Source organism: Lygodium microphyllum, chromosome 8, assembly GCF_053477565.2.
Source record: "Lygodium microphyllum isolate KBCC chromosome 8, Lygodium_microphyllum_v1.1.10, whole genome shotgun sequence".
NCBI lineage: Eukaryota > Viridiplantae > Streptophyta > Polypodiopsida > Schizaeales > Lygodiaceae > Lygodium > Lygodium microphyllum.
Window position 1 is genome coordinate 47,510,748 of NC_141142.1, and position 122,557 is coordinate 47,633,304.

General features: G+C 40.3%; 2 protein-coding genes across 8 annotated transcripts; one reads left to right on the plus strand and one right to left on the minus strand.

The window, feature by feature from the left end:
• Nucleotides 1-21,535: 21,535 nt before the first annotated feature.
• On the plus strand, nt 21,536-79,735 carry MTR4 (RNA helicase, ATP-dependent, SK12/DOB1 protein). The gene is made up of 14 exons (XM_087682890.1): nt 21,536-21,832; nt 42,825-43,025; nt 43,863-44,081; nt 44,186-44,524; nt 45,259-45,363; nt 50,911-51,021; nt 51,140-51,390; nt 53,789-53,912; nt 54,099-54,396; nt 54,509-54,663; nt 54,770-54,916; nt 55,003-55,235; nt 55,406-55,670; nt 78,603-79,735. Exons 1-14 carry the CDS (start codon nt 21,593-21,595, stop codon nt 78,879-78,881), a joined length of 2,967 nt encoding a protein of 988 aa, XP_087539016.1. The 5' UTR covers nt 21,536-21,592; the 3' UTR covers nt 78,882-79,735.
• A 6,296-nt stretch (nt 79,736-86,031) lies between these two features.
• Nucleotides 86,032-99,439, minus strand: LOC148032248 (uncharacterized). 7 transcript variants are annotated; one of them, XM_087682896.1, is made up of 4 exons: nt 99,291-99,425; nt 99,120-99,160; nt 98,470-98,881; nt 86,032-89,553 (listed from the first exon to the last, which is right to left on the minus strand). In XM_087682896.1, exon 4 carries the CDS (start codon nt 89,551-89,553, stop codon nt 87,319-87,321), a length of 2,235 nt encoding a protein of 744 aa, XP_087539022.1. In that variant the 5' UTR covers nt 98,470-98,881; nt 99,120-99,160; nt 99,291-99,425; the 3' UTR covers nt 86,032-87,318. The 7 variants fall into 7 exon arrangements, 5 of the variants coding, with proteins under 5 accessions (XP_087539022.1, XP_087539021.1, XP_087539019.1 ...); XM_087682895.1 differs by having other exon boundaries at nt 99,120-99,184; nt 99,303-99,400; XR_015691594.1 differs by lacking the exon at nt 98,470-98,881 and having other exon boundaries at nt 86,032-86,479; nt 86,577-89,553; nt 99,120-99,425.
• Nucleotides 99,440-122,557: the final 23,118 nt, after the last annotated feature.

Here is a 122,557-nt window from a genome sequence, read left to right on the forward strand (position 1 = left end):
TCAAGCTCAAGCAGATGGTATTAACCCTGGAAGCTTACTGCTCAAAGTTTGTAACCCTACTAAAATATGCGCCACCTATGGATATTGCACATCAAGTATCCAAGTTTTGCCATGGCCTAAACACTCCTCTAAACCACTGTCTTAAAGCAATGCATCCCCAACGGACTTGCAAGATGCATTACTTCGAGCGAATCCAATCGTCCAAGAACTTAAATAGGAAAATTGTAGCAAAGATGACTCCCAAGATCAGGGTAAGAGATGCCACACGTGCGGAGAGATAGGGCACATTCGTAGGCTATGTCCTTACCATCAATGCTTCCATTGTAATGAGCTAGGAAACATCCAAGCAGACTGCCCTTATCTAAGTCCAAAATAAGGTAAAAACTAACTAATGTTAATAGCTAATAATTTTTAGTTAATTAAAAATATATTTAAAAAATTGAGAGTCATAAATCCAATCTAGGATTGACAAGGACCGTAGCCACCCTTCATGAAAGTTACAACGTGAACGAGACTTATGAGCCATATTAATCACTAGTATTAATGTGTATAGTTTGCATGGTCCAAAAATATTAGATTTTTGGGCAAAAAAAACTAGTACATTTTAGATATTATCCTAAAAAGATAGAACTAAAAGTCATTTAAAAGAAAAAACAAGTGATGTTTTAGTTAGTTTTGGAGATTTTATAAAAAGAAAAATAAAGAAAAGTGATTGGCAAAATCGTGCGCGCCGTGATCGCAGTCTACAGGCAGTAGATAGCACTTCGAACAGAGAAAAGAAGGAGCGAACTGAGAGATTTCTAAGCAAGTGTCTTGAAGTTCTACCCCCATTTTGGAGCCAATGCAACCATCGAATTTATGATCTGAGCATCAGATCACTGAGTCTTCCAAGAGCCCCTCCACTCTTGTTCTCAGTCTTATCCCCTCCTCTCTAATTCATTATAAATATGAGGCATGGGGAGGCACAAGGGAGCATAAGGAGACCCAGAGAGGCTGTGAGAGAGAGGTAAAGAGAAGGATACCCCTCCAAGAGATTGTGAGAGAGAGCTTGAGAGAGAGAGAGAGAGAGAGAGAGAGAGAGAGAGAGAGAGAGAGAGAGTTACCTCGAGAGGCTGCAAAATTCTCTCCATCTCGATCCTCGACTTAACCATCTTCTCTTATGCTCTCCCATCTTGAATCTATTATGCCTTCTTAATCTCTTGAATCTACTTGCGGGCGATGGCCTCCAAGCAAAGAATATCGCGTGCGGATGGCAATCCTACAACCAACAATGAAGCTTTGGGCGAAGGCATCACTGTCAATCCAACGACGATTCCGATTGTAAGTAATGTATTTCTAAATTGATAGATGCTTGCTTTGATTCTCGCATGAGATACATTAGGCTCCATGCTATGATATACAAGAATAGGTCATGGAAAGGGATGAGCCCCTTCTCACATATTTGAAAGATGGAGTTTGCAAAGTGCATGTATTAAGGAAAGTTAATTGCACTTAGTTTTGTATGGCTTATTTGTTTTGATAGAGCAATCGATCAGGGGTTATGAATAGCATAATCGTAAAAAGAATAACATTAAGAATTGTGCATGCAAGTATTAAGTAAATTTTTCATAGAATCGCTCTTTGACCCCAAGGGGGAGAGCAAATATGCGATGGAATTATTATCACATCCATTCTTGTATTGTTTGGGAAAAATACAATTAGTTTGTTGGATTGATTGAACAAAACACCCTAAATGCTTTTTGCAATCAATTGATTGTTGTATTGTGATTTGGATAAATATTCCAAGTGCTTATGTCTAATGACAAAAGCATGGCAAGGGTCAGTAATGACAAGTAGCCATGGGGAATAAAGGGATGTTTTCCTAGAATATGATATTAGGTTGATAGCCCAGATTGTGCTTGATTCCTAAATGGATTAATTAAGGAAGGATATTTTGTGCGGATGGATCATCTCCAAGATCACACCGTAGATTACCCTGAGAGAGCACTGCTCGGTTCAAAGGCCGATGGTCGAGTGGTGAAAAGGCCAACCATGGAAAGTGTGTCTCGCTCCCAGGTTGCTTGGGGCCAGTGGAGCTCTGGATACCCCTTGCCGAGTCTGGAACGGAGTTGTAGACTGCTGTGACCCCAACGTTTGGAGGCGTTGGAAGATCCTATTCTAAATAAAGGATGAAAATTTTGGTGCTATGTGATTTGGACCAGGTACTTCTGTTGGAAAGAAGGGATACATAATTCTCGTGTATGGGTAGGAGACAAAGATTAGCTTGAAGATAAATTAAGGAACTTGTTTGTCAAAAGGTCTGCTTGCTCTATTTTCGTGTCTATGCTGTAAATTACGCGAATGAACACCCTGTTCCCTACAAGGCTTAATTAATGAAGCTGATTTTATATGTCACACATAAATGTGGTAGGACCCAATTAGAAAACTAAAGCTATCAAGGGAAGTGGGTGGGCGAAATCCTCGACGGGTCCGATTCGGTGGTCTGAGAGAACTAGGAGGCTTCTTGCAAGGCTTTACCAATAATGACTTTAGATATTGTTAAGTTAGAACCTGATTCATGCCGTTTTAGGGGACCGGAATGGGACTATGTCCTACGGGCGGAGAGGTTGAGCGGTGCATCCCTTTCCTTTCCCATTCTCTTTAAACCAAGTGCGGTATGGATCTTCTTCGGATTGGGTATCTCTACGTAAAGTAGGATGTCCAAAACCCGATGCTAAAATGCTATTAGGAGACCTTGACAACTAGGAACCCAGATTTTAGGTTGATCCTAGTGGGTTCGGCCGCGAACGTTCCGTTGCGAGGTGGACTCAGGAAACCCTAGGCCAACAAACCCCATAACATTCCATGGGAGTGCAGGGCGGTGACGCTTAGATTCGTTTCTTGATGGACCGCTAAAACATGCTTGGACAACCGATAGGCAGGCACGTTACATTCTCTTTGTTCTCTCATGTTGCTCACTTTATCAATTGCATTCCTATATTCATCCTTGTCATCCAAGAAGGACCAGTCAATGGTAAAAAGAATATGCATCCGATCTTGCTCACTTCAAGATAAGGAATGCATTTCATGCGTGGCCATAGTTCGGTGTGGTTTTTGTATCGCCCTTTAGTAAAGCAAATATGGCATCTAGGTCAATTGATGAGATCTTCCATGCATCCATCTCAATCCTAACTACCTCCATATAATTGCAAAAGAACATTAAGCCATTTCCTCAATCCTTGATTGCTCATGTGTGTCTCATATAGGTTGACCAAGTAGGATATTGTAGTCCATTTCCTCATGGCAATGAAGTTCATTGAGAATTGGATTCCTACAATTCTAATAGGGAAATCCTTCTATACATTTACAAAATCACATGGCCGAGAATGCAAAATCCTGCCCCTATGTGTTGACAATCCCTTTTTGGGTTGAGTTCCCTAATGCAATGATGGGAACGACTAGGTGCATCTCTGTCCACTCCTAGAAGGCATTTACTTATAGAGTTCTTGATGTAGGGTATGGGTTTAGGTTGGGTATATGTGTGTTGGAATTGTGGTCTTGTAGTATTTCCATTTATAGCTACATTGGTTACTCTATCCACTTCTTTATAGCTTCCCAAAGCACACGACTTTGCTTCAATAATTGACCCAATGGTAGAGAAACTAGAATTGAGGTTAAAGTGGCAAGCAAACTCATGGTTGGTCTTCCCTTCTTGTACCCTTCAACTCCCTACTTCTAGCGGTAATGACTTGGATCTTGATTTGATGGCTTTGGCACTCAGTTTCAATTGTATTGACTTGGTAGGGGTTTAGAAGCAATGTTGATTGGCTCTTGATGTAGCACCTTTGGAAATTGGTTTCAAATTGACCCGATATATATGAGAGAAGTGGGTAAGCTTACACTCAAGAAGTTGTGTAACTCATCTTCCATTATTGGTTTAGCATCTTGAAGATAAGCTTTTACCTCTCTCACCTAGCTTCTAACCTTATTTATGATGTCCAACTACTACTATTTTGGATTAGGGTATTCACCAATTTTTGTGCTTCCCTCCCCCTTTGTTTTTGGAGCCATGTGCTTTTTCCTTCATGTTGAGAACTTTCTTTCCTTTTGTTATCATTGTAGCGCTATGGATTTTGAGCGTAAGTTTTGTTACAGCTATTTTATTTCTCTTCTTTTGGTTCTTTTTGCTTGTGGATGAGGCATCCAAGCTACTAGATCTAAGCATTGAAATGCTAGCTTGTCATCGAGTGTTTAAACACTAAAGAGTTTGAGTGATATTGAGCATATAATTGCCAGGCTAGTTGAGGGTTTCTATCTAGGGTGGCAATCGATGTATAGATGCATGACACCACACTCTGGACACCTTAGATCATTTTTGTCTTTGTTTTCTTATTCCTTCTCTGGTCATCTTGATGAAATGTGTTTTGGGTGGCCGCAAGTCTAGTAGGTGAGAGATTTGCGTGGTTGGTTTGCTCCCATACCTCGATCTCACTCCCTACCTAAGGCCATAATTGGGACTGGTTTGAAATCCATCAGGATTAAATATCCCTCTTCATCATAAGTAATGTAAGGGTTTGTGTATATTTTGTCATCCAATGGCTCTTCTTTCACAAGGTTCATAGCAGCATCACTAGGTAGATGAGTGATGATGGTCCTCAATGGTCTAGGTATTCATGTAATTATAATATCTATCCTAACATGTACATGTCTTCCATTGTTAGATGCTGGTAGTATCTACAGAGCTCCTCTTCCTTAGTTGAATTGCCTATTCATGGGATACAATGTTTGAGGATAAGATTGAGAATATGACTACCTTCTCAGTTGTCAGATATATATGGCCTTGTGCCCAAATTTTCCACAATTCGTGTAGATGTGAGGTTGTAGATTAGGGTATTCTGACAAGAGATGATTGCCACCACAATGGATGCACTAAACATGTGGTCTCATGGGCCATCATAATGTGTCTAGAAGTTTAGCAAGTTCTAGCTTGTCCTTCCATTTCCTACATAAGATCCATATATTTTCCTTTATCATGAGTGTTTAAGATAGGTTGATCACTACAAATTGTGAATCTCTCCCTATGGATGGTAATGATGCCTCCATGTTCAATAGCCTTTGCATTCCTCTCCTTTAGCAATCGTAACATGAATCACCTCTTTGAAAACTTTGGCTAGTGTGTCTCTTCACAGATTTGAATTACTTACGAGTGCTTTACAAAGTTCCTGATTCTTGATCCCATCAATGACCAATGTGAAGACTACTTTCTTGGTGGGTCATTTAGTTGTTGGAATTCTCTTATAAAGACTTTGGATGTGGCTGATGTAATCATGGATTTCTTCCTTATCTTTTTGACTTGCAACCATCAATTTGATTATCAAATTGTTTGCATACCCACTTGTGAGAATCTCTTGATGAAGAGGTCCTTAATTGTATCAAAGTCATGTGTTTAGTACCACCAAAGTTAGTAAAGTAGGTTCTCACTTTTTCTCCCAAACAGAAGCCAACATCTTGTGCATATTGGCCACCATCTTAGAGGTTGTTGATCTTGCAAACCTATTCAAACTACTCAATAAAGCTATATGGATTGTCTCCTACTTTGTGCTTCTCAACTTGTTTTGTGATGATAAAGTTTTTCACTTAGCTCCAGTTGTATACAAGCTGAAATCTTGTGCACATTGGCCACTATCTTGGAGGTTGTTGATCTCATAAACATATTCAAATTGCTCAATAAAGCTATATGGATTGTCTCGCACTTTGTGCTTCTCAACTTGTTTTGTGAAAATAGGGATTTTCACTTGGCTCCTAGTGTTGGGTTTTATTTCTAATCTAGATAGGATTGAGGCATCTAATACTACACTACTCTGCTCATTGGCCAAATTATCCTACAACCACAACGAAGAGTTTAGCTAGCATGAGATCTACCTCGAGGGCTCTTCCCCTATTTGCATTAACTCCTGGTCTAGTTCTTCTAGCAAGCACCAAGATACATTGAACTTGGTTTAGTTTAGCCTCTCTCATTTGTCTATCAACTCTTTATGCCTACGTGAACGTGGCAACTTGCTGTAATAGATCTTTTCCTGCCTTCCTTTCTTCTTCCAATTTTGTTATAATCTCAGGTGCTGAACTAACCACATGCACTATCCTTGTTTTCTAATTGTATTGCACTAACTCTTTTTATTGGGAACCCACTAGGATTGAACACTAGGTTGTGTACAATTGAGCTCAAGGATAATATGGCTACCTTTTCCTCTTGCATGACTAAGGTTTCAATTATATGGATAAGATTGGATAGGGCGGTAGGTGCTCCTGACAAAGACACCTTTTCTTGCTAGAAGTTTGATGCTTGATTGGCATGTGTTTACTTTGTGTTGTGATGGTCATTGCCCAATTACCCCTTGTAGGTTGGCACGACATGTTAATAACTAGGTTCTTTGTTACTAGTTTCTCTATGGTGGTTAGCAATGGTCAAATTTGCCTTTCTATGCATTTTATATCTCTCGTCGCTACAAGGTATTTGTTGGGTCAATTTTCCAGCTCTCAATTTTTAGGCTCTCAATGTCTCCTTGTGATGTTCCAAGTGTAGTACATGGTTAAGAAAGTTGCCCCATTGCAAGTGCTTGGTCCTTATGTCTCAAAGGTTGTGTTGTGTGTCCTTTTAAGTGTGTGATTCATAGAAGGTTACAATGGGGTGGTCAAACATGTAGGTCCTTGTTGTTTGTGAAATATGTGATCGGATATCGCTCAATTTGAACTTTCCTTGAGTTAGACATGGGGTCTATCCCCAAAGCATCCTCAAGCCTACCCAAATAGCATTAGGCACTTACTCTAAGCTTTCTTATCCCCTCCTCATGGCCTTATGTGTGTTAGTCATACTAAAGTGATTCTAGAATTGCTCAACCAAGGTGTTGACACCTATTAAGCATTTCCATAAAGCAACAAGGTGCAAGTATGGAAGTTAACACTCAATTGTGCTTCCTTACCAACTAATGGCTAGTTTATTCCTCTTTGCTCATATGTTTGGAACCATGCCACATGCATACTTGAGGCAACGTTTTAAGTGAGTGCCTCACCTAGGAAGGTTATATCTTAAAAGCTTAATACCAATCATGTAGCCTAATTAGAGGGATTATGGTTCATCCAAAAGGTCATATGACCGATTTCCAATTCCAAGATCCTAAGCCCTTATTTGAAAGACTCTTGCAACCAATATAAAGGTCTTATGTCCAAATGCTCAAGTCCAAGTCCAAGAGGCCTTAAGTATAGCCTTTGTGGCCATTTTAGTGGGCCTAAGGTGGCCTAAAGGCTTAAGAGAAACCCTTATGGACCAATTCAAAAGGCCTCTTTGAGGACTTAGAATATCCAAGGCCAAAAACCTTAGTTGAAGCCTAAGATATTGTAATTTAGCCAAATGGACAAAGGCCTTTTGTTTTAGGCCAATGATCTCATGGTTGAGAGTGAGGCCTTTATGGCATTTATGTAAGCCAATGGCCATATGGCTAAATGATAGGCCTTATTAGCCTTTACGCAAGGCAACAACATTCAAATAATAGGTCATTTACCTTTTTTAAAGATCATAGCCTCATGCTCAAATGATAGGCCTTATTGGACTTTGTGCAAGGCAATGTGGGTCAAATAATAGGTCATTTGTGTAAGGCCACAGCCTCATTGCCAAAAGTTAGGCCTTATTGGCCTTTGTGTAAGGCAATGATGGTTGTATTTTGACCTTTATGCAAGGTAGGAGTCTGATATCTAAATAATGGGTCATTTTAACCTTTGTGTAAGGTTATCGCCTCATAGCTGAATAATAGGTCTTTTGGCCTTTATGCAAGGTCATAGCCTTGTAGACCTTTATATAGGGAAAATGGCTTACTAATAGACCTATTTAGCCTTCATCTAAGCAAAATGGCCTCAAAATTGACTAGTAGGCCTAATTATCCTTTGTCTTGCAAAAGGGCCTCACGGTCAAATACTAAGCCTAAATGGCCTTAGCCTAAGTCTAACGGGCCACAAGTAAGACCTTTATGGCCTACTTACAATGTGGTGGCCTTATGGCCAAATAGCAGGCTTTTGTGGCCCTTGTACAAGGCCACAACCTTATCATCTAATCACAAGGCCTATATGGCCGTATCACTAGGCAAACACCAAATTTTTCCGTTAGATATGCCCTCTTGGCCTTAGTTTTAACAACTGTATAATATGCTTTATTATGTCCCATACCATGGCCTCTCGAAGAGGATCTACTACATCCCCTTCCTGAACTCGAGTAAAATGCTTGGACCTGTTCACCATTTCTTTCAAACGAATCACCCTGCATATTGATCTCTTCAATAATCATGAGAGAGATCAGTTCATCAAAATCTGGAAATGGCTTCCGTATATATACTGAAGTAATAAATGATTTCCATGCCTTCTCATTGTTAAGGCCAGTCAAAGTGGATGAAACCAAATCATCATCATGCGGCATTGCATCAATCGCTGCTAAAGCATCTGCAATGCTCCTCACCTTCAACACATACTCATTGACAGACATTTTCCCTTTCTTCAAGGCATTCAACTCTTGCTTGAGTTGAATCTTTCATGCCTTTGTATTTACTGAAAATGTGCTCTAAAAAATTGTCTAAGCTGCATGTGAAGTTTCTGCATTCCTGATATGCCCCAACATCGTATTATCAATGACTGCAGATAACTAGTACATCACCTTTTTGTCTTTCGCATTCCATTCTTTCCATGCTTTTAATTCATCTGCAGTCGGAGGGATACCCAGCTCTGGCTCCTTTACCTGAAACAAACTCATAAAGACCCTTTCCAATGAGGAGGTTCGTCACACGAAACTTCCATGAAGGATAATTGTTCTTGTCGAGCTTCTCGATAATGGGATTTCCACTGTTCTTTGCCATTATCACAAACAAGGATATAACACAGCAAGCTAGTCTTCTGCAATCTTTCACAACACATGCACAGCAATACACCAAGCAACCTTTTTCATTGATTGCTCAATAGTACATGTAATCTGCAACTTGTTTGCAGATAAACCTTATGTTTGCTTTCTGCAAGCACCTCAAAAATTACAGATTCGCAATCTGTAACCTGTGCACCCACTTTTTTTCAATACAACCAAAATCACAGTGTACCCTGAAACTATTGTCCGCAACCTTGCGGCTCTAAAACGGGGCCTGAAACGGCCTCAGATGCCCAAACAAACCGCAGAAAAGCCCTAAAGGGCCTATCTACAAAATATACAGTGATCTGCTTGCACACCAAATCTCATAGCAATCTGAGATTTTTGCTCGACCCTACTTCTCATGCCTCCATAGACACTATCCAAGAGAGAGAGTGGAAGAATGGGAGAGCTTCTTACCCATTGCTTGATTGCTCAAACCTTGCTTCTTCTCCTTCACTTCATCCTTCGAGATCAGCCTCTCTCAGTGGCGCGGCTCTAATACCATGTCAAGAATCACGTGGTGGAGGGACTTGCTTGAGCTGCTGCACCAAACACACACTATATACACAAGAGGAAGCTCACTCAAGAACAGAAGAAGAGAGATGGAGGCCAAAACGTTTTCTTGCTGGTTTTTTCTTCTTCTTCCACACATTATACAATGTACACAAAGTATAGATAAGATACAACATAAAGGAAAGTGGCCTAATAAGTCAAACAGTGCATAACCGACTACACTAATCAACTGGCGTTATTTCTTTGCCAACTGTAGGTAGGTGTAACAAACTAAATATAATAAGTGATAAGTCAGTGGCCATGTGAGTATCATAATGACCACCAACATGCTAAGTGTAGACGTGCGGATCCATCTAGCCAGGTGGTCCATCATCAATGTCCGCACATGTTGAGCTTGCCATCTCAACAAAAAGACAATTGAGAAAAGCTCAAGAATCTTGTTTGAATGAATGGAAGGAGATGATTATGGAAGTAGTGAGAGTTGGTGGTGATGGAGATGTGATGTATCAATGGGGCAGCTATACCATTCTAAAAGATGAGCTACAATGTGCTTGGCGATCAGCTAAGAAAAAGGTAGGTGGCCCTCCCAAATCGTCAGATCATTGAGCGAAAATATCAGAGGCAATCAATGCGAAATGGGCTGATCCTGAATATTGGTGCACTGTCAAGAGGGGTATTACTACCTTTTGGGAAGAGCATGGTAAACGCCCAAAGGAAATGAAAAGAAGAAAGCGGTTGGTTAGAAAGACTCCACAATTACCCAAACTCAAGCCTAAAGTGAAATCTGAGACTCCTGGGTTGAAGGTTGTTGCTATTAAGGTTAAGCATGATGTCAAAGCTAAGGCTCCCATGCTAAAGATTACCGATAGAGAGACCAATATAGAGAATGTTTATGTTCTCAAGGATCAAGCAGAGCCTAAATCAACACCCAATGGTTTGGTGGCATACAGAAATCATCTAAATGATATGAGACTGGAAAAGTTGAAGCAAATACATGCAAACTGTCTATCTGCGAAGATCAAAAGAATGGAGGCAACAGCGAAAGCCAAGCTTCTCATGGGAGAAGCATAAAAAGCTGCTAGGGTTCATGAAGCTACTGCAGTCAAAGACAAGAAGGCATTAGCTCCATTGCTTGAAGCACAAAGGCTTCACGCTCATTTGAGATTGCACAGTTAGACAGTTGAGATCATAGGTGGTGGAGGATCACAAGCGAAGCCTAGATTACATGGGCATGCTCCATAGATCAGTGTCAAGAAGACTAAAAGAGCAGTACAACGCATCAATAAAAGGGACAAGAGCATGAAAACCAATAAGGAGTTAAAGAAGATCAAAGACACCAAGAAGATCGTGATCACCAAAGGTTGCCAAAGAACCAAGAAGAAGATAAATAAATGTCCACTACTAAACAAATAATTTTCCATAATGGTTCTCCCTTAGTGGATCATGTTTTTCCCATAGTGGATGTGTTAAAAAATAATTTTTAAAAATGCTTACCGAAATGTAAAGTTTCAAGCCTTAACTTGATTGCTAAAGAGCTAGTCTCGCGGGCCATATCATCATGTAAGGGGTGTTAGAAATGCGGGATCTAGAGCATGACATAACCGGAAGCTATGGAGGATGGAAGGAGAAGTGTAGACTCATGATGGAATGGACACTGTTTGTTACACAAGTGAATTAGGTTCCAAGATTAAGACTTGGACTCATAAACACAATCTTGTGTATGTGGACAATGACATTGACACTTTACTGAAATGAAAAGAGTACTATCATTGCATTAAGAAAGGAAGCAAGTACAATGCTTTATAGGAAAGTAGGAAACTGCAGTAGGCACCATTGTGCATATGGGATAAGTTAGCCTGCATGTCCTTGACCCTGAGACTCCATACAAAGAGGCTGTTTGAGTGTGATTGCTGATTCTCAACACCCCTCCTCAAGCACAACTAGGAAAGGCACAAAGTGTGTAGAGGCTGTAATGAGAACCACCTGCAAAGTGTGGGTATACCACAGACATGGCAAAACACCAGAGGCTATTGCAGAAAAAGCTAAGTGTGGGTACCATAAACATGGTGGACATCTAGAGGCTGTAACAGGGGCCTCACAAAGTGTACAGGGACTGTAATGCCAAGTTACATAAGGAGTTTACATAGCTTATGGAAGGAAGCATTAGGGCAAGGAAAAATACAAGGCTATTAAAACAGTCTATCAGAATTATGAGAGTACAAGGACTGATGAGTCTTGTCCTTCCGATCCTGGTGATCTTCATCTTCTTCTTCCTTTGCTTCATTTTCTTCTTCTTCTTTGACTGCGACTAGATAGGCCTTTTGGGATCTCTTTCTTGCGTGGCAGAACTTCTCGGTGTGTCCGGTCCTTTTGCAAAAGTCACAAAAGAGCTGATCTTTCTTGCCTTTGTACCTGTTGCCAACATATAATGCATGCTCATCTCTAGAGGTACTTGGTTCTTCTTTAGTTTTTAGCTTCTTTTCTTCTTCTAACAGTGATGCCTGGATATCAACAAGTTCAGGATTTGGCATGTTGATTAAAGTTGTTGATACGTTATTATATTCAGGAGGCAAGCTCTTAAGTAGAACACCGATGCAAACATCTTCATCCATTTTAATGTTGATTCCTGCAAGTTGGGTTAGGAGTCCTTCCATGTAATTAAGATGTGTGGCAAGTGATGTGCTGGACTTCATTTCAAGCCTGAAGAATTCAATTAGGAGACCATACTTTGATGATTTAGATTGTGCACCGAACAGTGTGTCAAGTCTTTTCCATGTATCCTGTGAGGTCTCACAGTTATCCACGTGATGGATATAACTGTCATCTAGCTCCAATTTGATAATGGCTTGGGCTCTGTCATCATTCTTTTGCCAAGTAGTTGCAAGGTCCGCGTCCCGCGGTTTCTTCTCTTTGCCATTTGTGATGGCCCAGAGACCCTTCTTCATCAGGATGAGCTTGATGCGGGTTTGCCAAGTGTGGAATCCGACTCCTTTGAATCGAGCATTTGGCGAGTCTTTGCCCATGTTAGATTTACGGGAACAGTAGCAAATCAACTTCAGACTTTATTAGATTTGAGCAACAGAAGAATTGATTGAGAGACACAAGTGCTAAAAAGCACTAACTGAGTGTCAATGAATACCAAATCTGCAAAAGTCTTTTACTCCAAGTGATCTTCCCCTTCTTGATTTGATGCTGATGTCTTCAGATCTGAGTGACAGTACTTTAACAAACTTCAGAGAGTATTGCTCAGTGATTAAAATCACTGTTGATAACTTCAGTGAGAGAAACAGTGAAAAATGTCAAGATTTTGAAGCTTTTGGCTATGGTGGAATTAGGGTTTCTGAGACAGGGGCCTGGTTTTTTGCTTATTGCAGGAGCTACAGTGCATCATTTTCAAAACTTTTTACATATCTAGGAAGCTTATGTCATGGGCTACCAAAGCCCCATGGAGATTGTGCAGATCGTGGTCAGTATGCAGCGCGCAGGTGCCGCGAACAGAATCGGCGCAGATCTGGACAGCGAGGTCGAATTTCTGCAATGCTGGAGCCAGGGAGCATCAATGTCATTGATTATTGTGCCAAGATGAAGCGCCTTGAGCAGAGGAACAACTCTCCAGAAGAAATCGTGGGCTGAAATGGCCTGGGTGAAGAGTTATGGAAGCTCCAAGTAAGGTAGGTCCTGTCTGGCTATGGCAGACACAGAACAGAGATTGGGGATTTTCACAATGCTGAGCTCCAGATGGTCCAATGTCCTGGATTGATGTGATACAGGGAAGCTTTATGAGTTGGGGAATACTTTTCCAGAAGGAAGCTCCAAGAGATTTGACCTGTGGAGTGAGATATAAGCAGTTCAATCTGACAGGGTGCTGCTGGCTATGGCTGCCATGGAAGCTTCAGTGAGAGTAGAGTTGAGAAAAGAAGTCATACACTGACACTGAGCTGGATGGAGGTTCAGAAGAATCAAGAGAGGCTGGAGAAGCAATGCCATGCCCAACTGGGCTCTGATACCATGTTAGAAATGCGGGATCTAGAGCATGACATAACGGGAAGCTATGGAGGATGGAAGGAGAAGTGTAGACTCATGATGGAATGGACACTGTTTGTTACACAAGTGAATTAGGTTCCAAGATTAAGACTTGGACTCATAAACACAATCTTGTGTATGTGGACAATGACATTGACACTTTACTGAAATGAAAAGAGTACTATCATTGCATTAAGAAAGGAAGCAAGTACAATGCTTTATAGGAAAGTAGGAAACTGCAGTAGGCACCATTGTGCATATGGGATAAGTTAGCCTGCATGTCCTTGACCCTGAGACTCCATACAAAGAGGCTGTTTGAGTGTGATTGCTGATTCTCAACAAGGGGGGGCAAAAGCCAACAAGGGTAGAGACTCATCATTTGAGGGGGGGTGTTGAGAATAGCAAATGATGCTTGCCCATAGAGGCTAGATGTATGCCCTAAAGAGGTTAGAAGATAGACAAATGATGTATGATCTAGGAAGAGATGTCCAAAACCCCATAAGCACAGCGAGGAACAGTGGTACTACCCAAAAGCTATATAAGCATGTACTTGACACTCATTTTAATATAATGGTACAATCAGGTTGAGTCACTCAAGATTGTGTTTATAAGTCCAAGCTAATCTATCTTGGAACTTAATTCATTTGAGTTACAATTTCTCATTCTAATCATGTATCATGTGTTTGATTTGCGTCCACCACAACTCATCTAGTTCTAGGTCCATGATTCTCAACACTATTCAATGGCTCTATTGGGAGCTTCAATTTTATAGTTCTTGTAGGTGGATTATTTTCTTTTGAACTAATGGTCCTCTTTTCTTAGCATATGTAATTGTGGCAACGTCCAATTCCACCAAATTGAATGTAGGCTCTTAAGTCTTTTAGCTCCGATTATTAGTGGTGTTAACCTTCACAAGGGTTGGACTAGGACAATCTTTAGCAATGTGGCCTTTGTCTTCACATCGAATACATAGGGGCTTGTAATCCATTGACCTTCTAGGATGTTTGGATAATTTGGGGAAGTATGACCCTTCTCTCTGCATCTGTAACATTCTGTTTCTAACCTTTGAAAACCACCTCTTAACTATCTTCCTCTATAGCTTTGAGAGAGAAACCTTTTTGGAGACCAAAATTAGGTCCAAATGCTCTAGGCTTTGGTTGAATGTCTTAGGTTATTATCTTAGACTCTAGTCGATTGAATTTTGCTTTCTCATATTTCTTCCTTTATTTGTGTATCTATTTTAAAGAGAAATATTCTCAGTCTGGTTCTTCTTTAGGCAATATGAACAAAGAGCTCTAGGAATTATGGGTTTTTGGGTACATTTAGTGGTTAAATGTCCCACTTAGTAGCATTTTCGCACTAGGTATTAGACCTTATGTTATCTTGGGCCACTCTGGTTGGATTAGAGATGTTTTCGCTTTCAAAGTCTGTAGTTTCTCTATTATCACATCCATTAATTCATTCTTGATATTTGCAACTAATTTAGACAAATAGTCCTTCAAAATTTCTCCTCTAGATATAGGTGCATCTAGGATTTTGAGGCATCTCCATGATCATAGCATAGATATGCTAGGTCGATACAAAAGGGCTTCTGTTCTAATTTGAGTTCAAAGCTCCTAGACAAATTGGTTGTTTGCCGGTTCCCGTTAGTAGGGTTTCCATTGTGTTGTGGGATTGTTTAAGGCCATTGTTGATGTGGTTGATCCATGATTGGAGGTATCACTTACATCAATTGCTAGGTTGATGCATCATATTGGGGCACTATAGGAACTTGAGAGTAAGAATAGGGTACAATCTTGAGAGATAGGTTAGGTTAGTACATTTCTCCTAGCATTGAGGTAGGTAAGACTCCTCATCCTTGATTCATTGCTAATCTTGCCTTGACTTCATTATGCAATCTAGCACCTTCCTTTGTAGCCTGTAGATTTATTAGTCTTCTCAATTTTATAAAATTTTGAACTTTTGGTTGCAATCCTCTAAGGAACACTCCCTTTTAAATTACATCATCTAGATTATGGTTGGACCATCTCTTTAGTATAGACTCCATCCTTGAGACATAAGCTTCGACTCCTTCCCCAGGGAATTGACTTAAATTCATGAATTCTTTCTCATCCTCTCTTTGAAGCATTCTTGCCCAAACTTGTGAGGAAAGCCTGCTTTAGATCATCCCTTGTGCCAAAAGTGTATACTGCTTGTTTTTCATACCATTGAAATGCCATCCCCTTGAAAGTGGCGAGGAATATTACTAGCCATTACTTTGGAGTCCTAACATTGTTGGTTACACATGCTACCATAAACTCTGCTACATTAAGATCGAGGTCTTCATTGTATTATCTCTTAAAAATCCGTAATGAGACTACATTCACTGGTATGTCATCAACATTTCCATGACATATCTGGTTAGGCAGGGAACCTTGATATAGTGATGCCATTAGGACTTTTGTAAAGAGTGCCTGCTGTGCGAAGTGAAATCACGTGGCAAATCTAGCAAATCAAATCTCAATCATAAACATCTTTATGACACACATAATAGAACTTAGTGGAAAAATCTAACAAATCAAACATCTCAACTATTAAATACAAACAACATTATAATGCATAAGAGGATTTAAATAACTCAATAGATTGAGAAAGACAAGTGAAAAACGCACAATTGGGCCCAACCTCCCCCATGGCAAAAGCCATGGTTTGCCATCTTTAATTATATATTATAGTTTTACATGGATATTTACATTCATATCTTACATATAATTACAAAGAAAGTACAAATATCAATTGATATACAGAGCTTTAAGAGCAAAGAGATATCATGTAACATGTTGCAGTTGCTGCAAAAAATTCTATACTCTAAATCTTGACGTTTTGTCATCACCACCGCATTCAGAGCATCCCAAAACCTTTGAAATAACTCTCGAAGCTCCGAATTCTAATTTCGAATAAGAGAGAAACAAAAAAACTCAGTTTTCACTCTCTTATCTTGTTTTGCACGCGATCTTGTCGCTTTTATAAAGAAAGCTAGAAAAGCTTTCTAAACTTAACCACATTAAGAAAATAGCAAGGTATTCCATAAAGAAAGCTTATTTCAATAAAAGCACATCTTAAATCTCATATTCTAAAATAATCTATATTAAAAATAAATTAATTAATAGTACTAAGGACAATTATCTAATTGCTACCAAAGAAGTTTAAACTTATAATTTACAAATAGAGTAATAATTTTAATAATACAATATCATATAAATACATAATATTATATTTTATACTTAAGATAACTAATCATAATTATAAAATTTATGCTTGGACTTATGGTAACACCCAGTGTTACCCAAAGCCACAGCTACCTACTACTCTACACATCAACTGAAGCATTCACAATTGTTTTTAAATAAAATAAGCAAACAATAGTGAATATCTAATAATATTCACCTACAAATAATTAAAATAGGTTGGAACACTGTCCTAGCCTTAATTTAATTTGAGTGTGCACTCTAAACTTATAAACGTCCATTAATTTGTATGTATTTTGCAAAATCACCCACATGCACATTAAATTAATATGACGTCCGAAAAGGACAGGCATCCCTGTCAACTTCTCGCATAAGGAATACCACCTTGTGTACGAGCCTCGGTCAACAAACAAATTTTATAGAATCCACCATAAAATCTCACGGAATCCACCATGACTATGCCTCCTGGCATCAGTGGTGCCAAAGGATTCTTCTCCTGCTTGTTCATTCTCCGCTCTGGCCTTTCCTTTCTACCTTCTCGCGTACCTTCAGGGATGCTCTGATGCTTGTCTCTTTATGACTCATTCATCAAAGAGTTGGCTCCACCCAGCTTTTCAATGCTCCATAGAAGGGAATGGAGGGTTTCCTACTTACTTTAGTCTCTAGAAGACTCTCTTGTCACTAGCATCTCTTCCACTTTGTCTTTCTTACAATCTCTAAATTTAGCCTTCATGCCACTACAGGGGAGGAGAAAACTAGTTCTAGATTTGTTAAAACTCATCCACCTTAGAATAGCTATTGTGCCATTGTTCTAATAGTATCACCTTCTGAAGACAACACTATCATCCTTTTTGCCATTATTAGCCATCGCTTTTGCAAATACACAATGAAAAGAGAGGGAGCCAAAAGACAAGTAGCTTGCACAACTTAGAGGAATAATGCATGATTAGAGGAGAGAGAGAGGGAGAGAAGGGGACGCACAACCTCTTGTCCTTAATTCACCCTTTCCCCAAAAAGCACAACTCTTCAATATTCCTATTTCTTTTAATATATTTTAATACATTTGATTTTTTTCCTAAGGCTTTGAGCTTTTGAGTTTTCCTCTCTTTTAAAATGTACATTGGATTTATATTTTAGTGAAAAATAGTGGGTATGGACCCTCAATATGTACTATTGCACATGTTTTAGTGTCATCAAAGGAGTGCTTTTCGGATTTAGATAACGCTTCTTATTTGGAAGATTGGTGGATGCAAGTGCTGATGGTGTGGGGGGTGTACCCAAGCATAATGTGTATCATGAAGAACGCAAAGAGAACAAGGAAGCACCCATAACCTTTTTCTCTACTTTAGATGATTACTCTTTTTATGGGGTAGAAATCTCTTATGCATGAGGATACCACTAGTAATATGGTTTAAGAGTTAGATTCAGACATATCTTATGAAGTAAGGACTTGGACATCCATTATAAAGACACTCACGTCACGGAGCATGTGTTCAAGCCAATTATGGAGGATGTTGACACTATGATAATGACATAAGAGGCACAGATGGACATTGCTAATGAGGAATATTGAGGCATGCAAAGTGAATAGTTTTTCTTTGATGTTCATTAAAGTCTTTTTATTGGACAATTGTATGCAACAATGTATGCTATCCAATATACTAAGATAAAGAGCAAGGAAGGTTGATGTTAAATGAGAAGGAGATGTTGCAAAAAGGTTGTGATCATCCCTATTCCTTTGTAGAGATAGGGTCAAAGGAACCATTGGCACATATTAGTCCACATGTGCTTATTGATATGCAAAGACACATCACAAACTCTTTAGCATTGGTATTTGGATGCATGCAAATTCTTGCAAGTTATGAAGGGGATGTAAAGAAGCTTGGGGACATGCTTATGTCTCAACGAGATTACGAGACAATTCATGCTAATATGGTTTAAGCAAAGCATTACAATTGGGGTGGACAACTGCTAAAGGCATATGCCTATGGCTTAGCTCTTGATATCAAATTTACTTCTAGCATTCTTATGTATATTACATGGGATGAAGAAGACATCATCTATGTGTTCGATCCACATGCTCAAGAAATTCCCATTATAGATCACCATGAGGAGAGCAAACCAATTTTAGTCTTTGATCTAGGCTGGCTATTGCACATGAATGCTTGCAGACTAGGGGAGGGCTGAGTATGTCACACGTTTTCAATAAGATCTATCTACCCAAAATAAGCTAGAAAAACTCCCCCTCAACGAGCAAAAAATATTATGTATAGGTGTGTACATAAATAAATATAATGGCATTTTCTTTTCATTTGTATGTTTAAGCACAAAATAACCATGGAAAATTGGTTTGGGGGACTACTCATTGGCTAAAGCTCCATCACTCAAAAAGGCACCAAGCGAAGCACTTGCAAATATTATTGTAGGCATTGCAAGACTTCATGGACACTTTGCTTTTATTGGGAAGGTTGGTGATGACAAGTTTGGATATATGCTACAGGGCATTTTAACTCATCATGGTGTAGACTCTACTAGGGTTATATTTGATAGCAAAGCTCGAACTGCTTTTGCATTTGTGCATCTCAAGGGACTATCATTGATTTGTCATTTTGGAAAGTGAGTGTCAAGTCCTAGAGTTCACATAATAACTTTGAAGTAGGTGTTGAGAGCAATGGGGATATGCCAAGAACATACACAATGCCCATGGATTTTTGGGAGAAGAAATTTCTTATTATTTATATATATATTTTTATTTTTAAAAGAAAAATGTACTTTGTTTAAAACTAAAAAAAGAGAGAACCATTTGATGTAGCGTGAATGAAAAGAAAAATAGGCTCAAGTCAAGCCAAGAAAGTTGGAGGCCTTTGTGGCCCTCTTTTCATACAAGAATCAGGACAACTATCGTTTCAAACTAGTCATCTATTTATGGTGATAATGATCATGCAAAAACAAAGGCCATGTATGCATCATCATGTATATTTGTCACCTCTTGGATTAATGATAGTAGAGGGGCATCGGAACTGAAGTGTGGTACTTTTTTCTTTGTGAGAAAGAAGCCATTGAACTTGATAGAGTTGTAGTCTTCTTTTCAAACCATGGCCTATAAGAGGTGGCACTATTGCTTCAAGAAGGTGGGGACAAAACATTTGGAAGCTTGGATGGAAGTCTCTCTTTGGGAAACATCATCAACCCACATCATTGAGGTAAGAAAGAAGATTGCAATCTTCAAAACAAAGCCATATTGATGTAGCCACTACGAACATTGATAGTGATTATCATAAAGATGGTATTGGCCAAAGGTTGTAGGGGGTCATCATGAGCAAGGGTTGCTTTCTATGAATTGGGGATTGGATGAAGTACAACAATCCATTACATGATTGGCTTTGAGCTTCATGACCTTTTTCTCCATTTTCCACTAACCAATATACTTGAGAGCAACTGGATCTTTGTTGCAAAAAGTTACTCTATTGTAATCCACATGTTGCCATGACTGCAAGCTTTGTCTTCATGACTTTGCAACACATGGTTGGATTCATGGCTATCTCTACTTGAGTAGATGCTTGTTTTTGTAAGCACGTAGATTATATGCAAGCTTCTGTTTAACAAAACATATTCTTTTGATCGGCCACATTTTGACTATATGTAAATTTTGTGGCATGTCATAGTGATGTTAACCTCTAACCTACAGAGGATCAAGAGTTAGCTGGCCTTCTTCATCATGCGTGCCATTCATTCACTATTTTCTTAATCTTAATCTTAGCTTGCCCCACATTGATACGATTGATTGGATACACACCATTGCTCTATCTACTTGAGACATACACATCTCTCTAACTTGTCACTAAAAGCATTCCCTTTGGCGAATTCAAATGAACATACTTGAAAAGAAGCCTTCTTTAGACAACTTTCCAACAACCTCTCCCGTGCACACACAATCTATACTCCAAGCTATTCATCACAAAATAAAATATCAACATTAGCAAGAAAACTAGAATGCAACACATACATGAAAGAGCCTTGTGAACAATGAACATTGACCTTCAGATGACCTTGCAAAAGGAGCTACAACACCACTATGAGGAGGTTTGGTCGTATTCTACAAAGGTATGATGGTATAAGCACATGGACCATCATAATGGCACCTAGAGATATAGGGGCGGCAACTGTGCACACTTTATTCTCATCTTCCATTTTTAATCAACCCACCTCCATTCTAATTGGCTCATGCAATTTATCCTCTTCCATTTTTAGTCAACCCACCTCCATTTGGCCCATGCAATTTGCACTTAGTGATTACCACTTTGTATTTCTACTAGATATATGGTGCAATCGTCTTTTCCACTAAATGCATGGTGTAGCCCCCCTATTTTTAACTTTATTTTATATGCTTTGGCATCTTCATATACAATTCTATTTTATGAGGGCTTGATTTTAGTGAATTGTCTGTTTTACGAGGGCTCGCTTGATTCTACACACTTGGGTCTCCTAAAATCTTGCCACATAGGGTTGTTTCTAACAACTCTCCCCTCGTTGCTTCAGTGGTTTAGGGAGGTTCTGCAAATGTCTAGATGGACACTTCAGAATGCATCAATCAAAAGCCAAGAAAGGTACATCAAACACGATTTGGCCTCCCCCAATGGATAACTGCCATCTCAGCTGATGGCCTTGTAACCTGTTGCACACATCTGTCCGGATGAATGTGAAACGGCCCTTAGCCTCGAGAAAAATAGTGTAGGTACAGATAAACGAAAAAGATGTAGATACCGATTGTTATTATTAGTTAATAATATTCAGTCGGAGAGAAATTTCATAAATTGTTAATCTCGAAGTATAAAAAGCGCAGAAAGAGCATAGTTCGACCTCTTTTATAGCGGCAGGACTGTCGGACCATCATCACCTCTGACTCGCCATGGCGGTGACGACGACGACGACGACGGGGGCGTCGCCTTCTTCTTCTTCTGCGCAGCACCAGAACGGTAACGAGCGGCCGCAGTTCACCTGCCTGCACGAGGTCTCCTATCCTCTTGGCTATGAGGCGCCAGCAGAGAAGCGCCCGGCTCCGGGCAAGCCCGCCAAAGACTATCCTTTCACCCTCGACCCTTTCCAACAGGAAGCCATTCGTTGCATCGAGGCTGGCGAGTCCGTGCTGGTCAGTCTTCATCTATCTTCACACATCTTCTCCGTTTTTTCGAGCTCATTTCCAGTCGCTGTGCGCTGCATTCAAATCCTCAGTGGGCTTGCCTCCATTTTCGTGCCCTTCCTTATGGGAGAAAAATCTATGAATTCAATGTCTAACTTGTAAGAACGGTGGTATGTACCTATAACGATGGTGCTATATTCATTTAGTTATTTAAAATTCTATATCTTTGCAGTTTTTGCCCTATATGTTTCATTAATTTACAAGAATGGAAACATATCTGTAATTTCAATTTCTAACTTCTGAGGTCAGTGGTCTGTTTATCTAACTATTTAAAACACTAATATTTACAGTTCTTAGCCCTATATGTCTTATTAATTTATAAGAATGACCTTGCTATGCTCAAATTGTTCTGGATAGTGTTTTCTTTCTCTCAAAAAATTTGCGAAAATAAAATGGAATCAGATCCATGGTAGTGCAATCCTTGCTATGTCCTTGAAGTGACACCCATGCAATGACCATTGGTATGCATGTTGATCATCATCTATCTTGGATATATTGCTGTATAGGGAAAATCTTAGTTCTCTAATTTATCTTATGAGAGGTTCACCATGCTTATGAGAGGCGAGTCATCTTTTCTGTTCTAATGGTAGACTCTTAAAAGGCTTGCTATATACATGTCATAAACCAACATTGAATGGACATTTTATCAATAAGATTCCTTCACCACTTGAATTTTACATCATCTTCTCATCCTTCCTCTCTCACTCTAACTCCCTTAGCCCCATCCATCCCAAATATTAGGCTTGGTATGTATGTGGCATTGACTCAAAGAGACATACAAGGATGGCAATGCTAACTAGTCTAGTAGTGAAACAACAACTCACCAAAGAGTTGCCTTAGTGAGAAGAAAAATATACATTCTTCTTTGTTTGTCTAAGCCTTCTCTTGTTTCATTTGAGACCTCTTAACTGCAGTATTTACTTTTACAAAAGCGGTCATTAATTCTTGGACAAATTACTCCTTGTATTTGGTTCTTAATATGGGCACGAATTTGAGCTTCAATGAACAATTTGGTGTTTTACTCTACACGTCTCCAGCGATGATGTGAAGACAAACTTTCATCCCCAAGGTTTCAAACAAACTCCTCAATTGTGGCATAGTGGGCTTGCTTCTTGCATCTAATGGGATGTCAAATAAGCAGCATGACTCATAGTCTATGAGCTGCCCTAGAGTCACCTATTTAGCCCTTGGAAAAGTTTGTTGAGCATTTAGAAAGAACCATTACATAGTGGAAAAGAACGGCTACACATGGGAGATTGAGGTCACTATGTAGGACCATGCCCCAATAGTAGGTACGATGACCAATACCGCATTGTGTAAAGAAATGATTGAACAGAGATAGAGAACTCAAATCACACAACAAACACAACGAAAGTAGTAGGGCTCCAGAGATGGAGAACTTAGAGTGATGAATGAATCAATGACTAATCAAATTGTATGTTGCTATGATAAAATGGGCCTTAAACTCCACGTCTTAGGTGTACTAGGGGATGAGTGAGTTGGAGACACTGATGACAACTTCAAGAGTGTGTGTCATTCAAGGCAATGAAAGCAGTAGAACTCAAGAAGTGGGGAACTTAGAGTGATGAATGAATGAATGGCTAATCAAATTGTATGTTGCTATGATACAATGGGCCTTAAACCTCCATGTCTCAGGTTTATTAGGAGATGAGTGAGTTAGAGACACCAATTGCTAATGGATGGAGTACAAGTTGAGATTGCACAATCTCCTCCGCTAATCCAAAAGCCCCTTGCTGTACAATCAATTAGCAAGAAACTTGGGCTAATTGCCCCTTGATCTTCACCCATGACTTGTACAAATGGAACCACAAACTAGCCAAATGCTACTCTAAATCAATTGGGTTGGGCTGGCATTTGAATTTTTGATAATTCCTTGAATTTCAGCTCTATTGATTTCAGCTTACAATGCTTTTATTGATGGCATGAGTTTCAAGGTGGTTGCTAAATCTTAATTTCCAATAGAAATTAGGGTTTATAGTAAAAATTGCTTTGATTTCCACCAAATTTGGCTAAGATTTGCTACAAGGTTGAGATTTGCCGAGAATGGCTAGGCCATTTGTAACCTTGAGTGGTCCGTTGCTTTAAGTGACCCTTAGATCGGCATTAATTGATTAATGTCTAGTCCCTAGTGTCATCATTGACCCTTATTGGCCAATTAATTGTCCCATGGTCAAAATTGATACCAACTCACATCCAAAACCTGGTTGGCATAATTTGCCACAACTTTTGCCTTTGACACCCATTGCTTCCTGGGGGTCCTTGGCCTGTTACCATGAAATAATTGCCATGTGCATCACATATGCCTCACAACATTGCTTATTTGATTGTTAAATTAATCAAATGTTACTAGCAGGAGCAAAGCATCTCAAAAATTTCATGTCAATTTGACAAGATGCCTCTGTTAGTAATATTGTCAGCTCATGAGTGACTTTGGGCCATACCTAGTATTGCTAGCTATTTTAGGCATTTTATTGTGGCTTGTATGATGCATATTTGGGTATTTATTGCTGGTCAACCAGCATTAAATGCTAGCCGACCTGCAACCATTTATGGCATTCTTTTGGTCTATTTGGTTAGGCTCCTTCTACACAGTCTCTTATTTATCACTTGTAGATCCAATGTATACCTTGGTGGAGAGAGGAGTCATTGCTAGTTCCCACACAGCCAATGACTTAGAGTTTTATGCGATTGTCTTGTGTTTGGTATATGGATTCCATTTTCTAAGCACATTTTTGAGTTCTCTTCTTTCGTAGTGTTCTTCTGTGTTCTCTCCTTCTTTCTCTTCTATCTTGTTGTATTCAACAATTTATTTCAATACTTGTTTATACTACCATTGTTGCATCCACTTCTGAAATGGTATCGGTTTTGAGGATCTCTGCTCTTGTTGTTGTTTTTCTACTCATTACAGGACTGCCCTTGCTGATCGGTGCCTTTTCCTTTCTGTTGCACACTGCCTACAATCTAGTGGTTGCTGTTTGCTGTCCATCGCCCTGTTTCCAACCTTCTCTAGGTTGTGTTTTGGTCCAACAGGCTGCATTTTGATTTTTTGCATTATTTTATTGCTAATTAACTTGCTTTTTGATGTCCAACCACTGCATTTATTTCATTTTATGCCTTTGCAGGCTAGGTGATAGCATCTCCTATCCCATCTCACCACCCTCTTATACTTCCTCTTTGGTACTAAAGAGTCATGAGGAATGACCACATCACCTATACTAGAAAGTAGCTAAGGAAGGAGCTACCAAGCCCTTTCGTTGATCTAAAGAAGCGAATCTCTTTCATGCCTTGGACTTCTCCTTAGCCGAAGGATCAAAGTCAAAGCCTGAGGAACAGAATGACTAATTAGAGGAGGTGGAATTCCACTTCTTCTTCTTCTCCTTTTTCCATGAGGTTGCTAACTCCTTGTAGTCCTTCTGCAAGTATCCCTTCTTACCACAGTGCTAACATTGGGCCTTCGACTTCTTCTTGTTGCCCCTCTCTGAAGCGGCAAAAACCTCACCAAAACCTCCATAAGGAGACAATAGCCTCTCGTGTGTAGACGCAAAAATGCATCATGCTCAAGCAGCATCGAGGACATATGTGTGAATCTCACACGTGTAGATGATGTCTGTGTCCTCAAAGCATTCGCCACTCCATCAAACTCTGGGGGGAGCTTGTAGAGTACCGTTTTCCACGAGATGTGCCTCTAGAAGGGTAGACTGCATGTGTCAAAGTTGGTCTTATACTTGTATAACATGGAGCAAAATTGGTTGAATGGTGTCCTTAGACTCAAACTTCATCTATTAAAGCTGTCTATAAAGTATACCTTGGTCGAGAGAGGAGCCGGTGCTAGTTCCCACATAGCTAATGACTCACAGTTTTACGCAAATGTCTTGTGTTTGGTATATGGATTCCATTTTCCGAGCACATCTTTGAGTTCTCTTCTTTTGCAATATTCTTATGTGTTCTCTTTCTTTCTTGTGTCTTGTGTTCAGCAGTTTATTTCAGTACTTGTTTATGCTTCAATTGGTGCATCCACTTCAGACAGCCTCCTATTGATAGATGAGTGGATCCTCCCAAATTAGCATTTTGCTTATGGGGCACAAACACTTTCTAGTTAAGTTTGCAATCTAATGAAAGTTTGGCAATAAGCATGTCTTGGGGCTATATTAATTTTTAAATTGCTAATGGGGTAGAGAGTATGACCTAGAGATGTGTCCTACTCTATACAGATCCTAAACTGGCAGCCTCTAGATGTGATCGGCAGCTGAAAATGCAGATGTGTAGAGCTTGGATCAGGCTGAATATGCATGAAACAGTGGGCAGCAGGCTGGAAAAGATATATGGGGTAGAGAGTATGAGCTAGAAATGTGTCCTACTCTATACAGATCCTAAAATGCAGTAGGCAGTCTCTAGATGTGATCAGCAGCTGAAAATGCAGATGTGTAGAGTTTGGATCAGGCTGAATATGCATGAAACAGTGGGCATTAGGCTGGAGAAGATATGGAGGATGAAGGATATAGCAGCTGGCTGCAAAATGATAGGAGTGCTTGGCTGCCCCTAGAGGAGTAGATGACTGCTGTAATCTGCAAAACATAGGCTAAGAGTGCTTGGCTGCAGCAAATGGAGCTGTCTAGAGCCTCTTTGATAGTAGGCGATGGCTGAGAATAATGCGAACGGGTTGGAAAGTTGCTGCTTGCAGCAAATATGGGATGTAGACTGATCACTAGGTGCTGAAGAAGGCTGGTAACTGCCACGAACTGAGGTATCTGCCATGGAGGGGTGAGACAACATTGGAGAAGTTGGCAGCAGCTGATGGAGGACATAAAAAATACAAGGAGAGGCTGGCTCCTATTTCTAGATGAGTGGATCCTCCCAAATTAAGGTTTGGCTTATGGGACTTGCGCACTTTCGGAAAGTTTGGTAATTTAAGGAAAGTTTGGCAATAAGCATGTTTTGGGCTTGTATTAAAGAGCTAATTAGTTTATATGCATTTTAAAGCTTGCATAAGCATGATCAAGATTCAAGCCACCACGAAGGTGCCTTGGAAATACATTGATGTTGATGTTGATTGTACCAAGCCTTGACCACAAAGAGTAGAAATAGCTTAATCTTGAGGCGTGGCATGAACTAGCTCTTGAAAAGCGACCATGGATTCTTCGACGAGATTGCCTAATTGTCCCCTTATGTTGGAATAGACTAGGAGCAAAGAGTGTTCTTGTCCAAATGTCCCATTATGAACTTGAAAGGCAAACCAACTCCAAGATGAAAGTTAGACTAAGTCAATGCATGTGAAAAGCCACACTCAGGGTCCACCACACTTGCATATGGATGAGGCTTGGATGCCCCAGCATCACCATGCTCTCACACTCCCTCTCTAGCATTGGAGTGTCATGAGAGATGGCAACACTACTAGGGATAGAGAGCTATAGAGGCCTGCATGGCCTTTGACACTTGGCCAAAGTTGGAGTCAAAATCTAAGGATGATGACTTTTTGGAGGAGTCCTTATCCTTCTTCTTCTCCTCCTTCCACAATGCTAGTTTCTTGCATTTCCTTCAAAGATGCCCCTTCTTACCACAATGGTAGCACTTATCATCATCATCATCATCATCATCATCATCATCACCATCTTCTTCTTCTTTGAAGGTGTCCTTTCAAAGCAGCCAAGTGTGGCCACTAGAGTGAGAGGGTAACCTCCCTTGTAAATGCAAAAAAGCAGCCTCATGCTCAAGAGCTCGTATGATCAAAACTGATGGGGTTTATCGATGTTTAAGCTCGTAAATGCAAAAGAGCAGCCTCATTCTCAAGAGGTCATATGATCAAAACTGACTGGGGTCGTCGATGTTTAAGCTCATAAGGTGTTGGCAACACCATCAAAGGAATGAGAAAAATAGGCACTTTGGATGAAGAATCCAACACCAAGAGTTCATTAGTTCAAGCAGAAAAGAACAATTAGGACGAGAGAGGAACAAATGTGAAGAAAGTATAGTGACTGAAGCATGATCGCTGACACCCTTGAGTGTGTTGAGATCAGGTTGAAAATGCAAGCTGAAGAAGTTGAAGCCTGCGGAAAAAAAGAGTAAAAAAGCACTATCAAAACACACTGCCCTGGTGCTGAAAACTGCCACCCAGCTGAGAAAACTGTTGTGCAAGCCTACACTGATCAGCATGGCTGCCAAATGCAGGTTCTGGAGCAGTCTACATAGGTGATCAGACCTGAAACAACAGTTCAAACACAGCAGCCAGCACTCGAACTAAAAGACTTGGGCTTTGATACCATGTCGGAAAAGTGGGGAGCAACAAAAGCAAAGGGAGGGAGCTGATAGAACAATGTGCTTGTATCTAGTGATTGAAATGTGGAGGAGAGGAGTAGCCTTAAATAGGCCAAATTAATACATCAAGATAAATAGGTCAGCCAGCAGCATTTACATGCTATTAAAACAGGTTGGCAAGTATTAAATGCTCTAGACTTAAGAAATGAAATGCCTTTGTGTTAGTGAGCTTTGTCATTGGAATGTACAATGCTAACATTGCATGGGGAGTGTTTTGGGTTTTGTACCTTTGTTGAAATGGCCAGCCTTTTGACGATGTTAGCAATACCTATTTTTCTTTGGTACACTTCTCGGGTTTAGTTGAGACAGGGTGTTCCCTTGTGACTCACTAGTCTTTTGGTTTTGACCTTTATCCCTGTTTTGTTCTTGCCTTTCCCTTGCTTCCCCTTTTGAGAAGTGGAAACTAGGGCCCCCTTTGAAAATGCAAGAGTTAGTTTCTTATGAACTTGATCAAACAACCATGCATAGCACAACAATTGGCACTCAAACCCATAGAAAGTGGGCAATTTAGGTTGTGAGATAAGTTGTTTTATGAAATCAGAATACATGGGGCAACTTGCTTAGGAATAAGGTGACTTGGTCATTATTTGGGGGGCAACTTTCTTAGGAACAAGATGACTTGGTCATCATGAAATCGAAATTTATGGGGGGACAACTTGCTTAGGAACTAGGTGACTTGGTCATCATTGGACTTGAAAGTTCGGTAGTGGCATCAATGGACTTGGAAAGTTCGGTAGTGGCAAAATCGGCGAATAATAACCAATAGTCAGCTAGCTTGACCTTAAGGTTGTCCCGGTTAGATATTTTGAACTCTTGGAGCTAATGGTGAAGGTTGATATGACAAGTCTTATCTCGAGCCACATAATGGTTAGTCAAGTATTCCCACCAATCGGGTGCTTGGTCTAAGTGTTGTAATTGTGAATGAAATTCAAGGAGTTGACCTTGCATCAACTCAACTATGGCTAAAGCATCTTGACTTTCCCAAGAGCGAACAGCCTCATAAGAAGATATTTGAGGTTTGGCCGGTGTTCAAGTACCTGAACAAGGCCCCACAAGCATCAAGTTAGACCAATTGGTGTAGTTAGACGTGGTAAAATGAGTCTTATTAATGAATTCTTGGTAGATGTAGCAGTGTGATGAGTGCTTGGAGGTGTCACATATGTAGGGTGATGTAGAAAGCAAATAATAGAGCCTAGTATTACATGTTGCACTGCAAGGATAGCATGCTGACTTGTGGCCCTTGCCCAATTGTAGGTTGTGATTTGGTTTGCATAGAAATGCTCAACTACTGCAGAATACAAACACAATCATATGATAGATACATACATTGATAAAGAAACGTAGTTAGGGTTAGGGTTAATTTACGCTTGTTTTGGGGCTGTTTAATGTGGCTGATCAGCATATAATGCATCTTTAGCTCAACATGGTAACACATGAGTGAGCAATCTTTTTGAATAAGTTCTCGAGAGCGTATCATTTGGATAATGCTGAAAAATGGGTTTAGAAGGCTGCCACTTGGCAAGATTGCCCATGCAAAGAAAGAGAATGTTTTTGGGAATTGGGTCTCAACCATTCAGTCAGTTTATAACTTGTGTGTGTGTGTGAGAGAGAGAGAGAGAGAGAGAGAGAGAGAGAGAGAGAGAGAGAGAGAGAGAGAGAGAGAGAGAGAGAGAGAGAGAGAGAGAGAGAGAGAGCACTACTGGTGGGCCAATCTTTGGCAGATGATTCTTTTATGTTCCTTAAGGTGGATCGTATTAATGTCAATCAGGCAATGGTGGCCTAGAATCTTTTTGCTTTGGCATTGGGTCTTTGCATTAATACTCAAAAATCCACCCTTCTCTCTTGTACGGAGAATGATCTGCAGGCCTTGGGATGGAATGGAATTGTGATCCCAAGGGGCAATATAACCAGACACTTAGGATATCCTATTGGTATGGAGGTTACTCCCCGGATTGGATGGCCTCCTGAATTCATGACAAGTTCATGTACTGGAAATCTTAGAGTTGGTCTCTACATGTTAGACTATAGTGGCTCAATGCATTATGATCAATATGATTTCGTTCTTTCTGCCATTGCTTCCTTGGACTAAGAAGTCCCTTTTGGATTTGGTCCAACCTATTAGATTTATGCTGTGGAAAAAGAAAGGCAATCGTTTGGGGCAGGTATGGATCTCCTGGCAGCATGTGACCACTGTGAAAAGGATAGGGGGTGCAGCTTTGTTGGATGTTAATTTGCATATGGCGGCTTTGAGGCTATCCCTTTTGCAGAGTTTATGTATTCAGTGTCATCCTTGGTCAGATATTGCCAAATTCTTCATAGAAAAGATTGGCATCTCTCATGGTAGCACGGTTATTCATGCTTCCTGGTGGCATGTGCTTAATTCTATGAGGCCTATCAAGGTCTCCCAGTCTTTTCTCCTTTCTCATTTGATTGCTTCCTGGTAGGAGATGCTTCGTTTTGTAGTTTGGTGTCCCTTGGATATTCATAAGGAGGAAAATTCGTTGCGAGAGAAATATTGGCTTCCTCAAGGTTGTTGGATTGGCCACAAAAAGATTTGCAGCGAGACAAGTTTAATTGGATGGCTAGGTTAGGGTTGAAGACAGTCCATGATGGTGTTATTCGTGGGAAGCCCCGACTTTATTCTTTTAGGCGTATTTGTCAGTACTTTAGGGTGCGTCATGGATACAGGGACATTTGTTCGTCCATACAGGATAGTCTTCAGAGGTTCTCTCCTTTGGCTGCATTACAGCCATTGGATCCATGGCGTGACTGGATGTTTGTGCTTCTCGATGACTTTGAGAAAAGGTCAGGTAATTAGATGTATCATCAGATGGTGGAAGCTCTGGAAGTCTAAGGTTCCGTATCAAGGTAAAGTGTTCATGTGGAGGTTGCTCATTGGGGGTTTTCCAATGGGAGAAGTGCTCCGTGCCCCAAAGATCTCTGCAGGTCGTTGTGTTTTCTCTACTACATGTGATGAGACATTGCTTCACCTCTTTGTCTCTTGCCCTGTTGCGCGAGAGATTTGGAATTTCATTTCCCACGTGTGGTTCTCGGTGACTCAGCACCACATACCAGTTTGTTTGTGGATTATGGGAAATATGTCCTCTATGCCCTCTTTGCGTTCAGATTGTTCCTGTCTATTGCATTTCCTTAGATGGACAGTCCTGTGGCATATATGGCATACTTGCAATGCCTTTATTTTTGATTCAGCATCGGGCATTCATGGGCATGTGGCCCGTGTGCGTGGATTGGTGTTATGGCAAATCTCTTCTATGATGTTAGCTGACCTGGTTTTTCTGGATATTGTTGCTCCTTGGCTGGCGATTGTATTGGAATAAAGGCCCGGTTTAAAACCCCCATGTATAGTACACGCACATTGTACATGTGAATGCACCCTTTACGTGCCCTAAGTATAAATGCATTTTATTATTTGTGTACCAACACATTGTTGGTACACTCTAATCGAATCGTACTTTCACTCTGCTCAGCTCTCTCTTTAGCCGTCACACTCACGCTCACTCCTGCTCGATTTCCATCTCTCCCAGTTGTGCTCTTCGCTCAACAACCGCTCAACAATTGGTATCAGAGCTTAAGGTTTTGTGCACACTTCCCAACGTCTTCCTAGTTGACAGACACAACTAACAGGTGATATGCAGTCAACAAGTGAAGAAGACCAGTAGTCGAGTAGAAAACTGCTGGCGGCAACCAAGCGAGACGAGTTCAGCTTCTGACGGGAACTAGTAGACAGATTGCGACTAGGCAAACAAGCACACGTGGGGACCAACGTGGAGGCTAGGCGGCACATGGAGACTAGGTGTGTGACTGGGCAACGGGGTCCAGCAGCAACATGACGCAGGTGCATGTGGGGGGGGGTTCTTTCAAATCCTTTTTGCTTAGCTAGGTCAGATTGGCTGACATTTATGCAATCTTGGACTTGAAATTTTGGGGATTTGTGCAAAATCTGGTAAATTTCTGCATTTTTGCCCGTGTGGTGGCTGGTTCATGTACAAACAACAAAGACTTACTTTTGGTTGAGAAGAACAGCAGTGTATTTTGCTGGTTCAGCTTGGGCTTCTACAGTTTAGTGCATTTACTCTTGTGTTCGTGATAAAATGGCTGCAACCTCTTCTAGTTCAGACATCAAGAGTTTGATGGAAAACAAACGGTTTGATGGTCATGGCTTTGACCTTTGGAAAGACCATATGCAGGGCATTTTGTTCCTAAAGGATTGTGAGGATGCTTTGTAGGAAGATGAACTCGCCCTAATGTCTGATGCAGATTAGGCCAGAGTGAATAAAAAGGCTGTGGCTTACATAAAGATGGGTGTCACTGATGACATTCTGACAGACATTAAGGGTTTAGAAACAGGTTATGCAATATGGGAGAAGTTGAAAACTACTTATGAGATCACCACACCTGTTAATCAGGTGCATTTAATGCTCAAGTTGGTGAATATGCGAGTGGATGAGTCAAAGCCTGCAGGTTGAGCACTTGAGTGCATTTACAGGGGTTTTAAATCAGCTCAAAGATGCAAATTTGGACTTTGATGATAAGTTAAGGGCGATCTTTTTGATCATGACACTGCTTGACTCTTGGGATACCTTGGTGGTTTCATTTAGCAGTAACCCCAATCTCTCATATGATGGGGTGAGGGGTTCTATTTTAAATGAAGAAATTAGACGTATGTCTAGTGGAGAAGGCAATAACTCAGCTTACAATGTAAGAGGCAGGGCTGAAAAGAAAAATGCAAATGCAAGACACAGAAACAGGAGCAAGAGCAAAGGAAAGGAAAAGAGTGACATTGCTTGCTATCACTGTGGTCGGAAGGGCCACAAGAAACTTGATTGCAGGTATTAGAAGAAGGAACAAGAGAGAAAGAAGAATGTAGGAGATAAAAAAAAGAAGGAAGAAAAGACAGATGCATCGGAGACAACCAAAGGCAAAGAAAAGGCCAATGTGGCCTCTAGTGTGGTCATAGAGGAGCTTTCAGATACAAAGGCTTATGTATTATGTGCAGCTGATTATGATGCCCTTGTATGTCACATGCAGGATATGCAGATTACTAAGGCTGATGTGATTGATGCACTCTTGTTAGTTGATGATGGTGTCACTCAGACTTGGATTGTAGACTCTTGTGCCTCTTTCCATGTAATTCCTTGCTTGGGGTGTTTTGCTATGTTCAATGCAGGCAGTTATGGAAAGGTGTATCTTGGAAATAACCATGCTTGTAGCATTGATGGGATTGTCACAATACACTTGTCTTTAGACAATGGTTAAGAGCTTGTGTTGAAAGATGTTAGATATGTGCCTCACATTAAAAAGAGTTTACTATCTATTGGTCAGCTTGACTTGCATGGCTACACCACACTGTTTGGTGGTGGTTTGTAAAAAGTGAAAAAGGGTTTCATGTTGATTGCAAAAGGAACCAAGAAGGGCACTTTGTATTGTTTGCACTGTAAAGCCTTGAATGGCAAGTTTCTTGCAGTTGCTGACATTTGCAGCCACTTGGAGTTATGGTATAAGAGATTAGGCCATATGAGCTAAAAAGGACTTGATGTCCTTACCTCTTTGAAGAGGGTTGATGGAAAAGGCTCTAAACTTGATTTTGGTAATGAGTGTCAGTTTGGAAAGCAAATAAAAAATTTCTTTTACTCTGATATCTCTCGTAACTCCAATGTCTTGGACTTAGTGCATTTTGATGTATGTAGTATGCCCGTGAAATCATTGGGTGATGCTGTATATTTTATCTCGTTTATAGATGACTGTTCCAAGAAGATTTGGGTGTACTTGCTGAAAAAGAAAAGTGAAGTGTTTGTTGTTTTTAAAACATTTCATGCATTTGTGACCACTCAGACAGGTAGAAAGCTGAAATGCTTGAGAACTGATAATGAGGGTGAGTTCACATCGACTGAATTCAAGTCCTTTTGTGACTCGCATGGTATTAAGAGGGACCTTACAGCCCCTTACATCCCTTCTTTAAATGGGGTGGCTAAAAGATATAACAGGACTATATGTGACAGAGTGCGGTGCATGCTGCTCATTGCTAATCTCCCTCATGCATTTTGGGGAGAGGCACTCAAAACCGCGGTTCACATTTGTAACCGCTCTCCAAATAGGTCCTTAAATAATAGCGTCCCTAAGGAGGTTTGGTTTGGCAAATTAGCCTCATATGACCATTTACGCGTATTTGGTTGTGATGCTTTTGTGCATGTTAGGGATGAGCTGAGAAATAAACTTGACCCAAAATGGGCTATGGTGATGAGGGTGAATTGGGCTATAGAGTGTGGTTACCTCAGTCCAAGAAAATTATTCGCAGCCGTAATGTTGCGTTTAATGAGGCAAAATTGCTGAAAGGCACTTCAGCCTCTAATGAAGATCTGAAAAAGGTGAAGTTTTAGAGTTTGTAGCCACCTATTCCTTCAGAAAATGAGCCTCATGGTGCTGTACCACAGGCTGAACTTGATGATTAGCCGGTTATTTTTGAGCCAGATGATGATGGACAGCAAATAGAAGCACAAGGAGGTCATGGACAGCAAGATAGGCTTGCTGATTATGAAAATGCAGGTGCTGGAAATGAAAATGAAGGTGCTGTACAGCATGAACAGCATGCTGAAAATGGCTTACAGCAGCCAATGAATGCTGAAAATAATATACCTCTAGATGTAGACCCAATTCTTGAAAATGTTGATCATTGGGTACGTAGGTCTACATGCGTAAGAAGGCAACCATCTAGGTTTGACCTCTCCTTGCATTACATGATACTTACAGATGAGGGTGAGCCTCTTACATATAAAGAGGCCAAGCCATGTGAGTTCAGCAGTAAGTGGGAGCTAGGTATACAGGAAGAGATTAAATCTCTATATGCAAATGATACTTGGGATCTTGTGTTATTGCCCAAGGGAAGGAAGCAACTTCCAAACAAATGGGTGTACAAAGTAAAGACAGTTGATGGGAAACCCAAGTACAAGGCAAGGCTGGTTGCCAAAGGGTATGCACAAAAGGAATGGATTGACTTCCAAGAGGTCTTCTCACCTGTTGTGAAGATGACCACTTTACGTGTGCTTTTTGCTCTTACTGCTGTATTGGACTTAGAGCTGTATCAAATGGATGTAAAAACAACTTTCTTGCATGGTGACATTGATGAGGAAATCTACATGAAACAACCCGAGGGCTTTGTAGTTCCTGGAAAAGAGCAGATGGTGTGTAAGCTAAAACGCAGGCTGTATGGGATGAAGCAAGCACCACTGCAGTGGTACAAAAAGTTTGACACTTTTATGCTATCTGATGAGTTTACACGCAGCCATGCAGATCATTGCTTGTACATGAAAAAGGATACAGATGGTAGCCCCATCATACTGCACGAGCTGTCGCTTGTCTATCCAGTGAAAGAGGACTCTCCAAGTGCTTCTAATGTACACAAGCATCATGGCCATTGGATAGTGCGGTTGGTGTGCCTTCACCAATAGATTCTACCGTGATAGATCATGAGGTAACATGTACACATGGTACTAGTTTTTCTCTTGTTGTTTGCTATTACGATCTTTTGAAGCCAACAAATACATGTTTCGGCTACTTATTTCTTGTGCTTCATCGGTAAGTAATCATTTATGATTTTCATTATAAATTATAAATTATAATTATGTTACATGATGCATCTGTAATCAATATGCACATTGGAATTTGACATAAAACAAATGTTCTAGCTTTTCAAGTGTTTTGAGTATTATTTTTTGATTTATGTGTTTAGGATGGTGCAAGCAAAAGATTCTCTTCATTGACTCGTATGCAATGAGGAGTGGAATGTATGGAGTGGGAGTTGAATAGTCAAAGCATGAGAAATAACAACTTACATCTTGAGTAATGGGTTTCTGGATGAGACAGAGACTATCAAAGAAGCCATTGCATCCCTCTATTTTATCTTATGAGTCTTTGACTATGAGGGATGTACCACGAGTTTACTTTATCATTATATGCACGAGCTTTATAATGACATGCCATCTTGCCGTGCTTTGTTTATGGAAAAGTAAATACTAAACATTAATTTATACATTCATTTTGTAAAATTGCTAATGAAAACTAATAATGAGAGTTTTCATGCAACTTATAGAGTTGGTGATCTCACTTATGCATAGAATGAGAGATGAGATTGGTTTATTCTTTCATTCTTTGTATAAGGATAGGAACCATTGGAGTGATAGAAAGCTTATGTTAGGATGGACTTAGTATCTTGATTGAGTCTTTGAGTCGGAGAAAAGAGATTGGTAAGCTCTCTCTCTAGCTTACGACTTATAATTTATTGCTATGTTTGTAACTTTAATAATTGGTAAATGCCTAATGGTGACCGTCGGTATGTAATGTATTATGTATAAACCAATGTTTTTATTACTATTGGACTATGACTAGGATTAAGGATGAGTTGATTCTTTTCGTGTATGATCGTGATCATTTTGTAGGAGAGATCGCCTTTAGGTAAGAGAGAAGATGTCTTTAGTGTCTTGGTGGGAAATAAATGGTCGTTTTACGTTTGAGGTGTAGATGTTAGCTCTTCTTGTACTCTCTCAAGAGTGCACTAGCAGTGAAGTAGAGTGTATTTGGAGCGTATGTGCATATGTTCATACCAAGAAAAAAAAAACAAGCAATTTTTAAAAATCTCTTATATGTGTATTGGTAAATTTAAATACATTGTGAATTTGAGCTTCAGTTGTATAGATATTTATTTCGAAAATCTCACAAATGTCAAAATCTCTTTAATAGCTTGAGTATAGGCCAACTAGAGAAGTTGGTCTATGTGAATGTCAATCTATGTTTATTGGAGAAATTGCAAGGCTAGGATCTTGAGGGAGGAGGAGTGCTTTAGTGGAAGGTGAAACAAGTTGATAGTGAGGTCATGAATGTTAATATTTAAATGAGTATAATCTAGAATCTTGATGAAAGTTCAAATGAATATTCATATTTTAGCCTTTGAGCATTTAACTCTAAAGTCGAGGATGTAGGACTTAGATTATAGATTCTATATATATATATATATATATATATATATATATATATATATATATATATATATATATATATATATATATATATATATACACTTAATATTTTTTGAAACCTCGAAACCTTGAGGTGGCCAATGAAACAAAACCTCGAAACATGAAACATGACGAAACGTTTTTGGCGACTATGGTTGCTAGTTCATTTTCTGATCAAAGAATAGCAATTTGTTACAAAAGACAACCATTTGGGGATCTCAACAGGTAGGGAACAGCAGGGAGACACCTTCTAGGGGTTGACAACAGCATTGTTGATCAAGTGATAGAATCTTGGAGGTGCCTGGCAGTAGGTGACTCCATTAAATGCAAGTTGGAGCAGACAACAAGCAGATTTTAGGGATTTCTTGTGAAGAAAATCAGATTTCTCTCTCATCTTGGCTTTCTTTCATCTTCTATCATCAATTCTTAAAAGATCTCAGCATTTCTCAGTCGTTCTCAACAGATCTCAGCTAGATTTGGTGGACAATAGGAGGATTTCTGCTGTAAATCCGGAATTTTTGTAGTAAGTAGGGTTTACTAGCCAGCTCAGGACTCGTGCTAATAGGATAAGGCATCCTACATTGAATTCAGCACCTCCAATTTGTTGTATTGACATTGATTTCAGATGCTAGGCCATCCATTGTGAATTGGTGTAACATTTGGCCAATTGGTGGTTCCATTTGTGCAAGTCCTAGGTAAAGATCATAGGGTAGTTTGCCCAAATTGCTTACTGATTGTTTGTACAACAAAGGGCGTTTGGATTAGCCAAGGAGACTAGATAATCTCAGCTTGTAATTGATCCATTGGCAATTGAAGTTAAAGAAATATGGAAAGAGGTGCGAGTTTTGGGACCAACAAGATGTTTATTGTCCAAGATTGTTAAGGTAATATGTGCATTTCAGTTTATGCTCAATTATTAATTATTGTAATTAAGTGCTTGATCAAGTTTTACTACTTTACCCAAGAAGGAAGCTTGGTTTCAAAATGAGAGGGTGGAATGTGAGTACATGAAATGGGTGAGATGGGTGGAATTTGAGTACACTATGATGTGCCAAAATAAAGATCTCTTGAATTTGCTTTCGAAAAAGAGTTGTTATCCGATCTTTTTCTTCTTGAGTCATGTCTATCTATGTTGTTATATTGGTAGTCCTTGTGTATTGTTGAGAACTATGATGATGAAGATGAAGATGAAGATGAGGATGAAGCACCCCGATTGGAAGAGTAAGGTAGAAGACACTACCATGATAGCATTAAGAAAGATGTTGCACAATCCGCCTTGGGAGGGAAAGCCTCCGTGCTGGTAGATGAGCAAATCTTCTAGGAAGATGGAACTATGAAAGGAATGGTGCGCATCCAAAGTTTCCAGTCCAGGAAGGACCAACGCAAACATGCATGTTAGCTTTACATTGAGATAAAACCCTGCAAAAGAGATCGGAATTTGCAAAACAGAAATTAGTAATGAGATGCTTTAACGTAAAACAAAATAGAAAGTAGAGCTAAATGAAAGAACAATGCAATGAAGGTGTATGCTTGAGTAAATGTAGCATGTATGTTTGAGTAAATGTAACGGAAGACTAAGAAGGAAAAACTAAAGATAGGGCCACCATCACGTACGTCCATCAGTAGATCTTTGCTAATGAAATACTAGATGAGGCAGAGAAGTGGTCCTAGATGAAAGTGCAAAGGTTAACTTAAGAATGGATGCAAAGAGTAATGGGTGGGGTGCTAACAGACCAATTAGTTAATCCTTCAAGAGTATTGAAAGATATAGGTTCCTAAGGCTATCCACGTGCCACGTGTCCAATAGCCACGGGAGTAGAGGGAGTAGATGGGGCAGCAACGCGAGGCGTAGCCTCATTGGACTGTCCAGTAGGAGTGGAGATAATTGCAATGGTTTGTTAGGGTTTCTTAAGAGGAGGACCTTGGGCCTTGGTATAACATTGTTCGTCCACATAGTTCGATCTCTGGCAGTGTATGCAAAACCTATTTTTCTTAGGGAGTTGTTGGCAGATGGATTTTGTTTCTTTGTTTTGGTTGGAGAAAAGGGATGTCACTTTTGTTTTGAGTTGCCTTTGCATCTTGTGGATTTTTGCCACCTCCAATTTTCCCTTGCGAAGAAGAGCAACCAAGCCTCTCTTTGAATATGAGTATGTGGAGGATTCTTGTAGACTTGATCATGTAGCCTCATGTAAAGCAATAACTGACACTCAAACTCATAGAAGGTTGTTAATTGTGGCAACGAGATAATGTGTTGAATGAAATGGAAGTATTTTTTAGGCAACTTATTCAAAAAGAATGTAACGTGATCGTTGTTTGATTTTGGTGAGCTAGTAGTGGCAAACTAAACGAGTAACCGTTGATATTCGGCCAACTTAACTTTTAGATCATCCCCTTTTTTAATCGAAAACTCTTGAAGCTCAGAATCAAGATTGATATGCCGAGTGCAATCTTGTGCCGCATATTGGTCAATGAGATGACTCTAACGCTTAGATGCGAGAGGAGAATGTTGTAATTGAGATTGAAGCTCAGGAAGCAGTCCCTATATTAACTCAACATTGGTTGTGGCATTGTGGGCTTTTCATTGACATATGTGCTTAGGGTGAGCTAATTGAGGGTTTGATATAGGCTCGAGACCAACAATGAGGTCCCAAAGTCCTTGAGATTCAAGCACTTGTGTCACTTGGCATACGCACAAGTTCTTTTTAACAAGTAACTTGAGTTATTTTTCAATAGTTAATGAACTCGTAGGGGATTTTTCCTCTTTAAGTTTCTATTCTCCTTCTCCAACTCCATAATTTTAGACTATAATTCAATAATATATACCTATGTAGCATCCATAGCATCTTCAATGTGACGGACATTGCTTGTCGTAGGCTCTAATTTTCCCTATCCTTCTCAGTCATCAACAATATATCTTTTTCCATCAAAGACTGCACACACCCTTGTAATCTTGTCTGCATATTTGTTAAGGCATGATGAACCCTTGCTGATCCTTGTGTTACAAGTCTACATGTATCCATGAAGACATTCTTGGCCATTGCAACAAGAGTGGTAGTACTAGGAGATGGATAAGGTAGGTAATGGGGATAGGGTGGGGGAGTGAAGTACACTTGGAAAGTAATCCTAGAGTGCCCACCATGTATGTGGGATGTGTGCGTAGTCAATTTGAATGCGGGCATGGACTAACTAGGTATGGGTATGATAATTGAGGAGCCTATGGAGGAGAGATAGGGACACATGGAGTAGAACATGAAAATCCTTGTGTAGGATGACCTAAGGATTGTGTGATGATTCACCATAAGCAGATGATGGAAATCCCTGCGTTTGAAAGGCCGATAGATGATGAGGTGAGTATCCGAGGGAAGTTAAGCGGATACCCATCACTGTCGTCCCAGGATGAAAGGAAGTACTCACTTGTGGATACATGGAAGGCACAATGTTAAAGGGTAGCATTCCCCCTAACAATATTCCAGAGTGGAAAGTGGTAGTGAAGTGAGGGTAGGTGGAATATGGCGTGGAGAAAGAGAAAGTTCTAGGAGCAGAGATGGAGAATCCAACTCCTAGTGTGTTGAATGCGGAAGTGGAGTGTAATGCAAGGTTTTGGAAGCAGTGAGAAAATGAAGGTGTGGATAAGGAGTGGATGGGATGGGAGGGATTAGAGAGAACTGGTTTCCGTGCTTAAATGAAAACAGAAGATGTAGATATACTTGATGAGGATGTTTGCTTCGAGAGCCCCCTCTATGAAGTTTACATACAAAAAATCAGCCAAATCTTGCACACCAAAAGGAGAAACAGGAGGGTTTTGAACTTTTGATTCATATGACTCAAAGGGGTTGTACGAATAGGACATTGGGCTTGGCTGAGACGAAGAAGATGGGTCACTAGTAGTCCCAAATGTCGTATATCCTCCATGATCGGAGAGGTGGCCGGCCTCACCAACTGGTTCGGATAGTTTAACAAAGTTGGTAGGAGGGGTGTAACGTTGTCTATATGTGATGTGCAAGTATTCTTCAAAATCCTCCTCTGTCATGAGAAAACAAAGAAGGTGAAGGTGAATGTGGAGTGTCGTTTTCCTCCACAAGTCTATAAGGGCTCCTTAGGGCCTTCAGTGAAGGAGAAACTTGACAAGACAACATGGGGTCACGAGAAGAAGGTGTTTGAGACGTTGTGATTTGGTTACGAGTCGTTTGTGTGCCTTATACAAAACCAAGCCTCCACAATAGCTGTAGGTTACTCTTTACAAGAGCATCAACTCTGATACCATGTGAAGAAATTGCTAGGGTTTGCACTTAAGAAGCATAGAGTGTATGACCACGACAGAAACACAAATACGTAGATAGTGACATGCAAAACTCAAACCCTAAATGCAAAACACAAAACTCAAAACACAAAATGCAGAACACGCAAACACAAATTGAGGAGAGAGAGAACTCTGAAGTGAATGGATGAATGTTGTAAATGAATGAAAGAATGTATAAGATGCTTAAGGGCAGAGCTGTTCAACAGCTGGTGGCCCTTGTGGGAGCGGACTGAGGGAGTTGTCGATATGTCTCATCTGTTGGAGACGGATCTCAAGTGCAGTAGCCATTAGTTGGAGTAGAGGCTGATGAAGAAGAGTGCTGAAAACACGAAAATGACCTGATGTAGGTGATGGAAGTTGATCATTGATAGTAGTGGGAGGCTGGGCAACAGTTGTAGACCACATAGCAGTAGTCGCTAGGGCCTGGACAGCTAGTGGAAGAGGGTTGATGGCTGAAACCTGCAAAACAAGGATAGGGCTGAATGGTGGGCAGCCTATCTATTTATAGATGTGGATGGACCCTCCCAAATTAGGTTTACAAAGAGTCTCTCTCGAATCGCTCTTGGTTTTAGGGTTTTTCATTAATGAAGCACGTTTTGGGACTGTTTAAGAGGTTAATCAGCATGTAATGCATTTTTTGGCTCAAGATACTAGGCATGCTTAATGGCATCAGGCTTCATTGCTTATTTCAGCAGCAGCAGCAGATTGACAGTGCTGTTTAAGCCACACCTTATGGCCCCCCCTCTAGTGGAGGAGCATCTTTACATAAGTTATGACAAGTAGTTAAAAGTCAAGAAGAGATGTAAGCTTTGTCTTTTTAATTATATTGCACGTTTGAGTATCATCTCAAAGGTTTATTCTTGTACAATATAGGTTTACAATGAAGAGGATCTTTGATGTAGTGCAGACATGTCTCATATCTACGCTAGGTGGGGCTAACTGAGTAATACGCATGATGTGACTGAAGAGCCATTTAGTTGGTATTCAATCTTGCACGTAGTTTCGAAATCTGTGTCTCATATCTATACTAGGCATGGTTAACAGAGTAGTTAGCTATGAAAAATCTGAGACATTTTGATTTTCTGAGAACCGATTCAAAATTTGTTTATTGGACAACTAGAATGTGAAGACTTATCAGTTGTAGTGGAGTCTCTTCCAATCTATCAATATATTCTCCAAAGCATCCGTCTTTGACTTTTCTTTCACAAAATAATCCTGCTGGTCTTAGGTATTTAATGATGTGAATGGTTATCTGATTTCCTGGTGTAAAATACTACAGGTTTCAGCTCACACATCTGCTGGAAAGACAGTTGTTGCAGAGTATGCAATTGCTGTGTCTCTGCGAGAAAATCAACGCGTGATTTATACATCACCAATCAAAGCTTTGAGCAACCAAAAGTTTCGAGAGCTATCTGAGGAATTTTCTGATGTTGGCCTCATGACAGGGGATGTAACGATTTCTGAGAATGCCTCCTGTTTGGTAACTTACGTGGCCTTATTAGTGTTTCAATTATTTGTTATGATATCGTTTAGTTTTTTCTGTGTGCAGTATGCATATGTTGGTAATCTCATAAACATCCATACATACTTGCATATGAGAGTAGAAAGAGATGAGGAAGAGGCTTTCATTAACATATTTCAAAGTTGGTCTATAGTAAGAGCTTCCACTAGAATTTAGTATTGTCAAACTTAGTAGATTGTAGCAAAGATCCCTTTTTTCAAGAAGTGGGACTTGATTCTAAAGGGAAGTTGCCAAAGCAAGTCCAAGAAAAGCTGTAGGTGAGCAAGCTGCAAGGGTGGTGTGAGTGCAAGTGTCATCACTAACAAGTGGGAGGATGAGTATAAGCAGAGGCAGCAAAAGCAGAAGTAGAATAAGAAGCAAAAGCACCAATGGCCACACCACAATCAGCATAATTGTTGGGTTTGCAGGAAGGGAGCATTTCTGTGTCACAAGAAGTAGCCAGTGGATTATTCATCCAATGGGGAGGAGCCCAATACTTGTTCAAACTGTCAGTGGCCACTCTGTCATGCTGCCCTAAAGGGTAAAATGCAATGCACTGCATCAGAAATGCAGCCATGATCAGAGGAAGACAGGGAATGCATTAAAATGAAACTGGATGCATGTCAGAGCTCCAATCCCCGCATCACAGACTCTGACTAAGGCTTACCAGACAGGAGATGACTATCAGAAATGCAATGAATCCTAAGAGGCGAGAGAGAGAGAGAGAGAGAGAGAGAGAGAGAGAGAGAGAGAGAGAGAGAGAGAGAGATTTATTTTTACGAAAAAAAAAGAGAGATTTTTACTTTTTCTTGGCAGGTGATGACAACAGAGATCCTTCGAAGCATGCAGTATAGAGGATCAGAAGTCATGCGCGAAGTAGCTTGGATAATCTTTGATGAAGTGCACTACATGAGGGATCAAGAAAGAGGGGTTGTATGGGAAGAGAGTATTGTCATGGCTCCTAAGAATGCTAGATTTGTGTTTCTATCTGCCACAGTACCCAATGCAAAGGAATTTGCTGATTGGGTTGCCAAAGTAACTTATTATGACAAAAACTATCTGGCTTTTATGCTCAAGTATAACACAACTATGCTTTTGAATTGTCAAGCTTTTGTAATTACATCTTTGTGTGCTGACAGGTCCATGAACAGCCTTGCCACATTGTATACACAGACTTTAGGCCAACGCCATTGCAGCATTACATATTTCCGTCAGGAGGCGATGGCCTGTATTTAGTAGTGGATGAGAAAGGTTCTTTTCGAGAGGACAATTTTCAAAAAGCTGTCAATTCTGTGTCTCCAGGAAATGACAATAAAAGCAAAGGTATCAATGGAAAGCGGAAGAGGGGCAGCAAAGGAAGTGACAGTGATGAACCTGGTGATATATTCAAGTTGGTGAAGATGATCATGCTGCGACAATTTGATCCAGTCATAATTTTTAGCTTTAGTAAAAGGGAATGTGAAAGCTTAGCGATGCAGGTAATCTTTTGGAGCTTTTAGTGATGTTCTTATGTGGATCTTCACGATTTTACTAATCTGTAGACATTTGCAGTTGGTCTTGTTTCTTTTCTTATGTGGGATAAGTGAAGGAGCTGCATTAAAAAACGAAAAAAATCTTGATGACATAACTGCTGCTGAAATAGAGACATTTGTTTGGGAAAATGATCTGTAATGACTGCTCAATGTGCTGTGTTTGCATAACTTCTTTAGGGGAAAAAAATTTACTCTAGAGGCTTGGACAACTGTCAGGAACTTTTAAGAGTCCTCTGAGATCCAAAAAAATAGTGGATTCTCACCCCGTCACATATAGCAGATGTTGAATAGTTTGCATTGTGCCTTAAGCATGGGTTCAAAATCTCAGTTTCAGTCTGGATTTGGCTAATTGTGTGTACACCATGACAGGATGTCTTCTGGTAAAGAAATAAATATGTTAGCAATGGAAAAATAACTCTCCAGTTCTTTTCCTTTTTCTGAGTTACGCAAGAAACACCTTTTTTTTTCCTGTTTCTCTTTTCAAGTGAAGTGACTTGCTGCTTTCTTTAAAGGCATTTGATGCTTCTCAAAGGGTGCAGATTGTAATGAGAATTGTTTCACCTGCATGATCTCTGCAATTGCTTGGTGGAATAAAACGGCGACAAAACCATACATTTGTATGGTTTTTACAAATTACAGTACCACTTTTTAAACTTTTCATCCTTTACATTCATGTATAGATGGCGAAGCTAGACCTGAATGATGAAGATGAGAAGAGTCTCATTGACGGTGTTTTTTGGAATGCAATGGACTCCTTAACAGATGATGACAAGAAGCTACCACAGGTAACTCATCCTTTCCGTTACCTTGTATATGTTGTTCTGGGCATTATAGCTAATTGTTTTGGAGGTAGGTGATTGGAAAAGAAAGTGAATGATATGCCTTTAGTATCTCAACCAATGTGGATTTTGAAAAAATAACCCCTCGTGTCCACTAGGGGACTAAGCCCTGTAGCATATTCATTCATCTAGATATGCCATCTAGATATGTGTCTTGCCTGTTCAAATATATTCAAAACAGAACATGGAGTCCAAATAAAATGATCTCATACTGAGAACCTTCACATCAAAGTCCTTATGAGAAGGGTAAAGCAACAAAAGTGATGGATCTGAGGGTTGTGCAAGATCTCAATGACCTGAGTTATAAGATTAAGCTCTTTCTATTTAGAAGATCCAGATTCTGTATGGAGTATAGAACTATTCAAGGTGTAGCAAGTGGAATAGCATCCTTACATAGTGGATGTAAAGGCAACTAAAAGTCCTTAGTGTCTGTAAGGCCTTGTGATCTTGGTTTTTCGCAACTTTCTAATGGTGTTGTGAAGAAAACTGCTAGGGTTTGCACTGAGGACACATAGATTGTACAACCACGACAGAAACACAAAGAGACAGACACAGACACAGACACAGAGGGCAAAACTCAAACCCTAAACGCAAAACTCAAAACTCAAAACTCAAAACTCAAACACAAACAGAAGAAGGGAGAGAGAGAACACAACTCTAAAGTGAATGAATGCTATAAATGAATGTAAGAGTGTATAGTGTGCTCAAGGGCAGAGCAATGTCGGAGTGTGATGTCCACCAGAGACGGATCCCAAGTTTGTGACCACCAGTCGGAGTGTAGGAGTGCTGAATAGTGAATGGCAGCAGGCTGGTCACCAAAACGCAGCAGTGTACCACTGATCGAAGGCTGGAAACTGCGCACAGTTTGCTGTAAACAACAAGCTGAAACAGTGTCTGATGCTCCGTATTTATCAAGTGAGTGTGAGACAGAGGGTGGGGTGAGTAACCAGTCCTTGCTCTTTTAAATCCAAATGAGAGGGTAGAAAGGCTTCAGTCAAGAATGGATTTGTTATGGACTTGTTTTGAGAAGTTCTAAGAATTTATTCCTCCAGATCACTCCTTCTTTGTGCACTATCAGCAACATAAGTTGTATTTATATTAAGCTTTCCACAATGGATTTATCTTCTCTAGAGGATAGTTGGAGTGGAGCTTGGTCTTTTGATTTATTGATTGGTATGTCATTGTTATTCTTTTGATGGATTCGATGAAGAATATGTTGAAGTTCTACTATGATAAATACATGGGATAATCGCTATATAATGGTGCGTGAAGATTTGAGAAGATTGGTGTTGTTTTTCTTCTTGTGGTTGATTAAACTATGAAGAACATGCTTGTTCATAATACAATATAGATTTATTTGCAGTAGATTCCCCGACTAGATGATCAGATTGCAGTGTCATTATTACTCAATTAGCTGCATCCCATAAAATTTACCTCACTTATTCACCAAAAAAAAAAGTTCCAGATTGTTCCATCCCCCTTTGTAGGGCTTGGTAGGTCACTGGGCAGCCAACGTGCACCCTTTGTTCGATGCCCTATCCTCTCTCGGGTGACTACTTGGATTCCCTTGGTAAGATAACCATCGTCTCTATCGTCTTGGTAGGTCATTGGACAACCAACGTGCACCCTTTGTCTGATGCCCTAGCTGCTTTGGGGTGGAACGCCTTGGGATCAATAAACATTACAGTGGTTGGCCTAACCTTTCGGCTCAGTTTTGGGCCTGAGAGGGGGTGTTGAGCTAAAACATGCATTACTTGATGATTAGCCTCTTAAACAGCCCCAAAACACACTAAAAATGCTCTTTTAGAGTAAAACCCTTAAAAGGGGAGCGGTTCGAGCGAGTTCAATGGAAACCCTAAAACGGAGAGCGGTTCGAGAGAGTTTAGTGGAAACCCCAATTTTTGGGGAAAATAGGTGATGAGGTATCCATGTGATGGAGGATGGTGGTGTGGTAACAACAGCCACTGGTGGAAACAACTTAAGATCCGCTAAATTGGTGCTCAACACAATGAGATGCAAAGTATGCTACATGTTGAAGAATGCTCATGCAGTAGGTGCCACTTAGACAATGTCCCTCATGGGAAAATTGTTCACTTGCCCTAGTGCCCTAGTACAAAGATGATGAAATCATGCAATGCAAAGGGTAAGGTATAACAGGGGGAGAAGCCGATGTCGAAGACAAAGTACTGAAGCCTGTAGAATACCAAGAAGGGTAGGAATCTTCTCTCAACGTGGATGTAGATGTCAAAGAAGGAAGAGAAGCTTGATGTCGGTCTTCATATGGTGCCGAGAATCATAAGGAATGAAAGAAGATGAAGTGGATGAAGTGGAAGAAGCATCCCGCTAGAAGAGCAAGGTAGAAGTCATCGCCATGATAGCATCGAGAGAGATGCTGCATGATCTGCCTCGGGAGGGAAAATTGCCATGGTGGAAGAAGGGCAAGCACTCCTAGGATGATGAAACCATGAAAGGAACGGTGCCCATCTCCACGTCTCGAGCCCAGGTAGGACCAAAGCAATCTGCAAGTTAGCTCTACATTGAAAGACAAAACCTTGCAAAAGAGATGAGAATCTGCAAACATAGAGGTTAGTGGTGAGATGCTCCAAAGCAAAACAGAACAGAAAGAAAATCTAACTCAAAATAAATGCAATGAATGTGTATGTGTGTGAGTAAACGCAACGGAAGTCAAAAGAATGGAAAAGCTAAGGACAATGAATCTTATGGGCCCGTCTCTAAGAGTGCGAAAAATGAATGCTAGATTGACCTAGGGTATTCGAAAGGACCTAGAGACATGCTAGTCTAAGAAGGTGGCTATGATCGCGTACGTCTAGTATCAGGGCTCTGCCAACGGACGAGGTGGGGAGGAAGGTGAGATAGATGCATGAAGTGTAACGGGATCGGAACCTGTAGACCAATCAACCAGTCCCTCAGGAGTAGTGAAAGAGATGGGTTGCTGAGGCTATACTCGAGCCACATGGCCAGCAGCATCAACGGGTGCTGAAGGAGTAGATGAAGCAGGAAGGGAAGGTGTAGCCCCACTGGATTGTGCAGTTGCAGCGGTCTGCAGAGGCTTTTTTAGGTAGAAGACCTTGGGTTTGGAAGCGTACTCCTCTTCCACATGGCCTGCTCTCTGGCAGTGTGTGGAAAACTGGTTTTTCTTAGGGAGTTGTTGTTAGATAGGTCTAGATTCTTTGGTTCCATCAGAGGAAGAGGAGTCACCCTTTGATTGGCTTGCCTTCGCATCTTGCGAGTTCTTGCCATTGGGGGTTTTCCCTCCCGAAGAAAAGGCAACCAACCCTCTCTGCTTTGAATAAGGTTGTGATGAGGATTTCTTGTGGACTTAATCATGCAGCCTCGCGTAACGCAATAATTGGCACTCAAACTCATAGAAGGTTGGCAATCGAGGTTGGGAGATGATTTGTTGAATGAAATTGAAGTACTTTTCGGGAAACTTATTCAAGAAGAATGTAACCTGATCATCATCTGACTTTGGAGAGCCAATAGTGGCGAACTTGGCAAGTAACTGCCTATATTCAGCCAGCTTGACTTTCAGATCATCTCCTTTCTTAATAGAGAACTCTTGAAGCTTAAAGTCGAGATTGATGCGCTGAGTACGATCATGAGCCACATAGCGGCTGAAAAGGTGACTCCAACGCCGTGACGCGAGCGGAAAGTGCGGCAACTGAGAGTGAAACTCAAGAAGCAATCCCTACATCAGCTCAACATTGGCTGTGGCATTGCGGGCTCTCCATTGACGAATGTAATCAGGGTGAGCTAGTCGAGGGTCTGGCATAGGCTCTAGACTAATGACGAGGTCCCAAAGACCCTGAGACTCAAGCACTTATATGAAATTAGACCAAGTGGTGAAACTTGACCCGTTAAAACGTGTCTTATCCGTGAAGGCATTCTTGGCCGTTGCAATAGGATAGGTAGTGCTCGGAGATGTAGTGTAAAAAAGTGTAGTGGGGGTAGGATGGGGGAGTGGAGTACACTTGGGAATGGGCCCCAAAGTGCCCACCAGGCATGTAGGTAGTGTGCAAGGTGGATCCATAGGCAGGAATGGGCTGACTAGGCATGGGCATGGTAGCCACATGAGGAACCCAATGAGGTGGGATGGGGACACGGGGAGCAGAAGATGGGAATCCCTACGTAGGTGTAACCCAAGGAGAGTGTGAAGACGTACCATAAGCTGAGGATGGAAACCCCTGCGTATGAGTGGTCATGTGAGATGTGAAGCTGGGGATAGTGAGGGGAATGCCCATCACAGTTGACCCAGGAGTTATGGGTGTGCTCATTTGCTGAAAGGTGAGAGGCATTGTGTCAAAGGGTAGCATTCCCCCTAACGAAGTACCATGGTGCAAAGAGGTAGAGAATGGGGTGGAGAAGGAAAAGGTGCTAGGAGCGGAGATGGAAGATCCAACCCTTAGGGTGTGTGATGCAGATGTGGAGTGTAATCCAAGGTTTTGGAAAGATGATGAGAGGTGATTAAGGTGTGATATAGAAGAGGGTGGGATGGGAGGAAAGTGAGAAGTGTGTGTGATATGCTTAAATGAAACAAAAGCTGTAGATGTACTCGAATTTCGTCTGCTTCGTGAGCCCTCTCTATTGAAGTTCACATATGCAAAGCCATCCGGATCCTGTAGCTCAAAAGAAGAAATAGGCGAGGGTTTTGATTCATGCAATACAAAAGAATTGTACAAACCTGACATTGGACTTGGCTGAGATGATGAAGATGGATCACCAGATGTTCCGAATGCCGTATGTCCTCCATGATCGGAGAGGTGGCCAGCTTCACCAACTGGTCCGGATGTGGTAACAAAACTGGTAGGAGGGGTGTAAATATCACCGTACTTGTTGCAATAGTACTCCTCAAAGTCCTTCTCTGTCGTCATGTTAGTGAAATCTGGTGAAGGTGGAGTGTCGTCCTCCTTGCCGAGTCCATAATGCCGTCTTAGGGCCTCCAATGATGGAGAAGCTTGATAAGACATCATAGGAACTGGAGAAGAAGGTGTCTGGAACATTGTGATTTGGTTACGAGTCGTATTGTGTGCCTCGCACAAAGACTGGCTCTCCACAATATCCGTAGGATACTCTTTACAAGAGCACTGTCTCTGATACCATGTGAAGAAAACTGCTAGGGTTTACACTGAGGACACACAGAGTGTACGACCGCGATAGAAACACAAAGAGACAGACACAGACACAGACAGAGAGGGCAAAACTCAAACTCTAAATGCAAAACTCAAAACTCGAGGGCTGGACAGCCATGTGGGAGGAGGTTGATGGCTAAAATCTGCATGTGGAGTGAGAAACCTGCACAGACAGAACAAGGCTGAATGGGGGTCTATTTATAGATACTATACTCTATTGATGCATGGAAGTGCACACACTTTGCAGTATATTTTCATACCTCATCACTCTTGAAGTTGGTGAATCTTTTTGGTTTTGTTTTTCATTCTCCAGTTTGTTAACCATCTGATGTCTTTTGGTTAGGTTGGCCATCTTTTACCATTGCTAAAGCGAGGGATAGGTGTTCATCATTCTGGGCTGCTTCCTATATTGAAAGAAGTGATAGAGATTCTGTTTCAAGAAGGACTCATTAAGGTAAGTTGATTCTGAGCCCTTATGTTTTGTTTCCTGGAAATCTTGTTTTGAACAGGTATTTGTTTATGTTTAGATTTTTATGTGGAGGATAGATCTAATGTTTGAACTTTCTTTGTAGTGTCTGTTTGCAACAGAGACATTCAGCATTGGTTTGAACATGCCTGCAAAGACAGTAGTCTTCACAAATGTTCGGAAGTTTGATGGTGATAAGTTTCGCTGGATTACTAGTGGAGAGTACATTCAAATGAGTGGCCGTGCTGGACGCAGAGGGCTGGATGACCGCGGCATATGTATTCTGATGCTGGACGAAAAACTTGAGCCAGCTGTTGCCAAGATGATGATCAAAGGATCACCAGATCCATTAAATAGGTATGGTTTAGAAATTGTCTATATACTTGCTAGTCTTGTTGTTCTTATTTTATCAAGCGGCAGTTATATAAACAGAAATGTGGATCGTGTTTTGAAGGTGTGTAAATGAATGTAAAAGTGACAGCAATTTGTTAGCTGAGGGAACTTGGAACCTGTGCTATGCAAATTCTAGAGCTGCTCTGGATCTGATATTTTGGAGCAAGCTGAGACATTGATGATCCTACCTCGCAAAAGGAAGCCAGATGAATAATTACAATAGGCATCTCATGAGTTTCTGCTTGTTTCATGTGTCCTTTGTGTTGTACAATTTTCAGAAAAAGCTTGGACAAATTGCATATGTATGCCTGATGAGCTCTGATAATTATTAGCAGTCTATCACCTATGATCTCAAAGTTAAAGTTTAACCAGCCCCCCCGCTGTACCCTCCTGAAATGCCATCTGATTTTTGCACTGAGTGTGCTCCACTGCGTGTTTTGCACTGGGGCCATTGTGATCCTCCAGGCCAGGGCAGTGACCAGAGATGGTAAGAGTGGTCCAGCCCAGCTGCCAATCATTGGTGCCAAAGTCTATAAATTTTAAAAGCATCCTACCTGACCGGCTTCATACTATGCAGATCCTGCAACTCCATATCAGTTGAAGTTAACTAGTGATACAATCTGTGAAGCGAATGTGAAGCAACAGCTGGTACTATAGAGAACTAGCCACAAACTACAGAGTCTAGACCAATCAGAAAACTCATTCAAGTAAGCTAAAAGATTGTATTAGAAGGGCATTGTTCACAAAAGAAAGAAACTATACAATTAGTTCATCGATGGTTGTTACTTAGAAGTTTGGAGATTGAGACCATTTTGATGCTTCTGTTTGACATGCATGGGACAAGCCCCATAAGGAAAACTCTGGATACAATGTGATAAACTGCAGTGAGATTCATCTCATTTGTTATGATGAAAATTTATTTTTCCCTTATGGATTGGTGGCATTTTGGCCAATGATGTCATAGCTTGAGGCGTCCTTGCTGAAGGGGTGTCATCACAGTGGATTAGGAAGGCAAGTCTACCCATTTGGTTCTGTATGGGGTAGGCCATTCACATATTGCTGCTTGAAGCTGACAACAGGAACAGTTGCATGTAGACAGCAATTTCTTTGCAACATGAAATTGATAATCAAAGCATATGCAAACAACTCCTTTGAATGGCAGTACATGTGGGGATCTGGAAGCGGGATGCCCAGTTTAAAACTGTTCGGGGAAGTGCAAGTTTTCAATTGATTTGAAGAAAATGGAGGTACGATGAAATCATGGATGAATAGACTTATTTTCTGTTGATGCAGAATACGAGAGCTGTGTGTCAATACTGGACTTGGTGTGTCTACTAGAGTAGCTTATTTTGCATTCACTAAAGTATGCGATGCCATGTTGATGCTGAAAATGGAGGCATGATGAAATCATGGATGAATAGACTGGTTTTCTGTTAATACAGAATATGAGAGCTGTGTGTCAATATTGAACTTGAGGAATCTGCTAGATGAACTTATTTTGTACTCACTGAAAGTATGAGATGCCATGTTGGGGCTATTGCAGATGGAGGAATTTCTTGTCATGAAAGTTGAAACCAACAAGGATGCTAATTGGGAGATATAAGAATAGAGATGTCCAAACTTGCTATACATGTTCCTCCAAATGATTTCCATTTGAACTTAAACAAAATGATTTCCATTTGAACTTAAACAAATATTGAATATTCCCTTCCTGCTTTTGTACGCCAGGTCAAATGAGGAGGAACAGGCTTATCTATGCCACTAAACATACATATATCTCAATGACCCATTGTTGAAGGTAGGAAATGTAGCAGGGTCCACGCAAATAGGGCATGCATGCACACACACAGTAGTTGGTTAAGTTCAGACTGCTTAAAGCTTGCTTCACGAAACTCCTTTGCTGCATAACACTTTTTCTCCCCAATGAGAGTCTTGAGTTTTCTGCTAATTTATGTAGCAATATCTGGAGCTGAGGGTACTTTACCAGGGAAGAAGACAACTGAGAGGATGATTTGGTTGCTTTCAATTTCTATCTATTTTCCTCTGAAGCCGGTTCAAGAACTTGGTGCGAAAACTATTGTGTTATGCAAACTGAGGAAACAAAAATGGGAATAGGAATAGGAGGGCAAATGGACAGGGAATCAGAAACAGCAAATTTTTGGAGTTTCTAGAAAACTTTTGGTATATAACTGTAGAGTTTTGGCAAATTGAGAAATAGAGAGATGCAAATGAAACTGAAATGGAAAGGGAAAAAATTAAATTTTCAGGTGGCTAGTAAACTTTTTTGCCAAAGGAGGATTTCAAGTAGCCTTGTTTCTTTGGGATGGGCTTTTTTTTTGATGATGAGTTTTTTTGTCTGTAGTGCTTTCCATCTGAGCTACAACATGTTACTAAACCAGATGCGCTGTGAAGATAGTGATCCAGAAGCCCTTCTGCGCAATTCTTTTTACCAGTTTCAATGTGATCGTGCACTCCCACAACTACAGGTTTGATGTCATATACCATGCCAAGTCCTGATATTGTTTTCTCTGTATTCTATCAGTCCTAGAAAACATGTATCGGAATTCCTGGAAAACTGTCAGCTTTGAGGCTTTTAAGTGTCGACTTGACCGTATAGCGTTGTAAGCTTGAAAGTTCTAAAGATCTGGTGTGATCTCTTCTTGTTTTGGCAGAAACAAGTCTCAGATTTGGAAAGTGATAGAGAAGCGATTTCTGTTGAAGATGAAGACCTGGTTAAGAGCTATTTCTCTTTGCTGGAACAAAGCAGAAAGCTACGAAGTGAGATTAGAAGAGTCGTATTTACTCCTCAGCACAGTCTGCCATTTTTACAACCTGGAAGAATTGCACGCATACTCATCTCAAACATGCATGAAAATGAAGAAGTATTCTTGTTACCACAAGAGCCAAGTGTATGGGGAGTAATCATCAATTTTGAAAAGCTTCAGAACTCCTCATTAGAGGCTATTGATGGTGGGTAAGGGTTTTTGACCTATTTGATGAATTTGTGAAGTTACAAATGTTTTACTTTTTCCTGATTGCAGGTTAAACTTTCATTAATATTTGTAGAGGTTTTTCATAACAGACAGTCTCAGGGTGAAAGCAGTGCAAGCGGGATATATGGTTGATGTTTTGGCAAACTGCCTGCCAAATAAAGGGGAGAGCAGAAAGCAGACTGTACGACCTGTACCTTTGGATTCCCCAGGAGAACCTTTAGTTGCATCTTTACCCCTGTCTCAGGTATAAGCTTAATCAGCAACTGGAAAGTTTTAGCATTTTTAGTATTGTCTTCAGTAAATTCTGAGCAAGTACTTAATCTATTTTTGAGCATCTTTCTTGCCACTAGATAGAAAGCCTGAGTGCTGTTCGAATTCATATACCAAAAGACCTCCGTCCACTTGATACCCGCGAGTCTGCTTTGAATAAGGTTACTGAAATATTACGCCGCTTTCCGGAAGGACTGCAGATGTTGGACCCTGAAGATGACATGCATGTAAGTGTTATTCTATAGGGATGTAGGCATGCAAGCTTTTATGGTAGTTCCTTTTCACACGCTCTTTGTATGACTTTCGTTTGCAGGTAGACAGTAGTGACTATAGGAAAGCATTACGAAGGGTTGAAGCTGTAGAAGGACTACTCAATAATCATACCCTTGCATCATCTTCAACTCTTCCTGAGAAGCTCAGGGCTTTTCATAAAAAGGAACAGATTACGAGTTTAATTCGAGCTGCACGCCATGAGGTCCGTGCTGCTTCAAATCTTGTATTCAAAGATGAATTGAAGCATAGGAGAAGAGTTCTGCGACGTTTGGGGTAAGGAAGCTAACACATTTGCTTCCAGTTCTGTTTATATCTGATGATCTCAAGGTTTTGACTCATAAAACAACAATCAGTAAGTAAACTGAATGCTGGGGATATGATCTAAAGGCTGCTGTAAGAAAAGAATTTAGCCATCTCTCTAAGAGGGTTTTCTACATTTTCAGGTATGCTACAGCAGATGATGTTGTAGAGCTGAAAGGAAAAGTGGCATGTGAAATTTCCAGTGCTGATGAACTTGTCATCTCAGAGTTAATATTCAAGGGTATACTGAAAGATGCTTCAATTGAGCAGGTTGTTGCATTGATGTCATGCTTTGTTTGGCAAGAAAAAGTAAAATCCAGCAATAAACTGAGAGAAGATTTGGCAACACTCCATTCACAACTACGTGAAATGGCAAGAAGGGTTGGAAAGGTGCAAGTGGAGTGCAAGGTATCCTTTTAAATGTTATATATGATGCTCGAAGTCTCAGAAGCACAACAATTTTGATGTAATTCTAAGAAGTACTAATCAGATAGCAACAACTTGATACAAGTGTTTTGCTTCACAATCGTTTTAAAAGAAAAGAGTTGCTGATTATATTACTCAAGAGGTAGAAAGAGAGTACAATAGGACTTCAGGGTAATGCAGGAACAAAATAAAAAAGGGATGGATACCCAAACCCTATACAAGCACCCGATATTGTCTACGTATCTGAGCAGGTCCACAAGTAGTGCTTTAGGGATCTCCAAGCACTGCCTCATGCATCTGTGACACTTATTGTGTTCCTCCATTGTTTTGGTGTGAACGCTCCCTTATCCACGGGCACTTTTTATCTTCTAGCTAGAGAAGGGTCTTTTTGTCCATGTGAACACCCACTTTGGGTGTGGTACAAGTACCTTAGGGATTTTACTGTCATTTCCATCATTCTCACACTAGTGGATGTCTCCTTCCAGCAATCTCTCCTCTCTTGCTGTTCACTGTTCACTGTGAGTGTATGTGTGTGTATGTTCAGTTGAACTTGACCCAACAGTGGTTTTAGAGCATCCATTCTCATAGCTGCTACCCGCCTCCGATGCTTTGGGTTTGGCCTTCTCTCCTCTCACTCTTTTCAGCTGCCTCAGGTTTGCTTCAGTTGGCTGCTGTCTCAGGCTGGCCACCTTTGCCAAAGAGCTGCCTTCAACTGCATCTGCTTCCACTAGGACAACAACTTGTGACCTCTCTGCATCAGCAACAGCAGTTTCCAGCAACTCAGTTGCTGCCCAGCTGTGACCAGGATGCTCAGCAGTTCAGCTTGTCATCCAGGCAGTGCTGCCCCTGCCCAGTGCTGCCACTCTGCTGCTGCTTGCCTTTCGCCTGTGCCAACTGCAGCTGCCCGTCACCTGCCTTGTGCACCACTTGTGCCAGCTGGAGTTACCTGCCACCTGTCCTCTGCACCACCTGCAGTACCAGCAGTTTGCCACCTCCCTGCCAGCTGCACTATCTTTACCTCACACTACTCTCAGTTGATTGCTTCCGGCTTGTTCTCTAGCTGCTCATCAGCTACTGCAGTGATTCCAGCACCTCTGTTCCCCCTGTCAACTGAAGTTGACCTCTGTTGTGCAGTAAGATGTCTCTCAAAAGTCAGACTAGCATCCCAAATTTGGGGCTTTTTGACATTGATGTGGATTCTCGTGGCAATTTCATCCCAACACTTGATTTTTTTGCTGAAGACCTCAAACTCCACCAAAAATTTGGGGATTTTAAAGTTTGAGCTAGAAGTCTTTGAAATTGCTTCAATATCTTTCTGGGGCTTTTGCAAATTTCATTGGAATTCATCAACATTGAGGCCTAATTCATTATCCTGTGTGACATTAGGGAACATTGGAACTAGTTTCAAGTTTCAACTTTTGCATCACATTGTTAGCATCCACTTTAATATTTGGAGCCAACTTCGTTTGTTCAGCTGAAAGTTTTAAGCTTTTGAGTTCCTCGCATTTCTTTTGTGCTGCATTTGCATAAGTTCTTTGGAGTCTGGATAGCAGTTGGTTGGAACTATTAGTTATATACGAGCAATGTCAACTCAAAATGACTTATGAAAGATGTAAGTTGGATGAAACCAACTCGCTGTAGTGGGCAGATATGGTGAGACATGTATTTGTTGCAAAGCAGTTGTGGGTTTATCTTTTAGGCGTTGAGGTTACGCTAGCAGGGTTAGTGGTTGAAAGAAATGCAGAAGCATCTAGGACATCCATTGTCACTAGTGGATCATCAGTTCCAAATCTTGTGTCTCCCACAACAGCCAAACAAGCATGGGAGAAGTTTGCTTCTCTCCATTAGATGCATAATGAGGCACATCTTGTCTATTTGTGTAAGTAGCTTGAGATTGAGCACATGAGTGAGGGTGACTTTGTTGATGCATACATTGCTCACATCAAGGATCTCAAAGAAGAACTTGCAAATATTGATGAGATTATTCCTGATGCATCTCTTGTGTCACGATCAAATTTCTGGAGTCATTTCAAAGCTTTGCCACAACTCTTCATTTATTGGCAATATTTATATTCTTTTGAGGAGTCGGTCCCTTTTCTATTGCAAGAAGTCCTGTCTCGGGCAAACCACTCGAGCATCTTCATGGATAATCAAGCATTTGCAGCCAGCTATAAAGGGAAAGGGAAAACATCATATTAGTTTAACTCTAATAAAAAAGGCAAGGCAGTCTCTTCTTTGACTCTCATGGCAACAAAGATGATCATAAGCTTTCCACTGAAGGCACCGGTCAACAATATATTTGAGAGTTGTGTTTGGGGAAAATGCATTGTGCCTCTTTTCCTAAGAATGGAGTTATGTGTACATATTAAAATTTACAACTTGTGCATAGTGATGTGTGTAGTCTCATGCATAGTTGATGACATACGTTTCATAGTTCCATACATGTATGGGTATGATAGTATGGTTGAAGTATGATTCAAACCCCTAGCTTGAATCATACATTGCTCTAATTTTTTTTCCATAAAGAACTAGAAAAATATAATAATGATAAGTTGAACCTTAATATTAATCGTAAACATTTCAACGAAGCTTAACTTCAAAAAACAAGCATAAAAGACTTCGAAATTTTACAAGGGGACTATGAATTTTGAGATTATAATCAGCCTACTAAGATAGCAAAATGTCATGACTCATGGCTCATAAATTATAATGAGGCCACTAAGATCACAAAATGTCATGATGCATAATACATCATAGTACTCTGTACTCTAGACAATTCAAGAGATGGAAGGATCAAGGGTCAAGAATCTGAATTTTTTGCACATGCTGCTCTGGTTCTGCATAGTGCACAAGCTGATTATTGATCTTGTTGGTCCATACAAGTAGACCTAGGCTTGAGCATGCAGGCTATCACGAGTACGTGAAATTTTTTTGCGTTACTTAACATTTGGATTATTTAATCAAATGTCTAAATATGTGTTGCACATGTCAAGTGCATTGAGATTATTTAATATCTATGAACCAAGGACCTTAGAAAATCAATGGATGTCAAAGGTAAAAGTTGACTTAAGTAATATTGCATAGATACTAGGTGGTATCTGGTGCTAGAAATTGGTCTAAGACATTTTATTAGCCATAAGTGTCAGCTGTTGGTGACACTAGGGATTTGGCATTTAATGGTACTTAATGCCAATTCGAGGGCTAAAGAAGACTCAAGAATACTTGGGAGATAAGTTGGCCTAGCCAATTTAATTGTTGGTTGGCTAGACTAATTTGTTGGGTACTAAAATAATTATTAAATTAATTATTTAAAATTTAAGGCTGAACATTAATTTAATAATGCAGATGATGTTGGAAAATAGGATTAGAAGATTGCCACTCGGCAAAACTTGCCCATGCAAGTGGGAAAGACGTTGTTGAGGTTGGGGGGAGAGAGAGAGGGTCATTTCTGCCTTGTGCAAGTTGAGAGAGACAGAGAGAAGGCTGCCATGGCTGCTACAACAATTGACAGGCCATTTCCAGCCAGCAAGAGACCCTCTTGGACTTAGTGACGTGCCTTGAAGATACTAAAGCAATAGGTGATAGCAGTTGGAGGGTTGTTTCAGCCAAATAAACATCATATTCGGTGTGTTCCATCAATGGAGTCAACTTTCATGGCTGTCTAGAAAGGGCAGCAGCCGATTTCTTCCATTTTCATCTGAAATTTCTCTCTATTCAGCATTCTCTCTCATTCTCCAATCATTTCCAAGCCTTCCTTCATAGATCTCAATATTCTAATCCTTGGAGGCAAGGAAATTGTATTTTTCGTTGTTGTAACCCTAATTTATAGCAGAAATTGGGGTTTGACAGCAACCTCGGGAAGCCAACATTCAAATTTGGGGTAAATTTCATCTCCCAAGGAGTTATTGAAGGCCAATTCGCTAAGCAAATGAGGGGGCAAATCAATTTGAAGACTTGGTGGTCATTATTGACAGTAAGGGGCTTTTGGATTGTGAAGGGGATTGAAGGAATCCCATTGTATTCGAATTCAATTGCAATTAAAGATAAAGAAATATTGAAAGAGGTGCTAGTTTTGGGGCCAATAGGGTGTCCAATATCCAAGATTGATTAGTACATGTTTGTGTTTTAGCATTTTATTAATTATTGCTTGTTGTATTTAAATTATAATTAGGTTATTGCCATCTCTCCATGGAAGGAATGTTGGTTTCACAGGCTTCACATATAGGTAATTTGCACGAGAAAATGAAAAAACTGCAAGAAAAAACTTTGCTAGGCAAAAGTGGCAGCTTGGACAGTTATAAGTGGTCTTTAAAAAACCCAAAAAATGTCTAGGTATGAAATGGCTTTTTATACGTTTACATACAAGACATTAGTATGTTATATCATATGCGTCTGAATCTAACTATAGTCCCATGTGTGTTTATATTGAAAGAATTCATGGTTGAGAGGAAGATTTTTCATCAGTGCACTGCATCTTATATGCCTCAATAAAATGGTGTGGCTAAGAGGAAAAATAGATCTCTCATGGAGATGGCTCAATATATGCTAGTTTACAAGAAGTTGTTGAGAAACTGTTGGGGTGTAAAGGCCCTTTATTCACCTCCCTATATCGTACTCGTGTATTATTATGTTGTATAGGTGAATGCAACTTTACGTGCCCTAAGTATAAATACATTTTATTCTTTGTGTACCAACACATTGTTGGTACACCCAAATTAGATCGTACTCTCTCTTAGTCGCTCCCACTCACCTGTACACTCCTCCTGCTGTAGCACACTCTCAACAATTGGTATCGGAGCACAGGTTGTGCACGCTTCTTGAGACCACAAGCATTAGTCACAAGACTGGGACCAACGGGGAGTGAACAGTACTCGCAACCAGACGGATTGCTGGACAAGTTTGACGGATGATGGCTGATGGTTGACGTCCAGTGCCAGGGTTGCAGGCGATGGAGGAAGGTGCACATGGCTGACATCCAACGAGCAGGCCCAGGTGAAAGCTGCGACTAGCTGATGACTAGTGCCAAGTCCAGCAGGCAATAGGAGATGTGGGCCAATGCTCGCGACTGGGTAGCGGGGTTGAGCGGGCAGGCGCACGGGTAAATTTGGGATTTTGTGCAGATTTTTGGTAAATTTCTGCAGTATTTGCTCGTGTGGTGGCTGGTTTATGTAAAAGCAGTAGAGGTTTATTTCTTGTTGGGCAAGAAGAGCAGTGTGTTTGCTGGTTCAACTTGTGCTCTTGCAATTCAGTGCATTTACACTTGTGCTTGTGATAAAAATGGCAGCAACTTCTTCCAGTTCCGACATTAAGAGTTTGATGGAAGTCAAACGGTTTGATGGTTGGGGCTTTGACCTTTGGAATGACCGTATGCAGGGCATACTGTTCTTAAAAGATTGTGAGGATGCTTTGCAAGAAGATAAACCCACACAAATGTCTGATCCAAATCGGGCTAGAGTCAACAAAAAGGCTGTGGCTTATATAAAGATGGGTGTCATTGATGACATTTTGACAGACATTAAGGGCTTAGATACCGGTTATGCAATATGGGAGAAGTTGAAAACTACCTATGAGATCACCACACTTGTTAATCAGGTGCATTTAATGCGCAAGTTGGTGAATATGCGGCTGGATGAGTCTAAGCCTATAGCAGAGCACTTGAGTGCATTTACTGGTATTTTAAATCAGCTTATGGATGCTAATTTGGATTTTGATGATAAGTTGAGGGCGATCTTTTTTATCATGACACTGCCTAATTCCTAGGAGACCTTGGTGGTTTCTCTGAGTAATAACCCCAATCTCTCATATGATGGTGTGAGGGATTCAATCTTGAATGAAGAAATTAGACATAAATTAAGTGGAGAAGGTAGCAACTCAGCTTACAATGTAAGAGGCAGGGCTGAAAAGAAAAATGCAAATGCTGGACAGAGAAGCAGAAGCAAGAGCAAAGGAAAGGAAAAGAGCGATATTACCTGCTATCAGTGTGGTCGGAAGGGCCACAAGAAGCCTGATTGTAGGTATTACAAGAAGGAACAAGAGAGAAAGAAAAATACAGGAGACAAAAAGAATAAAGAGGATAAGACAGATGTATCTGAGGTAGCCAAAGGCAAGGAAAAGGCCAACGTGGCCTCCAAGGTAGTCATAGAGGAGCTCTCGGATGTAGAGGTTGATGTACTATGTGTAGTAGATTATGATGCCCTTGTATGTCACATGCAAGATATGTAGATTATCAAGGCTGATGTGATTGATGCACTTTTGTCAGTTGATGACGGTGTCACTCAGACTTGGATTGTAGACTCTGGTGTCTGTTTCCATGTAACTCCTTGCTTGAAATGTTTCGCTATGTTCAATGCAGGCAGTTATCGAAAAGTATATCTTGGAAACAACCATGCTTGCAGTATTGATGGGATTGGCATGGTACACTTGTCCTTGGATAATGGGCAAGAGCTTGTGTTGAAGGATGTCAAATATGTGCCTTGCATCAAGAAGAGTTTACTATCTGTTGGTCAGCTTGACTTGCATGGTTACACTACACTGTTTGGTGGTGGTTTGTGAAAATTGAAAAAGGATTCCATGCTAATTGCTAAAGGAACCAAGAAGGGCACTTTGTATTATCTGCACTGTAAGCTTTGAATGGCAAGTTTCTTGCAGTTGCTGAAATTGGCTGTCCTTTGGAGTTGTGGCACAAGAGATTAGGCCATATGAGCTAGAAAGGACTTGATGTCCTTACCTGTTTGAAGCATAGTTGCCTTCGTACGTCGTACGGACAGATTCATAAAGTATGATTCGTACGGCACCATACGATACGTATCCCTACGAATTTGTACGTTTTTTTGCGCCTGTTTAGGCCACGTCGCTTGTGCGTCTTGCGTCCTGCGTCACACGTTTCGTGCGCCCCCGCTTTTACTTTGCCTACCTACGTGGCACTTTTTGGGGGGTGGGAAGCCTTGGATACCTCAGCCCACCCCCTTTTCCAGCCATGCACTTCCCTCCCCATCCCTGTTTGGATTCCTTCTAGCTGGTAGCCCTCTCTTTGACTGTTGACCCCTCTTTGATTGTTTGAACTTTGACCCTTCTCTCATCTACAAAAGGTGCTCCTCTCCTCCATGCTTCCGCACCAATTCAACAAGCACTTGTGACTTACCATTCTCATCTTTCTCTCTTGGATCTTGATTCTTGAATGGACTTGTGATTTGTCATTCTTGAATCTCACCTCCCATCCACTCTTTCCCGCACCCTATCAAAGCATTTCCATTCTCAAATCTCATCTCCCATCCCCTCTATCCCGCACCCTATCAAAGCATTTGCCATTCTTATCTCCCATCCCCTCTCTCTCACTCTTACTCTTTCAACTTTACCCCAACCCTTGGGCCTCTCGAGTTTCTCTCCCTTTCAACTTTCAAGACTCAACTTTCAAGTTTCAAGAGTTGAGACTCAAGCATCTCTCTCTCTCTCTCTCTCTCTCTCTCTCTCTCTCTCTCTCTCTCGGACCTCTTTATCTGTCATCAGCACCATGACTCGTGAGAAGCACGAGGCCTTCAATTTACATGCGATCCATGTGGAGAGGGACACAAAGAAGTCCAACTCCCACCATTGGACATGGGAGTATTGCGGGAAGTGCTATACAAGTAGTGCAACTCGACTTCTCCAACATCTTTCCAAGACAGGGAGGCAAGTTGCTCCATGCAAGGAGATCCGTCAAAACATTGTGGAGGAGATTTTCGCCAAGATGATGAGAGGGGGATCCACAAGAGGAGGAGGAAGTGACTTATCGGCACCAACTCCTATGCCTACTAACAAGGAAGCATCCAATGTGGGTGTATCTTCAATCGATGCGGGAGAGGCCTCTACCATTGGTAGTGGGGAGTCCACATCTGCATCCGGCTCCGGTAAAAAAACAAAGAATGGAGGCTCATGCGGTACCGGAGAGACAATCCTCTCTCTCTCAAGCTCCTGGTCATGTACGCGGATCGGTTGCCTTTCTTAGAGAAAGATAACGACTTGCGGACATTGAAATCGCACACATGGTGATTGAGTGCAATCTTGCATTCAATGTTCTAAAGCAAGAGCAATGGAAGAATATGGTAAAAGCCATTGCCAATGTGGGTCCATGTAAAGGATGGACTGGTGTTACATACAATGACATGAGGACGAAAAAGATTAATGAAGAGAAGGAGAGGATTGATAGAGCCCTTGATCCTATTCGGGCCACATGGATAAAATATGGTTGCTCCATTTTCACTGACGGATGGAGTGATCGTAAGAAATGTGGCATCATCAACATACTCGTCTCACATCCACTCGGTACTTACTTTTTGCAGGCCGTAGATACCGGTAAGAGGGGAAGAAAAACGATGGGCCCATTCATCTAGTGCCACATTCAATAAGCTATCATTGAGATATACATTGCAATTTGCCTTTTAAATTTGTTTTACTTTCTTTCATTATGATAATATCATGATTCATAATTGAAATTTGATTTATGGATAATGGCATATGCATAACTATCTATCTCCCTATTCTAATAATTAATTTCTCTCTAGTATCTATGATCTATCTCGATTCTCTCTTTTCCCCAAAGCCGCAAGGCTCGAGTTTCAACTCTCTCTAGACTCTTTCTCTCTCTAACCTCCAATTTCCAAGTATTGTTAGTATTAAGTAATAAGTATACTTGTAATTTGTAAATTGTGGTTGTAGGTGGGTCCCTCAAATGTGGTGCAAGTTGTTACCGACAATGCATCGAATTGTCATGGTTTGCTTGAGTTTGAGTTCCCTACGATTGTGTGGACTCCATGTGTAAGTCATTGTTTGGACTTGCTCATGGAGGACATTGGAAAGCTCAAGTGGGTGAAGAGGGTGGTCCGCAAAGCTACATCAATTGTCACATTCTTCATGGTAAAGGTAAAGGTGCTTGCGGTGTATCGTGAGCATAGCACATTGGAGTTGAAGAAGCCTTCTTCAACTTGCTTTGCTTACATGTGGTTATTGCTGGAGCGCCTTTATAAGGTGCGGTCCGACAGTGGTGTCTACTCTATGGAATGAGTATCAACGGCCAAAGTGGGGGATCGATTAAGGATGTGGACTGCAGTAGCCACAGCCTCGGCCCACAGAAACTGAGGTGTTTGTCGGTGCTCCATCATGGTGCACGCCATCTCGATCACACTGCGGTTCTTCCGTTCAAGAATGCCATTTTCTTGAGGAGTGTTGGTGTTAGCAAACTCTTGGTGAATACCTTTATCTGCACAAAAACGAGCAAACTCATTAGAAACAAATTCACCACCCTTGTCGGATCGCAAGGTCTTCAATCGCCGGCCCGATCGGTTCTCCTCAAAGAGAAGCCAATCCTTGAAGTGGGAGAAGGCCTCCGACTTCAACTCCAAGAAATAGGCCCATGTCATCCTGCTGTAGTTATCCACGATCAACATGAAGTACAAGCTCCCTTTCAAGGACTCGTTCCTCATAGGGCCACAAAGATCCGTAGATACAAGCTCCATCGGTGAAGTAGACCGCCGCGAAGCTTACGCATGGCTGTTGGCTCACCACTATGTCCGGCAACCCTCGAACAAGCTGTCCACGTGACGCCCTCCGAAGATAATCTTAGTTGAGGTGACCAAACCGAGCATGCCATAGCTCTGACTGTGTCTGAGAGGTAAGAAGAAGAGTAGGGAGAGCGGTAAAAGACGTCAATTTGTAGATGCCGTTCTCCTCATATCCTGATGAGAGAACCTTCCTTGACCCACGATCAAGGACTTGCACCGAATCACTGTCAAACTCCACCAAAAGTCCACAAGTGAACAAATCTTATGAACCGAAAGTAGATGATACCCCAAACCTGGCACATGCAAGACCTCTGAGGTATGGGTACCACCATGTCCATCTGGAATAAGCTTGGGGAGCTGTCAACGATCCACTCTCGAGCCTGGGGAGCTATCATCGCACCATCAGAAGCCTTCGGTGTAGAGTCCTTAATGACTGCTAGATGAAGAAACGCAGCTGATGAGGGTGCAGCCACCGCTCCAGAATCCTTCGTGTCCTTCTTGTTGGTGTCCTTTTTGTCTTTGTCGGGGCAATCCTTCTTCCAATGGCCGGTCTTACCACAAATATGGCATGTGGATTCTTTTTCCTTGTTCTTCTTTGACTTGTTGTCCTCCTTCTTTTTCTTTTGGTCCTTCCCCTTCTTCTAAGAGGCTTGACCTGTCAAAGCTTCCGACTTGGAAGCATCCTGTCCCTTCAATTGTTCCTCTTGGTCCAAGACCATAGGAACCATCTCTTCCCACCGAAGAGTAGACTCACGCCTTGAAGCAATAAGGGCGGAGTAAAAAGCACCGAATCGTGGTGGCAATTGGGACAAGAGTGTGATCGCCATGTCTTCGGAGGAAATCGGCTTCCCCGCATTCTGAAGCTGTCTAAGCTTGTTAATGTGCTCCTGCAACGAAGAAGACTTGTTCACGGACAAGATCTGCATCTGCACCTCCAAAGAAACCCGCTTCATAAGGGTCATCCGGTTATACATCTGGTCAAGCTCCAGCCATATCTCCCGAGCCACCGTCAAGTGCTCGATGTGGGCTATCACGGCTGTAGTACAAGACAAAAAAAGAAAAGAACAAATCCGGGCATTCAGTTTGTCCCAGTGAGACTGTGCCTTGGCCAACTCCGCACGAGCATCGGAAGAGAGTTTGGACTCATCTCTCACCGAGGGCCGGTCGATCTCCTCTTGTACAAGCTCCGCAAAATTGTAAGACTCAAGGATGGCCAACATCATCACACGCCAGATGCGGTAATTGTCACCATCGAGCTTTTGATCTGCGGGAAGAGTCGGTAAGACAAGCACCTTCCAATCCATGATCGTCTGGAACTCCAAGTCAATCTCTGTAGACATCTTCACCTGTAATGCCTTCACTAACGCAAAAGCAGCCCCCTCTGACTGTGAAAACGCAGCTTGCTAGAGCTCTTTCTTCCGTGTCCCGAACTTTCTTCACCCGCCAGAGGCGATGAAAAAGTAAAACCTGCACTTGAAAGCTGAAAACTCAGCCTTCTTCCTCTTCAGACAGCAGCAAACAGTAGCAAATTCACCAACTGGACTCCTTTCCCGCGCGCCCACGCTCGCTTCAGCCTTGTTCCAATGCGCAGCCCTCTCGCTCGCCCTCGAACGTTGGAAACGCAGCCTTGTGTCGCGATGGAATCTCCTCTTCAGGTAGGTTCTTCACTCAGTTAGCCCTTCTTCACTGCTCTGATACCATGTCAGAGTGCAGCAATGCGAAAGCGTGGGACCAAGACTGAGAGAGAGAGAGAACGCAGATAGAAGAGAGAGAGAAAGAGACAGTGGAAGATGGAGATCTGCTGTATAAAGTGTGCTGTATACAAAGATATGCAGATATGTACATGGGCGCAGTGCGCGGGACTGCGTGTCTCCACCTCGACGATGCAACCTGCTGTTCACCTCAAAGTCCACTGCAGTCTGCACAATCTCCAGCCTGAAATCTGCAAACAGAAGTGTAATCTGCACGAATCTCCAGCCTGAAACCTGTGATTAGAAGTAAGTAAGACTGTGCTGAATATCGGCTATAAATAGCCAGAAAATATGCGCCCAGAATAGACAGGTCGGTTGCATTTAATGCAGCCGACTGACCAGTACAGGTTGGACTGCCACATGGCAATCCGACTGGTCAGTCCGACCAGTCTGCCGTACTCTACGGCCAGGGATCTGATATCACTAACAGACCGTGTAATTGCTTATGAGAGTCGTGTTCTCTATGATGCAAAGAGAAATTTGCAGGTCTATGAGAAAGAGCTCTTGACTGTAATTCAGGCACTTTTCACATGGAAACACTTATCTTTTAGGGGCTGATTTCATGGTGTAGATAGACCATTTGACTTTGCACTACTTCTTGACTCAGACAAAGTTATTTGAGAAGTATATGCTGTGGGCAAACTTCTTGTTTATGTTTCACTTTTAGATTGTACATATATATGGCAAAAAGAATGTAGTGCATGATGCACTATCTTGTAAGTCTCAGTTATCAGCTATCAATATGGTTTATCACACAGTTGGATGCCATGAAGGATTAGTATGCTATTGATTTGGACTTTGGAAATATATATAACCAGCTTTGTGATGGCCAGAGACATGATTGCTTTGTACTTCGAGAGGGCTTTTTGATGATGTATGGACGATTGTGTCACAAAGCAATTGAGGGCCAAGGTGATGACTGAGAGTCATGCTCCTCCTTGTGCAAGTCGTAGATGTATTGATGCCACAGTTAAGGCAGTTGGACACCTTTTTTATTGGCTAACTTTGAGGCATGATGCTAAGCAATTTGTCAGGACATGCATAATATGCCAGAAAGTTAAGTATGATAGCTAAAAGAAGCCGAGTTTATTGCAGCCCTTACCTATTCCTATAGGCCTTGGCAAAGCATTACTATGGATTTTATCTTTGAGCTTCCATGTACATCTACAAGAAATGATGGGATATAGACTATCATATGGAGGTTTAGTAAGCAGGCCCACATCATTCCAATGAAGAAAAAGATAAAGGTTGATCATATAGCATGTCTTTTTATGCAGCATGTGTTTTGAAGTACCATGGTATAACAAAGTCAATCATTAATGATCGTGACCCATGGATGACAAGTTTGTTTTGGAAAGGATTATTTAAGAATATAGGCATATCGTTGAAATTCTCTTCATCCTTCCATCCACAAATTGATCATCAGTCTAAGGATGCTAACTCCACAATTTTAGATCTTTTGAACTACTATATATCAAACCACAAAGTATTATGGGAACAGTATTTGCCATTGATTGAGTTTTCATATAACAACATAGTGCATAGTTCCATTGGTAAGGCTCCTTTTGAGGTGGTAGAGGGTGTAAGAAAGTACCCCCTATTTTGCACACAAAAGATAAGATCTTTGAGGCTAATCGTTATATGTTGAGTATGGATGCAACTTATCAAAAGGTTAAATGTGTGCTTCAAAGATCAGAGGATAAGCAAAAGAGAGCAATTGATTGTCATAGGCGTGCTTTGCACTTTGCAGAGGTGATTATGTGTTGTTGCGTTTTGAAAAGGCATGGTTGAAAAAGACAAGGGGCAAAAAGAGATTATATCCAAAGCTAAGTATGCGATACTATGGGCCATTGCAAGTAATGGAGAGGATCAATGATGCATGTTATAGGCTAAAATTGCCTCCACACTAGTGGATATACAATGCCTTTTATATGAGCTTGCTTAAGGCCTTTTCATAGTGATATGTGAGAGGATGTATTTGCTGAAATTCAGCTTGAGGTTGAAGAGCTTGAGGAGATATTGGTACCAAAGCAGATTTTGGCACATAAAGAGCAAAAGATTAGGGGTAAGGTTTCCAAATGTTACTTGGTAAAGTTTCAGAACTATTCACTAGTGGATGCCAAATGGATAGAGAAGGATGACTTGGCAGACCATCCTCAGTTGTTGTAGCCTTACCTTGATGCTTTCCAGTTAGAGCTGACTTCAGATTGTGCTCAGTCAAGTTCAAAAGAGCAGGGGTCCAAAGTACTACTTGATGGTCGTGAGGGAACTAGCACCTCCGCTTCTCAGTGATGGACAACTCTAAAAGTAGTGGATGTTAGATATATTTAGCATATATTCAGGGTACTGTAGCTGACAGTATGTTTGTTGAGAGATCACTAGTCAGTGTCCTAGGCACTATGTTTGGTATGCATATGGTATGGTTTGTTATCTACACCTTTGAAACTATACATTTGCATCTGTTAATGATCATTTGGGGTTGATTATTTAATGTTGGTTTTCAATATATGGTCATTAATTTTCAGTGATATTTAGCTGATTTTATGAATAGCAACATATGTCATGATGCCATTGATGTTTCAGCCATGGTTTATATTGGTTTAGTTTTGTCAGATTAATTGAGCTCATGATTAATGGATCCATCACACGAGAAATTGGTAATATTTTTGAGATTCTTTGCGAGTCTTATGTTATGTTCTGTTGGCTAGTAATTTTCAGCATGTGTTGGGCATATAGAATGGTTGAACAATAGTGTGCAATGTTGTGTTGACTATGATGTGCTGTGGAAATTTCAATGCAATAATTTGCTTTTGATGCATCTAACAGTGCAATCAAGGATGATTGCAAGGATTTTAAGGGAAGGGAGCTATCATGAGGACATGTATTTTTGCAAGCCTCACTTAACATGTGGATTAATTTTTAATCACATGTTTAAGTGAATGTTGCGAATGTGAGTTGCAATTGAGGTTAGTGCTTATTAATGAGCTTGGGTCCTAAGGGAATCAACAAATGTCAAAGGTAAAAGTTGCAGTATTATGTTGCACAGATACTAGGTAGTATCTAGTGCCAGTTATTGGCGTACGTCATTTATTTGGCCATAAGTCTCAATTGGTGAGACTAGAGATGTGGCGTTTAGTGGTACTTAATGCCAATTTGATGGTTAAAAATGGCATAGAAACAAACTTTTTTTTTTGCAGGAAAGGTTGTCACTTGTTGAAATTTTTCAAAGGGAGTCTGGGAAAAACACGAGGAAGATTGGGAGAGCAAAAATGAAGCCTTAGAGAGAGAAAGAGAGAGAATCATTCATTCTAGTTGGAAACATATCGTGAGGAGCTAGAGCAGCCAGCTGAGTTTCAGCTCATTACCAACATGCATTTGCGGATTTGGAGTAGTCAACAGCTGCATGAGATCCTACGCAGGAGGCTGAAGGCCTTAGCAATTTTGGGTCTCCAAGTGCAAAGGACGGCATTTATTGTTGTTGGGACTGGGCAGCAGTTGCATTTGATTGATTTTCAGTCATTTTTTGATACAAAACTTTGAATTTTCTCTCTTCTCAGCATTCTCTCTCATTTCCTTGCCATTTCACAGCCATGCTTCAAAGATCTGAGCATTTGGACCCTTGAAGGTTGAGGAATTTCAGTTTTCTTTGCTATGAACCCTAATTTACAGTAGAAATTAGCATTTAGCAGCTGGCTTAGGAAGCATCCCAAACATTGAAGGCTCCAAGATCTGAATTATTTAAGATTGAAGGTGATTTTCAGCTTGAATCACGTGGAGGATCTTCCAGCCATCAAATTTGGGGTATTTCCACTCTTCTCAAAGTGGGTGAAGGCCAATTAACTGCCAAAATCAAGGGGCAAACTAGAATGAAAACTCGCTGGTCACTTTGGACAGTAAGTGGAGTTTGGATTGCGAAGGGGATTGGGACAATCCCATTGTAAATTAATATCTACTTCAATGAAGCTAAAGAAATACTGAAAGGGGTATTAGTTTTGGGGCCAACCAACTATCCATTGTCCAAAGATTAGTAGGTAAATTTGTATTTTCAGTATTGCAATGAATGCTTAGTGTTGTATTAGGGAATTACTACCCATCCATTGAAGGAAGATTGGTTTCAATCTCTCTTTTTATTTCTTTTTTTCTAATCATCCAAGGAGCTATCTCTTTCAGGGGGTTTCTAAGTAGTTCCCATGGTCTCTATGTTGAGCCTAAGAGATATGCTTAAGTTTGGACCCCTAATCATGTGCATTTTGCCTTTGAGCCATGTTGGCTTTTGATTGGCCTATCAGCCATACACGCGCAAATTTGAATCAAACCCAACTATGAATCTTTAACTTGTTGGTAAAACATATCGTATTCTACCTCCGGTTGCAAATATCTTCCTATCTTTGTAGATCTCCTATTAGAATCTCTTGTATGGGATTAGACATTGCCTCTTTTGAGGTAAGACCTTTTCCTATTTCATTTCTTTGTGTTTCATGCCATGGATTTAGTTACCTATGATCTGAAGGGGGGTTTGTTAGTTATTTTATCACCTCTATGTGTATGTGTGTTTATCTACACCTCTTAGTGTATAATAAGGTTCAAAGATTATTGAAATCCCTAGATCTATATAATGAGACCCTAGTTCTTGTAATCCAAAATATCATCTATCTCATCAATTTGTTAGATTCTCTCTCTCTCTCTCTCTCTCTCTCTCTCGCGTGCGCTTGCACGCCCCCTCCTCCTCTCCCTCCCCCTTGTAAAGCGTAAATGTATTAATAATTGGAAAAGTAGAGGAGTCACAAATAGACTAAACAAATATTGAGAAACCCTTTAGCCACAATTTGCGTTTTTGCGTTTAGGGTTTGCAGCCCCAAAAAGGGGCGCCACCCTAGATTGAATGTGCCTATTTATATGTCTCTTTCTCATTCATTCCTTATGGTTGATTCATTCAGTCCGTCACCTCTTCTCTCCAACCTCTCCACTACCCTTATATCCCTTTAGGACATTACGGTTCATGGTTCGTGGTTGTCTTCATCATCTTCCTTGTACTATGACACCCTTGTATCACATTCACTCCATGATTCAGATCTTTATCATTCCATTCATCAGAGTTTCTTCTCTCTTCTCTTCTTAGTGTTTACCGAGTTCACTCCGTGTTCCTTCCCGCAAACCCTACTGTCTCGCTGGTACGTTGTCTTTTGGCATGGTATCTGAGGTGGATCTGCTTAAACAATGGCAAAGATCATTCACTCCAATGAAGGCAAAGATCGGTAGCAGGTTCAGCATCCATTTCTCTTCTTCTTCCGCTGTATCAGTATTCCTATGTCTATGCCTACTTCTATGCCTATTCCTCTAGCGGTTATCAGACCATCTGCCAAACCGACTATGGAAGAAATGGAGGCTCTAAGAATTTACGAGGCGATAAGCCCTCCTAGAGACCACCCCATTCCCATTGTGAGGAGGTTTGCCCCACCTACTTTCAAGTAGAATGGCTTCTACACCCCACATCTCCTTCATAGTCTACTCCACTGAGAGTCCGCGACTGTTCCCCACCCTTGGCTCATCTTGAGTCTTCTTCCCCAGCCTCTTCCACTCAGGTTCGAGAGGCCACTTTTGTTTGCTTTCCAGCTGCTTCTTCCAAGCCCCAGATACGTTCTTCGGCACGATCGGTGGCACTTCCTTCGTCATCTGATGCTTCGCAGTCCATGAGCCATGAGTGGTTGGATTTCCTTTCTCTCTCAGACTGGGATTCAAAGGGGGATTTTCTTACTTCGCCCTTAGAGGGGGCTTCCAGTTCTTCTTCGGCTTCAAAGGGGGCTGCTACTTCTACTCCTTCCGATTTAGAGAGGGACCCTATGTGCCATGAAGTTCTTCACACACCACCACCTTTCGCTTTCGAGGAGTGGCTCTCTTTTGAGCAATCGTTTCCTCTACTCGTACCCAGGATCTAGAGGATCTACCTAGATCGGGGCCCTTGGATCTTCAACAGTGACTTGGTGACTAGGTCTTTGTATTCCTTCTCGAAAACCTCTCAAACGAGCAATATGACTTCGCACACTAGAATGGGAATCAAAAAGGGAGGCATTCTGGGTAGTCCAGCTATGCCAACAGCCTAGAAGCTTAGGGAGTGAAACATAATCTTCACATGCACCTGCACATGATTTGACAATTTAGGCTTTCCAAACACCCAATCATGGGAACGCATAATAGTTCCCACCACATGGTGTCAAATCTCAAACCAAAGGGGCGAGATTCTTATTGCACATCAATGGTGACACGTCTCCACACATGTAGTGTAGAAGAAGCATAAACCATTAGGGATTTTGCATCTAGAAAGTGCAGAAGCAAGAGGGAGACCACACACCATGCAGCAAGTAAATATTTTGCATTTGAAGGGGGTTTTATTGATCCAACCCTCCATTAGGGTTGATTTCCACCATGTCATCCTTTTGTGGAGGCCACAAATGGAATTGCTGTTAATTGCTAGCTAGCCGTCCTTAATAAGCAAATGATAAATCTAATTAATCAAGGCATGCCCCCCAAATGTGGCAGTTCCTTCAGTCTCCAGTCTTACCAAGGACTATCTAGAAGAAATCCAAGGGCTACTGATCATGCAAGCATGTTTTTTAGAGTAATCAAAATGACCTACACTTCAACTGGATGAAAGAAGGTGGACGGCAGTATAATCATGCAATGGTGAGACAACTTCAATCATGTGAATTGGGAAATGTGTGGGGTGCAATTAGTTTTGATATTCCAAGATAATGGAATGTTGCTGTAGGTTATCCATCTATTCTCCTTTTGACTAGGTTGACTCTTGTAATTCCTTTTCTGTGAAGATTTTAGAGTGTTATTGTTAAGCTACAAAGATGCATTGCAAACTTCAAAACCTTAATCAGCTCTTTTAAACAGCCCCAAAACTAAAAAATTACCTAACTTTACTAAAAATTATTAAAGTTTTCTATGTCCCACGAGCAACCCCCAAGCTTTGAGAGGATCCTCATCAATAACTAGAGGGCTGCCCAGCCTCTTAGTCTTAAACCTTGTTTTGCAGATTCTCTTGCATTTGGTGCCGTGTCCCATTGCTGTCTACACCCCTGATTTGGCAGGGTACCTAAGTCTGTGGTGTTGTCCATCAACCCAGTGCCTTGTTGAGCCTCCATCCACTGCTGCATTTGCTGATTACGCCTTGTTTTAGCCTGTTCAGAGCTGCTGCACACCTGATGACTGTTGAATGGCTGAACAGCTGGCATTTATTGCACACACTGTCTGTATAGCCAGCTTGTCACCCAGTCTCCAACACCTTGTGTTTTCAACCTGCAGATGCCGCCCTGATCTTCCTCTACTTCTGAGAGCTGTCTACTGCATTGTCGGTACTGCGTACTTCACCAGATCAGTCTACATCAGATTCAGCCTTGCATTTTTGGGACAGTGCAGCCTGCATTGCTGTCTACTGCCTTTACAGCAGGGCTGGTCACTGCACAAAGGGTGCCTGCTGTGATTCGGGACCCGTTCAGAGTTGACACACTCTCCAGTTCATATCTACCTTGGTCCATTCTAAGACAGGGAGGTTCAAGATTTTATATTCAGTCTTGCATAGTGTATTTATTGCATTCCTTCTTCTCTTACTTCGAGTTACTCTTCACCTTTGAGTTCTACTATCTAGTATCATTGTGTTTTGTCGTACACTTAGTGTTACACTCTTTGCATAGTGTGTCTATTGCATTCATTCTTCGCATACTCTTAGTTACTCTGCACCTTTGAGCTCTACTGTTCTATCATTGTGTTTTTTCATACACTTTGTGTTATCTTCTGTGCTTGAATATTTCTTTATAGGTATGTTAATAGTGGATACCTAGATCTAAGAATCATAGCATGTAGTGTACTGTATTTTGTTGAAGGTAGGCATGTTGTTTGCATAGGTGAGTACTAGCAGCATCATTTTGCTGGTCAATCACATGTTTATGAAGATATGTGTATGTTTCACAGTAGGCATTCTTCTTGTAGCTGCTGTTTGTTCAACCTTTTAGCCTTCAATGGTTATGAAGGATGTACATGGATTTTTTCTTGTGGTTGAAATCATGTATGAAGATGAGGCTTTGCAGATGTTTACTGTCTATGGAGCAAATGAAGTTGCTTTTTGATGCTGATTTCATAGGATCTGTAATGTTTTATGCTATGCTAAGCCAGGGTTTGTTATGGAGGACTTTAGGGGCAAGTGTCATGCTGCCGAGACTGAGAAGCCAAGCCCTACCCACTGCTCTTTTTAGTATATAGTCATTTATGTCACCATGTGTGTGAAGAACATACACATTACTAAGCTGTTAATGCAATGGCCTTACTAAAAATAGTCATTAAATTTTTTTAGCAGAACAGAAAGCTTATAAAATCATTATGTTACAATAACTAAATTAAGGCCTTATTTTCAAATTGGCCAAGTCCACGGTCTTATTGGTCCAATGCCTAGGATTTGGCAAAGCTCTATGGGACCATACTCCTCATTGTATGCAGCTAGGGAGGACTGAGTCATCTTATTAGTCTCATAATCCCATAACCCATCTTGTTGCTCCTTCAAGATATGCCCACATTAGGGGGTTCATTCATCCACTCGCATGTACCCAGGGCCCACAGAACTAGGCAGTATCAATCTGTTCCATCACGGTGGTGACTCACGAAAGGTTCACTCAAAGAGAGGTGTGCAGATCAGGAATAGATGAACCAGATCACTGGCCACACGAGATGATGATAGCCATATCCTCCAACTGAACAGTCTTCCCAACTGAATGATAGGCATCATTGGCTGGATATCTTAATTGGGTGACTGGAGATGTGACAAAAGGTTTGAACTTTGAAACCATATTTTTCAACTGAACAGTCATGCGAAGGGATACCAATTCACATCCCAAATCTCGTCCATCTTGTTGATACAAGTCCTCATGGTGGGGAATAACAGATAGAGAGCTGTCTTAACTTCATGTCCAAGGTAATCTAATGGGCAAAGGGGAAAAGTTTGGCCTAGTAAATCTTTGACAACTGGATCTGGATCGCAGAGGCTGTACAGGTATGCCATGCATGCACAAGAAATGCATCAGTGCAGTTCGGGACAAAAATGAATGGGCACGAGATGTGAGCTGATCCCAAAGTGCTGCATGATCCACCAAAGGACCTGTCTTTAGATCAAGAATGGGCCATGGAATGGGGAGACTGACAAACTCCTCAAGGTCAAATGTGTCGAGGATGGTCTCAACTTTGCAGCTCCAAAGAGAATAGTCTGTCCTGTCCAGTTTTTGGGCATCGGGAAGAGTGGGTAGGACACGCACCTGAATGGATGGTGCCATGAGAGCGAGGCGAGGAATAGATGTTGCTGAGGGAGGGGAGAGGAAGGGGGACAGGAGATGGGACAGAAGACAAAATGCTGCTCATCTTGGCAACCTGTTATGATGGCTTCTCCATGGAAGAAGCAAGGGATGAGGGTCTGCCAAGGGAATGGGAAGCCTCCATGCCTGAGAAGAAGAGTTCAAGCCTGAGGTAAACCAGCAGGGGAAACACAAAGAAGAGAGAATGAACAAAGAGAAGAGGGAACAAAACCTGAATAATGCTTTTCAAAGTCAGACTGAAATTGACAGCAGACTGAGGCCATGTATGCATAGTAACAGGGAAGGCCATTTTCTAGCTTTCCATCCCAAACTCTATCCCATCCCAGTCCCATCCCCATATTAGAGCCGCAATTCTTGCTCCCATCCTTGTTCTCAAAACTCGTTCCATGTTACATGATGTACTAGTGCCAGAGAGGCAGGGCAGTGAGGGCACTAGACAGATCAGCAGGAGATGGAGAAGATGCTGATGATGAGTAGAAAGGAGAGGGGAACACAGGCTGAAGATGGTCAGCATGATCACGATGACAATTTGATAAGCATGACTGATGGAAGAGGCAGCAATAGGGCAGGAGCAACCAACTAGTCGACCTGCTGTAAATGCAGGCTGGACCATCAAGACTGACCAATTGCCTATGAAACCTGGTGCAAAGCTGTGGAGAGAGTTCAACTGCTAGGGAGCAATAATATCCAACCTGGTGCAGAAATAATGCTGCTGACTGGGTAAAACGCTGGAGAGAAACTTTCACTTCTAGAGAGCAATAATATTCAACCTGCTGGGCACAGAGAATGCTGCTTACTAGAGCTGGGAGTGCCACATGTCAGGGCAGATCTGAGCAGACAGAAACAGTCCATAGTTAGGTGCCCAAAGGAATGAACTGCTTCCATCTGATATACTGGGGATATGAGGACTGATGAACATGAGCAATGCCAGAGCTCCAAACATGCTCATTTGACTCGGACTGAGGCTCACAACCAGGAGATGGACATGGAAGAAGACTTCTGCTTTGGAAAGCAAATTAGTTTCTGTTTTTGTTTGGTAAAGGTGTCATGTCCCAAATTTGAGTAAGGCCTTATAGTGTCTCTATGTAGCTTCCCCACCAGTAGCCCCCCAAGGAGTTGATGATACTCAAGTATATGCTGAAAGACACTTTGGCGGAGTCATCTTTTGTTTCTCTACCATGTCTGCACCCATTTTATTTGCAACAAATCTAGAGTGGGAACATTGGTCCACGAGTGTCCCCCCAAGCAACTATCTTATTGGCCTATAAACAAAAGAAACAGAAATTTTCACCCAAACAAAGATCTTTCTACTAGTCAAAGGGCCCAAAAAGGCTATGATGACTCTCCCAAACGATAAAGATGATAAAGGAGGAGGTGCTTCCATGCTGGCTGGGATAATAATGGATGAGCTATTTTTATTTTTGGGAGAATTACACAATCCTGCTTTGTAAAGCCATTAAACTTTTCCTTTTTGGATTGGAAAAGGTGCCACTTCCCAAATTACGTGAGGGCCTTGCTGTATTTTTGTGTAGCTTCCCTACCAATAGCCCCTCAAGGAGTGGCAATACCAAGTTTATGGATGAACCATTGTAGCCACTTGAACCCTCCATTCTTTACATGCCAAATACTGGAATCAGAGGGAAGAATAAACAGCAGTGGTGAGTAAGTAGTTAAAGATCTTGCGAGTATGGCCAAGTTGATAAAATCTTGAACGCTAAGACTACTCACGAAAGGGGAGATGGACCTCTATATGCGAAGTGAAGGGCCGCCGGTAGATGCCTGGTCAGAAAGTAGATAAAAATCCTGCAAATATGGCTGAGTTTATAAAAATCCTTTAGGGTGCAACTCAACACTTGAAAAAGGTCATGGACCTTTATATAGAAAAGGATTCAAGTCCTGCCAAGGGAAGGGTATGACATCATTTTACAGATGACATATCATTGTTCCTTCTGGACTCTGCACTAGAACACAAGTGTAACACCGGTGGCAATGTTGTTGACAGAAGTCCTGCTGCCTTGTACTGGTGCAAGGTAAAGTGGGATAGTATCAGTGTTCTTTCACCAAGCTTTTTTGAATCTAAAATCTTTATTGCATCTACTAGTGATGGGCGTTTTGTGTGTAAAAAGTAAAATTTTGATACAGGGTCTTGGTGGATGTTTTTGAGCTTCACCCATCTCTTTGCTGCTATTTCTGTCTTGTCACATCTTATCGCTGTGCTTTTTATTTTTTGCACTTAATTGATTGGGTTGTTTTTCTTTGTTGAAGCTTCCAATTGATGTGGAAGACTATGCTAATTCATTTCGACCAGACATCATGGAAATGGTCTACATGTGGGCAAAAGGAGCTAAGTTTTCAGAAATAATGAGGATGGGAGAAGTTTTTGAAGGTAGCCTGATTAGGGCAATGAAAAGACTGGAAGAAGTTCTGCAGCAACTTATTTTAGCGGCTAGATCTATTGGAGAGCAGGAACTTGAAGATAAGTTCCGAGAAGGCTCAACCTTGATCAAAAGGGATATTGTGTTTGCAGCATCATTGTATCTTTAGGTGTTCTGGGCTTCACATGTTCTTGGCTTTATTGAAGCGTGGAAACGGGGTCATGTTGTCACAGTTTCCTAACCAAGTATAGATCCATGATCTCAAGCTGAAGTTGCCCTATTTCAAACAGCGCTCCAGATAGAGAGAGGCAAAGTGCATTGGCCTCAAGTGAGCTCTTGCTGAACAAGTAGCTGTTGGAAATAATTTTTAGAAGGATCTCCCCATATGATACTTACCATCAGAGTTACTTGCTGCTGTATTTTATGAACTCTTGATGTGGCGAAGTAGCCAAAATGACTTGGAATAGTACAAGCTTGATGTTGGCTTTGGTGATTGGCCAATCTGTCATGGCTGTATGCCGAATGTATGATGGCTGGCATATGTTTTCAACAAAGGCTTTAACGTGCAAAGTCGGATGGATACAACCTTAGGGTATAGCTGAGGAACATTGGCAAACTTCATTGACATGTAAACCATCTCAATGGTTGAGGATAACTTGTACCAACAATCCTTTGGCTTTATCAAGGTCAGAGATACCACAATCTTGGACTGGCGAGTCTGCCAGTCTCTGGTGGAGTGCTGGGCCATTGTTCTCTTATCTAACATAATTCCTAGTAAGCTAGAAGTTTTGGAAGACTTCCTTAGTTTCATTGAGAGCATACAGGCATGCACTTTACTGTACCCCCTTCTCTGGAGTCAACCAACACCTTGTTTAGTTTCATGATGTGACTTGTACAAAACAAAAGAAAGTGATTTAGAAGACCTACCAGAAGTATTTCGAGTGCAAATTTGGATATACAAGGTCTTCAGTCTATCATGAAGGAAATTCAAATGTTCTTTGAAATGAAATATGATTTTACCAACTTTGGAAACAATTGTTCTTAGAATTACTTTACACAGACAGCTCATTTAAGATTTTGTCTGGGAAAACTAAGTCAAAGATGGAAACGAATTTCTTAACATGTTACAAGGATACCAACCAAATTCTACTATGGTACACAAAGTTTGCAAACTGTGTCAGCTAGATCTGTTGCATGTATTTTCAGAGAAAGAATACTTCCATGTTTGGGCTTGCTTCTGGCCCAAAAGTTATTAAAAATAGCATGATATAATTGACCTTGGAGCTTGCCATTCACAAATATGTTCTAGCAAAAATGCCTTTGTTCAAACTCTAATGTAAATATATGTAACTGATTTACTTAATTGTGTTTAAGTACAACTGTATAATCTAAACCCTACCAAATTCTAACCCCAACCCTTGCATCCTTAGAAATCCTACCCTCACTAGAACCTCACACTAAAAACCTAGGCCATTCTAGCCCTGCCCCCCTCCTTGAACCATTGAAACCCCAACAACAAACCGTCGCCGCCGCCACCCCCCCCCCCCCCCCCCATGCGCACCACCCCAAAAAAATAATTCATTACATTCAAATGTAGAAGGTTTTCTTCTTGTATGTAAGCTACAAGAGTAAAAAGAAGTTGATGTGTTTAGTAAATTTTTGAATTACTTGATATGCCCAAGGGAATGTTCTCTATTGGAGATGATTCACATGGTCGTCCACAATATTGAAAGTAGATTTACAATATATCTCTTCCTATGAGTGTAACTAACGTGGATAGTATATTAGCTTGTGCAATATAAATGGATAGCATCAATACCTCTATTGATGCGTTGCTTGAAGGCTTTATTACTATGCAGTTTTGAAAAGCAAGTTTGCCATGAGGGCATAACTAAAGTATAGAAAGGCATATATTATTATGGCATGTGTTTAGTGTTTGCCCTTCATGCAAGATTGGGTCTTAATGGTTGAACAATATTTTGTCAACGTTTAGTTAAAAGTCTATATTCTTAGCGTTCAAGTATATTACACTATAAATTTGCAAGTCATCGTGTACAAACCTAAGCACGACATTACACCAACTACATAGCTTTTGTTTTTCTATATTTCAAATGGTTATATAAGTATACATACATACAATAATATGCAAATTGGTTTTGAATGCTTTATTTATCTTTTTATCTATTTTATATATTATTTAGAAGTTTGCCTTGGGTATCATGTACCAACCAGAAGGTTCCCAAGCCCATGTGGCACGAAGAGGGGAGATTTAGTATTTAAGAAATAGAGGGGCTTTTAAAATGTGATATAATAGTGAAAAGGAAAGTGCTCTCTCTCTCTCTCTCTCTCTCTCTCTCTCTCTCTCTAGATTTTCTTTTCTAATTGAACATAGAAGATGAGATGGGATAATCTATTTTAATGGTTGAACATGTGCATGCAATGAGTGCATACTTTGAATACATCCACAAATGTATATACACTAAAAATAAAGATCATATAATAATGGTTGAACATGTACATGTAATGTGTGCTTTGAAAACACCCACAAATGTGCATATACTATAAAAACACAACCAACATACGTGCACACTTCATTCTATATATTATTTAGAGGTTTGCCTTAGGGGTCTTGAACTAGCTAAAAGGTTCACGAGCCTATGTGGCACAAGGAGAGATTTGATATTCAAGAAATAAAGAAGTTTTTTAAAGAGTGATAATAATGGAAAGGAAAGAGGTGACTCTCTCTCTCTCTCTCTCTCTCTCTCTCTCTCTCTCTCTCTCTCTCTCTCTCTCTCTATACATATATATATTCCTTTTCTAACTAAACATAGAGATGGGATGGGATGATCTATTTTAATGTTTGAACATGTGCATGTGTGCACTCTAGAAACACCCGCATGTATAAACACTATAAAAAGAGAGAAATTTTTATTTAGAGAAATGAGATGATTTACCCACAAATATACATGTACAATAAAATTACACACACAACCTTCCACAAACATAGATAGCCCATAAATAACTATAAATATTACATATAGCTACTGCCTTTTAATATTTTTAACTTCCAATCGTCACATTACATTTGTATGTTTGATTATTAGATGCTTCTATAACATACTAAAAAACCCTTTTGATTGCTAATCAACATCGTACAATTTGGCATTTGCATGTCAATTATCCATACGCTTATGAAAAATCTTCTAATACAACCACTAGAAGACCATATAAATTGTCTTGAATATATGAGGTTGATTCTCCTTTATTCTAATCATAATATGTCCCATTTAGCTGATAGAGAATTATGCTAGCATACATTTCATGCTTGTTTGAGTCAAGGAAACCAGATTTCCTAATACCATACAAAGAATGGCTAAATACTACCAAAAACATATACCACTCATTAGTGAGGTGTAGAAAAAGAATACCAAAGAGTCGCATGTAGTTTTACAAAATGTGGATTAACTCCTTCCATGTATACATATGAGGTTGAATTGACTTGCATGTATCATGGCTCTCAACTATGTGCTCCTATCCTCCCCTCTCTTACTTCTAACCCCCTTAGCCCCTTAAATGTAGCTAAACCCACCCACCACCTTATTTATAGAATCCTTCACTAGTTGTCAAGAACTAGAAATTTGTATGTACCTTAAGATCTATGTGATCAATGCAATAGTTATAAATTACCTTTATCCTTCTAGCAAGCCCATCCTACACAATAAGATGCATGTATGCAAACTCATATGTCAGATGTATAGAAAATGTTATAAGGGAGTTGGATGTTACACAACAAGCACAATTTGGGTCCATTCTTGTATCATATGTCTTTGTTAAATTTTGTTTCCCTCCACAAAAGGATAAGGCCCTAGTTTTCAAATTCCATGCTTGGTCATGGCCACGACAATCTTGAAACCAATATGTCTATTTGGCCTACTAGTTAGGTACATCAAACCTTCTTGTCAATGCACTGGTAAAAATTTTTGTGCTACTACTTATGTGGAGCAGGCACTATGTATTAACCTTAATCACATCTCTAATCAAACTGAATTGCTATATATGTGCATATGGACACACTATATACCAAGTAACCTAGTGGTAACACTAAAATGATGTCTGTAGAAGGGTTGCCAAATCCAAGTTTCTCTCCTAGAATGAATGTTTTTTTATCTTTCTCTTTTGCTTCAATCTTGCTTCGCTTCTCCCCTCTTGCATTGGAACCATAGGTATGGTAGCAATTGAGCTCTAAGCACCACATTACAATATATTTCTTAACTATTATTGACTATTGCTAATATAGTATATTAATACTAAATGTACAATGATCCTAATGATATAGCAAAATTAAACAATATGTACTAACTAAATGCTAATATGTAAAGTGTTTCCTCTCCCTCTCTCTCTCTCTCTCTCTCTCTCTCTCTCTCTCTCTCTCTCTCATACACAAATCTACATATCTACTCACTCTTCTCCCAATTTGATGAAAGCAAGAATGCAATGAAGAGGTGTAGCGAACTCACCTACTTACCTTCATATTGATGTGACTCTATGGCTCATAAGTAGCTCCACAATTTGAGTATTGCTCCTTGATCTATCTCCTCTAGTCCATGGCTACTGATCCCATCCATGGGTGCTCCATCTTCAAGAGGAAATATAGAGAAGAAGAGAGAGAGCCCAAACTCTCCTCCACTCCACCTCTCACCCAAGAAGAAGAGGAAGAAGAGAAGAATGCAAAGTAAGCGAGAGAAGTTCTACTCTCCAAGTTCCTCACGCTCACACTCTTACTTTCCCACTCTCAAGATGATAGAATGGAGGCAAGAAGAAGAAAAGAGCTCTCAAGTTTGCACACACAAGAATGAGGTTTATCCAATCACTTTTCAATTTTATACATGGGGTTGGATTGGGCATCCTACCTTTCTTTTTGGCTCATCCGATCCTTTTTACCCTATGCATACAACTTTAGATTAATTGGATTGATCTCTCAAAAGTAAATAAAAAGAAAGTGCATGCAACTTTACCTTGTGGATCTTCCTCTCCAACACTAGGAAATATTACAACTTGCTCGAGAGCCAAGCTCAGCTCTCAAATAATATTTTAAATAAATATGTAACTATAAGAGTTAAGCAGAAACTATTGTAATGCATGACGTGTGGCTGTGCCCACCTCTCCCTACTCCATTCTTCCTAAACTATATTGTACCCCATTTCAAAGTTCATGTTCCTATTCCATTTTGAAGTAGGTCCTAACTTGTCGCATGGTGGAGAGAATGTATGTCTTGACAATCGATTTCTTTATATCCTAACAATGGGACCAAAATATTGATGCCTTCCCATTGTACACAAGGGACTTGGCAAAATTCGTCTTTCAAGAGCTTCAACTGCAATGGCTATGGCTACCTCTTATATAACCACTATATCCTCTCTCTTTCACCAATCTACTCACTCTTCTTCCAATCCATGAAAGCAGATAGAATGGAAGCAAGAAGAAAAAACTCTCAAGTTTACACACACAAGAATGAGCTTATATATTCACTTTCTGATTTTTATTCATGGGGTTAGATTGGGCTTGTTGCCTGTTCCCATTAGTCCTTATTGTATGTATACAACTTTAGCTTAATTTAGGCCAAAATCTCAAAAGTGAATAGAAAGCAAGGGACTACAACTTCACCTAGTTACAAGTCTCTCTCTCCAATGCTAAGAAGAGCTGAGCGTGGCTCTCAAATAATAATACAAATAAATATGTAACTATAAGAGTTAATTAGAAACTATTGTAATGCACAAAAAGTAATTCTTCCAGAATTATTCCTGGCACCTTAACACCCTTGCTAGATGTGTAGTCTCACTCCCATTTTGCCTTTCACAATATTCACCTTGTGCCATTTGTCGTTAACAGTGACCTCAAGTGACTCAATTTTCATTGTTCTTTATGGATCTTCTAGCTCTTTCATTGATAATGATTCTAATCTAACTCTTAGGTAAGTCATAGCCACAAGTATTTCTTTAAAAAAACACCAGACATTTTGCAATCAAAAGTGCTTTGGTCCCTTAAGGCTGCACCAAAAGGGCTTTGAAAGGCTATGTGCTGATAAAAAGGCTATGTGCCTTTCATGCAATGTGTTTTTAATGTCTTTCATTAGTGTTTATTGGTAGGTAAGTCCCGCCTTTCACCAAAAGATACAAGATCATAGAGTCACTTGATTGTGAGTTTTAAACTTTTGACCTCCCATAACTCACACACTCCCAACCATTTGGGCTATTCTTTAATCAACAATACAACACACTAGAATATAATGGCTCGATTGTATGGTGAAAGCATAACATGACAACATGTCTCATATATCTCAACCTTGAGTGAAATTTTTGAAATCCTCAATATATCTTCATATATACATATAAACAAATTTGCATATCGTTGAAAAACAAGCTGAACAATTTTTCTTTTCAATAACTCAAAACAGATTAGTTATTTCTTACAGGGCCCTCCAAAGGAGATTTAGAATTTTGAAGTATAGGAACAAATGATAAAATGAATATCATGAGCTACCACACAAAAGCAAAAATGTTGTATGATATTCTGTAATCATTGGATTCATCAAGCATACCTATGCAAATTTCTTACTTGAAGTATATCTCCATTTCAATATGTTGTATGTAGAGATAACCATACAAAGTGTTTGGATTGCTCATTTGAATGAAAAATGTAGTTTTCTAACAGAAATTTATCTTACGACAACAAGAACGTTCCCATTTCCAAATCTTTTGAATGCTTTATGTAGTAGTACAAAAGTATTACTTCATATCATTAACTATTTCTTCTTTAAGTACCTCAAGCTATTTTGGTCAAGTCCAGGTAAAAAGGACATTATTAAAATTGGTCACGTTCTATTCATCATAGAAATAAGATAAAACTCCCAACCAACCAAACACATTCTATGTACCCCAACTTCCTTTGGATATTCTTTCTCATGCACTCCTGGTGTCATGCCTGCAGAACCGCTTTCTTCCAACATTGCTGTAAGTTACAGCCAAACAAATGGTGCTTAAGTTTTGTTCAAGCAAATATCGTTGTGCAAATCATGGTGCACACTGAATGGCAAGAGCTAGATCCACCATAAACTTTAGCGAAGGGCTCAGTAGTACCACAGAGAACATGACCAAGCATTCAAGCTTTACATGACAGTTTCAAGTGATCGTCACCAGATGCAAGGATGACATAACATACTAATCACAGTAGATAGAAGAGGATAACTATTAAGCTCAAACGGTCATAGCTTACTAGTTTCCTTTTAATGTTTGACAGAACATACTAATGACATGGGATAGAACATATTGAAGGAAACTAGTAACAATGACGGCAATCTAGTAAGCTCAAAACACTGTTCTTCGCAAGCTAAGGGCCAACTAAACATACACACAGATAAGTTGAAAACCGGCCTCAAACTTGGATTTGAATCCATGGGCCAAAAAAAAAGGTTTTCACAAGGTTCATGCGACATCAGTTTTTGAAAGGTTCGCGTTACATCAGTTTTGAAGGATGAGGGGGAGGTTCATTTGGCCACAACAATTACCTCAGTAGACACCTGCATTCCCATGGAAGAGTAAATACATCCCTTACAGTCAGAGCATCAAGAATCAACCAGTCTATGAGCTAAAATAGTGGCACCTGACTTTAATCTCAAGTTCAACTATTCCCATGGGCCATTTTCTGAGCTATTGCTTCCATCAAAGTTCCAGTTACTAGTGCAGAACCAGTATCCATGTCCAGATGAGCCTACACAAGATAGAGACTCTGGGTAAACTGCTAAGCAAGGAGTTAAATTAAGCAAGTTCAAGAAAAAAAAACAAGAACTTGGAGTGCATCTCAGAACCTGTAGCTAAATTTGAAAATGCACATCATTCACCACTGTCTGTTAAAGAAATCTGTGCAAGGTAGCAAGAGACTTGCACTCCATGCATGTCCATTTGCCCTCAATAAGTTTGAAATCCACCTACCGTAAAGAGGCGGCAGTGGCCCCACCCCATAAGAAAGTACAAAAGATGAGCACTTGCATGCGAGTGACAGCAGTTGCACTCAAATTAATTTACAACCACAAAGTTTCATGTCACCCTAAACGACCTGTAAAAAAGAAGGTGCTCCCCTGACCCCTGTTCTCTTCAAGATAAGAGTTTGAAGTGTAAATGCTGATGGATTCTCTATACTTGCCCCTTTAATGGCCTGCTCACAGTTCTTGGCTCCTCTTTCCTCCACGTGAGAAAAACAAACTTCCAACACCAATGGTGGAGAAATCCATAAATTTCTGCCTAGTCTGTTGAATGCTGCCTGTCTGTGTCGAAAGAATTTGCATACCATGACCCCTTTTACCCTAGGTGATATTCTAAACAGTGATATTTTCTGTCGTATATATTCCAGGTATGTTGAGTTGGACACTGAGAAAGGAGCCACTCAGAATTGTAAAGCTCTGCATAAAGAAAGTTTAAAGGCACCCGAGGACAATGTTGCACCCAAAGTATAATCATGTGAATCAAGCAGACATGGCACAAAAACATTGCTTCATAAGCTGTGAAATTGACATTATACATCCCAAGTTTGTTGCCTACACCACTGGCACTTCAAACACTTGAAGACTCTTTCTCCCACCATCCACTGCTGCTCCTAATAAACTTGTCAGTGATCCCAAATTCCTCATTCTGTCGCTTCCTCTTCTCATAATTGTCCATAGATATAGGCCCCCTTCTAAGACGTCTATAGACAATGGATTCCCAAGGCAACAGCCTTGCAGCACCAAAACTTTCAGAAGCCATTCCTTGATCATTAGGAAGAGCCTTTTCATAACCCTCTTTCATGATTGACTTATAAACATTGTATTTGATGTCAGAAACAACATTAGGGTTGACAGAGCTTGATCCAAGTCCTAAACCCCCTGTGCTCTCTTGCTTTCCAGGAAAACTGTCAGTCAGTTTCCCTTGTTTGTAGCCCTCAGAATCCATAAACCTGTCTATCTTCTCTAAGTGATCTTTAGCGTTTCCAGAAGAATGTCTTCCCCCATTAGACAGTTTTTCAGCCTCTTGGTCAAGATATTCAGTGTCATTTTTACCCCAAAAGTTTTCTCCCCTCTTCTCTCTGGAGCAAACAGTTCGCCTGTCTTCAATTACCTTGTCCACCTTTTGATCATCAGAATATTCAAAACAATCTCCTTTTTCAGTTGCTCTTTTTCCTCCAGCTTCTTGCCCTTCTGCCCCAGCTGCAGATTTGTAGGTTGCAGGCATATCATATGTGTCCTGTTCAGAAGACAATCCCCGCTTTTCAGCATTACTGTTTGAAGGAGAACCAGGGATCTTTGGAGAATCAGAAGGTACTCTTTGGGACTCAGGTGAATGAGAATGGCGAGAGTGTGAATGGGATACAGATCTTGACCGTGATCTTGAAGATGGAGATCGGGACTTGGAAGGGGACTTGGCAGAGCGTGAGCTTGCTGAATGTGACCTCGAGCGAGAGCTAACAGATCTTGAGCGTGACCTTGAGTATGATCTAGATTGTGTTTTGATGGACCGAGAAAGGGAGCTTGAAGAATGAGAGCGAGAATGAGATTTAGATGACCTTGATCTTGACGATGAGGTACAAGAGCGAGAAGGAGATCTTGAAGGTGAGCTGGAAGATGATTGCCCATGACTGCGTGAAGAAGATGGTGATGGTGAGTTAGAAGATGACCTTCGCCGCTTCTTTGATGAGTGTGAAGATTTTTTGCGAGATTTCTTGTGTTTTCTTTTGCTCCTTTCCCTGCTGCTCCTCTCCCTGCTCTCTCTTGGAGAATCCCTTCTTCGGCTATCAGACCTGTGATGCTTCCGTCTTCTCTTATCACCAGATCTTTCTGGAGGCTCATAGAATTTCCTATCATTCATAGTATCACGAGTTCTCAAATTTCGTCTTCCATAGTTTCCTTGCATGTCTCTGTTGAAAACTCGCCTATCTATTCCCCTAAATCGTCCACCCATGCCTCTAAAGCCAACACCCCGAGGATTTCTGAACTGATTTCTCCTGTTATCGAAACCATCCCTAGGGTGCATATTCACATTCATCCTTGCTCGACAATTTCTCTTCACATGGCCAAATTGTCCACAGTTGTAACATCTCTCCTGAGGTTTTGATGTTTCATCGCGCCCTCTCCTATGATGGTCATAGGAATTACGAAATTCCCGAGAAGAACGGTGGGCTCGGCTCTTATCCACAGAAGAACCATGAGACCTCTCTCTTAGACTGCCATTGCCATCATCCCTGCCATCAACATCAACTAAATCTTCATCCTCTCTCCTACTACCACCTGCTGCACGGTCTGGAGACCCATCACTGAGCGGCTCACCCCAACGACCACTGTCCAGAGGATCCACATTTTTTGTCACTTCTTCAAATGATATCGGTTCAGTTCCTGGATCTTTCCATTCCTCTTCCCTCTCAGTGATATCCGCAGCATCTTCCCTGACTTCACTGGGTGAGGCATCTTTCAAGTCATCCACAACCTTGACATTCTTCTCATCATTATCTGAATCCTTTTCTGATCCTGAATGCCTTCTTGTCCTATCCCAAGAGCCCCTTTTGAAAGAGTTTCCTTTTCCTGAAAATCTTTGAAAAGGACGCCGCCTTTTTGCCCATGATAAAGATGGACGCTCCCTGCAAATAGATCTCCCGTGTAGGGATTTTAATGCTCTTTCTGCATCTCTGTACTCCTCATAAACAACAAATCCGTATCCCTCTTTCAGCTCCAGGTTGCATCTGCCAAACCTTCGGAATGCATTTTCAAGCTCCCGATGTTGAACATGCGAGGAAAGATTGCCCACAAAAAGCGACATCTAGAGGTAAAAAATAATTTGAGAAAGTTAATGGACTTCCCAAAAAGTTAAAAGCAAAAAAATTCAAGGCATGATACATATCCCTCACCAAAGTTAAACAGCACTAGAAGTATTACTTCACCAAAGAAAGCAGCATTATAATCCCGTCAAAGTCAAACAGCAAAAACCAGCAGTCAACATGATTTTCCTTAAAGAAGAATCAGAAATTCAACATGCAACTCAGTTAATGAAAAGAAGTCGCAAATAAACACATCACTCACCAAAGTTAAACACCACTAGAAGTATTACTTCACCAAAGAAAGCAGTATTATAATCCCGTCAAAGTCAAACAGCAAAAACCAGCAGTCAACATGATTTTCCTTAAAGAAGAATCAGAAATTCAACATGCAACTCAGTTAATGAAAAGAAGTCTCAAATAAACACATCAATGTTTTTGCCATCCTTGCTAGGGACCAGTATATGGATAACTTCAGATCTCGCAATGTACATCATAACAGATGTGGATAGCTATTTGTGTCAACATTTGATTGCCATATCTCTACCTTCTTCAGCCTCTAGTTAGATAAAACTACAGTCATTACCATATGCGGAAATTCCAACTACAAACAGAAATAGTTTTTGTCCAGGATTCACAAAAGCACCTAACAGCCTTTTGGACATTTAGAAGGCAACAGACCTCAAGCGCAACCTGTTGAGCCACTTAACTTTAAGGCCTGCATTAACGCAAAATTATCATGCATTTTGGCCTAATTTTGCTCCACAAAAACGGTCCCAAAAATATTGATTTATAAAAAATGCATCTAGTTCATCTAGTAGGACAAATGCCCACAAATCCGCCACAAAATGACATATTGTGGACATCCTAGAGTAAGTAAACCTAACTCTAGTTAGTTGGTGGAAAGCTGGTTAGGTCAACCTACAACCTAAACTAGAGTTGTACTTTCACTCTATCTTTCAGATCAGCAAGTACACTCTACTCTCTTGCTTCAGCTCACTCACTATCATTGTGTAATTCCAAAATGAACTATTAATTTGTTAATAGCGCATAATGAGAAAACCGTTATAGCTATGGCTGACTCATTTTTCTCTCCTCCATAGATGGTACCATTTCTCTCGTTTGGTATCAAAGTAACTTTAGCATGCAAGTTTCGTTCAACCATCCTCAACCAGTGCCGCTTGCCTAAGGTCCCACTACCACCAACACAAAGCAAGATTGGTTGCGAAGGGGTACAAGTAGGAACATGAAGTTGACTTCGACGAGATCTTCTCTCCTGTATTCAAGATGACTACATTGTGAACCATTTTGGGCTTGGTTGAGCTGAAGATATGGAGCTCATACAGATGGATGTAAAGACAACATTGTTACATGGGATCTACATGAAGACATATATATGCAGCAGCCTGAAGGGTTTGTGGAAAAAGGGAAAGAGAAGATGATATGTAAACTCAAAAGGAGTTTGTATGGGCTGAAACAAGCACCAAGAGAATGGTGTCATAAGTTTGATACATTTATGCAGTCTCAAGGTTTTCATAGAAGTCAAGTGGATCACTACTTGTACACCAAGAAGGCAGTAGATGGTAGCCTAATTATCTTGGTTCTGTATGTTGATAACATGCTAATTGCTGGCAAGGATACTCATAACTTGGACTCACTGAAGCAAAGTCTTCATGGTAGCTTTGACATGAAGGATTTTGGTGATGCAAAACACATTCTTGGCATGTGAATACTCAAAGATAAGTAAAAAGGATTACTCTATCTATCTCAGCAGGAGTATATCTCCAAGGTTTTGCAGCGTTTCAATATGGAGGGGGGGAAAACAATTGGGGTTCCATTGCTTCCATATGTGAAACTCAGTGCAGAGGACAACCCTACATCTAATGAAGAGAAGGCTGAAATGGCCAAGATACCATATGCTTCAGCTGTTGGCACTTTTATGTATGCTACAGTTGCTACATGTCCTAACATTGCCTTTGCACTGGGAGTGGTTAGCAAATATATGGCAAACCTTGGTAAAAAGCATTGGGAAGCAATGAAAGGTATTATGAGATACCTGAAAGACACAAAGGATTTGTGTATTTACTTTGAAAAGCATAAGGCATCTGTTGTTGGCTTTACGAATGCAGACTATGCTCGTTATGGGAATTGTAGAAAGTCCACTTCTAGGTATGTGTTAACCTTTACAAGAGAAGCAATCTCTTGGATCTCTAGACTACAAAAGCGTGTTGCATTGTCTACTACAGAGACAGAGTATGTGGCTACTACTGAGGCATGCAAGGAGGCTTTATGGCTTTCACATCTAGGGGAGAGCTTGGCATTACAAAGTTACCTCTTCTCCATTGTGATAGTCAGAGTGCTATCATGCTAGCACGGAAGCCCGTCTTTCATGCCAAGATGAAGCACATACGGGTGAAGTATCGCTTCATTAGAGATGTACTTGACAGCAAGAGCATTGACCTTGTCAAAGAGCATACAAATGATAATCCTGCAAACCTTCTCACGAAGGGTCTTCCAACAACGCGGTTTGCTTATTGCCGACAAATGATTGGAGTTGGATAGATATATGTATTTCAGCTTTGTACATACCTAGACTTAGCTGATTCTTTTCTCCCCTTAAGTCACATTGCCTTTAGGTGGAAGGTTGTTGGAAATAAAGGGCCATCGAGCCTTTTATATGTGCACGGGTGTGAACACACCCTTAGCACATTTGTACTTTCATGTATATATCTATCTAAAAAACCTAAAGAGGTACACTCGTCATTATACCCACAAGTCGTGCTCACTCCTCTCTACTCTGCACTCTCTCTATCTCTCCGTGTGAGAAAGCGTTGCGTATCTCAATCCTCGTGCTACAGGACGCAACACAAAGTGCATACAGTTGATAATCCTGCAGATCTTCTCACGAAGGGTCTTCCAACAGAGCGGTTTGCTCATTGCTAACAAATGATGGGAGTTGGATAGATATATGTTTTTCAGCTTTGTACATACCTAGACTTAGTTTATTCTTTTCTCCTCTTAAGGCACATTGCCTTTAGGTGGGAGGTTGTTGGGAATAAAGGGCCATCACACCTTTTATATATGCACGGGTGTGAACACACCCTTAGCACATTTGTACTTTCATATATATATCTATCTAAAAACCTAAAGAGGTACACTCGTCATTGTACCCATAAGTCATGCTCACTCTCCTCTCTACTATGCACTCACTCTCTCTCTCTCTCTCTGTGTGTGTGTGTGTGTGTGTGTGTGTGTGTGTGTGTGCTGTGAGAAAGCATTGCGTGTCTCAATCCTCGTGCCACAGGGCATAACAAAATTAGCAAAAGGTTGATATGGAACAACCATCAAATAAGACTACCCCAAACACAAAAGTCCAAGAAAAAGAGGAAATGTCATTATTGCAAAAAGCCCATTCACTATATTGATGAATGCAAGAACCGATTGGCCAAAGAAAAGGACTCTAGCTTGGCTGTCCAAGAGACATCAACTAGCAAATCTTCTAATGATGATGATTCAACCAACTTTGTGGAGGACTATTCATTTCTTACATGCAGTTTTGATTCTTTGATGGCTGATTCAACATTTAATGCTGCTGAAATACAGCATACATGGCATTTTGATAGTGGGGCGTCCGAGCATATCACTTCTAGGAAGTGTCTCTTCACATCTTTACATTCAATCCCTATAGGGAAGCGTGTTACATGTGCAAACAGCAGTTATGATGTATGTGGCATTGGTTCGCTCATGATTATTACTACAGATGGTTTTGATTTCATGCTTCTAAATGTCTTTTTTGTGCCTAGCATCACAAAGAAGATATTGTCTAATCTACTTTCAATAAGCATGGCTTTTAGGTCATCTTTTGAAGTTGATAAATGCATTGTCAAAGACAGACAATTGAATTATATACTTGGGCTACCCAACACCTTGTATAGGGGTCTCTTCTTGTTGGATACATACGATCAACGATCTCACGGTGCTTTGGCAAATTAGTACTCTTTTTCTCACAATACGGAATACAGAACTGTGGCATGCCCGCTATGGACATATGAGTTTTGGCAATCTGATGATCCTTCAACAATGTCAGATGGTATTGCCTCCAAAAGAGACCCCACCTCCCCATGCATGTGATGGACGTATTTTGGGCGAAATGCACAGGTGTGTTTTCAAGAAGGATGGTGCAATACATATCCGAAAAATGCAACTTATTCACTTCAATGTTTGTGGTCCCATGATGACATGTGCACTTGGGGGTCATCTTTACTTTGTCACCTTTATTAATGACTACTCTCACTATACATGGGTGTATGGGCTGAAAGCAAAATCTGATGTGTTTATGCATTTTAAACATTTGGTTCCAAAAATTGAAGCTAAAACCGGCTTAAAAGTGTAGACACTTTACACAAATAGAGGGAGAGAATACATGTCTCATGCTTTTGAGACATTTTTCTTTGAAAAAAGCATTACGCGTCAAGCCACTCTTAGAATGACATCTCAGCAAAATAGTGTTGATGAAAGGAAAAATCAGACACTTATGGAAATGACTCATTGTATGCTTAAGAGTAAAGGGCTGCCACACAAATTTTGGCTTGAGGGCTTTTGATGTTCGAATCATGTCTTAAATAGTGCACCAACCAAAGCACTAAAGACGATCACACCATTTGAAGCTTGGTATAGCAAGAATTCTTAGATGGCTGTTACACAATTTATAGAATGGATGCCCCCTTTTCTCAACGCACTAGAAGAACTCCTAGGCATGCAGCACTTGGCGCAAAAGAGGCACATTTGGTTGACGTTATGAAAGTAGAAATATTTGTGATGAGCATGTGTTCATGAGCTCATTGTTACATGATGATGAGCCTACTTCCTTGAACAAAGCTCAGCAAGATGTATATTGGATGTAAGCCATGCAGGAAGGTTAGACTCTAATGCTACCAACTCTACGTCGAATCTTGTGGATCTACCACCAAGTAAAAAGGCTATTGGCACAAAATGGCTTTTTAAACTCAAACGCAAGGCTGATGGCACTATTTACAGGTACAAGGCAAAGTCGATAGCAAAAAGCTATGTATAGAAGAAGGGCATGAGAAAACCTTTGCTCCTACATCCCGTATGAGTACAATAAGATGTGTCATTGCTATGGCTGCAAATTATGGTTGGAAGGTACATTAGTTGCATAACGACAACATTTTTTAATGGGGATCTACATGAGAATATCTATGTTCACAACCTTCAGGGTTTGTAGTTAAGGGAAAAGAGCACATGGTCTGCAAGTTGCATAAGGCTCTTCATGGTCTCAAACAGGCTCCTCATGCATGGTACTCTAAAATTGATGCTTATTTAGCCAGCAAAGGGTCCAAAAATAGTCCAACTGCTCCCACTCTACACATTAAGAATGACGGGTGGAAACTTGCTGATTATCATTCTTTATGTAGATGGCCTACTGCTCATTGGACCTAAAGAGTATAAAATTACAGATTTCAAGGCTAAATTAAAACACGCATTTTCTATGTCAGCATGGCATCATCGTGTCAAAGTCAGAGTATGTGGACAAGCTTTTACATAGATTATACACACAAGATTGCAAACCTATGTGCACTCCTATGGAGCCACGCGTAAAGCTGTCTATACATGATGCTGCAATTTAGAGCTAGGTTGTTGGCTATCTCATTTATCTTTGCAACACACCCCTAACATTCAATCTGCAATATCTCAAGTGAGCAAGTATATGTACAGCCCGTGGACCATACATTGGCATGTTGTTAAGCAGATCTTCAAATATTTACAAGGTACTCAATCATATACATTATTATTTTCCGAGGAGAGACTTGTACCTACAAGCTTATAGTGATTCAAATTGGACCGGTGATTCAAGCACTAGGCAATCTACTAGTGGACACTTTCTTTTGGGCGGCTCATGCATTTCATGGCTAAGTAAGGAACAACCTATAGTGGCTACCTCATATTGTAAGCCTAAGTATAGGGCAGCCATCATGGCAATTGTGGAATGTGTATGCCTGTGTAGATGATTGGTCGATCCACATATACCATTAGAGCATCCTATGCCCATTCTTTCTAATAATCAAAGTGTTATTGCAATGGCACAAAATCCTATGTTTCATGCTAGCACGAAACACATTGAGGTGCATCACTATGTCAGAGAGAGATGCTATGCAAGAGAGTCAACTCGATGTATATATCCACACAAGAAAATGTTGTAGACATTTTCACTAAAGTATTATCACGTGAAAAGTTTGAGGCTTTTCGAAAGTCCTTGAACTTATTTCCCTTTGGTGGTTGATCATCCTTGTACTTCACCACATTGGCACTACAAGGGGTATGAGAATTTGCTGATTCTAGATAGTACCCATGTAATTCGTGGGTAGCAATGTAGTATGTGTGCACCTAGTGTCTTAAGACATTAAAGTAATGACACTAGGATCTAGAGTAAGTAAACCTAGCTCCAGTTAGTTGATGGAAGACTGGTTAGGTCAACCTATGACCTAAACTGGTATTATACTTTCACTCTATCTTTCAATTAAGCAAGTACACTCTACTCTCTTGCTTCAGCTCACTCACTATCACTATCTCTTGTTTCTCTCTCCTCCATAGCTGGTGCCATTTCTCACATGAATTTCGTATAAATACATCAACAAGCTTACATGAAAGGCATTGTGTATCAGCTAGCATGGAGGCAATTTCAACCGATAAGCAACATCATTGATCCTTCCCAACACCTGGAAGGGTCCATAATATCTCATACTTGGTTTTAGATACAACCTCTCTCTACCTTTCATCTTTTTCAACCTTGCCTTCTCAAAATGCAACAATACATCATTGCTCTGTGTAAACTGCAAAGAACATCTATGACAATCAACTACCTTTTTTTGCTTCTCTTGAGAGCTCTAAAGAGTATATTTAACCTTTGTATAGGCTGCATCCATGTTTTCTACATATACCTCAAAGATTATAGATCTTATCCTTTGTGTGCAAAATAGGGGGGCACTTTCTTGCCACCTTCCACAACCTCAAATGGAGCTTTGCCAATGGAACTATACATTGTATTATTATATGTAACCGCTACCAAAGGCAAATGTTGCTCCCACCGTCACTAATGCTCAAATTCATAGCATCTCAAGCGATCAAGTATGGTAGAATTTGCCTCTTCTAACTAATCATTTGTTTACAGATGAAAGGACAAAGAAAATTTCAAAGTGATACCTATATTTTCAAACAACCAGGAACTTGCTATAGAAGGGTGTTCAGCCACCAAAGGAGCAGTCGGAGACCAAGAGAAAACATAAAAAGATCGTCCAATAGCTGGGGACAACCTCTACAACGACTCCACACTCTCTCCTCTAAGCAGCTGGTGACTACATTAAGTGCAGATTTACGATAGGTAACAACAAATTTACCCTGTTTTACACAAAATGGTCAATTTTCTCTCTCCTCAACACACTCTGTCTATCCAATAAATCCCCATCCATTCCCAACCTTTCTCGACACATTGAGTGGACAATGGTCCAATTGCTGTCAAAACCTTAATTTTTTTTAATATCACAACCACCTCAAGAAACGTGCCCATTAACCAAAGGCCCAATGAATGATCAAAGTACCAATTGTTTGCAATAGAAAAATTACAATTGATCTAAAGGGGATCCCACATCGCCATTTGATTTGGCCTACCTACTAGTGTTCTCAATTGAATTTGGACCCAACCTTGTTGGCCCCGCAAACTCAAGAATGGATTGTGGAGAGTGCTGCTTCTAACCACAAGACCCCTTCTCCACATAGGATTACCCATACATGCCCGATACATGGATATATTGTGTTAGTGATAGTTCTTTGGTTTCTATACAAGGTAAGGGTAAAATGCAACTAATTTTAGGTGAGCACAATGGTGCTCACACTTTGGAGGTTATTCATGTTCCAAGCTTGGACTATCATTTCCTTTTGGTGAGTAAGATTTGCAAACTTGGCCTTTTAGTTGAGTTTGATAGGGATTCCTTTTGGGTTCTTGATGTAAAGACGAGACAGGTGCTTTGCCAAGGGCACAAGGAGAATGGTGTCTAAGATGTGGAGTTCTTCAACCCTTATTGCTCTTTTCCTTACTTCTTAGTCTTCATCCCAACTATGGCATTCTCCGGTATGGCCACCTCAATCGCAAGTACTTTCAAATGGCAACTCGTGACCAGCTTGTGCGTACATTGCCAAATATTGGGGTGAGCCATCGACCATGTGTATCTTGCATCCGTAGCAAATAGCATAGAGATGCAATTCCCAACAAGGCTTCGAGATGTGCAAAGGAGCCCTTGGAGCTTGTTTCTATAGATTCAAGTAGACCAATGGTGGTAATGAGGTCTCTAAAGGGGAGTCTTTTTTTTATGTTGAAACCTAAGAATGATTTCACTTGCCAATATGTTCAAAGAGTAGACCATTCAAGAACCACTCTTAATATTTCAATGTCAATCCTAGTTCACATTTTACACTGTGTTATAGAGACCTCTTATATCCACGGTTCTTACCAATGCCTTGATCTTTGGTGCTCAACATTATGTCTTATCTTTTCCTCTCCTCCTCTCTCTCCTTACTTTCCCAATTGCCCTAACCCATGTAGCCTTGAAGCAATTCTAATCTAGTAGATTTTGTTTCTTGTGTCATGTAATTCATTATACAATAGTTTCCCTATAAATTTGTATCTATAATGAAGCAAGCACACTTAGATTTCCAAATCGTTATGAGAAAAGATTAGCCACACATAGATGGTTTAAATGATGATGAAAGCGTCTACCAATGTAGCTATGCTATATGATGTGCCTATATGTGCATTTAAGATGTTTGAGCAGGTAGAAACAAGTAAAAGGCATGTTACAATTTGCTTTGGTATGTAAAATGAAATTGGAGATGTGCAAGATACGGACCTAGTAATCTCCATGTAAATTCATAAGCCATAGTCTATTGTGCTACCTCTTTTGAAATGTAGAAAGTGTGTTCTCACTGCCACACAAGCCAATGGATTGCTTTGAGATGATCAAATCATTTAAGGATCCCCTCTCTAGCAAATTGCATGTTTTTGCAAGCGCCCCTCAGTTATGCCATAAGGTTGCCATGATAGTTGTTTTGCCATCTCTATCAACTATCTATCTCTAAAGACAGCCTCAACTTTGAGTAATCAAGTAGAAGCCAAGATGTTATCTGAAGTGTGGAGATGATAATTAAGCTGCTTCTCACAATAGGGGGCCTGAGCACGAGCAAGGAATGTTCAAAATAGAACTTCCACACAGCAGTCTTCCGACGCACTGAATTGACGATAGAGCTGTCCGAGCATATTGTCTGTGAATAAGGCATCAGCACAATCCCCCAAAGAAGATGACGGATGAAAGGGCATAATTGTATAATATCGCCATGATGCAGGCCAACAACTAGCTTCACAGATCGAATGAAAAACACTCTGAACCTAAAGCTAACCATTTGAGCTGTACTCATTTCTTGCAAAATCAAATTAAAGACTGCAGACGATAACGTCCTGAAACTCAAGAAAAGCGGTGTTAAATCAGAGCTTCTCGCTCACCTGATGCTATGAAACTTCAAGGCGAGGAAGATAGGGAAAACCTGCAAGTCACGAACACAGAACGGCTGCACATCGCTTATCAAGGCAAAACAAGGAAAGAGAGAGGACAAGCACAAGAAGTAAGAGAGGGGACGACGAAAGAGAGTCGAGGAAGGGGAGATGGAAAGAGACCTGCGCGGATACTGCAGCGATGGCGTCCACAGGAAGATGGAGACGCCTCCCGGCCCGCACAGAAAACAACGATCAGGACGCCAAGTTATGCTAACAAGAACAAACAGGCCCCCTCCAAAACAAAAAAGATCAAACCCACTCAGATGGTTCCTCTCTCTCTCTCTCTCCCTCTCTCTCTCTCACTTGGTGTGCCTGTCTACTCTTCCAATGGGCGGGCACACACCCTTCCAATGGGCGGGCTCCCACTCTCCTCCCCAATGCAACCCAGTAGGCAACCTCGTCCCAAATGCTTGCCATTTGTATGCGCGTTCCGGCTGAGTTCAATTCCTATGGATGGCTCACTCGTATTGCCTTGTCCGTATGGGAGGTCTTGCCACCTTATAAACACAACCTAAACATATCTTTAAAAAATAGTTTCCACAAAAAACTCAGGTTTAAACACAAATAGATGTAGAGTTAAGGGCCCAATTATTGAACGAGACCAATAATGTTACAGTGTCTTGACCCTAGTAGATGTCCACACTAAACATTGAACAATTGATTGATGTGGATTTCTTTTTCATAATTTTTGGATAAAAATGAGCTGACTCCAATACAGATAGAGCTAGCACGCATGTTTATAATCTCAAACCTAATTTTTTTCTCTCTATGCTGAAGATTAATTTGCAAAGTCTTAAGTGTTCAAATACTGGCCCCTTTACCCTATTGGAGTTAATTTGCAAAGTCTTTAAGTGTTCAAATACTGGCCCCTTTGCCCTATTGGAGTTAATAAATAGCCAAGTTACATAGGTTCAAGAAAAGGATTAAGCAAATTAGTTAAGCCTCTTGCTCATGTATTTTTCCTGCTGCCTTACAAGAAATACTGTAATACCATTTAACTTTATAGCTTACTTCATTTGCTTTCATTGTCATTCTAGCTCTCTCAAAAATTGATTTGAGCCTAGCCTCCCAAATATACCCTTCCACAAGCTTGCTACTATGCAACCATCCCAAAACAAGTGCTTGATTGTTTCTTCCTCTCCTAAATAATATATTCCATCCATGAGGCCTCTTCTTTTAAGTTTTTCCCCCTTCAAACATACACCCCATCATTACTCTCCATATAAACATTCTATCTCTGAGAGGTAGTGTAAATAGACCATAGCATCTCAAGGGCATTTGCCATCTATTGTTTCTAACATCCACAGCAAAATTTCTATGCATTTTTTTCACTTTTATTCTATGAATTGCTAGAATATGCATTACAACCCTACTACTAAGATTCCTTCATATGCTTCTTTGCAATCTCAAGTTTGGCTTGTACAACTTATTATATGGAGTATTAGTGACAAAGTATCCAAGGCATTTCTCAGATATAATTTCCTAGTAAACCTTTGTTGGTTTCTTCAAAGACCGTCTTCTTCTTGATTTGTCAAAGGGGATCACATTGTTATTAGGCATGATCCACTGTCAAACCTTGCTCAATCTATTTTCAAGCAGAGACCTTCGTCTTCTACAAAGCAATTCTACAATGGAAGTATGGTGTTGTGCATATTTTCCTCTATACATGCAACTTTTTTATCAAGTATAATCAATGGCCATGGCTAGAAACAATGATGTGTTTCATATGTTGGCTATTGAGGACAATGTTAGATGGAACTAACTATTCACTATGGGCTTATATGATGCATCATATATTGATTGCAAATGGGCTTTAGAACATTGTACATGAAATTGAAAGATGTCTTGGTGGTGTTTCACAAGTTGCAAGTATAGCAAAAGCAACAGAAACAAGTGATGTTGAGGATGCTACAAGTTTAGGTTTTGCTCCAGCTTATACTAGAGTGCCGCCGCCACCACCTCTTGAGCAGATTTGTTGGGATGGTAGGTATGTAAAGGCTCATGCTTTGATTGTATTGTCTGCTAAACGTACCATGATCCCACACATTCAATCATGTAAGACAACTAAGGATGCTTGGGATACTCTTGCATGTTTGTATCAAGAAAGAAATGAGTCTTGTGTTGCTTACCTGCGTAAGTAGTTAGAAAGTGAACATATGGATGAATGTGGTTCCATGGATAGTTTTTAAATAAAGATCAAAGATATTAAGGAGGAGTTGATTTGTTGTAAATGAAATTGTGCCAAACAGTTCACTTGTGTAGACAGTTCTCAATGGTCTTCTCAATTCTTATCAGAGTTTTGCATCTACTCTTAATTTGATTATGAAAGGAAATCCAATAAATGATTTATTATTGTAACACATTTGTTTCTATTTTGCTGCAAGAAGAGCAATCTAGATAAAACATGTCCATTATACATGTTGCAGACCAAGCTTCTATGGGTAGTTGGAAAGGTGAAGGAAAAGCTTCCTCTTCTACTAGTAAGCAAAAATTTGTAAATGTTGATCAGACAAAGAAGGCAAATAAGAATGAAGGGGAAAAAAAGAGTCATATATTTTGCAAGTATTATAAGGAAAAAGATTGTGTCATAAAGGACTATCTAAAAATGGCTATGAATAGGTTAAGAAGAAAGAGACTAGGATGGCTATTATAGATGCCTCTCCTTTTAAGTTAGAATCTGCAAATGGTGTGTAGGATACATAATGGGTATTTAGTGCATGATGCAATGATCCTCCTTTACATGATTCTTACATATCTACTATGGATTCAAAAGGATGATAGTTTGATAGTGGTGTTGTGAAGCATATTACTTCTCTATGCAGTATGTTCACTTCTCTTGAGTCAGCCCCTAATGGTAGTACTATGGCATGTGCCAATAACTCCTCTTATCCTATCAAAGTAGTTAGAAACATTGTGTCAATTACCATTAATAGTAGTACTTTCACACTTATGGATGCTTTGCATATACCAAGGATTAAAAACAAATTGATGTTATTTATTGTACTTGTTAAGCTTGGCTTGATTGTCAAGTTTGTTGATGATAGGTGTACAGTCTATGATCTCTCTTGTGGTGATATGATTATCGCATCTGGCTCACTATGCCATGGGCTATATAAGCTCAATAACTATGGAAAATGTGTGAAAGACATGGCATGTCCTATTGTATATTCACATGTAGTTTCACTTGCAAAACTTTGGCACGTGTGATTTGTCCAAGTTTTGCTAGTTTGTTGTGTCTACAAAAATTTGATATGGTATCTTCACATTGCCTACTCTCAACGCACCTTAAAAGCATATTTGTAAATATTGTACATTGGGTAAAATGCACTTGTACTTCATTTCCAAAAGATGGTTTAGCAAGAGTTGCTCACAAAATTTAGCTTCTACATAGTGATGTTTGTGGTCCAATGCAAACAACATCTTTCAACAACTACCTGTAGGGGAAGGTCAAGAAGCGAGCTTTTCAAGTGAGCATTTAAGTGAACTTTTCTAGGCAACCTCCATTTCTTGTTCCACATATTTCACATATTCCTCCTATTCTCTTGTGCATATATCAAGCACCACTACCGCCCCTACTGCCACCACCATCTCCACCACCACCACCTCCACAACTTTCACCACTACCATCCCCTCCCATGTTTCTCCCCCCATGTTAATTAAGCTCTCTCTCTCTCTCTCTCTCTCTCTCTCTCTCTCTCTCTCTCTCTCTCTCTCTCTCTCTCTCTCTCTCTCTCTCTCTCTCTCTCTCTCTCTCTCTCTCTCTCTCTCTCTCTCTCATCTTCCACCAATTATTCTCTCTCTATTTTCTCTCCTCCCCATCTCCCTCACACACACACACACACACACACACACACACACTCTCTCTCTCTCTCTCTCTCTCTCTCTCTCTCTCTCTCTCTCTCTCTCTCTCTCTCTCATACACACTCGAAATTAGCAACTTCTCTCCATCTCCCCCCTCTTAATTTTCCAAGGGTCATCCATCCGTTTTTCACAACCCTCTAATTATTACAAGGGTCAAGGGTTTGCACGAGGTAAATTATCTTAAATACTTTTAGCTGTTAATATTAGGACGAAAGGAATATCACATTGTTATCCCACATGCATATATACATTTACATACCTCTCACTTTTATGTGCATGATTTGATATTATATCCTGATATATCACTTCCATTGTGCACACATAGGCAAAACTACATTGCACATGTTTTTGCTACTTTCAATTGAGCATTATTGTGTGGACTTACTACAAGAGGATAGGGTATCAAATAGTTTGTTACACTCACTGCAGTAACGTGAGATATCTATTGTTTTTCACTTTGTTCGAATAGTTAATCCATTGTGCATGATTTGATGTTATATACAGATATATCACTTACATTGTGCACACATAGGCAAAACTACATTGCACATGTTTTCACTACTTTCAATCGAGCATTATTGTGTGGACTTACTACAAGAGGATAGGGTATCAAATAGTTTGTTACGCTCACTGCAGTAACGTGAGATATCTATTGTTTTTCACTTTGTTCAAATAGTTAATATCGAGACAACAATATTACCTCATTATTACTTAATCTATTGTGCACACATACATTCACACGCATGCATGTTTCTACACTCCACCCTTCCCTAGATATTTTGCACATGCTCTATTTACACATCTTGTAATATTGCAATTGAGCAAATGCCTATATAGAATCTCCTTCACTTGCACATTCCTCTCTCTTTCTCCTCTTCCCTCTCATCGTCATTTTATTGTGCTTGTAAATAAAAAGAATCTAATAATTTTGAAAGTACATATTTATCATGCACATCAAATATCAATCGAGTTCCATTGTTGGGGGTGGAATTGGTGATCCCTAACAAAGTTTAGGATTGAACCACGGAAGCACGCTAGGTCGGTCAATCAGGGAAGCATATGCTCTAGAATGATAGTGTCCATGGGGTTTCCCTCAAATGGGGGTGGGCATATAAAGGTGTTGGGTGGGATCATTTGCATATTCTCCATGCTATCATCCACAAATAGTGTTGTTGTTGGGCTGAAGTGTGGCCAATCAATGTCGTCAAAACATTTCATGAAAAAGGGGCTTTGTGTAACTCCTTTTGGCAGAAGAAGTTGTGGGAGTTGCTCTGCACTTTCCTTGTCCATATTGGAAGTAGATATTTCCTTCAAAAACATGGCGAGCCATGGCCGCAAAATCACCCAATGCTTTCCCACTTCTAGAGGCTTCACTGGTAACAATCCCTTTTGCGCTTTGGCCACCTATGTAGAAGCACCCCATTCATATCAAACATGATTAATTTTTAGGTTGTGAAGGTAGCTATACATGCACATGTGGAAGGGTGAGAACCCATGTATTGGTGTGATGAAAAAGAACACTACATTACAATCAGATATTGTACAAGTTTACGTAAAAATGTTACATTTGCTCTTAGATATCTTCCATCTTCAACGAAGTGATACAAACATGCAATCAGTCTATTGGAATTTAGCGCTACCGATCCAAAGTCACCACATCCTACATTGCAATCTAGAATGGTGTCCCCTTTTTTTGTGTACGTTTGCAAGAATGGAGCCCCAAGAGAGACACCAAGGAAAAATGGTTTCTACTGCAAGAAAATCTATATGTTAGCATCAACAAGCTTTTGTTTCATTCTTTAGAGAACCACAACAAGGAAAAAAAGAACTACTATCAAAAAGTCTTCACACAACTCATAGAAGCAATTCTCCCACGATTATGTCTTCAACAAAATTCTTCATTTTCTTCATATTTTTCATCAACCAACAAAGAGAACACAAGAGAAATACCACTTTGAATGGAAATAAGATCACATAGTACTCATTTGCATTGTCTTCATAGTTTTTCCTCTCAATCTCTCATAGATAGATACATTGTTTTTCATAGAATTAGCTATCTCTTGCATCTGATCTCTCTCACAATAGTACACTCTCAATAGTACATTAAAAATCTCACTACAATACTCAATAATCACTCATACTGATCCTTCTTAGGTCGTGGATACACCTCCCAAAATGTGTGTTGGATGCGAAGAGACACCAAAGACATCATAGTGTTCTGTGAGATCTAGCTTTTGTCACTGTTCTTTTGTAACCTTTTGGCATTGTTATCCACACATGTTACCATAAACTCTGCTAGATGAAGATCAGGATCTTCATTGTACTCTCCCTTAAAAATTGGCAATGAGACTACATTTGTTAGCCTATCATCAATATTTCCAGGATGGATCTGACTGGGAACAGGACCTTAGGTCACCATGGGGACTTTTGTAAAGAGTGTTTTTAAGGTGACAAAGGAGGCTTTTGCTGCAAGCTCATTCTCAACCTTGATTTTTGCCTTCTCTCTTCTCACATACCTCTGGACTCGTTCTAGTGCTTGCCTCTTGATTGTGTTATTCATCAAGGGGTTGGCTCCAACTAGTTGGTCTGTACTCAACATAATGGAATCAGAGGGGGCTTTAGCCTCTAGAGGACTCTCTGGCCAACATCTCTTCTACTTCCTTCTGTTTGGCGTCTCTGAATTCAGCTTTCAAACCACTATAGAGAGGAAGATATTCTGTTTGGAAGGTATCATAGCTCATTCTTCTAAGGATCGTTGTGGTGCCATCATCATAATAATGCCACATTTTGATGGTTTCAATAGTGTATGTTGTGAAGAACACTCTGTCTACCAACTTCCAGTGGGTTTCTAATTGAACAAATAGGAGGTTGTCAGTGCACCAGGCATCCCACGTGTCTTGCTGTTGAGCATCTATGAATAAATTCCAGCTCTTTTCTTTCTTGTTTTCGTGACTCCACTGACCATGACTCTTGAAGCTTCTTGACTATCTCCCACTTGATGATGTCAGGAAATTTTTCAATAAAGGATAAATCCTACATTGACACTCATTCTCTCTGTTCTACTCTTCAGTTTTGTGGGAGGAACTTTGCTATTGTGATGCAAGTTTTGGCAGCTTTAGAAGGTAGTGGAAACATACCATCACAGGGGGACCACATCAGAATGGCCTTGTGCTTTCTCCATTGGGGGATGAATATTTTGTAGAATGTGGCCTTGGAAAGGAAAGCTTCCAATTCTTCAATAGTGATAGGAACTTTACTCTCCATTGCTTTTCTTTCTCTTCAATAGTGCCACTTCTTCCATTTTCAGCCTTTGTTTGTGCCTGTTGATGGTAGCTTTCCTCGGCTGTGCACAAAAAACATGGAACCCCAAGAGAGACACCAAGGAAAAAGGGTTTCTACTACAAGAAAATATATCTTGTAATATCAACAAGCTTTTGTTTCTTTCTTTAGAGAACCACAATAAAGAAAAAAAACACCACTAGCAAAAAATTGTCACGTAGCATCATAGAAACAATTCTCCCACGGTTTTATCTTCAACAAAATTCATCATTCTCTTCATATTTTTCATCAACCAACAAAGATAACATAAGAGAAACACCACTTTGAATGGAAATAAGATCACACAGTATTCATCTTCATAGTTTTCCATCTCAATCTCTCATAAATAGATACATTTGTTTTCATAGAATTAGCTATCTCTTGCATCGGATCTCTCTCACAATAGTACACTCTCAATAGTAGATAAAAAATCTCACTACAATACTCAATAATCACTCATAATAATCCTTCTTAGGTCGTGGATACACCTCCCAAAAGGCGTGTTAAATGTGAAGAGGCACCAGAGACATCATAGTCAACTATGAGATCTGGCTTTTGTCACTGTTCTTTTGTAATCTTTTGTGAATCTTCATTAGCTACTTCTTCACTTCAATTAGCTTGAATAGGGCTTCCATTCATCCTTTTCTAAGACAAGAAAAGTTCCCAAAACATCCATACATCCAACATAACACTCAACAAAAACAAACAAAACAGACCACAGAACAACATGACAACAGAAGAACAAAACTATAGAACCTATAGAACCTTACAAAAGATCAACAAAAACCATAAAAATCACAAAAACCAAACCAAAATCAATTCAATCTTTCATAAACCTTTAAAAAAAACCTCAACCATCTCTCAAAACATCCATTCAACCATCCCAACTACTAAAACAGAAACAAAACAGAAGAAAATTAGACCATACAGAATCAAATATAGAGAATCATAGAACCCTTTAAAACAACCTATCCTCATCAAAAACCAACATAAGCCCTTCAAACACACTCAAACCATTCCAAACACTTCAAAACATCTTCAAATTCAAAAAATCAATCACAAAAATCAACCATTCAGTAATAAAAACAACAAAAATTAGCCCAAAATACAAATCATTTCCACACTCAACAAAGAACGAGCTCCAAAAAGCCCTACCACATTGCATGCCACCTACAATATTTGGTAGTCATATAACATATTAGGAATCTAATAATTGTTTACAAAACATATCAACAATAGTTTAACAACATTAGATCTCATATTGACCTCTCATTGGGGATCTTAATGTATCTCGCACCCACTCATTTGCAATAATGTCATATTTTGTGAACTCCACAGGGATGATTCCATTATAAGTGATATCTGAACGCATGCTAGAATATATAGCACGTGCACCTGTATTTAAAGATTGAAATACTAATTTTAGTAATTATACTCACTAAATGGAGCCAACATGTGTGATACATAAACAATATCTAGCATGAGTATATCATGACTTTAAAACTCTCACCTCTCTACCTCTAATGACACAGACATGTGTCTTGCAATGAATAACATATGCCATGTGTAAGGCCCAACACTTTTTCCCTGATTCCCGTCGGTGTCCATCCTCCACAACCTAGTCGACAAGCTCTACCATGGAGTGTGTTGTGGCAAGGAATAGTAACATCCTTGCATCCTTGAGAAAATGATCAGCCAGATACATGGCATTGACTGACTCTACCTTAGTATAGGAGTTCCATGAAGAAATTCCATCCCTCAATCCATGCACGGCACTATCTTTAGGGAGACGAACCACCATGATATCACATGCTGTGTTTGTGGTTTCTTCGTCAACCTTGACCATCTTGTTTTGGTTGATCTCCTCCAATGCCTCTACCAATCGAGAGAATGTCTCACTTGGCTGATCATTTCGCGATGCATGTCCGATCTTGAATGGGTCGCAAAGAACAATACGCCACTCCACCTTCCCCATCATAGTAGCATGGGAGACAACGACTTGCAAGGGGTCTTCCATGGGGCTTTCAATGTTGTGGACCTTTGCACATTGACTCCTTGATTAGTAACATATTCTTCTTACTAAATGTTAACAATAGATAATATTCTTCTTACATGTTTGTTTACTTGCATGTGTGGTTGGAACATCTTGCACCATTGTAGCTTCGTGGGAGACGATGTTTTGCAAGTGGAATTCCATGTGACTTTCAATATGGCCCTTTGTATGATAAATTCATAATTAGCAATATATTTTTAGTTCAAAATGTCATTGTAGATAGCATTATTAAGACACGTTAGTTCACTAGTGTTTGTGGTTGGCACATCCTCTAGCATTATAGGTTGAAAATAAGAAATTGTATCCCCCTCTGCAAAAATACATACCATTCTTATTGGCATTGTATTGTGGGAAAAAAAAACCACGAGTCACACTTGTTTATCGGTAGTTGCCACGTCCCCTAGCACTGCTAGACCATGTTCTTACATTCTTTCCTTCCCTGCACAAGGACACACATCACTATTAACATAATATAATGATATAATATTTTAAAGCTTTAACATCATCCAATCATGACATGTGTGGAATTCACGAGCATAGTTTCTTTACCTCTCTGTGCACGCACCGCATCCGATGTGACCTCAAATCCAAGACACTCAATTCTTTTACCCTTTGTATGTTAAAAAATATTGTTGATGCTACTTTGGTGATGAACAATAATAACATGCCTTCACATCATGAGTTTTGTACAAAAGCAAGCTTACCATCTTGGTGCTCTATAGTACGTGTGTCAATTCCATGTGATGCCTCACTGCTTCTCGTTATTGTCGTGCATCTCTCTATAGCAATGTGTAAGGTAATACTCTCCACCGCAAGATCTGGAAGAACTTGTTGTATCTTTCTATCCATGCTAATGTCATGGACCTCCTCGGTGATGCCTTCCATTGTGATTTTCTCTTCAGTGGTATCAATGAAGGGGCCTACATGGTTTGGTGGTTATGATTCATATTCAAGAAAATATTTTTACTAGAGGGACACAATAGATATCTTGGCTATAGTACTTCAAAACATCAAACCTTTTAGGTGTGGAGAAACCAAATTAATTGGTGATGAGGGCCGTTGCTTGGCCTCTCTTCAATGATACTGGATGTGTGCTTGCTCTTGTGTTTTCTTTTTATAATAACTGCACTACTAGTATTAGTTTCTTGTGAACCCATCATAATCTCTTCATTAGGAGACAATAAAGTGCAATATACTCTTACGAATGTAACTCATTTCACTTACCATGCCTCTGGATCCTTGTGTCTCTTGTGTTTGTTTTTTCCTTGAGTATTTTTGGTACAAACTTTGCTCATTGGAGGGGTATTCACCTTTTGGATAGTCGAGGAAAATAGGGTATCTTCGATATACCTCCTCGTCCCACTGTTGCTCTATTTGGTAATCCTTATACATGCACTGATCCTCCTGCACATTTGCCCAATCCTCACACTCTCTTGGCAGAGTTTGCATAGCCCTCCTCTCTATTTGCCTGTACATGAACCTGACTTGCAAAGTCACCATTACCAATCTTGAATGGATTGGTAAGATAGCACTACAGACATGCTACTAAAGAAGGATATTGTGAACTACCTATATAGAAGCCTCCATGCTGCTGACTTTATTGACTTCAATGACTCTATATCTTCGTCTGGCTTGAAATCATGGAAGACAGTGTGAAACATTTTCTCTCTATACTTTCTCTTTATCTCTTGGGTATATTGGAAGAACAAATTGTGTTCCACTCGAATGTTACGGTAGTCCTCCCAACTCAAAAGCAATCTCTTTTCGCCGTCTTGCAACATGGCCCAAAAGGTCTCTTGTCTTACCCAACTTAAAAATGGTGCATTTCCATATGCTCAAATCAAAGATATGTTATCTAATACCAATTCATCAAAATTATGATGCACATAATTTAGATGAACAAGAATAGCCTACATTCAGGCATGCCCATCAATGTTTGATTTTTTCTATTAGGACTCTCCATGGCTTTCAATATCCTTACGCAATCTGCCTCGTTTAGCTTGGAGGATGCCAATGTGTATACTCTCTCATTGTTCAATACACCCCCTGTCTTGGAGCCCCACTCCATGTTGAGATATCGAGCTCCACTCGTGATATGCTAGGGTGACCGTTGTGCATTTATGTCACCGACTTGTCAGTTGTTGCAGATGCGATTGGTACACCGCCCATGAATAATAGCTACATGATAGCTATCCTTATCTACTCTAGTTCGTGGCTCAGTTAGTATCCCACATTAGTTAGTTGAGTTTGGTTTTGAGACCCATATATAGGGTTCTTCTATTTCCTTGTACTAGAGTTCTTTTGGCTTACACAACTAAGAAGAGGAAAACTGTTTTCAGCCTCCACCTGTGTGTATATTCCCCCATTGTGCAAGCAAGAAAGCTACAAGTGAGACTCCTTCCTTCTCTCCCACAATCTTGACATGGTATCAGAGCCTTGTTCGTGGTAAGTAGCTCAAGAAAGCAAGCCAAGCTCGCGGTGTTCTGGTAAGAGGAGTAGTGTTGCTTTCATTTTCTGTTTTGGGAATAGTTCTCTGCAGTAGCACAGCCGGAAATTGCAAGAGTGCATTGTCTCAGGTTGAGACGCCCTTTGCGGTGAAGCAAGAGAGTAGTATATGCTGCGGGTTAGGGCTTTAGCCCTTGGCGACCCTATTTTTTTTATTTGAGGCCATTTCGGGGCCTGTTTTGTAGGCGGAAGTTTTTTGCACACACTCAGAAAAAGGCCCAATTTTATGCTATGCGACCACTGTTCTACAGGTCGGTGAAAAGTTACTGTAGAAATTGCATCGTATGCCTGTGCGCAGAGACATTGGGAGTTACAGAATCATCCTTGTTGCTTGTTGATGCAAAATCGTCACTAGGAAGTGACTGTGTGGTTAAATACCACTTTCGTCAGTTTTGCAGATTTGCCCTTGTGAGGTTGAAGCTGTGTTCTCTGCAGTGACAGAATTTTTTGCAGTATTTTGTAATGGCGTCTAATTCTCTTTCACAGATTGTAACTGAAAAGCTTGACAAGAACAACTTCCAAGCATGGAAGTTTAGAATGATGAATTTCCTTATGGGAAAAGGATATTGGGAATTTGTTGCAGGAAATGAAGAAGAACCAGTTCTTCCTAATGTTCCCAATCAACAGCAAATGCAGGCATTCAAAGCATGGCATGAGAGAGCCAGGAAAGTTATGTACTCACTGTCTATCAGTATTTCAGACTCTATGATTGTGCATATTCAGGATGCAAGTACGCCAAAGGAGGCATGGGATACTTTGTCAAAAATGTATAGCACAAATACGCAAGCCAGGAAAATGCAGCTCAAGCAAGAGTTGCATAATGTGCAAAGAGAAAATATGAGCATCAATGACTACCACATGAAGGTGAAGAAGATTGCAGATGCACTTGCTTCCATTGGGTCGCTAGTGGAAGATGATGATTTAGTTTCTGTGACCTTGAATGGTCTAGGAAAGGATTATGCACAGTTCCGAACATCCATTTCCGTCCGTGAAAGATTTCCTGATTTTGAGGAGTTGATTGCTCTTCTAATTTCTGAGGAGCAGAGAAATGGTGGTGCATCTTCTTCAGGAGGAACTTCAAAAGAAGCTGTCTTCTACTCAAATGCTGGAAGAGGTAGAGGCAGAGGTAGAGGAGGCCGATTTGGAGGCCGTGGTAGAAATCAGAATATGCAGCAAACTCAAGAAAACTAGTTCTATGGAGGAGGACGTGGTAACTCTAGAGGCAGGGGGAGCCAAAGAGGTCGTGGTGGATGGCAAAGAGGCCAAAATGCAAACAGCAATGTTGAATGCTACTACTGTGGTAAAATGGGTCATATGGCTAAAGACTGCTATAAAAAGTAGAATGATATCATGAATGGGAAATTGCAACAAGGGAATTATGCATCTTCTAGTAGATAGGGTGATGACAGAAATGAGCATTTGTTTATGGTGCAGCACATGAATAATTCTGTGACAAGTGCAGAAGAAAGCAACGATATGTGGTATGTTGACTCAGGTGCATCAAACCACATGACAAGTCATGCAGAATGGATGGAGGATGCAAGGAAAATGGAAAAACCAAGATTTGTGGAGACTGGTGATGATACTGCACATCCTATTGTGCAGATTGGAAAAATTCCTTTGTCTATGCAGGATGGGAAAAAGAAATACATGTCCGATGTATTTCATGTCCCGAATATCACCAAGAATCTGGTTTCTGTTGGTCAAATGGTTGAGCAGGGCTTGCAGGTCAGATTTAATCCTCATGGATGCTTTGTTGAGGATATGAAAAATAAAGGTCGCTTGATAGCAAAAGGAAAGAAGAAGGGCAGAATGTTTACGTTGAATGCAGACATGCCTGAATTGAGTGCAGCAATGTTTGCACATGGGACCAGTGTAGTTGCAGATATTGATATCAGGCATAAACGCATTGGTCATGTTAATGTACAGCGACTTAAATCAATGCAGGCCCAAAATATTGTTGCTGGATTGCCTAAATTCAAGGTTGCAGAAATGCATAAGGTATGTGAAGCCTGTCAATTTGGAAAACATGCAAGGAAACCATTTCCTAGACATGTTCAAGAGAGTGAGAAGCCATTGGAATTAATCCACTCTGATGTGTGGACTACTAAAGCTGCATCTCTTGGTGGCTGTCATTATTTTGTCACTTTTATTGATGACTATAGCAGAAAAGTTTGGGTGTATTTTATGAAAAAGAAAAGTGAAGTTTTTAAGCATTTCAAAACTCTTAAAGCTATGGTTGAAAAATAAACAGGCCTGCAAATAAGATGCCTAAGGTCAGATGGAGGGGGAGAGTACCTCTCAAATGAGTTTGCAAGGTTCCTGCAGGAGCATGGCATAAAGCAGCAATATTCATGCAGTCATACCCCACAACAAAATGGAATTGCAGAAAGGAAAAACAGGCATATTGGAGAGGTATCTCGTGCCATGCTCAACGAAAAAGACTTGCCAGATTTTTACTGGGTTGAAGCAGTTGCTACAACAGTCTATATAATGAACAGGACTCCCACTGCAGCAATACATGGGATGACTCCAAAGGAAAGGTATACTGGTAGGAAACCAGATATTTCTCATTTGAAAATTTTTGGTTGCATTGCCTATGTACATGTGCCAGATGAGTTGAGATCCAAGTTGGATCCAAAAGCTGAGAAGTGCATCTTTATTGGTTACTCTCTGCAGCAAAAAGGGTATAGATGCTATAATCCTTCTACTCGTAAGTTTACAGTGAGTAGAGATGTTGTTTTTGATGAGATGAGTAGCTGGTATAAACCAGTAAATGTGATTGATGATGTAGATGCACAAAATGGTAATGCTGCACAGAATTCACAGCAGCAGTCACAAAATATTAGTGGACCTAAAGCATCCTCTAGCAGTGGTTCACATTCTTCACCATGGACAGGCAGATTGAGATCAGGAGAATCTTCTCAAAGCAATGCAGATAGTGGTATGTAGGTATCACGAAAAGGAAAAGAGAAGGTTGATCAGCCCATGTTTGATGTGAATGCGGGTCACTCTTATGTGGATGGTGAATCCAGTGGCTCAGAATAGAGCATTGATGATGAGTTGGGTATTCCTTCTATTGTTACACCTGGAGTAAGGAAGACCAGGGATGTTTTGAGAGCACTTGGGAGTGAACCTATTTTGCGCAGGTCTATGAGAGCTAGGTATCCTGTGGATAGGGTGAAATATGATGGATTTACAGCCATTGACTATGCATATATGGTCAAAGTGATACAGGAACAAGAACCCACTTCTTTTGAGCAAGCCATGGGAAAAGAAAAATGGGAGAAAGCCATGGATGAAGAAATGGATGCCTTGGAAGCAAATGCTACATGGGAATTGGTACCTTTGCCTAAAGGTAAGAATGCAATTGGCTGTAAGTGGGTTTATAAGGTGAAGCACAATGCAGATGGTTCTGTGAACAGATACAAGGCAAGATTAGTAGTCAAGGGGTATGCACAAACATATGGCATTGACTATGAAGAAACATTCAGTCCGGTTGCAAGGATGGCAACCGTAAGAGCAGTCATTGCTATGGCTGCATCAAAGGGATGGTCTTTACATCAGATGGATGTAAAGAATGCCTTCTTGCATGGTGATTTGCAAGAAGAGGTCTATATGGAGCAGCCACCAGGTTATGTGCATGCTGTTCATCCCGAGTTTGTTTGCAGGTTGAAGAAAGCATTGTATGGCTTGAAGCAAGCACCTAGAGCATGGTCAGACAAGATAGGACAATATCTTGTCACTATTGGCTTTCAGATTTCCAAGGCAGATTTCTCACTTTATGTGAGAAAAACAGAGAAAGGTATTATGCTACTTGTCATTTATGTTGATGATTTGATTATGACAGGTGACAGTGATGAAGATATCCTTTATGTGAAAATGCTATTGAAGCAGAAGTTTGAGATAAAGGATTTGGGAGAGCTGCGTTATTTCTTGGGCATTGAGGTGATTAGATCACCAAGTGGGATACAACTCTTGCAGAGGCAGTATGGATTGGACATGCTGTCCAAATATGGGATGACAGGCTGTAAGACTATTTCAGTTCCTTTGGAGCAGAATGTGAAGCTGAGCGCAGATGCAGGTGAGCTTTTGGAAGACCCTACTATGTACAGACGCGTAGTAGGAAGCTTGATTTATATGACTATTACCAGGCCAGATTTGAGCTATGTTGTTGGATTGGTAAGTCAGTTTATGCAGGCTCCAAGGAAACCGCATTTGGATGCGGCTAGACGCATACTCAGATATGTGAAGTCCACATTGCAGTATAGACTATTTTATGAGACTGGGGTTCAGATACAGTTGCATGGATACACTGATGTTGATTGGGCTGGTAGCATTTCTGATAGACGATCTACTAGTGGATATGTGTTCTCTTTTGGGAGTGCTGCAGTCACTTGGAGCAGCAAGAAATAGCCTACAGTTGCCTTGTCCAGCACAGAGGCTGAGTACAGGGATGCAACAATGGCTGCATGTGAGGTAGCTTGGTTGCATAAGCTACTTTATGATATGCATCAGCCTACAGATGGGCCAGTTGTCACTTATTGTGACAACATGAGTAGTATACACTTGGCAAATAACCCAATCTATCATGCTAGAACAAAGCACATTGAGGTGCATTATCACTATGTGCGGGAGAGGGTTTTACTAGGTCTTATTGATCTAGTTTATGTCAGCACAGAGGATCAGGTAGCTGACATATTTACGAAGGCATTGGGCGTAGAGAAGCTGCGCAAGTTCAAAGACCTGCTTGGTGTGCAGGAATTGGGATTGAGCTCGAGGGGGAGTGTTGAGATATCAAGCTCCACTCGTGATATGCCAGGGTGACCGTTGTGCATTTATGTCACCAACTTGTCAGTTGCAGATGCGGTTGGCACATCGCCCATGAATAATAGCTACATGATAGCTATCCTTATCTACTCTAGTTCGTGGCTCAGTTAGTATGCCACCTTAGTTAGTTGAGTTTGGTTTTGAGACCCATATATAGGGTTCTTCTATTTCCTTATACTAGAGTTCTTTTGGCTTACACAACTAAGAAGAGGAAAACTGTTTTCAGCCTCCACCTGTGTGTATATTCCCCCATTGTGCAAGCAAGAAAGCTACAAGTGAGACTCCTTCCTTCTCTCCCACAATCTTGACACTCCAAGTATGAGACAATTCTGCATTGACAAAAACATTGTTACTTTGGACAAATGTAGTATAACTACATATAGATGGCATGTACAAAGGGGTAGCAACTTACGGATACCACTTCTCTCCGAGACTGGGATCTACAACTCTTAGCAAACTTCAAGTTTTCTTGACAAGATTTTCATTGACACTATAGTACGCCTCACCCCACTTGGTTCTAAACTCAAAATTGAAGAGTTGTGTCTGTTTCTATTCGATCGATCGCACTGTCATATCATACTCGTCCTGCACTTGGTCATTAGGGACAACATCATTGCATTAGAAAAAAATACATAAGAAAAAACATTGTTAAGATAGCTTGAAGAACTACCTACCTTCCACATAATGTGGGCCAGTGCAATCAATGGTGCCTTGTACCGTGCATGAATGGGCACCCACTTTCTGTGCGCTTGCACCCATGCCTTTTCCTCATCAGCTAGTTTGTCAAAAATAGTTGCATGGTCGGCCTGCCCTAGCATCCTTGCTTCACAAACAAGGTTTGGATACGAGATATGGAGAACCTCCTTTTGTGCCAGCCTGTGTACATTCTATATTAGGATCTCATGAATATGGTCCATTACATACTTATTTGTACGAGAAATAGCTGACAAAATCTCCCCCTCTGCCACACTTGTCACTTTCACAAGGCAACAGTCAATGCGCACATGTTGCCTCGCATTATCTGGAAAGGCTATTGCAAACAGTCAATTAGGTTAAGGATGATGTAAAAAATAGACACATTGTAGAATGTTAAGGTGCTACGATTTAGGGCCACTCACATGTGCATATCTCATTCATCCATGTTGTGTGCCGATGGTTACCATCCCAAACATAAAACATGCAATTTGACAAAAAGGCCCAATCGGTGCTGTTGATTTCTGACTCGAAATCATCATGCTTCTTTAGCCAATGGGGATCCCACTCAATTCTAATCATATCATCAACCTCCTTGCACTGGTGTCTTGGAGTCTCTAATGACACTATGAATATACCCATCCCTCTAACATACTCGTTGCTAAAAAAGGTTTTCGAGAGTTGCTTGTACCTCGATGTGACTTGTCTAATTGTAGGCATAGAAACCAAACGACATAATGGGATGGGTGGCAAAGGGGTGGATGTTCACATGTGAATGAGATGATGAAGTAATTAATGTCCAATCAACGTAAATAAATAAAAACCATAATCTAAATCATGTTGCTATCTCTTACAAGCACTCACCGTCAATGTTTCCAACTGGTCTTCTATGCATGCTTGCACAATACGTTTATCGCAAGTGATTGTGAGAGCGGCCTCACCAGTCGTTTCACTGGCATCTGTCATACGCTTCTTTTCGGTTCTTTGTGTTCAATTTTTCTTGGGTTGTGTATGACCACGCCCTTGTTGTGCACTAAAGGATTCGGTGCTTTGATGGTCATTGCTTTCCTCGTCGGTATCACTCTCTCCGATAGTATGAGCTTTCTCTTGCCCTTCCTCACCTGCATCATCAAAGCGTTCCCACCTTCTCCTGATGTCACTCCTTCCCCACATGCAATTGCAATGATTGCTTGTAGCTCGGTAGAAGTCAATGATCGCTTTGTGTTACTCTTCCTCTAGCTCTTGGAGGGCAACTCCCCCTTGTCTGTAGATCATGGAGGCAAGTCAGAGTCCTTGGGAGACTCATCAGGTCATTGCTCTCTTTCCTGCAAACAATGATCCGAAATAGGATAAGAGGGGGAGATAGAGAAATCGTAACAAAAATCAAGAGAGAATCTGCTTACCGTCTATTCAATTGGCCATTGCACAATTGCGTTTTCCTCAATCTCAATCTCAGTATTGCCTTTGCCATGGGCCTTCACACCTCTCTGATGCACAATGGTGATAAGAACTCCCACTCGTCCAGGGAGCAAGCTCGGTGAGGGGAACGTTTGTCAGACTAAACCTTTTGCAATCCTTTCATCGCCCTTGTAAAGGGTGACATGATCTTGTCTTTTGAAATCAGATTTGGCCATGATAGAGGGACTTAGGGTTACTTCTTATAGATATATTGCTTTCTCAATTTCCTGCCAATGAAATACCAATAGAGAGAGAGAGAGAGAGAGAGAGAGAGAGAGAGAGAGAGAGAGAGAGAGAGAGAGAGAGAGAGAGAGAGGGGGGAAGGAAGAGATGACATTGGAGAGAGAGGGAGAGAGGGGGAAGAAAGGAAGAGATAACATTGGGATAAGAGAGTATGATATAAAGAGAGAGAGAGTGAGAGGTAGATACAGGGAGAGAGAGCGAGAGCGAGAGCGAGGGAGAGGGAGAGAGATAGGGAGAGGGGGGAGGAAGGAGGAGATAGAGAGAGGGAGGAAGGTGGAGAGAGAGAGAGAGAGAGAGAGAGTGTGTGTGTGTGAGTGAGTGAGTGAGTGAGTGAGAGAGTGAGAGAGTGGGAGGGGAAGAGAGAGGGGAAAAGCCTGGGATAGAATGGTGAGATAGAGTATGTATGACTGTGTTAGAGAGAGAAGTGTGGAGAGAGAGAGGGGGGAGAGAGAGACAGAACCATATTGAGGGTAGGGGATATAAAACATGAAGTTGAATTGCAAGGGGAGGGGGGTTCTTTTAAAGACAAAGGAGAGAGAGTGAGGGAGGGATAGAAAGAGAGAGAGTCACATACCGGGAGTGGAACAATTTGCAATGTGACAGGGGGGATGGGTCCTTTTATAGGTGAAGGAGAGAGAAAATAGGGGGAGAGAGAAAGAGTAATGAAAGAGAGGGGAAAGAGGGAGAACATGTGATATGTGTAATTTTTTCTCACTAGAAAGGGGTCACCAAAAAGGGGTCGCTCATAAATTTTTCAATGATCCATTCTTGAATAGTAAATTTTGACCCAACAAGATTTGTGGTTTTTTTTTTCCCATTAAAGAGCTATTGGCAACCCCTTTTTGGCGAAAAAACAAACCACATATTCGAGAATATACAACATGGGGAGAATAGGGACCGATAGGGTATGGGTTTTTTTCTGCTCTTGGGTGAAAAAAAAATGTACCCTATTGGTCCATGTTCTCCTCATGTAGTATATTCTCGGATCTGTAGTTTGTTTTTTTTGCCAAAAGGGGTTCATCGATAGCCCCTTATTAGGCAAAAAAAACCCACAAATCCAATTGGGTGAAAAGCTACTCTTGCAAGGAATGGGTCGCTAGAAATTTTTTTCGTTCGATAAGGGGCTACCGGCGACCCCTTTCTAATGAGAAAAAATTACACATATTACATACCCTCTCTCTTACCACGCTTTCTCTCTCCTCTCATTTTCTAAACTAATTAACAAATATTTACTTAATTAACTTTACGAGCAAAAGAGAGATATAATTTTCTAAATAGTAGATATTTACACTCCTAGAAGCATAATATGAGATAGTCATACAAAGTAGAAGCTTATATACACTTGTTCAAACATTGCTTTATTTATGTTGTCTCTCTCTCTCTCATCCCTCTCCCATCATTTTGTTACTCTCTCTTCCCTTGCCCAACTAGATTTGTGGTTTTCTCTTTGCCCATTAAGGGGCTGCTGGTGACCCCTTTTTGGCGAAAAAACAAACCACGAATCCGAGAATATACAACATGGGGAGAATAGGGGCCAATAGGATATGGGTTTTTTTCCACTCTTGGGTGAAAAAAAAAACATGTATCCTATTGGTCCCTATTCTCAGATTTGTGGTTTTTTTTTTCGCCAAAAAGAGGTCGCCAGCAACCCCTTATTAGGCAAAGAAAACCCACAAATCCAGTTGTGCAAAAAGGTACTCTCGCAAGGAATGGGTCGCCATAAAATTTTTCGTCCGATAAGGGGCTGCCGACGACCCCTTTCTAGCAAGAAAAAATTACACACATCACATGCCATCTCTCTCTTTACCCTTTCTCTCTCTCCCCCCATTATCTCAACTAATTAACAAATATTTATCTAATCAACTTTACAAGTGAAAGAGAGAGATATAATTTTCTAAATAGTAGATCTTTACACTCCTAAAAGTATCATATGAGATAGTCATACAAAGTAGAAGCTTATACATACTCGTTCAAACATTGTTTTATTACTTTAAAAACACACTTGTTTAAACTTTGCTTTATTTATGTTCTCTCTCTCTCTCTCTCTCTCTCTCTCTCTCTCTCTCTCATCCCTCTCCCATTACTTTGTTACTTTCTCTTCCCCCATCACTTTGTTACTCTCGCTTCCCTCGTTGAACTAGATTTGTGGTTTTTTTTTTGGCCCGTAAAGGAGTTGTCGATGATCCCTTTTTGGTGAAAAAACAAACCTTAGATCCGAGAATATACATCATGGGAAGAATAGAAAAAAAGACCAAAGCACACCTCTGTAGGCACTGCCTAGTCCAGGATTTAAAAAAACTTTACTACCCATTCTCACTTCTGTAAGTTTACGAATAATCAATACATAGCATAGGGAGAATAGGAACCAATAGGGTACGAGTTTTTTTTTATATTCTCCCCATGCTGTATATTCTCGGATTTGTAGTTTGTTTTCTCACCAAAAAGGGATTGTTGGCAACCCCTTATTAGGCAAAGAAAAGCTCATATTCTATTGGTCCCTATTCTCCCCATACTGTATATTCTTGGATTTGTGGTTTTTTTTTTCCGCCAAAAAGTACCGGTGGCCCCTTATTAGGTGAAGAAAACCCACAAATCCAGTTCGGCAAAAAGTTACTCTTGCAAGGAATAGGTCCCCATTACTTAGTTTATTTTAATAAACAATGTGCGTATACATTCCAAAGAAAATTGATTTATATTGCACATTTTTAAAAACTAGCTCTAATTATGAAACTTGCTCTACTTATGAAGATAATTATTATTATTAATGAGGTATTATATGCCAGTTCATGGAAGAAAGACTTGGGAAACACTCCCAAGACTAGCTGTTTAAAACTATGTTTTTAGTATAGAATAACAAAAAGAACTAGCCTAGTGGATAGTCACTTGGCAGTTAAGTGCACTTGGGTGATGACACTACAGGGATGGGTGATGACCGGAAAGATTTTCCTACAAACTAGTGAGAGCTCCTCATGTGCAGCCAATGGAGCCTTTATAGCTTGCCATTGCCAAGTATGCTAAGGCTAAGATGCCAAGGTCTATGCCTTGGTGGGCAACTTAGTTGTGCGCCTTATTGGTGGGCTTTCCTAGTGGATTTGTGGGTTGGTTTGGGGGGGGGGGAGGGCGCTTACTTGTGTCGCGTTCGTCGCCACCAACGTCCATCTATCTACTCGTGCTCTCTCTTTGGGTGGATGGGTGGGAATCTCTCTCACTCATATAAAGGCAAAAAAAGCAAAAACTGCTATTTAATTTCTTCTAAATTGAGAAATTGATTAACTAACTAATCAATAATGATTAATAATTAAATAATTAATTAATTAAATATTAACAAATTAAATATTTTTAAATTTTAGTAAGTTTACTAAAAAAGTAAAAAGCATTTTTTAAATTTCTCATAGATTGAAAAATTAATTAACTAACTAATCAATAGTGATTAATAATTAAATAACTAATTAACTAAATAATTAATTAACTATGAACTAATTAATTATACATTGACAAATTAGTTAATGTCTTATTTTAACAACTTAACTAAAAAAGAAAAAATATTATAAATTCTCTTAAATTGAGAAATTAATTAACTAACTAATCAATATTGATTAATAATCAAGCAACTAATTTATTAAATAATTAATTAATTGTAAACTAATTAAGTCACTATTAACAAATTAGTTATTTTTTTATTTTAGCAAGTTAACTAAAAAAGTAAAAAGTGTTATCTAAGTTGTCATAAATTAAGAAATTAGTTAACTAACTAATTAATATTAATTAATAATTGAGTAACTAATTAACTAAATAATTAATTTACTATAAAAATAATTAATTAACCATTAATAAATTAGTTAATTTCTTATTTTAGTAAGTTAACTAGTTAATGAATTAATCACTGTTTAATAGTAATTAGGTAACTAATTACTAATTAACTTAATTAGTAAAATAACTTACTAATTAATTAATTAAATGTACTAAATAACTAATTAGGTAAATAATTATTGAGTAAAAAATAAGGAAATAAAATTAATTATTAACTAAATTAACGAATTAACTATTAAGCATTTAATTAAATTTTAACAAAATTCACTTACTAATCAATTTATTCATTAATTAAGTAATTAATAAAAATTAAGTAAATAGTTTTTTAACTTAGTTAAATAATTAATTACTTAATATCAATAGTTAATAAATAACTAATTTTTATATTAACTATTAATTAATTACTTAGTCAATAAAATTATATATTGATCGATTAATTGAAATTAATAACTATTTGTTTAAAATTAATAACTACAAACTAAAAAATAATCACTAATAACTAATAACTAGTTACTTAAAATTAATAAGTAATTTATTAAATTAATAACTAATAAATAATAATTGATTATTTATTAATTAGTTATAAATTACTTAAGTATATTTAATTAGTTATAAA

Bases quoted from the DNA above. Each gene is read 5' to 3' on its own strand.
- MTR4 (XM_087682890.1), top strand. From the start codon at position 21,593: ATGGCGGTGACGACGACGACGACGACGGGGGCGTCGCCTTCTTCTTCT. The intron at 44,525-45,258 runs GTAATCTTTTGG...ATTCATGTATAG, and splicing joins GTGAAAGCTTAGCGATGCAG to ATGGCGAAGCTAGACCTGAA. The intron at 55,671-78,602 runs GTATCCTTTTAA...TCTTTGTTGAAG, and splicing joins AGGTGCAAGTGGAGTGCAAG to CTTCCAATTGATGTGGAAGA.
- LOC148032248 (XM_087682891.1), bottom strand. From the start codon at position 89,553: ATGTCGCTTTTTGTGGGCAATCTTTCCTCGCATGTTCAACATCGGGAG.